At 49.5% G+C, this 116318-nt stretch overlaps 6 protein-coding genes and 1 long non-coding RNA gene across 28 annotated transcripts; 4 read left to right on the top strand and 3 right to left on the bottom strand.

Moving 5' to 3' along the window:
- The first annotated feature begins 5234 nt into the window (after positions 1-5234).
- On the top strand, positions 5235-9242 carry PVRIG (PVR related immunoglobulin domain containing). 6 transcript variants are annotated; one of them, XM_010377701.2, is made up of 8 exons: positions 5235-5418; positions 6574-6732; positions 7049-7157; positions 7571-7787; positions 7873-8223; positions 8306-8432; positions 8519-8579; positions 8682-9242. In XM_010377701.2, the coding sequence occupies exons 4-8, from the start codon at positions 7670-7672 to the stop codon at positions 8946-8948; spliced, it is 924 nt and encodes a 307-aa protein (XP_010376003.2). In that variant the 5' UTR covers positions 5235-5418; positions 6574-6732; positions 7049-7157; positions 7571-7669; the 3' UTR covers positions 8949-9242. The 6 variants fall into 6 exon arrangements, with proteins under 6 accessions (XP_010376003.2, XP_030787670.1, XP_030787667.1 ...); XM_030931810.1 differs by having other exon boundaries at positions 7529-7787; XM_030931807.1 differs by having other exon boundaries at positions 7049-7787.
- PILRB (paired immunoglobin like type 2 receptor beta) lies at positions 9201-25295 on the top strand. Of its 12 annotated transcripts, XM_030931813.1 has the most exons (8): positions 9319-11134; positions 14317-14535; positions 15438-15568; positions 15881-16270; positions 16531-16752; positions 20477-20584; positions 24547-24580; positions 24841-25293. In XM_030931813.1, the coding sequence occupies exons 3-8, from the start codon at positions 15514-15516 to the stop codon at positions 24947-24949; spliced, it is 918 nt and encodes a 305-aa protein (XP_030787673.1). In that variant the 5' UTR covers positions 9319-11134; positions 14317-14535; positions 15438-15513; the 3' UTR covers positions 24950-25293. The 12 variants fall into 12 exon arrangements, with proteins under 12 accessions (XP_030787680.1, XP_030787673.1, XP_030787674.1 ...); XM_030931814.1 differs by lacking the exon at positions 14317-14535; XM_030931812.1 differs by lacking the exon at positions 9319-11134 and having other exon boundaries at positions 13773-14535.
- LOC115898125 lies at positions 17725-25318 on the bottom strand. The gene is made up of 3 exons (XR_004057841.1): positions 25190-25318; positions 19219-19325; positions 17725-17972 (listed from the first exon to the last, which is right to left on the bottom strand). It is a non-coding gene; the product is annotated as an uncharacterized LOC115898125 (long non-coding RNA).
- Positions 25319-30971: 5653 nt separating this feature from the next.
- On the top strand, positions 30972-56027 carry PILRA (paired immunoglobin like type 2 receptor alpha). 3 transcript variants are annotated; one of them, XM_010377705.2, is made up of 7 exons: positions 30980-31263; positions 31576-31965; positions 45169-45414; positions 53811-53844; positions 55222-55271; positions 55512-55543; positions 55714-56027. In XM_010377705.2, exons 1-7 carry the CDS (start codon positions 31209-31211, stop codon positions 55834-55836), a joined length of 930 nt encoding a protein of 309 aa, XP_010376007.2. In that variant the 5' UTR covers positions 30980-31208; the 3' UTR covers positions 55837-56027. The 3 variants fall into 3 exon arrangements, with proteins under 3 accessions (XP_010376008.2, XP_010376007.2, XP_030787665.1); XM_030931805.1 differs by having other exon boundaries at positions 31203-31331; XM_010377706.2 differs by lacking the exon at positions 45169-45414 and having other exon boundaries at positions 30972-31263; positions 55714-56025.
- Positions 56028-56747: 720 nt separating this feature from the next.
- ZCWPW1 (zinc finger CW-type and PWWP domain containing 1) lies at positions 56748-87248 on the bottom strand. 4 transcript variants are annotated; one of them, XM_030932642.1, is made up of 17 exons: positions 87014-87248; positions 83067-83173; positions 76394-76577; positions 75865-75943; positions 73844-73961; positions 73379-73530; positions 73052-73171; positions 65594-65710; positions 64743-64866; positions 63437-63512; positions 62934-63038; positions 61221-61301; positions 60408-60474; positions 59614-59723; positions 58437-58497; positions 57807-57941; positions 56748-57258 (listed from the first exon to the last, which is right to left on the bottom strand). In XM_030932642.1, the coding sequence occupies exons 5-17, from the start codon at positions 73957-73959 to the stop codon at positions 56936-56938; spliced, it is 1587 nt and encodes a 528-aa protein (XP_030788502.1). In that variant the 5' UTR covers positions 73960-73961; positions 75865-75943; positions 76394-76577; positions 83067-83173; positions 87014-87248; the 3' UTR covers positions 56748-56935. The 4 variants fall into 4 exon arrangements, with proteins under 4 accessions (XP_030788502.1, XP_030788499.1, XP_030788500.1 ...); XM_030932639.1 differs by lacking the exons at positions 83067-83173; positions 87014-87248 and having other exon boundaries at positions 76394-76824; XM_030932640.1 differs by lacking the exons at positions 83067-83173; positions 87014-87248 and having other exon boundaries at positions 64743-64863; positions 76394-76824.
- A 1253-nt stretch (positions 87249-88501) lies between these two features.
- On the top strand, positions 88502-92998 carry MEPCE (methylphosphate capping enzyme). Its single transcript, XM_010377708.2, has 4 exons — positions 88502-90559; positions 91815-92033; positions 92158-92284; positions 92393-92998. Exons 1-4 carry the CDS (start codon positions 88889-88891, stop codon positions 92443-92445), a joined length of 2070 nt encoding a protein of 689 aa, XP_010376010.1. The 5' UTR covers positions 88502-88888; the 3' UTR covers positions 92446-92998.
- A 1759-nt stretch (positions 92999-94757) lies between these two features.
- On the bottom strand, positions 94758-96035 carry PPP1R35 (protein phosphatase 1 regulatory subunit 35). Its single transcript, XM_010377710.2, has 4 exons — positions 95616-96035; positions 95323-95539; positions 95106-95242; positions 94758-95012 (listed from the first exon to the last, which is right to left on the bottom strand). Exons 1-4 carry the CDS (start codon positions 95844-95846, stop codon positions 94839-94841), a joined length of 759 nt encoding a protein of 252 aa, XP_010376012.1. The 5' UTR covers positions 95847-96035; the 3' UTR covers positions 94758-94838.
- Positions 96036-116318: the final 20283 nt, after the last annotated feature.

The following is a 116318-nucleotide window of genomic DNA, read 5'->3' as shown; positions in this document are numbered from 1 at the left end:
GGTTGAGTCACAGCCTTTGAATCTGGGAGCTTGACACCATACTCCCTAAAGCTTTTGACGCTGTTTATTGAGAGGCTGGGTCTAGGTTGTCTCCTTGAATATGGGCTCTGTGATGCTTGACTAGTAGAAGATGATAGAAATGATGCCGTGCTAGTTAGTGGGCCCAGATTTTAAGGAAACTGGCAGTTTCCATTTCCTGTCTCTTGTACTTGGGTTCACGCTTGGAACCCAGTCACCATTCTGTGAGCAAGCCCAGCAGCCGAAGGAAAAGGCCGTGTGTAGGTGTTCCTGCCAGCAGCCCTCACCGAGGTCCCAGCCAACATCCATGTTGGCTGCCAGACTCAGTACAGACGGGAGTCAGATGATCCAACCTCCCCTGTTTTTCAGTTTTCCCAGATGAGGTCCAGGCATCAGGGAGCGGAGACAGCCCATCTTTTCTGTGCACTTTCCAAATTCCTGACCATGAGTCCATGGGCATAATAAGATGGTGGTTTACACCACTCAGTCTGGAGGGGTTTGTTATGTAGCCATAGCAACTGGAACAGGGCCTTAGAGTCATAAGACTCCCAATGTTTGGACATTTATATCAGTTTTTAAAAATTTTTAAGTTATATAAACATATTCTATATTATACACATTTAAAATGTAACAGATGAGTTGATGAAATAAGTGTTTTAAAATATTTCATTGGTTAACAGTGCAAAATACCTTTTTGCTCTTAAAAAAGGGTTTAGTGAGAGCAAAGTGAGAAACATTTTTTTAAATCATGGTTCAACATTTTCTGAAGTTCAGTTGAAAGTTCAGTTTAGGGCTGGGTGCAGTGGCTCATGCCTGTAATCCTAGCACTTTGGGAGGCCAAGGCGGGCAGATCACGAGGTCAAAAGATTGAGACCATCCTGACCAACATGGTGAAACCCTGTCTCTACTAAAAATACAACAAAATTAGCTGGTCGTGGTGGCGTGCGCCTGTAGTCCCAGCTACTCGGGAGGCTGAGACAGAAGAATCACTTGAACCCAGGAGACGGAGGTTGCAGTGAACCGAGATTGCGCCACTGCACTCCAGCCTGGCGACCGAGCAAGACTCCGTTTCAAAAAAAAAAGTTGTTTATTCTGATATTAATTTTAATGATCTTCATAACTGCCAGGAGTACCTCTCAAAAACAGGCAAATGCAAGTGGATTAGGTTCCTCTTTGCTGTTAATTGCTTTTTAAATAGATCCAAACCCCCTGAAAATCTTCACCTGAAAGACTTGTGAACAGGTCAGAGGATGATTTCCCAGTGCAGACAACAGTACCCTCATGAGAATAGGCATTGTTTGGGAGCACAAAACCTGAAGTGCACAAGCTGCAGGTGTGGTGATGGGCTGGGGGTTTGCCTCTTCCCTCAGGATACTGATCATATTCCAGGGGAATAATGACTTACACAATGTTTTTATCTACACTTGATCTTGGCCAAAAGGCCAAGTAGCGATACTATATTTGTGTCTTAAAAGATTAGAATTTTTCTTTATTTCTGCTGCACAACATCTGTGGATATTTTTTGTGCATGCCTTCACCTTGACATGCTCAGCTGTGAAGGGTTCGTGACAGCAAGCCCCCTGCCGGCCAGCTGGGACAGCCCAGGGCTCCGGCTTCTCAGCAGCACCTCCCACTGGCCAGGCCCAGGCCAGGCTGGACCAAGCTGAGGCCAGCTCAGGTAGCAGGCACGGAGGCCTTTGCCCAGCCTGACAAGTGATGCAGAGCAGTGCTTTTCAGGGTCTGGCACTGTAGGGTCTAGCCCCACTGGGTCTGTGGGTTTTTCTCCTCGTGTGTGGAGACAAGAGATTGTAGAAATGAAGACACAAGACAGAGATAGAAGAAAAGACAGCTGGGCCCAGGGGACCACTACCACTTAGATGTGGAGACCACTAGTGGCCCTGAATGCCTGACCGCGCTGCTATTTATTGTATACAAGGCAAAAGGGGCAGGGTAAGGAGTGTGAGTCATCTCCAATGATTGATAAGGTCATGTGAGTCACGTGTTCACCGGACGGGGGCCTTTCCCTTTTAGGTAGCCGAGGCAGAGAGAGAGAGGACAGCTTACGTCATTATTTCTTCTATGCTCTTCTCAGAAAGATCAAAGACTTTAATACTTTCACTAATTCTGTTACTGGTATCTAGAAGGTGGAGCCAGGTATACAGAGCGGAACATGAAAGTGAAACAGGTGCGTCACTGCTGAAGCACAGCATCCCAGGGAAACGGTTAGGCCTCCAGATGACTGTGGGCGGGCCTGACTGTCAGACCTTCCACAAGAGGTGGTGGAACAGTCTTCTCTAACTCCCCCTGGGAAAGGGAGACTCCCTTTCCCGGTCTGCTACCACTAGACCAAGGTCTGCTGAGTAACGAACGGGTGCCTTCCCAGGCACTGGCGTTACCACTAGACCAGGGAGCCCTCTAGTGGCCCTGTCTGGGCATGACAGAGGGCTCACAGTCGTCTTCTGGTCACTTCTCACTGTGTCCCTTCAGCTCCTGTCTCTGTATGGCCTGGTTTTTCGTAGGTATAATGATTGTAAAACAAAGATTATTATAATATTGGAATAAAGAGTAATGCTGTAAACTAATGGTTAGTGATATTCTCATATATAATCATATCTATATTTCTAGTATAACTATTCTTATTCTGTATATTTTCTTTATTATACTGGAACAGCTTGTGCCCTGGTCTCTTGCCTTGGCAGCTGGGTGGCTTGCCTCCCACATGGCACCGCTGGGCATTGTCTGTTAATATTGAATAATTGTTTTTTTTTTTTTTTTTTTTGGAGACGGAGTCTTGCTCTGTCGCCCAGGCTGGAATGCAGTGGCCAGATCTCAGCTCACTGGAAGCTCTGCCTCCCGGGTTTACGCCATTCTCCTGCCTCAGCCTCCCGAGTAACTGGGACTACAGGCGCCCGCCACCTTGCCCGCCTAGCTTTTTGTATTTTTTAGTAGAGACGGGGTTTCACCGGGTTAGCCAGGATGATCTCGATCTCCTGACCTCGCGATCCGCCCGTCTCGGCCTCCCAAAGTGCTGGGATTACAGGCTTGAGCCACCACGCCCGGCCTGAATAATTGTTTTAAGATTACTTTTAATGATTTTCAATAAGGCTTTACCTTTTTAAACTTGCACTGTGGCCATGAGCTCTGCCGGAAGTGACTTGGCGTTGTCTCCTGAGTTATAAAGTGAAGCGATTTTTTTTTTTTTTCTTCAGATTACTGAGAGTCTTCAGTTACTAGATAAGTCGCCCCATCCTTGTAACTCCAGGTGACACTGACTGGGGTTTATGGGATGAAAGAGGAATGTGTGCTTGGATGATAGGGTGTGATAGTGAAGGGGTGAAAGGTTTCTTCTCACACATAGACATGGTGAGGTCTTCCTTGAGCTCTTTAGAGCCTTCCCTTGGGATAGGATGAAATACCGAGATCCTAGAAAGGATTCACGGAAACGAGTCACTCATCAGTTCAGATTCACCAGTTACCCCTAGATGTGTATGGGATTTGGATGTCAGAGAGAAACAGGCACTGAAGATTTTTGGTCAGGACAGGGCAGAGAAATAAGGAGAAGAGCTGAAAACTCACCAAAGGATAGATAAACCCGGGGCGTTTAGAGAAGACCTGTAGTGTGCAAAGGAGCCCAGAATCCTGGGGAAACTTGGAGGGAAATATACTTAATTTGATTCAGTAAGTTAGGCCCAGTGAAGGGATTGGGTGGCATAGGTAGAAGCAGAAAAATAAAGCATCTTGTATTGCTGGAGTAGCCTCTGTCTCTGAGGTCACATCCCAACTTAGCAAGTCAGCTTAACCTGGTGAGAAACATGGGTTCAACTCCTGGCTTCTGCACTGCCAGGGCAGAGAGGACGACTGCCGTTTGCTGACACAATCTTGCAGTTCAGTTTTATTTTTTTAACCAAGGTGTGGGAGAAGGCAGCTCCACATAATGCTGAATATTATGGGTTCTGAAGTGAAAATTTTTGTCAGGGTTTAAATTTTGGCTTCACTGTGTAAGTAGCCTTTCCACCCCGAGCAAGTTATTTCCCACATAAAGTGATTGTTAAGTATGGAACTGATGTATGTGCATCACTGAGAATGGGTTTAGCACATAGTATCCACTGAAGACGCTACCTCACATTAGCTGTATTACTGTGATAAAGGGTAAGCTATAATTAAAGTTACAGAGGAACAAAAGCGGCCCTTTTCACAACATTAAAACATACATGTAAAAATAAATGCAGCAGTCACAAGTCTTACCCTACAAACTCAGGTGAGCAGAAACAACTTTATTTTTCCTCTAATTTCAAGCTCTCTTTCTGGCCAGCTGCTGAGAAAATTTAACTCCTGAGTCTTCTTGGCTTCCTTTTCCCGAAGGTTGTATCAAGTGCCAAAGTATTTAGGGGAGGAGGAGGCCTCTAGTCCTCTGTCAAAAATATTTTGGATTTTTATAGCCATTTCCCTTTCTCTGTGGTGAGACTAGGCCCTCCAGAACCCTGTGTTTTGACGCCAGGAATTGAGGCCATCCAAATCAGCTGCCTGGGTTCCTATCTGCAGTGGGCCCCATGGGCCTACAGAAGAACAGGGGCTGCTCAGGGCTGAGCTGTTTGCTGCCCAGAACCAAGGCTAGGATGGAGGAGCTCAGACTCTTCCAGTGGAAGCAGTGCTAGGACTGAGACAGCCACCCATGAAGAGGGGACATTGACATCCAGTTGATCTAGGCTCACTGCAAGCTCCGCCTGCCAGGTTCATGCCATTCTCCTGCCTCAGCCTCCTGAGTAGCTGGGACTACAGGTGCCCACCACCACGCCCGGCTAATTTTTTTGTATTTTTAGTAGAGACGGGGTTTCACCATGTTAACCAGGTGTGAACCCGGGAGGCGGAGCTTGCAGTGAGCCTAGATTGCACCACTGCACTCCAGCCTGGGCAACAGAACAAGACTCTGTCTCAAAACAACAACAACAACAAAAAAAGTTATTGTGTGCACACATGTGCACAAGTCATATAAAATATATAAAAAAAGAAACAGCCAGATGGTTGATACTTTTTATAACCATCTTGAAATTACGGAAATAATGGGAGGCCCAGAGCACAGCGAAACAGGTTAAAGGAAGGGGAGAGGAGAGACTTGGCTAGCAAAGGTCTTGTTCTGCAGGTGACACCTCACAGCTGGTGCTCTATGGAGCCTGTGGTAAGCAAGTCCTTCAGACCCTTAAAGGGGTCCCGCCTCTCAGTTTGTCTTCCTAGATCCAGACACGGAGACTGCAGAGAAAGGCTATGTGCATTTGCTGTCTATTCCACCGTTTCCTCTGCAGAGGCGGATGTCCCTGACTGAAGACCATGTTGCAGGCCCACAGCTGCCTACAAGCCCTTTGGTCAACCATCCCAAAATATGGCTAAGAAGCCTATTCTGAGGTTAAACATTTTTGGTTTCTTTCAGTGGGAGGCAAGGGTCTTTCGGACTAGGGAGGTAGATATGCAGCAGCCTCAGGTGTCCTAGGTGCTCTGCAGCTACACTGGCCAGGCCACCTGAGGTAGGTCCCCTCTGCACCAGTCTCACACCCTGCCTGGGGGATGGTAGTGGAGAAAGCAGTAAAAGCAGGTCTGAGGCAGGTGTGGAGATCAGTACAGGTGGCCTTGGTGAAGGGCAAAGGGTGAAGAGAATGTTGGGAGCCATGGGTGACTGGCTGCATAGGTACCATGAAGACCACTATGGGCTGCAGGGTGTGGATGAGGGGACAGAGTTTGCCCCAGAGACCAAACCTGGTTTGTGTCAAACACTACAGGATTCTTATTTTGTATTTTTTTAATATTTAATTTTTTTTTTGAGATAGGGTCTCACTCTTGCCCATGCTGGAGTGTAGTGGCATGATCTTGGCTCACTGCAACCTCCGCCTCCCAGGCTCAAGTGATCCTTCCGCCTCAGCCTCCCGAGTAACTGGGACTACAGGTGAAAGCCACCACACCCGGCTAATGTTTATTTTTTGTAGAGACAGGGTCTCACTGTGTTGCCCAGGCTGGTCTCAAACTCCAGGGCTCAAGTGATCTACCCACCTCAGCCTCCCAAAGTGCTGGGATTATAGTCATGAGCCACCACATCCAGCCAGCACCACAGGATTAAGCAGACATGATGAGTCTTTGACACAGGGGCAAACCAGGGCCCAGAGAGGTGACTTGGGACAGGGCTGTCTCTTCAGTCCTTACCACACCGTGGACAAGATCAACCTTAAGACAGCACCCTGGGCTCTCACTGGACCCTAGATTCCGGCTCACAGCACACAAAGCAAACTGATCCCTGGAAAGGGTCACCTGTTGCTGCCTAGCAGCATTCTGGTCAGTTTGCATCCTTGAAGTGACATAAGCAGGGAAGCAATTCAGAGCAACATTTATTTATCAAGACAGGGTCTCACTCTGTCACCCAGGCTGGAGTGCAGTGGTGCAATCATGGTTCACTACAACTTCTGCCTCCTGGGCTTAAGCGATCCTTCGACCTCAGCCTCCCAAATACTTGAGACTACAGGTGCCTGCCACCACGCCTGGCTAATTTTTTATTTCTTCTTTTTTGGATAGAGATAGGATCTCACCATGTTGCCCAGGCTGGTCTTAAACTCCTGGACTCATCCTAAAGTGCTGGCCTCTCATTCCCTGTCTGTGCACACCTCACGGCAAGGGCCAGCCCGTTTCCTCCTGGTCACCTCCAAATCTTGCTGCTGTTAATTCAACTCAGAGGTATGCACGTGAAGTAGGAGGGCAGGGGAGGTGGGGATGGCAGGACATGGATGGTCCTTGAGGCGTTGACTCTGGGTGTCATGGGCTGTGAGAGTCAAGAAGGGCAGTGGCCTGCCTGACTTGGGTTCAGAAGGGTCACTCTGGCCACTGCAGTGAGAACTGAAACCAGCCAGGCCAATTCTCCATTGTTTCTGCTCTTCCAGGCAGGAGAATATTAGGCCTGGAGTCAGAAGGCTGGGGGTTGTTGGGGGGTGTTGGGAAGAAGTGGTCCTTTGGTCAGGGTGAGAAGCCAACAGGATTTCCTGGTGCATTGGAGGTGAAAGAGAAGAGGCACTGGTGGCTGTGCTTTGGTCCTGAGCAGCCAGAAGCCAGTTGCCATCACCTATGACAAGGGAGACGGCGCCTGGAGCAGAGCCCAGTATGGGGTACGTTCAGGGTAGATCAGGAGGTATGATTGTGCAGTAGGCAAGTCAGGCTGGGGGTTGTTGGGGAGGCCTGGGTTGTAGGTGTAAGCGTGGGACCCACATCAGATTGGTGGCAGGTCACGCACACTGGGCTGGCTTTCAGGTCCTCCCTGCTGGCTTCCTACTCCCAGGGACTCTCTCCTCCCAGGTTCCTTAGCTGGGTGAGGGGTGGGACAGAGCCCTTTCCTAGGGAGGCCCGGCATCCCTTGCTGTCCAGGGAAGGGGAGTCCTTCCAGACCCTGGCAGCTACTCTGCCCCTCCCCTGGCCTCCCCAGGCCTAGCCAGGGCTAGGTTCTCACCAACCTGTGCCACCCTGCCTTGTTACCCGGAAGCACAGCCTTGGGGACTGAGCAGGCCCTCACTGTCACTTTAAGAAGGGAATCAGCCACCTTGTGTTCACCACCTCTGGGGAAGGTGTGAGAGGGGAGAAGGAAGTGGCTGTTTGGCTGCTGACAACATGAAGACTTCCTGCGATGAGAACAGAGGCACAGGTGCCGGCCCTGCAGTCCCCAGAACCCGTACTGGAGGGGGCCATGGGGCACCGGACCCTGGCCCTGCCCTGGGTGCTGCTGACTCTGTGTGTCACTGCAGGTGAGTGCCGGCACCAGAGACGGGCAGGGGCTGCAGGGAGGGTGATGTAGGACAACAGCCCACCAACCTTGCTGCTGTTCCACAGGGACCCCAGAGGTGTGGGTGCAAGTTCGGATGGAGGCCACCGAGCTCTCATCCTTCACTGTCCGTTGTGGGTTCCTGGGGCCTGGCTCCATCTCCCTGGTGACTGTGAGCTGGGGAGGCCCCGATGGTGCTGGGGGGACCAAGCTGGCTGTGTTGCACCCAGAACTTGGCACCCGGCAATGGGCCCCTGCTCGCCAGGCCCGCTGGGAAACCCAGAGCAGCATCTCTCTCACCCTGGAAGACTCTGGGGCCAGCAGCCCCTGCACCAACACCACCTTCTGCTGCAAGTTTGCATCCTTCCCTGAAGGCTCCTGGGAGGCCTGTGGGAGCCTCCCGCCCAGCTCAGACCCAGGTGGGGCCAGGACGAGGGGCCCAGGAGGTCAGGGAGGGGCTCGGGTACTGGCCACCCATCTGATTCTTGTCTCTGTGCCCAGGTCTCTCTGCCCCGCCAACTCCTGTCCCCATTCTGCGGGCAGACCTGGCAGGGATCTTGGGGGTCTCGGGAGTCCTCCTCTTTGGCTGTGGCTACCTCCTTCACCTGCTGCGCCGACAGAAGCACCGGTGAGACCTGGGCCCTGTTCACATTCCCCTGACACTGGGCTGGCCACATGCCCTGCAGAGCTCTGACTATCCTTGCTCTCTCCCAGCCCTACCCCTAGGCTCCAGCCGTCCCACACCAACTCCCAGGCACTGACAGCACGAGCATGGGTGAGGAGGGGGGCTGCTTTGGGGACGAGGTGGCAGGGGGAGTTGGGGCCAGGGCTGGACCCAAGCTATACAGACTCACTTGACCCTCCTTCCCCCGTGTAGGCACCCAGCCAGGCCTCCCAGGCTACTCTCCACGACCCTTATGCCACTATCAACACCAGCTTCTGCCCAGCTACTTTGGACATGGCTCACCCCAACGGGTGGGCATCGCTCCCCACCCACGCCGCACACCGGCCCCAGGGCCCTGCCGCCTGGGCCTCCACACCCATCCTTGCACGTGGCAGCTTTGTCTCTGTTGAGAACTGGACTCTACACTCAGGCAGGGGAGAGGCCTCCCCATACCGGTCCCAGCCTCACTCTTTTCCCTGACGCTCGGGAGCCCAGGGCCATGGAAGGACGCTTCGGAGTTCAATGAGAGAGACCATGAGGCCACTGGGCTTTCCCCTTCCCTGGCCTCCTGGGCGCCACCCCCTTACTTTATTCTTGGGCCTCCAATAAGTGTATCACGGGTACTTGGCCAGGCCCACCTGCTGCGGATGTGGTCTGTGTGTGTGCATGCGTGGGGGTGTGTGGGCACAGGTGTGAGTGTGTGAGTGACAGTACCCCATTCCAGTCGTTTCCTGCCATGACTAAGTCAGCAACACAGTTTCTCTGACTTGGGCCTTGGCTGTGCTGCTTCTTTGGGGGTGAAGAGACTGGGGAGGCAGTCTCCACCCTTGGAGGAAGAAGCCAGGTGAGAACCAGAGTGGGTTGGGGCCTCCTTGCAGGGCTGGAGTTGGCCCAGGGAGAGGGCAGTGTCCCAATCTTAGAGATCTCTCCTGGCTTCTCGGGGTGACGGGGTTTGGAGGAGCTTCCTGAGGGACACTTGTAGCTGCCTAGATAGAATTGGGGGATCCCAGCAGGATGGTTTCTGTTCCAATCCCACCATGTCCTAGGACAGCTGCAAGGGTTCCTGGGGCTTCAGCCTGAGAGAAGTCCCTGTGGTTTGACCTGGCATCCTTCTGCCGGGCTCCCTGCTGTGGCCTGGTCTGCGGTCCTGATGCCCTCCTTCCACAGTAGGTGTCAGGCAGGGGGTGGAGAGTAGGGGGATTCGCCTGAAATCTTCCCTCAGTCACTTCCCCCACCTGCTCTCCGGGCAGGCAGAGGCCTTCACAGACATGGGGGCCTCCCCACAAAATGTTCCATCCAGAGCCAGCCCTTCTGCCTGTGGGCCCCACAGCCTGGGCCTGATGGGCTTTTGCCACACAAGACGGTGTGAGTGAGAGGGCTCTGGGCTTCAAGACTCCCCAGGAATGTGGCAGGCCCTAGGTGGCGGGACAGTGTTGTTCCTGAGCCAGGCTGAGGCTGCTCCCCGAGCTGGGGTGAGTACCCCTGGGGTACCCCTCAGACCCTCCCAGGGACTGCATGGGGACATCGCAGGAAGTGCCAGCTGCCAATCAGGAGCCACGCCCTATGTCCAGCTCAGGGACGGCCTGCCCAGAGGCTGCATCCACCCTCATCACCCTCCGCAGCCCAGCACACTGCCCCAGCCAGGCCCTGATGTGGCCTTGCCAGGACCCAGCCCCATCTAGTTCCCAGCTCTGCACTGTGCTGGGAAGAGCGTGGTTGCAGGTGGTCAGGCCTGCCTTCCTTGGCTGGTGGTCATCCTCCTCCTCCCAGAAACCCTCAGCACTGGTCTAGGTAGCTCAGCAGTTCCTCCAGGGCTGGGGGCTCAAGGAAGAGACGAAGAAGGGTTGCTGCAGAGGTCCCCAAGGAGGGTGAGGAAGGCAGTGCCGGGAGGAAGATGACAGGGAGGGAAGGGAGAGAGCAAGAGCACCCTGGACCCTGGACGGGTGTGAACAGTGGGGCTTGTAAGGTCTCAGGGGAAGCCTGAAGGGGATCTCCAGAAAGCTGGGTTTCTCTAAGAAACAGACAAAGGGGGAGCTCTGAGGGACCCCCTGCCAGGGCCACTTGCCTATCACACAGTGGAGGAAGAGTCCCCCGGCCTGAACCTGTCTTCCATAAGCTTAGGAGACTACAGCCCAGCCTGGTCCCTGTGGGACTTGGAGCCAAACATCTTGGGATCCAGAAAGTATCCCGACATCCAGCCTGCTCCGTGCTGCCCGGCCTCAAGTGTCAGAGCCAGCAGCAGCGACAAAGGGGGCCCTGAGAGTGTGTGGTGCACTGTGCTGTGATGCATGGTTGAGCCTGAGACCCAGAGACCAGAGTGCTGTTGGCTCAGTGTGCATGGAAATTGAGGCCTGAGGGAGCTGATGTGCTCCAGGGGAAGAGCTGAGTCAGCCCAGCAGCAGCACCTGCTTCCCCTCCGGTGGCCCCAGGCGCCCAGGACACGCCCCAGCACCCATGGCCCAAAGTAAGGTTTCAGCTTTGAATGGACCTGGATTTGAATCCTGGGGGTCCCTCCCTGGCCGTGTAGTGCCTGTGTGGCTCACACTGAGCATCAGGTACGTGAGAAGAGTGAGGAGGCCTACAAGGATGTGAAGATTGTAAACCAGGAGGCTCCCAAGGCCTGAGCAACTCTTCCCAGATGGTCTTATCTTACAACAAGTCAGGAGGTAGGTATTTTCAGGAAGTCCAGTTTGACAGATGTGGAGCCTGAGGTGCAAAGCATTGCTGTAACCCACTCAGGGGGCACAGGGCTGGGAGGAAGAGGAGTTCTTGGGGAAGGAGAGCAGGAGGCAGGCCTGGACAAGCATGCTCCTGGTGGGTGGAGGCGCAGCTGGCTGATGAAGGTGCTCTGCGAGCAGCCTCACATCTACACCAGGTGGTGTGGCTGACATTGCTTGGGGGCCAGGCCAGATCATGCCTGAAAGGCCTGAGTGTCAGGGCCTAAGTCAAGGGCGTGATACACCACGTTCATATATCACAAGGCTCATTGTTGTTTTGGTGGTGGGCTTTTTTTTTTTTTTGAGATGGAGTCTTGTTCTGTCACCAGGCTGGAGTGCAGTGGCATGATCTCAGCTCACTGCAACCTCTGCCTCCTGGGTTCAAGCGATTCTCTTGCCTCAGCCTCCTGAGTAGTTGGGACTACAGGCGCCCACCACCACGCCCAGCTAATTTTTGTATTTTTAGTAGTGACGGGGTTTTACCATGTTGGCAAGGATGGTCTCGATCTCCTGACCTCATGATCTGCCCGCCTCAGCCTCCCAAAGTGCTGGGATTACAGGCGTGAGCCACCGTGCATGGCCTAGTGGTGGTATTTTGGGACAAGGTCTCACTCTGTCATCCGGGCTGTGCAGTGGTGGGATCTCAGCTCACTGCAGCCTCAACCTCCTGGGCTCAAACGATCCTCCCGCCTCCGGCTCCCAAGTAGCTGGGACCACAGGCACGTGCCACCATACCTGGCTAATTTTTGTAGTTTTTCTTTTTTTTTTTTTTTTTTGGTAGAGATGAAGTTTCATTATGTTGCCCAGGCTGGTCTCAAACTGTGGGTTCAAGTGATCTGCCTGCCTTGGCCTCCCAAAGTGCTGGGATGACAGGCATAAACCGCTGTGCCTGGCTAAGGCTCACTGTTAACAGGTCAATATCCCCAAATTGATCTTTTTTTTTTTTTTTTTTTGAGATGGACTCACTGTCACCCAGGCTGGAGTGCAGTGGCATGATCTTGGCTTACTGCAACCTCCATCTCCCGGGTTCTAGTGATTCTCCTGCATCAACCTCCCGAGTAGCTGGGACTACGGGTGTGCACCATTGTGTCCAGCTAATTTTTGTATTTTTCTTTTTTTAGTAGAGACGGGGGTTTCACCCGTCTGGTCTTGAACTCCTGACCTCAGGTGATCCGCCCACCTTGGCCTCCCAAAGGGCTGGGATTACAGACGTGAGCCACTGTGCCCCGCCTGAATAAGAGCTTCTAAATCAAAATTTCAGCATGGCTCCTCGTCAGAACTGACCAGCTGATTTAATAAGTTGATGTAAAAATTTTACAGTCGGCCACCCCTGGGAGGGGGAGTCTCTCCCTAGTCAGTGAGGGACCAGATGCCAGAGCATTGGCAGTGTACAAAGGGCTCAGCCCTGTGGCTCATGTGTGTGATCCCAGCACATTGGGAGGATGCCTTGAGCCTGGGAGATTGAGGCCAGCCTAGGTAACAGAGTGACACCACGTCTCTGCAAAAGAAGAAAATTAGAGGGCAACTGTGGTACGTGGCTATAATCCCACCTACAGGCAGAGCGAGACCATGTCCCCCACTAAAAAAAGGCCAAGAATGCAGGCAATATAGATAATATGGGCCCTGTGATGAATGGTGGCCAAATAGATCAATACAGAATTGAAGAAGACACAGAACACTTGTATTTCCAGTGTAACACACTGGCTAGGACAGTACTGTGAAGGGAGGCAATGAGAGCAGACGTCTGTGCCTCATTCCTGATCTCAGGGGGAAAGCAGGAACAGGGTGGTTGCCAAGGATGGGGGGCAAGGGGCTGGGGCAGGGATAGACTTGGCTGGTGAGGAAAGGAGGATAGTTTTTGAAGGAAGGTGGGGACATACAAGCAGCAGTTCTCAAAATGTGGTGCAGGGTCCCAGCCCCCTCCCTGCCCCTGCACCTGAACACACTGCATCCCACGCCTCTCCCATGGCCACCTGCTGGGCTAACAGGCTGCATTTAGGCTCTGCCCCTGTTGGAATCATGCCCTCCTCCAGGGCTGCCTCCTCCCAAAAGCCCCCTCTGAGAGACAGCCACAGCCCCAGGCTTAGCCCCAGGCCCTGTCACTGATGCTGGGGGAGGGAGGATGAACCACCCAGGAGACCTCATACCATCCTAGAGCAGAAATCCTGATGCAAAAGGAATCTCCCATGGGGGTTCAGCTGGGTCCGGGGCCCGGAAAGTGACATAAATGTGCACCTTGCATCTACGGAGAACGCACGTGGCGGTACCAGGCCTGAGGCCCTTGGGGAGTATGTGCCCTCCAGAGCTACCCAGAGGCTGTTGGCTAAAAGTTCTATGTGACCCCTCCTCGGATAGCCTGGTAAGCAGGTGACCTTCCAGCTGGGTCCCATGGCTCATGGGCAAGGCAGGAATGGAACCAAGAGTCAGTCCTCAGTGGCTGGGCGCCGTATCCCATGCCTGTAATCCCAGCACTTTGGGAGGCTGAGGTGGGCAGATCACTTGAGGCCAGGAGTTCGAGACCAGCCTGGCCAACATGGTGAAACCCTGTCTCTACTAAAAACACAAAAATTAACTGGGCATGGTGGCATGCACTTGTAATTCCCAGCTACTTAGAAGGCTGAGGCAGGAGAATTACTTGAACCCAGGAGGCAGAGGTTACTGTGAACCAAAATCGCACTACTGCACTCCAGCCTGGGTGACACAGTGAGACCATCTCAAAAAAAAAAAAAAAAAAAAAAAAAGTCCTCAGGCAGAGCAGGCCACCCTCTCGAGGCCCTGCCCAGAGAGCCAGGGGGCCCCTTGTCCTCTCTTCAGCCCACCTTTCCAGCTGGGACCAGTTCAGCCCAAAGCCCCCGTGCCTCCGTTTTCCTGTGGGTTGAATGGGGAGAATGAGGTGTTGAGGGCCTGGCTCAGACAGAGGGATTTCCTGAGCGTGGGGGAACATGTTTCCTCAGGCCTGTGAAGGGAGGGAGGGCAGGGCGGCCTGGCTGGCCCTGGGAAGCACAGAGGAGCCTACTGGGGCCAGGGAAGAGACTGAGAAGGGAGGCCCGTCCCTGCCTGCTTCTGTCTCAAGAAGGCTGATGCCATTTCCTCTGATGAAATCCTGTCTTCCTGCCCCCACGGCCCCTTAGCTGGAGGGGCCACCTCACCCTGGAGAGGGTTGGCAGAGTCTCCTACGGAGGGAGCCCTGTAGGCCACCAAAGCTTCCCGCTCCAGCGACCACCCCAGGCAAAGGCCAGCAGAAACCCGTTAGAGATGGGCCCAGGACTGTGTGCGGGGTGCCCACTGTTGCTCTGAGCCTTCACTTCCTTCTGTGTCCAAGGAAGCTTCTGGATCAGCCAAGGGCTCAGGTGTGTGGAGGGAATGACCTGAGGTGCTGTATGAAGGGACAGCCTCCTGTCCTGCACTCAGAAGTTGAGGCCCAGAGATTCTGCCCTTCAGCCAGGCCCAGAAGTCTGGGTAGAGGGAGCTCCAGTCCTGGAACTGCCACTGCAAGTCACGTGGCCTGGGGCAGTGCTTCTTGGAGCCCTGTCCCCGCCTGCATAGGATGGGGAGGTCAGAGGAGAGCCTGCAGATCCAGTCTCACGTCTAGGGTGCGAAGGGGTGGCCTCCAGAAGAACCAGTCTGTGTAGGGGACCATCAGCCCCCTCACCCCGTGAGCAAGGTCGTGGTCCCTGCACCAAGGGAGCGGGCCTGGGATGGGAAGAGGCCAGCTGGGCCCTGGTGGTGCCTGGGGACTGCATGGGAGTCCCTGCCGGGGAGGGAGAGGGACAGAGGACAAGCTGGGGACTCTGGTGCTTGGGCTGGGGTCTGAGTGCCTGTGACCTCCACCAGCTTCCTCCTCCTAGTCCTCCCTGAGGACTGAATCTGGGACACAGAAGGGCAGAGATTCAGGCCTGCCTTTCCTCTCCCTGAAAGAGCCTGTGGTGGCCCTGGGCAGAGAGAAGGATGAGAAGTGAGACTGAGTGAAGTGAGGCTGAGTGAGGTGGGGCTACGGGGATCCAGGTGGGAGGGGCCCAGCCAATCAAGGTCAGGCCCGGCCCCTCAGCAGGAGGTGGGCACTGGGGCCCTTGGGCAGGGCTGACTTGACACTGACCACAAGGGAGGCCCTTTTGCAATAAGGGAAAAGAAGCCAGATGGATAAAGGAAGTGCTGGTCACCCTGGAGGTACACGGGTTTGGGGAAGGCTCCCGGCCCCCACAGCCCTCTGCAGAGCCTGAGCCCGGCTCCCCCCACTCACCTCAACCCCCAGGTGGCCCCTCCACAGGGCCCCTCTCCTGCCTGGACGGCTCTGCTGGTCTCCCCATCCCCTGGAGGAGAGCAAGGCCATGGGCTGGCCCCTGCTGCTGCCCCTGCTGTTGCCACCAGCATTTCTGCAGCCTGGTGAGTGCCCAGGACTGCCCAGATGTGGGCTCTGCCCAAACCACAGGAGAGGCCAACCCGAGACAAAGGTGGGACATCTTGAGGAGGGCCCAGGCTCCCACTACCAGGAAACAAGGGTGGGTCCCACAGGGGCAGGTGCCCCCATCCTCTCTCTCCCATGCCTGAAGAGTGGGAGACCCAGGCCAGAAGTCAGTCCAGCCACCTGTCACACGACTGCCTGTGGATGAAGGTGCGGGAGGGTCTAGGGTCACCCTCTTTGTGTCTTGCGGAGGCTTCAAGGTCTCTCCCACACTCTCTCCCTCCCACCTATAGGTGGCTCCGCGGGATCCGGTCCAAGCGGCCCTTTTGGGGTCACTCAACCAAAACACCTCTCAGCCCCTATGGGTGGCTCCGTGGAAATTCCCTTCTCCTTCTATCACCCCTGGGAGTTAGCCACAGCTCCCAACATGAAAATATCCTGGAGACGAGGCCACTACCACGGGCAGTTCTTCTACAGAACAAGGCCAGCTTTCATTCACGAGGATTACTCGAACCGGCTCTTTCTGAACTGGACAGAGGGTCAGGACCACGGGCTCCTCAGGATCTCGAACCTGCGGAAGGAGGACCAGTCTGTGTATTTCTGCCGAGTCCAGCTGGACACACGGAGATCAGGGAGGCAGCAGTGGCAGTCCATTGAGGGGACCAAACTCACCATCACCCAGGGTGAGTCCAGCTGCCCTGGCACGTGCCCTGCCCACTGCAGTCAGGATTTTTGGTGACTGGTGATGTCTTCACATTTAAACCCAGTTGTCTGGATTGAGAACTGTTAGCATTTCACCTTGCTACCCCTTCCCTGTGTGGGCTTCTGAGAGCGGCTTGCTCATCCTGTATGTCCCCCAATCTAGAAAGCAGCACACCATGCCCTTCACCCTGATGGCCCGCACCCCCAGAAGAGGGTCTGCTCATTCCTCATCTCTCCCCAGCTGTCATGACCACCACCACCTGGAGGGCCAGCAGCCCGACTACCACCTGGAGGCCCAGCAGTGCAACCACCACAGCTGGACTCAGGGTCACAGAAGGCAAAGGGCACTCAGAATCATGGCACCTAAGTCTGGACACTGCTGTCAGTGTAGCATTGGCTGTTGCTGTGCTCAAAACTGTCACTTTGGGACTGCTGTGCCTCCTCAGGTGGAGAAGAAGGAAAGGTAAGTGCCCAGGACATGCTGTCTCCTCAAGCCTCCAAGCTGGGGTTTCTCAGAGCCCACCTGCAGCTAAGGGATTTCAGAAATATGCAGACCCTGCTGGCTCCCCTCAAGCCCACTGAGGCCAACTCCGTGGCCTGTGCTGGGGCGTCTGCATCTCGGGGGCTCCTGCAGTGGGGTGGTGCAGGGTCACGTGTGAGAACCCCCAGCCTGGGTGCAGTGGCTCACACCTGTAATCCCAGCACTTTGGGAGGCCAACGGCGGGTGGATCATGAGGTCAAGAGATTGAGACCATCCTGCCCAACATGGTAACACCCTATCTCTACTAAAAATACAAAAATTAGCTGGGCATGGTGGCACACGCTTGTAGGACCAGCTACTCAGGAGGCTGAGGCAGGAGAATCGCTCGAACCCTGGAGGCAGAGGTTGCAGTGAGTCAAGATCGCATCACTGCACTCCAGCCTGGTGACAGAACAAGACTACGTCTCAAAAAAAAAAAAAAAAGAAAGAAAGAAAGAAAGAAAGAAAAGAGAGCCCCCAGTCCTCTCTACACAGCTGGATCCCCGCAGCTACTTCTCTCTCAAGTCATCAATCATCCACCCTTCCCTGAAGGTTCCTGGGGAGGGGAGGGTCTGCCCTGGGAAAAGGACAGAGAGAGGAGAAGGGACCAGAATTGGGCTGAGCTCAGCAGGCACTGGCTGACTGCCCACGTGCCACGGCCTGGCTTGAAACTGGAGAAGCAAAGTAGATAAAGCATCGGCTCTGTTCTCAGGGAACCGGGGGTGTGGAGTTGTCAGTTGCCTCAAGGACTAATTGCTTCATTGAGAAAGAGCTATGGTATCACTAAACAAGGGTAGGAGGAGAGAGAGGTAATCTGGGAGGACTTCCCAGAGGAGGTGACATCTGCAGATGTCTCAAAGAAGAAAAGAATTAGCTTGGCAAGAGGTGAGGGTGGTGTAGAGGTCACTCACTTTCCTTGCGGGTGGAGGAAACCATTCCAGGAGCTGTAGGAAGCTTGATGCTGGTGGAGGAGGCAGGAGAGGAGAGGAGACGACCTTGGAAATCACATCCAATAGCCTCTGATCCCAGAGGCAGCGTGAGGCAGCAAAGGGTGACCTCAGCTCCCCATGGGAGACCTCAGTCTGTGGAGCAGCGGGCAGAGGTGGGCCAGGCTGGGTCAGTGCAGTGCAGGGGTGAGGCGGAGAGAGGGAAAGGGCCAGATCCTAGAAAATATTAAGTAATAAAAACCAATGAGATTGATTGATTGCTGTAGGTGCAAGGGAGCAGGAAGAAGCATCCGTTTCCACTTGGGTGCATGGGGCTGTGATGAAACCATCAAGTACAGTAGACAATAGAGGAGGAGACTATGTTTGGAGGGGAACGATGCCTCGTTTAGTTTGGAATCTTTTTATTTTTGTTTTTGTTTTTTTTGGTCTTGTTTTGTTTTTTTGTTTGTTTGTTTTTTGAGATGGAGTTTTGTTCTGTTGCCCAGACTGGAGTGCAGTGGCACAATCTCAGCTTACTACAAGCTCCGCCTCCTGGGTTCACACCATTCTCCTGCCTCAGCCTCCTGAGTAGCTGGGACTACAGGCGCCTGCCACCACGCCTGGCTACTTTTTTGTAATTTTAGTAGAGACGGGGTTTCACAGTGTTAGCCAGGGTGGTCTCGATCTCCTGACCTCGTGATCCGCCCGTCTGGGCCTCCCAAAGTGCTGGGATTACAGGCTTGAGCCACCTCACGAGCCAGTTTGGAATCTGTTATACTGGAGATCCATGTGTGGCATCTCAGCAGAGTTGTCCTTTGGAAACTTGGATGTACACATTCCCAGTTCAAAAGAGAGGGCAAGGCTCCAGGCATCAATGAGTTCTACCTCAATATCCTCCAAACCTGACAGTAAGTTACCATCAAGAAAGTCTTCAGGCCAGGCACAGTGGCTGACGCCTGTGATCCCAGCACTTTGGGAGGCCGAGGCGGGTGGATCACCTGAAGTCAGGCGTTCAAGACCAGCCTGGCCAAAATGGTGAAACCCCGTCTCAATTAAAAACACAAAAAATTAGCTGGGCGTGGTGGCGGACACCTGTAGTCCCAGCTACTCAGGAAGCTGAGGCAGGAGAATTGCTTGAACCTGGGAGGCGGAGGCTGCAGTAAGCCGAGATGGTGACACTGCACTCCAGTCAGGGTGACAAAGCGAGACTCCATCTATAAAAAGAAAAAAAAAGTCTTCAGTGAAAGGAGATTCGCCCTATCAGCTAGGAAAGCACAGAGGGGAGGAGCTTGGGGTCGGGGCTGCCTGCAGGCTTGCAGGTACAAAGGCTGTGCGCCTCAACTTCCTCATGGAAGCACGTGAGATTATTTTATAACCATAGGGTGGAGACAGTCTCAGTATGACCAAACCCAGGAGCCATGTATTAAAATATTGATAAATTTAACTATATAAAAAATGTTTTGCCGGGTGCAGTGGCTCACACCTGTGATTCCAGCAGAAAATCAGGAGATCAGGAGATCACAGAAGGTCCAGGAGCTAGTGAGAGAGCAGGAATGGAGAGCAGAGGGGCCGGCAGGAAGCTTGGAGAATCTGCAAAATAGTAGATTACAAAGGAACGAGAGTCAATGAGGTTCAACAAGAGGTAGGGCGGGATAATGACCAAAGACAGAGGGAACATTTCCAGGTTCGTTCTGTGAGGTCAGCAACACCATGACCTGAGAGCCAGATAAAGACCCTGCAAGAAAAACAACACACAAAATACAGACAAAAAGGCTGGTGAATATTGATGGAAAAATCTTCAGCAAAATTCTAGCAAACCAGCTTTGACAGCACGTTAAAAGGATTGTATACCATGACCAAGTTGGAGTTAGTCCTGGAATGCAGGTATCACCCAAGACAGGAAAATTAATCAATGTAATGCATCCCATTAACAGAAAGAAGGACAAAATCCATATGATCATCTCAACTGCTGCAGAAAAAACATCGGACAAGATTGAATACCCTTTCCTTTTTTTTTTTTTTTTTTTTTTGAGTTGGAGCCTCACTTTGTTGCCCAGCCTGGAGTGCAGCGATGCCATCTCGACTCACTGCAACTTCTGCCTCTCAGGTTCAAGCGATTCTTCCGCCTTAGCCTTCTGAGGAGCTGGGATTACAGGCGTGCACCACTATGCCCGGCTAATTTTTTATTTTTGGAAGAAACATGGTTTTACTATATTAGCCAGGCTGGTCTCGAACTCCTGACCTCAACTGATCAGCCCGCCTTGGCCTCCCAAAGTGCTGGGATTACAGGCTGAGCCACGGTGCCCAGCTTGAACACCCTTTCCTGGTAAAACACTCCACAAACCAGGAAGAGAAGGAATGTACTGCAACATAATAAAGGCCAGTCATGCAAGGCCCACAGCTGAAAGTCTTTCTTTCAGTCATTTTAGGTAAAAGACTGAAATATTTGCCTCCAAGATCAGGAACAAGAGAAGGATGCCCTATCTCACTACTTCTATTCAACACAGGATTTGAAGTCAGGCCAGGCACAGTGGCTCACACCTGTAATCCCAGCACTTTTGGAAGTTGAGGTGGGTGGATTACTTGAGGCTACGAGTTTGAGACCACCCTGGCCAACATGGCAAAACCCCATCTCTACTTAAAAAAAAAAAAAGATTTGAAGTCCTAGCCAGAGCAATTAAGCAAAGAATAAAAAGGCATCTAATTTGAAAAAGAACAAACAAAATGATCTCTGTTTGCAGGTGACAGGATCTCATATGTAGAAAATCCTAAGTATTGCACAAAAATACCTGTTGAACGAATGAATTCAGCAAAGTTCCAGGAAACCAATTTAACATACAAGCAAAAAGGTACTGCGTTTCTGTGCACTAACCATAAACAATCTGAAAAGAAAATTAAGAAAACAATTCCATTTACAATAATGTCAAAAAATAAAGTAAGATCTTTGGAATAAACCTAACCAGGGAAATGAAAGACTTGTACACTGAAACTACAAAACATTTCTGAACAAATTAAAAGAAGACACAAATAAGTGGATGACATTCTTGTTCATGGAATGGAAGAATTAATATTGTCAAGGTGTCCATGCCACCAACAACAATCTCCAGATCCAATGCAAATCCTGTGAAAACCCCAATGGCATTTTTTTTTTTTTTGCTCAAACAGAAAATTCATCCAGAAATTCAAATGGAATCTGAAAGCACTACCACAAACCAAAATAATCTTTAGAAAGGTGAACAGAGTTAGAGCTCTGACACGCATTCCCTGATTTCAGAATATATTAAAAACTACGGTAATCAAAATAATGTGGTACTGAAATAAAGACATAAATAGGCTGGGTGCAGTGGCTCACACCTGTCATCCCAGCACTTTGGGAGGCTGACCTGGGCGAATCACCTGAGATTGGGAGTTTGAGATCAGCCTGACCAATGTGGAGAAGCCCCATCTCTACCAAAAATAAAAAATTAGCTGGGTGCGGTGTCTCATGCCTGTAATCCCAGCTACTCGGGAGACTGAGGCAGGAGAATCACTTGAACCCAGCAGGCAGAGGTTGCAGTGAGCCGAGATCACGCCATTGCATTCCAGCCTGGGCAACAAAAGTGAAACTCTGCCAAAAAAAAAAAAAAAAGATATAAATAGACCAGTGGAATAGAATACAGAGGAGCCCACAAATAAACCCTCACATAGACAGTCAAATGATCCTCCACAAGAGTGCCAAGATGGCCACTCAGCGAAGAATAGTTTCTTCAACAAATGGTGTTGAGAAAGCTGGATACCCTCATGCAAACATAGAGGTGCATCTCTACCTTATACCACATACAAAAAATTAACTGAAAGTGGATTAAAGACCTCAATGTAAGACCCAAAACTGCTCAATGTCTAGAAGAAAATACAGGAGAAAACATAGGGTAATGAGACAAGATGGTGGGTCCTTGCACCATTACCCCCGGACCCACGGTTTGTATTCCACAGGGTAAGGACGGTTTGTACTCCACGGGGGAAGGACGGTTTGTACTCCACGGGGGAAGGACGGTTTGTACTCCACGGGGGAAGGACGGTTTGTACTCCACGGGGGAAGGACGGTTTGTACTCCACGGGGGAAGGATGGTTTGTACGCCACAGTTGAAGTATGATCATATCAAGGTTGTTTGACTCCAGGGCAGGATTTATGATATGTACCTGCTCTTACACAAGGAATGATAGATCAACTGGAAATCTTAGAGGCCTTCCCAAAACTGGAGTTAATCAGAAGCTGCCATGGCAGATTAGCCTCCAAGATGGAGTTGCCTTAGCCTCCGCAATATTAAAAGTAGAACTACCATATGATCCAACAATCTCACTTCTGGGCATATATTCAACAAATTGAAAGCAGGGTCAGGAAGAGGGGTTTGCACACCGATGTTTGTAGTAGCATTACTCAAAATACCCCAAATGTAGAATCAACTGAAATGTCCATCAAACAAAATATGGTGTCTGTAGTCCCAGCTACTTGGGAAGCTGAGGTTGGGAGAATGACCTGAGCCCAGGAGGTTGAGGGTGTAGTGAGCTATGATTGTGCCACTGTACTCCATCCTGGGTGACAGAGTAAGATCCTGTCTATTAAAAAAAAAAAAAAAAAGTTCTGAAAAAATAATATTATTAAACCTTATTTATTTATTTATTTATTATTTATTTTTATTTATTTTGAGACAAAGTCCTGCTTTGTCACCCAAGCTGGAGTGCAGCAGTGCAATCTTAGTTCAGTGCAATCTCAGTTCACTTTAACCTCCACCTCCCGAGTTCAAGCGATTCTCTTGGCTCAGCCTCCCGAGTAACTGGGATCACAGGTGTGTGCCACCACGCCCAGCTACTTCTTGCATTTTTAGTAGAGACGGGGTTTCACCATGTTGGCCAGGCTGGTCTCGAACTCCTGACCTTAGGGGATCCACCCACCTCGGCCTCCCAAAGTGCTAGGATTATAGGTGTGAGCCACTGTGCCTGGCCTCGACCTTTAAAGGGAAGGAAATTCTTACACATGCTCTAGTATAAATGAGCCTTGAAGACATTATGCTAAGCGAAATAAGCTAGTTACAAAAAGATAAATAATGTCTGATTCCATTTATATGAGTATCTAGAGTAGCCAGATTCCTAGAAATAGGAAGCAGAAAGGTGGTTGTCAGGGGCATGGAGGAGATGGGAATGGAGAGCTAACATTTGAAGAACATAGAGTTTCAGTTTTACTGGCCCAGTGTGGTGGCTCATGCCTGTGAGGGACATGCCTTGGAAGGCCGAGGTGGGTGGATCACTTGAGGTCTGGAGTTCAAGTCCAGCCTGGCCAACATGGCGAAACCCTGTCTCTACTAAAAATACAAAAAATTAGCTCTACTAAAAATACAAAAAATTAGCTGGGTATAGTGGCAGGCACCTGTAATCCCATCTACTCAGGAGCCTGAGGCAGGAGAATCACTGGAACCCAGGAGATGGAGGTTGCAGTGAGCTGAGATCATGTCACTGCATAGCAGCCTGGATGACACAGCAAGACTCTGTCTCAAAAAAAAAAGAAGAAAAGAAAGAGGACTTTTGAGTTTCAGTTTCGCAAGGTGAAAATGTTCTGGAGATCTGTCTCACAACCACGTGAATACACTTAACACTGCCAAACGGTACACTAAGCAATGGTTAGGATGGTAAATTATAGGTGTTTTTTTTTTTTGAGACAGAGTCTCGCTTTATCACCCAGGCTGGAGTGCAGTGGCGCAATCTTGTCTCACTACAACCTCCACCTCCTGGGGTCAAGCAATTCTCCTACCTCAGCCTCCTGAGTAGCTGGGACTACAGGCACACACCACCACACCCGGCTAATTTTTGTAATTTTAGTAGAGACGGGTTTTCACCATATTGTCCAGGCTGATCTCGAACCCCTGGCCTCAGGTGATCTGTCCACCTTGGCCTCCCAATCCTGGGATTATCACCAGTGTGAGCCACAGCACCCGGCCTAGGTGTTATGCTGGAAGGAGTAAAAGTTGCAACATGAAAATGATAACTAGCAGTTAATATTTCAGAGTTCCCAGTCCCAACATTAAAAAACAAAAAACCTGTAGAAGTAGAAGGGAAGGCCCCCGGAGTTGAGGGGTGCCGTGAGGCCTGGGTTCAGAGGGTGTCTCTGTGGATGCTGAACCCTCCTGGGAGGAGGCTGGATGGTGGAGGGGATGTCTGTGGACCAGGGGCCCAGTGCTTGGGAAGTGCTGCAAGGATGCCAGGGGGACAAGAGGGGCAGGGCACAGTGGAATAGGCAGCAGAAGATTCAGGGTGAGACCAGACAGAGGGGAGGGGGTCCTAGTGGTGGCAACAGAACTTGAACAGCCGCAAACATGAGTCCCAAGCATGAGGCTCCCAAGGCTGAAGGGCAGACCCAGCTGCCACCCAGAAGGAAACCACAGGCACAGTCTCCCTGAGGACTTGGAGGGAGAGGTTGGGGTGCATATGTCAAGGGAAGGGAAGGGAGGGAAGAGATAGGTGGGCGAGGGCTCAGCGGTGGAGGGAGCCAGGTTGGGGGTGAGCGGAGAGCTCAAGAGTGAAGGAAGCCAACAGAGGGTATCAAGGTTGGGGGGTGCCGGTTTCAGGAGGTGATGTGGTGGACAACAGGGAGGACAGGTTGGGGGGTTGCCTCAGGGTGCCGGCTGAGTCCCAGGCCCTTCCTGATGGGTTTGCATGGAGCTGCTCTGCTGCTCTGGTCCCTCTAAGGAGGGCCTCAGCCTAGGGCGCAGCAGAGAAGGTGGGATGGAGACTGCCACCACCCAGATGCCACCCTGACTCACTGTTTGTCCCCCTATAGGTCAGCAGCAGACTAAAGCCACAACTCCAGCCAGGTGAGTGCTGGGCCTCCCTAAGGGGGTGGGGGGTGCAGGTGCGGGCAGGGGGCTGGTTTGGAAGTCAGGGAGTGTGCTGCTAAGAACCCCACAAGCCCAGCCTGCCACAAATTCTCCTGAGTTTTTGCCACCACCCACTTAAATCTGATCTCTGAAGCAATTGCCTCGCTTGCCTCACTGTAATAATCCTGGCCCTGCATCTAAAAACACTTCCCCTCCTGCAGATAGCAGGGCGCCAAGCAGTGACTTCCGACCAACAGGGTGTGGGGAGAAGGGATGTGTATTAGCCCCGGAGGACGTGCTGTGAGACCCACTTGTGAGTACTCTACACTGGTTCCCCATTGGCAAGATACATGGAGAGCATCCTGAGGACCTAAAAAAGGCAGAGCCGCAAGGCAGAAGGAGCCTGGGTCCCTGAATCACCAACTGGAGGAGAGATACCTACAAGAGCCTTCATCCAGGAGCATCTACTCTGCAGTGACACAGAAATTGAGGTCTGAACTCCACTGAATTAAACCACTGGCATTCGGGGGCTGTTCATTATAGCAGTGCTACGAGTTCCTTTATCTTCCCCAAGGATGGAAAAAAAAAGCAATTTATTTTGCTTACCGTACACCCCTTTTCTCCTCGTCCACATTTTCCAATCTGGAAGACACGGTGGCTGTCTTCTCCTATGGCAGGGGTTTTGGGGAATAAACAGTGTGAAACGCTGCTGACACTTCCCTGTGCATCTCCCACATGGCTGCCAATTGCCCCTTCCTGCTCTGCAGTACCTGCGTCCAGTCGTGGTGCAGGGAGTATCCCCGCTAGTAACAGATGGCGCTCACAGATTTAAGGCAGTTGGAAGCAAGTTTAAGAAGCGAAATCTTTTTTTTTTTTTTTTTTTTGAGACAGAGCCTCACTCTGTCATTACCCAGGCTGGAGTGCAGTGGCGCAATCTCAGCTCACTGCAACTTCTGCCTCCTGGGTTCAAGCCATTCTCGTGCCTCAGCTTCCCAAGTAGTTGGGATTACAGGCATGCACCCCCACACTCAGCTAATGTTTGTATTTTTTAGTGGTACTGGGGTTTCGCCAAGTTGTCTAGGCTGGTCTCAAACGCCTGGGCTCAAGCAATCCTCCAGCCTCAGTTTCCCAAATAGCTGCAATTACAGGCGTGAGCCACCGTGCCTGGCTGAAAGGTAATCGTTAAGGAGTGGGCAGGGGCAGGAACACTGTCAGAGACGGTGTGGTGGCCAAGGCTAGTACAGCAAATTGGTTGCTTCCTGTGATTGCACGGGTTGGGGGCTCAGTTCCACAAGGCTGCCCCCACATCAGATGCCAGTCAAAAGCTCACGTGGTGCCTGTGCTTCTGGCACAGGGCTATAAAAATTGAGGTTCCCATGATCCCCTCCTTGGGTTCAGTTAATTTTCTAGAATGGCACCTAGAACTCAGGGAAACCCTTTACTCACATGTGCCCCCTTATAAAGGATATTATAGGGCCTGGCGCCAGGGCTCATGCCTGCAATCTCTGCACTTCGAGAGGCTGAGCGGGGAGGTTTACTTGAGCACAGGAGTTTGAGACCAACCTGGGCAACATAGCGAGACCTTGTCTCAAAATAAAAACATAGGATATTACAAAGGATAGTGATGAACAGCCAGATACAAGAGATACACAGAGAGAGGCCTGGGGGAAGGTGTGCAGAGTTTCCATGTCTTCCCCAGGTACTGCACCCTCTAGGAAGTTCCATGAGTTCAGTTATCCAGAAGCCCTCTGCATCCCTTTTGGGTTTTTATGGGCTTCATTATAAAGGCATGAATGGGCCAGGCACAGTGGCTCCTGCCTGTAACCCCAGCACATTTTGAGGCCGAGGTGGGAGAATCAGTTGAGCCCTGAAGCGGCAATTGAGGCTGCAGTGAGTTGTGATTGCACCACTGGACTCCAGCCTGGGTGACAGAGAGACGCTGTCTCAAAAAAAGACAAAAGGAAACAAAACAATTCTCCTGCCTCAGCCTCCCAAGTTGCTGGGATTACAAGTGCACACCACCATGCCCAACTAATTTTTGTATTTTTAATAGAGATGGGGAAGTGATCGTCACCTGATCCCTACCCCTTGAAGATGCCTCCACACCCTCCATACACATTTGGTCAGCACTGACTGCCCGGCACACTGCACTGGGTGACAAGGACCCAAAGTGACACCAGCCCAGCCAGTGCCCCAGCCCTCAAGCACCTCCCTGTGCAGAAGGAAGACAACACAGAAAAGGGAAGCGTGGTTGTCACAGAGGCCCAGAGGACTGCCGGCTGATGTCACTGAATGGGGAAGTGGTCAGCCGCACGGGCCCTCGGCTCAGTCCTGATGCCACAGTGGATGTTCATGGGCCATGTGACCTCAGGCCAGGCTGAGAACCCCCCTCAGGGCCTCCGTTTCTTTCTGTATGAATTGAGGACTGTAACAGGGATGCTGCCTGCCTCCTGGGATTGTCCAGAGAGTTAAAAGCTCTTTTAAAATGCACCTGCTGGGCTGGGCGTGGTGTCTCACACCTGTAATCCCAGCACTTTGAGAGGCTGAGGCAGGCAGATCATGAGGTCAGGAGGTTGAGACCAGCCTGAACGACATAGCGAAACCCCACCTCTACTAAAAATACAAAAAGTAGCCGGGCATGGTGGCACGTGCCTGTAATCCTAGCTACTCAGGAGGCTGAGGCAGGAGAATCGCTTGAACCCGGGAGGCAGAGGTTGCAGTGAGCCGAGATGGTGCCACTGCATTGCAGCCTGGGTGACGGAGTGAGACTCCGTCTCAAAAAAATAAAAAAAAAATAAAATGCACCTGCTGGCGGGGCGTGATGGCTCACACCTGTAACCTCAGCACTTTGGGAGGCCTAGGCAGGTGTATCACCTCAGGTAAAGAGTTCGAGACCAGCCTGGCCAACATGGCAAAACCCCATCTCTGCTAAAACTACAAAAATTAGTTGGGTATAGTGGTGGGCACCTGTAGTCCCAGCTACTCGGGAGGCTGAGGCAGGAGAATCGCTTGAACCCAGGAGGCAGAGGTTGCAGTGAGCCGAGATGGTACCACTGCATTGCAGCCTGGGTGACGGAGTGAGACTCCATCTCAAAATAATAATAATAATAATAAATAAATAAAAAATAAAAAATAAATAAATTTAATAAATAAATAAATAAAATAATAAAACAAAATGCACCTGCCATTCTTTCCATCAGGTATGGCCACGGAAATGAGGGTCATGAGGGAAGCAGTGTATCCTCACAGATCCCCAGAAATGAGAGACACAGCCATGCAGGGCCACTTGGGAAAGCACCAGGGTCCCTCAGGGGGCAGAGGAAGCCGGGGGAAATGGGGGTGAGACCTTTTGTTATGCTTTCCATGGAAAAGGCAAGGAAGGGTATGCAGGTTTAGGATTGGCTAGTTAGAATAATGTTAGCAGGCTCTGGGGATTAGGGGCTGTCACTTGTTATTTGGTGCCTGGCCCAGGGTGATGAAGGCAGAGAAATACTGCCTCCTGAAAGGTGAGAGGCAGCTAGTAAAGCTAGTTCAGTGTTGGGGCCCTGGATTAGTTGGTTTGCATATGAAAGGCACACTCAGCCAGGTGCAGCGGCTCAAGCATGTAATCCCAGCACTTTGGGAGGCCGAGGTGGGCAGATCACAAGGTCAGGGACCATCTTGGCCAACATGGTGAATCCCCATCTCTATTAAAAATACAAAAATTTGTTGGGCATGGTGGTGTGCACTTGTAATCCCAGCAACTTGGGAGGCTGAGGCAGGAGAATCACTTGAACCTGGGAGGTGGAGGTTGCAGTGAGCTGAGGCTGTGCCACTGCACTCTGGCCTGGCAACAGAGCGAGACTCCATTTCGGAAAAAAAAAAGAAAGGGACACTCTCAGAGAGGTCATTTGCTAGCTTTAACAACTGGTTGGCTCTGGCAGGGGCAGTCCCTCTTTCTGGTCTTGGAGGTCCAAGATGCCAGAATATCAGCAATACAGTGGGGCTGGGTGAGGTGGCTCACACCTGTCATCCCAGCACTGAGGGAGGCCAAGGCAGGAGGATTGCTGGAGCCCAGGAGCTCGAGACCAGCCTAGACAACATAGTAAGACCCCACCTCTCAAAAAAAAAAAAAAAAGAAAAAAAATTATCCGTGTGTAGTGGTGTGTGCCTGTGGTCTTCACTACTCGGGAGTCTGAGGTCAGCAAATCGCTTCAACCCAGGAGCGATGGTGATCACGTCCCTACACTCCAGTCTGTGGACACTCTAGTACCTTCAGGATAATACAGCCTGATTACAGAAGCTTTACAGCAACTCTTGAAGTCAGGTATTATAAATCTTCCACCTTCATTCTTCATTTGTAAAGGCCTGTTGGCTATTCTAGGTCCTTTGAGTTACTGTAAGAAAGTTACAATTGGCTTGTGAACTCCACATCTATTGGGATCAGAGGAAAGCAGGAACAGGGTGGCTGCCAAGGAGGGGCAAGGGGCTGGGGCAGGGATGGATGTGGCCAGTGAGGACAGGAGGATACTTGTTGGGGGAATGTGGGGACATCCAAGCAGTGGTTCTCATCATGCGGTGCAGTGTACTCGCCCCCTCCCTGCCCCTGCTCCCCACAGACAACTTCCCACGCCTCTCCCATGAGCACCTGCGCTAAGGGGCTGCATTTAGGCTCCGCCCACATTGGAATCACGCCCTCCTCCAGGCCCTCCTCCTCCTCCCAGAGCCCTGTCTGAGAGAGAGCCACAGCCCCCAGGCTCAGTCCCAGGTCCTGTCACTGCTGTTGGAGGAGGGAGGATGAACAAACCCAGGAGACCTCACATCATCCCAGAGCAGAAATCCTGACACAAAAGGAATCTCCCATGGGGGTTCAGCTGGGTCCAGGGCCTGAAAGTGACATCAATGTGTACCTTGCATCTAAGGAGATCGCACGTGGCAGCGCTGGGGCAGAAGGCCCTGGGAAGCATGTGCCCTCCAGAGCTACCCAGAGGCTGTTGGCTGTAAGTTCTATGTGGCCCCCACCTTGGACGGCCTGGTAAGCAGGTGACCCTTCAGCCAGGTCCTCAGGCAGGACGGACCACCCTCTCGAGGCCCTGCCCAGATAGCCAGGGGGTCCCTTGTCCTCTCTTCAGCCCATCTTTCCAGCTGGGACCAGTTCAGCCCAAAGCCCCCGTGCCTCCGTTTTCCTGTGGGTTGAATGGGGAGAATGAGGTGTTGAGGGCCTGGCTCAGACGGAGGGGTTTCCTGAGCGTGGGGGAACATGTTTCCTCAGGCCTGTGAAGGGAGGGAGGGCAGGGCGGCCTGGCTGGCCCTGGGAAGCACAGAGGAGCCTACTGGGGCCAGGGAAGAGACTGAGAAGGGAGGCCCGTCCCTGCCTGCTTCTGTCTCAAGAAGGCTGATGCCATTTCCTCTGATGAAATCCTGTCTTCCTGCCCCCAGGGCCCCTCAGCTGGAGGGGCCACCTCACCCTGGAGAGGGTTGGCAGAGTCTCCTACGGAGGGAGCCCTGTAGGCCACCAAAGCTTCCCGCTCCAGCGACCACCCCAGGCAAAGGCCAGCAGAAACCCGTTAGAGATGGGCCCAGGACTGTGTGCGGGGTGCCCACTGTTGCTCTGAGCCTTCACTTCCTTCTGTGTCCAAGGAAGCTTCTGGATCAGCCAAGGGCTCAGGTGTGTGGAGGGAATGACCTGAGGTGCTGTATGAAGGGACAGCCTCCTGTCCTGCACTCAGAAGTTGAGGCCCAGAGATTCTGCCCTTCAGCCAGGCCCAGAAGTCTGGGTAGAGGGAGCTCCAGTCCTGGAACTGCCACTGCAAGTCACGTGGCCTGGGGCAGTGCTTCTTGGAGCCCTGTCCCCACCTGCATAGGATGGGGAGGTCAGAGGGGAGCCTGCAGATCCAGTCTCACGTCTAGGGTGCGAAGGGGTGGCCTCCAGAAGAACCAGTCTGTATAGGGGACCATCAGCCCCCTCACCCCTTGAGCAAGGTCGTGGTCCCTGCACCAAGGGAGCGGGCCTGGGATGGGAAGAGGCCAGCTGGGCCCTGGTGGTGCCTGGGGACTGCATGGGAGTCCCTGCCGGGGAGGGAGAGGGACAGAGGACAAGCTGGGGACTCTGGTGCTTGGGCTGGGGTCTGAGTGCCTGTGACCTCCACCAGCTTCCTCCTCCTAGTCCTCCCTGAGGACTGAATCTGGGACACAGAAGGGCAGAGATTCAGGCCTGCCTTTCCTCTCCCTGAAAGAGCCTGTGGTGGCCCTGGGCAGAGAGAAGGATGAGAAGTGAGGCTGAGTGAAGTGAGGCTGAGTGAGGTGGGGCTACGGGGATCCAGGTGGGAGGGGCCCAGCCAACCAAGGTCAGGCCCGGCCCCTCAGCAGGAGGTGGGCACTGGGGCCCTTGGGCAGGGCTGACTTGACACTGACCACAAGGGAGGCCCTTTTGCAATAAGGGAAAAGAAGCCAGATGGATAAAGGAAGTGCTGGTCACCCTGGAGGTACACGGGTTTGGGGAAGGCTCCTGGCCCCCACAGCCCTCTGCGGAGCCTGAGCCCGGCTCCCCCCACTCACCTCAACCCCCAGGTGGCCCCTCCACAGGGCCCCTCTCCTGCCTGGACGGCTCTGCTGGTCTCCCCATCCCCTGGAGGAGAGCAAGGCCATGGGCTGGCCCCTGCTGCTGCCCCTGCTGTTGCCACCAGCATTTCTGCAGCCTGGTGAGTGCCCAGGACTGCCCAGATGTGGGCTCTGCCCAAACCACAGGAGAGGCCAACCCGAGACAAAGGTGGGACATCTTGAGGAGGGCCCAGGCTCCCACTACCAGGAAACAAGGATGGGTCCCACAGGGGCAGGTGCCCCCATCCTCTCTCTCCCATGCCTGAAGAGTGGGAGACCCAGGCCAGAAGTCAGTCCAGCCACCTGTCACACGACTGCCTGTGGATGAAGGTGCGGGAGGGTCTAGGGTCACCCTCTTTGTGTCTTGCGGAGGCTTCAAGGTCTCTCCCACACTCTCTCCCTCCCACCTATAGGTGGCTCCGCGGGATCCGGTTCAAGCGGCCCTTTTGGGGTCACTCAACCAAAACACCTCTCAGCCCCTATGGGTGGCTCCGTAGAAATTCCCTTCTCCTTCTATCACCCCTGGGAGTTAGCCACAGCTCCCAACATGAAAATATCCTGGAGACGGGGCCACTTCCACGGGCAGTTCTTCTACAGAACAAGGCCAGCTTTCATTCACGAGGATTACTCGAACCGGCTCTTTCTGAACTGGACAGAGGGTCAGGACCACGGGCTCCTCAGGATCTCGAACCTGCGGAAGGAGGACCAGTCTGTGTATTTCTGCCGAGTCCAGCTGGACACACGGAGATCAGGGAGGCAGCAGTGGCAGTCCATCGAGGGGACCAAACTCACCATCAACCGGGGTGAGTCCAGCTGCCCCAGCACCTACCTTGCCCACCGCAGTGAGGCTTTTATTATCACTGGTGACGTCGTCCCTGGCACCTCAGACCCCACTTCTTCTGACGACCCCTAAGTTCTCTCTTTGACCACTAACACTTCCTCAGGCCTTTGCCACCTCTCCCCTTTTCTCTTCCCCTTGTCTCCACATCTGATCTGCTTTCCCCTCACTGTCCCCTCCAGATCCAGCCCCGCCCCCACTCCTCAGGCCTCAGCATCTGCCAGACCCTCTAATTACCCTTCATTCTTTCTCCAAACTGGGGCTCCAGCCTGGCCTCTCCCCATGACCTCCCGGCAGATTTGATCTCTCCAGGGTGTGGCTCACCCGCTCTGTCATCTGTCTCTGCCTGGAGTCCCCGTTAGTGCCTCAGGGTGGGCCCCATATCTTGCATCTCTCACAGTCAGGAGCTCATCCAGGAACCCCCAGCAGGTGCCCAGTGACTGGCCCTGGGAGCTCTGCAGTCCCTGGGTCAACCTGGGTTCCCATCTGCCCACTTCCTTCTCCCCCTCTGCTTCCCAGAAGTGTCCTTCAGCTCCTCCCCAAACTTCTCACCTCTTCCCTCACCTGTCATATCCCTCTTCTCCTATATCCATCCTTTACCCTCCTCACTTTCTCCCCAGCCCCTGCAGCCCCCCCTCTCCCTGACAAGCCCCTGGGTTCTTCCAGCCGTACCCTCTCTGTCCTCCACTCTGGTCTTGCTACTCTGTCCTTCCCAACACTAAGGGACATGTCTGCAGAAGCAAGAGCAGCAGCCCTCATTCACTGAGGCATCATGGCATGGCCCTGGCAAATTGCTTCATGTGCATTGCCCTAGTGAACCCTCACCAAGACTCCTCAATGGCAAGAGGAACTGCTATTCTCTTCAGTTTACAGATAGGGAAACTGAGGCTAACAGAGCCTATATAGCTGCCCAATGTCACACTAGTGGTGCAGATGGGATTTGGAAGGGATGGTGAGGGCGGGGCATGGTGGCTGACGCCTGTAATCCCAGCACTTTGGGAAGCCAAGGTGGGTGGATCACTTGAGGTCAGGAGTTCGAGACTAGCCTGGCCAACATGGCAAAACCCCGTCTCTACTAAACATACAAAAATTAGCCAGGCATGGTGGCACATGCCTGTAATCCTAGCTACTCAGGAGGCTGAGGCAGGAGAATCACTTGAACCTGGGAGGCGGAGGTTGAGGTGAGCTGAGATCGAGCCACTGCACACCAGCCTGGGTGACAAAGTGAGACTCTGTCACAAACAAACAAACACAATGACAGGGATGGTGAGCTGCAGAGCTTTCTCGCCTAACCTCTAGCTACAGGGCCTCGCCTATTGAGTTGACCATAGTGTTCGCCTTGACCTACTTTTGAACCTAGCGATGGGATGTGTTGCACTAATAGATCTTCTGTTTTATTCAGAAAGGGCATCAGGGAAATTTGAGCCTAGGTTTATCTGTCTCCAGATCAGTGGGGAAAGAGGAGTTTCTCCCAGGCCCAGGCAGGAAGGGGGTGCATTGTCTGTAGAAAATGTTTTAGGAAACTAATCTTTGGCCAGGTGGGTTTATTTTTTCTAATCACTTGCACTGGCAACCCTAAACAATGCCACGGATAAATTACTCTTCCCTGCAGGGATAGACACTCTCGCTGCCTGTGCCCTGGTAAACCACCACACCATCTTAACCACTGTGTTGGTTTTGGAGCAGATGGAGAGCGGCTCCATAATCCAAATGAAGCAAGACAGCCTTGAACTTTGATTTCCTGCATATTTCCTTAAATGGCCTTTTCTGAGAGATTTGGGTTTTTCTCAGGCCTTCTCTTCCTCTTTCCTTAATTCCTGCTTGCTTTTCTCACTTCTCTGCATAGGTCAGAGTTGTAGTTTTCTTCACTAATAAATTGTTTTGTTTTGTTTTGTTTTGAGATGGAGTTTCACTCTGTCGCCCAGGCTGGAGTGCAGTGGCTGGATCTCAGCTTACTGCAAGCTCCGCCTCCTGGGTTTACGCCATTTTCCTGCCTCAGCCTCCTGAGTAGCTGGGACTACAGGCACCTGCCACCTCACCTGGCTATTTTTTTGTATTTTTTAGTAGAGACGGGGTTTCACCGTGTTAGCCAGGATGGTCTCGATCTCCTGACCTCGTGATCTGCCCATCTTGGCCTCCCAAAGTGCTGGGATTACAGGCCTGAGCCACGGCGCCCAGCCATAAATTGTATTTTTAATTAATTCAATTAGTTGAATATTCATGCTTATTATAAAAAACAAAATACAGGAAAATAATAAGATAAAAAAGTTTTTTTGTTTTGTTTTGTTTTTTTGTTTTTTTTTTTTGAGACAAAGTCTCGCTCTGTCACCCAGGCTGGAGTGCAATGGCACAATCTTGGCTCACTCCAACCTCCACCTCCCAGGTTCAAGCGATTCTCCCACCTCAGCCTCCGAGTAGCTAGAATTACAGGCACTCGCCATCATACCAGGCTAGTTTTTTTATTTTTGTAGAGACAGGGTTTCACTGTGTTAGCCAGGCTGCTCTCGAACTCCTGACCTCGGATGATCTGCCCACCTTGGCTTCCCAAAGTGCTGGGATTACAGGCGTTGAGTCACCTTGCCCTGCCTTTTTTTTTAGACAGGGTCTCGCTCTGTCACCCAGGGAGTGTGATCATGGCTTACTGCAGTGTTGATCTCCCAGGCTCAAGTGATTCTCTTGCCTCAGCCTCCCAAATAGCTGGGACTACAGGCATGCACCACCACACCTGGCTAATTTTTGTATTTTTTTTTTGTAGTTATGGGATTTTGCTATGTTACCCAGGCTGGTCTCAAACTCCTGAGCTCAAGTGATCCACCTACCTTGGCCTCCTAAAGTGCTGGGATATAGGCATGAGCCACTGTGTCTGGCAAAAAAATCCAACTGAAGTACCACCATGCTACGATACAACAAACTAAAGGAATATTTGTAGCAGATATGAACTAAGTTTGTTGTTGGCTTATTAATGTTTTTTACATAGTTTTACTTTTGTAACCAAACCTAATTGTGTTCTTTGTCACTTTTCTGTTTTATTTCTAAGCACAAAAATCCCAATTTCCACTAAAAGTTGAAAATATTGGCCAGACACAATGGCTCATGCCTGTAATCCCAGCACTTTGGGAGGCCGAGGTGGTGGATCACCTGAGGTCAGGAGTTCGAAACTAGCCTGGCCAACATGGTGAAACCCTGTTTCTACTAAAAATACAAAAATTAGTCGGGTGTGGTGGTGCATGCCTGCAGTCCCAGCTACTCAGGAGGCTGAGACAGGAGAATTGCTTGAACCTGGGAGCCGGAGGAGGTTTCAGTGAGCCAAGATCCCACCACTGCACTCCAGCCTGAGCAACAGAGCAAGACTCTGTATCAAAAAAAAAAAAAAAAAAAAAAAAAAAAAGAAAAGAAAAGAAAAGAAAAAGAAAATATTTATATTTAAATTCTTAATTAAAAAGAAATTGTATGTAGTGAGAATTTATTTTGGTATATGGCATAAACAACTCAATTGATCTTTATATGAAGTAATTAATCAGTTGTCCCAACCCCATTTACTGCATTTTTATCTGCTTCTCTATTGATACATTAGGCCTGGTTTTAAAATTATTTTTGTAGAAGAGCATCCGTTTCTGGTCAGTCAATTCTGTTTCACTGATCTGTCTTTTCTTACATCAGCACACAGGTTTAGTGATTGTAACTTTATCACGTTTCAATGCCTAAGACGATTTCCATCTCAAACATATTACTCCTTCCTCAAAAACTTTTTTAGGCTGGGTGCAGTGGCTTCATACCTGCAATCCCAGCACTTTAGGAGGCTGAGGCACAAAGATTACTTGAGCCCAAGAGTTTGAGACTTAACATGGGAAACACAGTGAGACCCCATCTCTACCAAAAAAAAAAAAAAAAAAATTAGCCAGTTGTGGTAGTGCAAACCTATGGTCCCAGCTACTCAGGAGGCTGAGACAGGAGCATTGCTTGAGGCCAGGAGGTTGGGCCTGCAATGAGCTGTGATTTCACAACTGCACTCCAGCCTGAGCTACAGAGCAAGACCCTGTCTTAAAAAACAAAGCAAAACAAAAAATATTTTTCTGTTGTTGCCTGCCTGTTCCTTCCCCACTGTTAGAATAAGTTTATCCAGTTTAGGGGAAAAAAAACAAAAACAAAAAACACAACACTCTTTTAAGTCACAGTCGCATTAAACCTATAACGCAATTGACAGAAACCGAAATCAGGCTCATACACAATCTTCCCACCCAGGAACAAGGTCCTATTTTATATCCCTCAGTAAACTTTGGTAGTGTTCTGCCAAAGAGCATATCAATGTCTTATAAGATTGTTTAACTGTCTGTAGTGAGCCGAGATCATGCCACTGCACTCCAGCCTGGGTGACAGAGCCAGATCCTGTCTCAGGAAAAAAAAAAAAAGATTTTTTTACCCTCTATATTTCCTTTTGTTATTAATATGCAAGATTACTTTTTGAATCCTTAATAATTGTCATTGTAAAAGTAATGCATAGGTGGCCGGGTATGGTGGCTCACACCTGTAAACCCAGCACTTTGGGAGGCCGAGGCAGGCAGATCACAAGGTCAGGAGATCAAGACCATCCTGGCTAACACGGTGAAACCCCGTCTCTGCTGAAAGTACAAAAATATTAGCTGGGCGTGGTGGCGAGCACCTGTAGTCCCAGCTACTCAGGAGGCTGAGGCAGAAGAATCACTTGAACTGGGAGACGGAGGTTGCAGTGAACCGAAATTGCACCACTGTACTCCAGCCTGGGCAACAGAGGGAGACTCTGTCTCAGAAAAAAAAAAAAAAAAAAAGCATAAAATCTGGCCAAGACAGTGAGTTATATGCATGTTTACCATCACCCCTTCCCAGAATCTACTAACATAATAGCAAAGGGAATTTTTTAAGAAAGAAATCTTTAAGAACAAGAAATATATGAACTGGATGTACAAAAGCAAATTTTGAGAAGCTGGAAACAGACTAATGGAATTGGTTTAGGGCTAAACCCTAAGCCAGTGTTGGGAAACCCAGATGAATGGCAATTTATACCACAAAACTCTGTAAAGGTTCAGTAATGTTGGCCCTGAGTACCCCTGAAAGTAGGAGTGAAGATGGGTCTAAAAACTAGAGGACATTGAAAATCTACTTCAGAAGCAGGGAAACCTCCATTCCCCATTCTCCCACCCTAGCCCAAAGACAAGAGGTTTGCTTTCCAGAATAGATGAACCAGAGGGCCTCTGGGGCAGCACCCCAGGGATAACTGGCAAGGTGATTGGGGTCTGGTCCTCATACTGAGTCCCCCAGCACCGGGGACTATACCTTGGCCTCAGCTGTGTCTGGGAAGCCTGAGGCTAGAGTCCCTGTATGATTAAGTGAAACAAACTTCTTCCATGAAACACGAAGAACAAAACAAACATGAAAAACAGAAAGAGGAACCTGGAAGAAACCAAAACAGTTCAGGGAGTATAAAATTTTAAAATACTCAGCATCTCCTTCTATTCAGAAAGTTAAGAGACCCTGTGCATGTGATAAGAGGGGGTGCTTTACAAAGGAACCTGCAAACCACAAAGAAACCACAAAGAAAGCTCTTGGAAATTTAAGATACAATAGCAAAAACAGAAAATTTCATTAAAGGGCTGGGCGCGGTGGCTCACGCCTGTAATCCCAGCACTTAGGGAGTCCAAGACAAGAGGATTACTTGAGGCCAGGAGTTCAAGACCAGCCTGGAAAACATAGCAAGAATCTGGCAACATAGCAAGACTCTGTCTCTATTAAAAAAATACAATTTAAAAATTAGCTGGGTGCGGCCTATCGTGGTAGCTCACACCTGTAATCCCAGCACTTCGGGAGGCCGAGGCAGGCGGATCACTTGAAGTCAGAAGTTGAGACCAGCCTGGCCAACATGGCGAAACCCTCCCTGTCTCTACTAAAAATACAAAAAAAATTAGCTGGGTGTGGTCGTGTGTACCTGTAATCCCAGCTACTCGGGAGGCTGAGGCATAAGAATCATTTGAACCCGGTAGGCGACGGTTGTGGTGAGCTGAGATCCACCACTGCACTCCAGCCTGAGTGACAGAGTGAGACTCCATCTCAAAAAAAAAAAAAAAAAAAAAAAAAAAAAAAAAAAAAAAAAAAAAAAAACCTAGCTGGGTATGGTGGCACATGCCTGTAGTTTCAGCTACTCAGGAGGTTGAGGCAGGAGGATCACTTGGGGCTGGGAGGTCAAGGCTGCAGTAGCTGTGGTCCCACTACTGCACTCCAGCCTGGGGGACAGAGTGAGATCCTGACTCCAAAAAAGAAAAAAAAAAACAAAAGCCACCACCACCAAAACAACGAAAAATGCACCCAAGGATGAAATTTACTTTTGAGTGTGGGAATAAATATATAAATGGATCAATTCTTTTTATGTGTCAGGTGATGGTGAAAAGAGAAAAGAAGAGAACTGAAGTGGAGTGAGTGGGACAGAGATTGCTAAGGGTGGTCCTGTATTCACACTGAACACGGAAGGCTGCTGTGAGATGAAGCAGAGCCTGGTGTAGGGTAACTGGGGAGACCTTAGAGTGAGGCACAGTTTGGGAAACCAATCAGGGATGGGGAAGTGCCCTGGGACCAGCAGCAAGCCTGAAGAGCAAGGGGAGGGAGCCCAGAGAAGACTGGAATGTGTTGAGAGGAGCTGTGGCCTCTGGAGTCAGAAGTTACAGGGCATGAGAGCCCACAGATGGGGTCCACCAAGGCCAGCTCCAAAGGCACAATGCAGGGATGGAAGAACTGGGGAGCAGACCTGGAGAAGCCCCAGGAAGATCCAGCCTAGACACAGATTGATTGGTAGAACATAATAGAGAGGCTGGGAGAAGAATGTTCCAGTCACACAGGACAAGTGTGGCTGAAGCCAAAGGGAAGAGGCAGAGGTTGCAGGAGGCGGGGAAGATCCTGTGTGGCTTTGAAAGCCAAGGAAACAACTCACTTTCGCTCTGAGTGCCATGGGAGCAAAGGAGCATTTCCTGCAGGAGTGCTGAGATCTGACTCACACTTTTTTTTTTTTAAATTATTATTATTATTTTAGATGGAGTCTTGCTCTGTCGCCCAGGCTGGAGTGCAGTGGCACGGTCTTGGGTCACTGAACCTCTACCTCCCGGGTTCAAGGGATTCTCCTGCATCAGCCTCCCGAGTAGCTGGGATTACAGGTGCCCGCTACCACACCCGGCTAATTTTTCTATTTTTAGTAGAGACAGGGTTTCACCATGTTGGCCAGGCTGGTCTCGAACTGTTGACTTCAGGCGATCCGCCTGTCTCGGCCTCCCAAAGTGCTAGGATTACAGGCGTGAGCCTCCATGCCCAGCCCCAACTCATAGCTTAAAAGCATCCCTCTGGCTGTGCTATGGAGGAAAAAACTATAGGTGAGCGAAGTCAGAAGCAGGGAGACCGGGGAGAGATGATGCAGCTTGGCTTAGCGAGATGGCAGTGCATGAGGTGAGAGGTGGCTGATACTGGTTCTATTTTGAAGACAGGGTAGACAGGATTTGCAGATGGATTGGATGTAGGGTATGAGAGGGAGGGAAGCAAGGAAGACTCTTAAGGTCCTTGCCCTGAGCATCCTGAAGGACAGAATTGCCATTTACTGAGGTAGAGAAATGGGGAAGAATGGGTTTGGGAGGAAATCAAGAACTTTGTTTTGGACACCTTACGTTTGAGTCGTTACTAGACATACAAATGGAGGTGTGAACAGGTAGTAAGATCTCTGAGTCTAGAGTGCAGGGGGAAAGTCTGGATATATCAACTTGGAACCCAGCCTGGGCGACATAATGGAACCCTGTCTCTACCAAAAAAAAAAAAAATTGTTTTTTTTTTTTTTTTTGAGACAGTCTCACTCTGTCACCCAGGCTGGAGTGCAGTGGCATGATCTTGGCTCACTGCAACCCCTGCCTCCAGGTTCCAGTGATTCTTCTGCTTCAGCCTCCTGAGTAGCTAGGACTGCAGGAGGGCACCACCACACCCAGCTGTTTTGCATTTTTAGTAGAGATGGGGTTTCACCATATTGCTCAGGCTATCCACAGAAAAAAAAATTTTTTTTTAATTATCTGGGCATGGTGGTGTGCACCTGTAATCCCAGCTACTCAGGAGGCTGAGATGGGAAGATCGCTTGAGCCCAGGAGTTGGAGGCTGCAGTGAGCCATGGTTGCACTATTGCACTCCAGCCTGGGCGACAGAGGAAGACCAATCAGGATACCACTGATATTTAATGTCACGCGGTGAATGAGATCATCTGGGAAGTGAGTGTGGCTAGAGAGGAAGTTTCAGGACTGGGCCCTGACATTAGGTTTGGGCAGATGAAAAGAAATCAACAGAGATGACTCAGAAGGAGCTAAGAGTGAGGCAGGAGAACCAAGAGAGATGGTGTCCCAGAAGCCAAATGAATAACTCACTTCATAAAAGGGGGAGTGAGGAGTATCAAATGCTGAAAAGCTGAGTCAGATAAAGAAAATGGGGGTGTAAGATCTAAATTCTCCATGTCAGTACTAAGAAGTGAGTAGATACCACTTAAAGCAAGCAAATCAAGCAATGGCAATATTTGCATGCTGTTTAGAAATAGGAGGTTAACACCAAAATAAATAGCTAAAGTTGCTGAAAATAGTTGCCTCTGGGGAGTTGGAAGGGAGTAGGAGGCAGGTGCAGGAGGCTGCTGTTTTTTTCTAAGTTATGTGAAATTTGTTGGGTCTGAATTATGTGCTGATACAACTTGGAAAAAAAAGTGTTAAATTTAAAAACTAATAAAAGTACTGGTAATACTTACACGTAATTTAAAAAATACAGAAGGAAGTTAAATAAAAGGTAACATTCACCTTATCTCTCCAGTCCCTACCACTTTGTGTGGAAGTGTTCTCTCTTACAGATACTGACATAAAACATAAATAGAATCAAACTACATACTATGCTGCTCTAGAACTTGCTATTTTTACTTAAAGTAACTTGAATCTCTTTCATTCCAGTATATATACATCTATGTCTTTTTTTTTTTTTTTTTTTTTTTTTGAGATGGAGTTTTGCTCTTGTTGCCCAGGCTGGAGTGCAATGGCATGATCTCGGCTCACTGTAACCTCTGCCTCCGAGGTTCAAGTGATTCTTCCACCTCAACCTCCCAAGCAGCTGGGATTATAGCTGTGTGCCACCACACCTGGCCTATGCCTTTTTAATTTTTTTTTCTTTTTTTTCTTTTTTGAGACGGAGTTTCACTCTTGTCACCCAAGCTGGATGAGGTGGCATGATCTCAGCTCACTGCAATCTCTGCCTCCCGGGTTCAAGTGATTCTCCTGTTTCAGCCTCCCCAGTAGCCAGGATTACAGGCACATGCCACCATGCCCACCTAATTTTTGTATTTTTAGTGGAGATGGGGTTTCACCAAGTTGGCCAGGCTGGTCTAACTCCTGACCTCAGATGATCCACATGCCTTGGCCTCCCAAAGTGCTGGGATTACAGGCATGAGCCACTGCACCTGGCCATTTAAAAAAATTTTTTCACTGCTCCTTGCAGAGCAGGGCTAACTCCTAGTCATTGTGCTCTGAATCAGCAATGCCTTTTTAAATGGCCGCATGCATCCCATGGTAGTGATGTATCATAATTTATTTAATCACTGTTCTATTTGAAGACAGTTAAATTGTTGCCACATCACAAACTATAATGTAAAGAACACCCTTCAACACATGCCTTTGAATACTTGGGCAAGCATTTGCATGGGAGAAATTCCCAGCACTGAGACAACTGCAACAAAGGGCACACATAGGTCTTTTACCTTTTGATAGATCGTCCCAAATTGCATTCCCAGAGGTTCTGCCCGTTTATACTCCCATTGTGCATGACAGTTTCTCTCTCCCTAAACCTGGCCAATAACAGGCATTTTCCTCTACTCAGATCAGTTTTTTGAATGGTCTCTTGTATTAGTCTGCATTTTTAAAAAATTTGTTTTTTGTTGGGCGTGGTGGTTCACGCCTGTAATCTCAGCACTTTGGGAGGCTGGGGCGGGCAGATCACTTGAGGTCAGGAGTTCGAGACCAGCCTGGCCAACATGGTGAACCCTCGTCTCTAGTAAAAATACAAAAATTAGCCGGGTGTGGTGGCATGCACCTGCAATCCCAAGTACTTGGGAGGCTGAGACACAAGAATCCCTTGAAGCCGGGAATTGGAGGTTGCAGTGAGCCGAGGTTGCACCACTGCACTTTTTTCTGTTGTTGACAGAATGACACTACGTCAGAAAGAAAAAAAAAAAAAAAAAAACAGAAAAAAAATTTTGTTTTTGAGACAAGGTCTCAGTCTGTTGCCCAGACTGGAGTGCAGTGGCACACTCATAGATCACTGCAGCCTCAACCTCCTGGGCTCAAGCGGTCCTCCCTCCTCAGGCTCCTGAGTAGCTGGGACTATAAGCATGGGCCACCACACCCAGCTAATTTTTGTATTTATCATAGAGACCAGGGGAGCAGGGGGTCTCACTACGCTGCCCAGGCTGGTCTCAAACTCCTGGGCTCAAGTGATCTGCCCACCTTAACCTCCCAAAGTGCTGAGATTATAGGCATGAGCCACAGTGCCCAGCTTTGAAAACAAAACAAAAAACTTTTGAATGAATATTAGCATTAGGATTATGGTATCTTTTTATGAAATGGATTCAAATTGCATAGTTTTCCATATGTTCTGGAAACTTCTATGTGGGAATTCTATGTTCCTTAAATTTTTACAAGAACTTATTTATAAAACTTCCTGAGCATGGAGACCTTATGAAAGGTAGTTCTTTCATAGCATTCTCATTTCTTCTTTGTCTACTGATCATTAACCCATTTATGCCAGAGGCTGCAAATTTTTTGTGTGAAAGATCAGACCTTGGTGATGACCGTGAGCAGTAGCATATAAATAACTCACACAAGCTTACCGTTCCAATAATGGAACACTGGGCATAAATAGGTAAGGTATACTACTTTTTTTGTTTATTTGTTGTGAGACAGAATCTTGCTGTCACCCAGGCTGGAGTACAGTAGCGTGATCTTGGCTCACTGCAACCTCCGCCTCCCAGGTTCAAGTGATTATCCTGCCTCAGCCTCCCAAGTAGCTGGGATTACAGGCGCCCACCACCACACCCAGCTAATTTTTGTAATTTTAGTAGAGATGGAGTTTCACCACGTTGGCCAGGGCTGGTCTCAAACTCCTGACCTCAGGTGATCTGCCCACCTCGGCTTCTCAAAAGTGCTGGGATTACAGGCATGAGCCACTGTGCCTGGCCCCAAGGTATACTAGTTCTTAAATCAATTTTTAAAAATATCACCCAGGCCTGGCTCAGAGGCTCATGCTTGTAGTCCCAGCTAATCAGGAGGTTGAGGCGGGAGGATCACTTGAGCCCAGGAGGTGGAGGCTGCAGTGAGGTAGGATTGTGCACTCCAGCCTGGGCAACAGAGCAAGACCCTGTCTCAAAAAAACCCAAAAGACACCCATTTCACAGGTATTTTAACATTTAACAATCTATAATTAAGCATATACTCACTCATGATTGCAACTGGCTTTTGTTGTCATTAGGTTTGCTAGTCTTGTCTACCTTGTTGTTGCTCCTTTAAATAACCAGTTTCTGCATTTATTTTGCTTGTGGCTATCTATTCCCTAATAAATTTATTCCTATGTAACTTTTCATTACTTTCTTACTCTGAGTTTCCTTACAGTTGTCTCCTCTCTGGGGTTTTTTCTTTGGAAACTGAATATTATGTTTGTTTTAAAAATTTATTCCCATTTTAAGTAATAAAAGCATTTCATACTGAGTTTAGCTTAGAGTGTTGCTTTAGTCATACACCAGGGTTCTTTTTTAAAATATGTATTATTCTAGTTTTTATTTTCTAAACAGTATGTTATTATATATGTCTCCTTTAAGTAATTAAAACATTTTTAAATTCCCAATAGAGACATAGCATTTACACTTTTAGTAATTTCTCTTAAGAGTGGACGAAGATTTTAGTTCATCCTAACTTGAAGACATTAAGGAGCCTGATTTTTTTGTCCTGTGGCTGAGTACTATGTCAATTTTTTAAGGGTGCATGAAACATCTATAAAGAAGGTGTAACTTGTTTGTAGGATGTGAAGGTCAATATATATTAATGTGACCTTAAAAACATATTTTCAATATACAGTAGGTTTTTTACAGATGTGTTCTCACTTATTAAGACAATTCTGGCTTGGCACAGTGGCTCATGCCTGTAATCCCAGCACTTTAGGAAGCTGAAGCAGGCAGATCACCTGAAGTCAGAAGTTGGAGACCAGCCTGGCCAACATGGTGAAACCCTGTTTCTACTAAAAAAAGAAAAAAAATACAAAAATTAGCTGGGTGTGGTGGCATGTGCCTGTGATCCTAACTACTCGGGAGGCTGAGGCAGGAGAATCACTTGAACCTGAGAGGTGGAGGTTGCAGTGAGCCGAGGCTGCACCACTGCACTCCAGCCTGGATGACAGAGCGAGCCTCCGTCTCAAAAAAAAAAATAGAGGGGTAGAAGGGTGGTTGCCAGGGACTTCGGGACACAGGAATGAGAAGTTCATGTTTAACACATAAAATATTTCCATTGAGGAAGATGCAAAGGTTCTGGAGTTGGATGGTGTGATGGTTGCACAGCACTGTGAATGTGCTTGATGCCACTGAACGGTGCATGTAGAAATGGTTAAAATGACATATTTTATGTTACCTGCATTTGCAACAATAGACTCTTTTTGATCCTGTGATTTAGTTATCCCTATTTGTGAGTGAGGAGATGAGGTTCTGAGGTCAGCCTACTGATAACTGGTGTAGAATCAGGTTTTAACTGAGTTGCCTGTTAAGTTGAATTTGAGGAGGAAGAAATAAAATGAAAGGAAGGAAGAAATAAAAGGAAGGAAGGAAGGAAGGAAGGAAGGAAAGAAGGAAGGAAAGAGGGAGGGAGGGAGGAAGGGAGGAAGGAAGGAAAGGAAAGGAAAAGGAAGGGAAAAATAATATAAAATGAACTGAGTCGTCTGCATTGAAAGCTGTTAGCATGTCACCCTGTTCCCCGCTCCCTGTGTGGGCTTCAGAGAGGAGCTCCCTCACCACTAATGTCCCCCAACCTAGAAATCAGCACATCATGCCTTTCACCCAGACACCCTGCACCCCCAGGGGAGGGTCTGTTCATTGCTCATCTCTCCCCAGCTGTCACGACCACCACCCAGAGGCCCAGCAGCATGACTACCACCCAGAGGCCCAGCAGCATGACTACCACCCGGAGGCCCAGTAGCGCAACCACCACAGCCAGCCTCAGGGTCACACAGGGCAAACCACACTCAGACTCTTGGCACCTAAGTCTGAAAACTGCCGTGGGGGTGACAGTGGCTGTTGCTGTGCTCGGAATCATGATTTTGGGACTGATCTGCCTTCTCAGGTGGAGGAGAAGGAAAGGTAAGTGCCCAGGACCTATCCTCTCCCCAAGCCTCCCATCTGGGGGTTTCTCAGAGCCTACCTGCAGCTATGGGGCTTCTGAAATATGCAGACCCTGCCTGCTCCCCTCAAGCCCGCCTCCCTCAAACCCACCGAGGCCGACTTCATGGCCTGTGCTGGGTTGTCTGCATTTGTGAGGCTCCTGCAGTGGGGCGGGGCAGGGTCACATATGAGAGCCCACAGCCCTTTTCACACAGCTGATCCCCACCCAGTTCTCTCTGTCATCACGCATCTACCTCCCCTGAAGGTTCCTGGGGAGGGGAAGGTCTCCCCTGGCAAAAGGACAGAGAGAGCAGAAGGGAACGGAAGTAGGCTGAGCTCAGCAGGCACTGGCCGACTGCCCACCTGCCACGGCCTGGCTTGAAACTGGAGAAGCAAAGTAGATAAAGCATAAACCATAGACTGCTCTCAGTGAACTAGGGGTGTGGGGTTGTCAGTTGCCTTAAGGACTAATTGCTTCATTGAGAAAGAACTATGGCAGCACTTAATAAGGGTGGGAGGAAGGAGAGGTAATCAGAGAGAGAGGACTTCCCAGAGGAGGTGATATATGCAAAAGTCTCAAAGAAGAAAAAGAATTAGCCTGGCAAGTGGTGAGGGTGGTGTAGAGGTCACTCACTTTCCGTGCGGGTGGAGGAAACCATTCCAGGAGCTGTAGGAATCTCAGTGCTGGTGGAGGAGGCGGGAGAGGAGGGGATCTTGGAAATCACACCCAAGAGCCTCCAATCCCAGAGGCAGCGTGAAGCAGTAAAGGGTGACCTCAGCTCCCGTGAGAGACCTCAGTCTGTGAAGGAGTGGCCAGAGGTGGGCCAGGCTGGGTCAGTGCAGTGCAGGGGTGAGGTGGAGAGAGGGAAAGGGCCAGATCCTGGAAAAGATTAAGTAATAAAACCAAAGAGGTGAGGTGCAGTGCAGTGGCTCACGCCTGTAATCCCAGCATTTTGGGAAGCTGAGGCAAGATAATTTCTTGAGCCCAGGAGTTTGATACCAACCTGGGCAACACAGGGAGACCCTGTCTCTACAAAAAAATATATATATATAGAAAATTAGCTGGGCATGGTAGCCTGTGCTTGTAGTACCAGCTACTGGGAGGCTGAGATGTGAAGACTGCTTGAGCCCAGGAGTTTAAGGTTACAATGAGGTATGATTTCACCACTGCACTCCAGCCTGGGAGACAGAGCAAACTATCTCCAAATAAATATAAAAATAATAAATTTTTTTTTTTTTTTTTTTTTTTTTTTTTGAGACGGAGTCTTGCTCTGTCACCCGGGCTGGAGTGCAGTGGCCAGATCTCAGCTCACTGCAAGCTCCGCCTCCCAGGTTCACGCCATTCTCCTGCCTCAGCCTCCCGAGTAGCTGGGACTACAGGCGCCCGCCACCTCGCCCGGCTAGTTTTTTGTATTTTTAGTAGAGACGGGGTTTCACTGTGTTAGCCAGGATGGTCTCGATCTCCTGACCTTGTGATCCGCCCGTCTCGGCCTCCCAAAGTGCTGGGATTACAGGCTTGAGCCACCGCGCCCGGCCAAAAATTTTTTTTATAAAGACATTTGGTTGGCTGGTCAGGATGGCTCATGCCTATAATATCAATACTTAGGGAGGCCGAGGCAGGATAATCTCTTGAGCCAAGGAGTTCAAGACCAGCCTGGGCAACTTGGCAAAATCCCATATCTACAGAAAATACAAAAATTAGCTGGCTATGGTGGCGTGCGCCTGTGGTCCCAGCTACTCCAGAGGCTGAAGGAGAAGACTGCTTGAGTCTCGGAGGTCGAGGCTGCAGTGAGCCGTGACTGTGCCACTGTACTCCAGCCTGGGTGACAGAGCAAAACCTTACCTCAATAAATTAAATAAGTTGATTGTTATATTGGTGTAGGGGCAAGGGAGCAGGAATAAGCCCCTGTTTCCATTTGAGTGGATGAGGCTGTAATGAAATCACCAAGTACAATGATGAAGAGAGGAAGAGATCACGCTTGGAGGGGAACAATGCCTCGTTTAATTTGGGATCCATTACACTAGGGATCCACATGTGGCATCTCAGCAGAGTTGTCCATTGGAAACTCAGAGTACACATTTACAGTTCAAAAGAGAGGACAAGGCCTGAGGCATTAATGAGTTCCACCCCAACATCCTCCAAAGCTGATCTGAAGTTACCATCAAGAACGTTTGCAATGGGCTGGGTGTGATGGCTCCCGCTCATGCCTGTAATCCCAGCACTTTGGGAGGCCAAGCTGGGTGGATCACTTGAGCCCAGGAGCATGAGACCAACCTGGCCAATGTGGTGAAACCCTGTCTCTACTAAAAATACAAAACTTAGCCAGGTGTGGTGGTACGCACCTGTAGTTCCAACTACTGGAGAGGCTGAAGTGGGAGAATTGCTTGAGCTCAGGAGGCAGAAGTTGCAATGAACTGAGATCATACCACTGCACTCCAGTCTGGGTAATAGAGTGCAAGGAGATTTGCTCTATCAGCTATGAAAGCACAGAGGGGAGGAGCACGGGGTCGGGGCTGCTTGCAGTCAGATCCTGGCCTCACACCCTCACCAGGGAAACAGGCTCGCTGGTACAAAGGCTGTGCACCTCAATTTCCTCATGGCAAAGGGAGTGAAAATGGTACCTACGTGGGGTTGTCCTGATGATTAAATGTACTGTGTTTAGAATAGATCTAGCAGAGGGTGTGCCACAGGAGCATAAGCACTTAGAATGACTAAACAGTAGGCATTAAACCAGGGAACGCTGGCTCTCATGGGAGCACCATCGTATGAATACATTTAAAACAAAAGACAAAATGGTACGATATTGGCATATTCATACACAGATAAAGTAATGAAAGAAAAGAGGAAAATGTAAGTATAACAGAATGAAAAGAGACCCAAATATATGTGGGAATTTAGTTGGTTAAAAGGTTTCTAATCGGCCGGGCGCGGTGGCTCAAGCCTGTAATCCCAGCACTTTGGGAGGCCGAGACGGGCGAAACACGAGGTCAGGAGTTCGAGACCATCCTGGCTAACACGGTGAAACCCCGTCTCTACTAAAAAATACAAAAAGCTAGCCAGGCGAGGTGGCTGGCGCCTGTAGTCCCAGCTACTCGGGAGGCTGAGGCAGGAGAATGGCGTAAACCCGGGAGGCGGAGCTTGCAGTGAGCTGAGATCCGGCCACTGCACTCCAGGCCGGGTGACAGAGCGAGACTCCGTCTCAAAAAAAAAAAAAAAAGGTTTCTAATCAATGGGGAAAGATGAGTAATTCAATGAATGGTGCTGGAACTATTCAGTAGCCATCTCAGAAAAAACAACATTATCTCCTTAACTCATAATTTGTACCAAAATAAATTCCACAGGGATCAAAGATTTAAATGAGAAAAAAAATTACCCTAGTACCAGAAGAAAATGTGAGATTATTGCATACTCAAGGAGTAGAGACAGTCTTCCTCAGTATGACCAAGCCCCAAAGCCATGGATTCAAATATTAAAATCTGGCCAGGCACGGTGGCTCACACCTGTAATCCCACCACTTTGGGAGGCTGAGGCAGGCGAATCACTTGAGGTCAAGAGTTCAAGACCAGCTTGGTCAACAGGGTGAAACCCTTTCTCTACTAAAAATACAAAAATTAGCTGGGCATGGTGATGCGCCCCTGTAATCCCAGCTACTTGGGAGGCTGAGGCATGAGAAGCGCTTAAATCCAGGAAGTCGAGGCTGCAGTGAGCTGAGATCACACCACTGCACTCCAGCCTGGGCAACAGAGCGAGACTCTGTCTCAAAAAAAAAAAAAAAAATTAAAATCAACCACTTAATTCTTTTTTTTAATTCTGCAGAACAAAAACCACAGCGTTTTCCTCCTGAGAATGAGTAAGAGGGTCAGGGAATTGAAGAGAAAGTTTGACATAATCACTGAGGAAACGGGAAGTGGAGTTTGAGGATTCAGCTCAGATGAGAAACTGTAAATCTATGATAGCAGCGTTGTGCATGGCGCATTTTCCCCCAGCAGTAGTCAACCATTCAATTTTGAAACCGTAGTGATTTTTGTTGGTCAGGAATTGTTGTCAGTTGCTACCACCAGGGACCAGAAGTAACAGTGGCTTACACAAGACAGAGCTGGGTTATTTTTTCCTCTTGTAAACAGATCTGGAAGCAGACAGCACATCACTGTTCTTAGACACTCAGGTTCCTACCTTTCTGATTTACCAGCCCTGATGCTGGCTTCTGTCCCAAAGGTTGCCTCGTAGCCCAAGATGGCTGCAAGGATTCTAGCCACTATTTCTGGGTTCCTGGCAAAAAATAGGAGAAAGGAAGAAAGGGGGGAAAAAAAAAACACTATGCCTTAACTATCTGTTTTCTTTTAAAGAGTCTTCCTGAAAGACCTAACAACTTCACGTGTGAGAGCCCCCAGCCCTCTCCACACAGCCGATTCCCCCCACCCCAGTTTATCTTATTGGCTAGAATTTGGTCATATATCCCACAGCTATCTGTAGGGGGAATCCTCCCACTCCAAATAAAATCAATTTTCTGTAACTAAGAATAATTGAATAGATATTGGGTAATCAAATAGCATTTCCGCCATAAGACACCCCCAGGATTAAAGATTTGCCAGCTAAGTGTGGCAGAGAGACAGGAGATCACAGGTCAAGGAGCTAGTGAGAAGGCAGGAATGGAGAGCAGAGGGGTCAGCAGGGAGTCTGAATAATCTGTAGAAAAGTAGATTATCAAGGTGATAAGAGTTCAATGAAGTCTAAGAACAGGTACAGTGGGATAATGACAAAAGGCAGCTGGAACGCTTCCAAGCTTATTCTGTGAGGTCAGCATTACCATGATACCAAAGCCAGACAAAGATACTACAAGAAGAAAAAAAAAAAAAACAACTACAGAGCCATAACCCTGATGAATATTGATGTAAAAATCTTCAACAAAATAATAACAAACCATATTCAACAGCACGGCAAAAGAATTACACACCATGAGCCGGGCACAAGAATCACTTGAACCTGGGAGGCGGAGGTTGTAGTGAGCTGAGATCGTGCTATTGACACTCCAGCCTGGGTGACAGAGTGAGACTCCATCTCAAAAAAAAGAAGGAACTGAATCGAAAAAAAAAAAAAAAAAAAGAAGATAGATCAATATACCAATGGAATAGAATACAGAGTCTAGAAATAAATCCTTGCGCATATGGTCAAAAGACTTGACAAGGGTACCAAGAGCACTTAATGGGCAAAGGACAATCTCTTCAACAAATGGCATTGGAAAACTGAATATACACACCAAAGAATGAAGTTGGATCCTTATCTTATACCATACACAAAATTTAACTCCAGATGGATTAAAGACCTAAAAGTAAGACCTCAAACCATAGGGAAAAAGCCTCATGACACTGAGTTTGGCAATAATTTCTTGTCTGTGATACCAAAAGCACAAGCCACAAAAGAAAAAATAGACAAATAGGACCACATTAAACTTAAACATGTTTTTTCATTAAAGGACACAATCAAAAGAATCCAAAGGCAACCTACAGAATAGGGAAAATATTTGCAAATTATATATCTAATAAGGAGTGAATATCCAAAATATATAAAAACTCCTACAATTCAACAACAAAAAAATCAACCCAATTTAAAAGTGGGCAGTGGATTTTAACAGACATTTCTCCGGAGATGATATATGCTATGGTCTGAATGTGTCTCCTCAAATCATGTATTGGCAACTTAGTCCCCAGTGTGACAACTGCGAGGTAGTGTGTTTTGGAAGGTGCTTAGATCATGATGGCTCTGCCAGACGAACAGATTAATGACATTATAAAAAGGGATTTCAGGAGTGGGTTCACTGTCTTGTGATCTTCTGCCATGTGAGGGCACAGTAATCCTCCCCTCTGGAAGACACAGAAAAAAGCAAGTTGCTGGCACCTTGATCTTGGACTTCCCAGCCTCCAGAACTGTGAGAAATAATTTTTGTTTTGCTTTGTTTTACTTTTCAGCAAACTCTTGTCCAACAGAAGAAATAAATTTGTTTTTTATAAATTATACAGGCTCAGATATTCTTATATATATTAGCTTCACAAAATAGACTAAGACAGTACACAAATCGCCAACAAGCAGATGAAAATGGCCAACTATTCATCAGAGAAATGCAAATCAAAACCAGAGAGAGCTATCTCCTTATACCCAGAAGGATAGCTACTATTAAAAATAAATAAGTGTGTAAATGACAAGCGTTGGGAAGAATGTGAAGAAATTGGGGTCCTTGTGCACTGTTGATGGGGGTATAAAATAGTGCAAATGATATAGAATAAATCATATTAAAAAAAGATTTAATTTTCCTCAAAAATTTAAAAATAAAGGCCAGGAGTGGTGGTTCACTCCTCAAATTCCAGCACCTTAGGAAGCTGAGGCGGGCAGATCACCTGAGGCCGGGAGTTCGAGACCAGCCTGGCCAACATGGTGAAACACCATCTCTACTAAAAATACAAAATTAGCTGGGTGTGATGGCAGGCACCTGTAGTCCCAGCTACTTGGGAGGCTGAGGCAGGAGAATCGTTTGAACCCAGGAGGCAGAGGTTGCAGTGAGCTGAGATTGTGCCACTGCACTCCAGCCTGGGTGACGGAGCGAGACTTCATCTCAAAATAAATAAATAAATAAATAAATAAATAAAGCAAGCAAGCTACCATATGATCCAGCAATCCCACTTTTGGGTACATGCCCAAAAGAACTGAAAAGAAAGGTCTTGAAGAAATATTTATACACCCATGTTGACAGCAACACTATTTTCAATGGCCAAGAGGTGGAAGCAACCCAGATGTCCATCGACAAATGAATGGATGAACAAAATGTGGTTTATACATATAATGGAATACTATTCAGTCTTTAAAAGAAATTCTGGGCCAGGTGCAGTGGCTTACACCTGTAATCCCAGCACTTTGGGAGGCCGAGGTGGGTGGATTACCTGAGGTCAGGAGTTCGAGACCAGCATGACCAACATAGTGAAACCCTGTCTCTACTAAAAATACAAACTTAGCTAGGCCTGGTGGTGGGCATCTGTAATCTCAGCTACATGGGAGCCTCAGGCAGGAGAATCGCTTGAACCCAAGAGGTAGAGGTTACAGTGAGCCTAGATCACACCACAGAACTCCAGCCTGGGTGACAAGAGCAAAACTCTGTCTCAAAAAAAAAAAAAGAAAGAAAAGAAAAAAGAGAAAGAAAGAAAGAAATTCTGACACATATTACAGTATAAACAAACCTGGAAGACATTATGCTAGGTGAAATAAGGCAGTTACAAAATGACAAATATTGTATGATTCTGTTTTTCGGTGGTACCTAGAGATATGAAATTAATAGGAACAGAAAGTAGAATGGTGGTTGCCAGAAGCTGCAGGGAGGAGGGAGTGGGGATTCTTTAAAATAGTCTCAGTTTTGCAAGATAAAAAGGTTCTGGAGATGTTTCATAACAGTGTGAATACACTTAACACTACTGAACTGTACACGTGGTTAAAAGTGAATTCTAGCATTTTTTTTTTACCATAAGTAAAATAAAATATAACCTGTTCAAGTTTCAGAGAGAGGGGAAAAACAGAGGGACAGAAGAGTACTGGAAGGAGAGAAAGTTGCAGAATGGAAATGATACTAGCAATTAGTATTTCAGAGTTCCCAGTCTCAACATAAAAAAAAAAGTCCTGTAGAAGTGGAAGGGGAGGTCCCTGGAGTTGAGGGGTACCTTGAGGCCTGGGTTGAGAGGGTGTCTCTGTGGATGTGAAGCCCTTCTGGGAAGAGGTTGGATGGTAGAGGGGATGTCTGTGAACCAGGAGCCCAGTGCTTGGGAAACACTGCAAGGATGCCAGGGGGACAGGATGGGCAGGGTACAGTGGGAGAGGCAGCAGAGGATTCAGGGTGGGACCAGCCAGGGGAGGCCTAGTGGTGGCAACAGAACTTCAACAGCCACAAACATGAGTCCCAAGCATGAAGCTCCCAAGCCTGGAGGGCAGACCTAGACGTCACCTAGAAGGAAAGCACAGGTGTGGTCTCCCTGAGGACCTGGAGGGAGTGGGGTAGGGTGCCAATGTCAAGGGAAGGGGAGGGGAGGGGAGAAGTGGCTGGGCGAGGGCTCAGTGGTGGAGGGAGCCAGGTTGGGACTGAGCAGAGAGCTCAAGAGAGAAAGAAACCGAGGGAGGGGGTCAGGGTGAGGGGGTCTCAGGAGGTGACGTGGAGGACAACAGGGAGGACAGGTGGGGACCTCAGGGTGCTGGCTGAGTCCCAGGCCCTTCCTGATGGGTTTGGGTGGAGCAGCTGGTCCCTCTAAGGAGGGCCTCAGCCTAGGGCGCAGCACAGAAGGTGGGATGGAGACTGCCATCACCCGGATGCCATCCTGACTCACTGTCGGTCCTCCTACAGGTCAGCAGCGGACTAAAGCCACAACCCCAGCCAGGTGAGTGCTGGGCCTCCCCAGGGGGGTGGGGAGGTGCATGTGCAGGCAGTGGCCTGGTTTGGGAAACAGGGAGTGTGCTGCTAAGAACCCCACAAACCCAGCCTGCCACAGCCGTCGTTGCATCCCCAACTAACCCATCCTCGTCCTCCTTTGTCCTCTAGGGGCCAGGCTCTTGACCTCGGGGTTTCTGTCCCCTAAATACTAGACTAGTGGACTCCGGGTTCCAGCATGAACACTTAGAGTCTCTTTTCTGGAGTGCCCATCTGTGCCCTCTGCCTGCCTTTCCTGGTGTTACTAAGCTTCTCTTGCTCTTCACCTGCTTCCTCTCAGCCTGGATCTTCCAGCTTTTCCATATCGTCTGCTCTCGTTCAATCTGTCCTGTTCCCCTGCTGAATGTGCGGTTGGGGACCCAGGCTTCCTCTGCCTCCAGCTCCTCTCTCCACCTGTGTGTGCTCAGGAGGGACTCACCAGCCTCTGCCTTGCTCCCCTCTCCAGGCTAGGGCCTCACTTTTCCTTTTTCTGGGCTCTTCCTCTCCACCCTCCTGCCTCTCTTTCCTTTCCTCTAGCCCCTCCTTTCCATGGCCGTAGGTCTCCTGCTGGAAGAAAGCATCACCCCTGCCCTTTCTCCTGCGCTGGCTTTTGTCGGCTGCCCTTCTCCTGTCCCTCACCAGGTTCCTTCTCCATCCATTCACCCAGCCTGAGCTCCTGATCAGAAGACCTGAAAGTCACACAATTGGTTTGCTTCTCCCAGTTTTAGCCAAGGCAGCGCCAGCAGAGAGAAAACAAGGATTGACCTTTCCTATTTTTCTTCTCTGTGTTCCTCTCATACAAGCAGCTTCCCTAGAAGAACCCAACTCACTGAGCACCGAGGGACCTCTGCTGGACCACACACAAATTGCCCCTAATTCCTCTTCCAAGCAGCCTCCTCTGAGTCTAAAACCATCACACCCATCCTGAGCAGGGTGGACAGGTTGCAGAGCACTCCCCAAAGAGAACCAGCCCCTAACACATGTCATAATTCTTTTTTCATTTTTTTTTTTTTATTTTTGAGAGAGGGTATCGCTCTGTCACCCAGGCTGGAGTGCAGTGGCGCAATCATAGCTCACAGCCTTGAGCTCCTGGGCTTAAGCGATCCTCCCACCTCAGCCTCCTGAGTAGCCTGGACCATACGCGCACACTACTACATCGGCTAGTTTTTGTATTTATTATAAACACAGGGTCTCGCTATGTTGCCCGGGCTGGTATTGTACTCCTAGGCTCAAGCAATGGCCACCTGCCTCCGTCTCCCAAAGTGCTGGGATTACAGGTGCCACCACCCAGCCCATGTCTTAAATACCCAGCCTCTAACATATTTCCTATCCTCTTGTTCCCATACAGGGAACCCTTCCAAAACACAGAGGAGCCATATGAGAATATCAGGAATGAAGGTGAGTCCTTACCACCATCCTTCCCCATTTTCTACCCCTGGCCCTTCCTGTTTCCCCAAACACCCACTACCTGGGTCTGTGCCCCTCTCAGTGTTTTCTTCTTTCCATTCCTTGCCCCTTGCCCCCATGTGACCCTGGTCCTGACCTAGCAGATAACCTCACTCCTAGAGCCCCCTGCCCATCTCTTTCCCCTGGTTGTCACACCACCTGACCTTGGCACACCTTGCTTTTTATTCCTAGGACAAAATACAGATCCCAAGCTAAATCCCAAGGTAAGCAGTCAGACCAGGGCCTGAAGGAATTAGAGAAGCCTGGAGAAAGTGGGGTGGAAGGGAGAGGGGGAGTGTGGTGTGGGCAGGAGAGTTAGATTGTAGGCTTGTCGCTAAGATGGGGACAGCTCCATCTCCACTGTCTAACTCTTTCTCTCTGGGTTCTCGCCCAGGACGACGGCATCGTCTATGCCTCCCTTGACCTCTCCAGCTCCACCTCACCCAGAGTACCTCCCAGCCACCATCCCCTCAAGAGCCCCCAGAATGAGACTCTGTACTCTGTCTTAAAGGCCTAACCAATGGACAGCCCTCTCAAGACCGAACGGTGAGGCCAGGCACAGTGGCGCAGGCCTGTAATCCCACCTACTCTGAAGCCTGAGGCAGAACAGAGTGAGCCCAGGAGTTCAGCGCCAGCTTTGATAATGGAGTGAGATGCCATTGCTAGTTTAAAATGTATATTAACAATAAAGTAACAAATTTAAAAAGATTGTCTTCAAAACTATTTTTTAAAATCTGAATCCATTAAAACAAGTAAAAAAGGACTGCACAATGACCTTTTTAGAGTACACTACACTTCCAATGGGAAGGGCCACAGCTTCCAACAATAACCAAGGCCATACAGATGACTCAGAGGCCAGCCAAAGAACTGACAGAAACAAAGCCATCTACTCCAGCTCTCTCTTCACCTTCCCAGCCCTGGCCCGTAAAACTAAAAGTAACCCCAAAACTGACCTGAATGTGTGTAAGGAGAAAACTGACATCACCTTCAACTCCTGTCCCTCCCAGTGAAAATGAACTCTAACAGAGAACTCACACCCAAGACCCTTCCTCTAGTACTTTTTTTAGTGACTTCCTTGGGCCAGGGAACATGAGTCCCCAAATCTTGGTAGCCAGCCCAAACCCAAAGCCTGCCCTCAAATCCGATCAGTCTTCCCTATGGTGACAACAAGAGTATCACCTCATTTGACATCATTCACAACCCTATAAGGTAGAAGATGCACTCACTGGAAGATGAAGAGCAGAACCAGGATGGTGAACATGTTTTTCCCCAGGCCACAGAGGTAGCTAGTGAGGAGCTGAGCCCGGATCTGAATCCAGATCTGCCCTTCTCGATGTCCTCTCAAGACTCAGGTCTCACTGCCTTCCCCAGATGCCTGCACTGTGTAGGCTCCCGCCAGAAGCAGTGACGCACCACAGTGACACCAAGGAGGGCGAGCAGCCAACAGGGGGCAGTTAGAGACCAGCCAAGCCAGTCGACCGCAACCTGCTTTATTAACCAAGAAACAGCACAACACACACTTAAACCTCGTAGCCAATGAACAGCCCCAGCACTTAGCCACTTCTCCCTCCTGCGCCCCAGAGAAGAGAGAAAAGAAGGGAGCACAGGAGCACCAGCTACTTCCCAAACAGCGCCACAGGGAAGTCCTCGCCATCACTGTCACTGTGCTGCAGCTCCCCGCTCTGTCCCAGCTCTCTCCCAACATCTTCCATGAGTTGCTCCAGGTCCAGATCACTGGAGGCTTCGTCCTCAAGGGGAACACGTCCAGCCTCCTGGGTCAGGGGTTCCCGGGGTCTTGGCTCTTCTTTTGCAGCTGAGGGGCAGGCCCCCTTACATGCTGATAGGCCCAGGTCCTTTGGCACTGCTCTAACTTCTTTTCCCTCTGAAAAGTTGGCTGCCAAGGCCTTGCTCTGGGGAGCTTTAAATTTTTTCTTAGGGCCTAAATGAGAAGGTGACAAAGCCGAGAGTCCTATTAGGTCAGCCTGTCCTTACTGTTTATAAGTCAAACTCCGAAATCTCTACTTCCAAAAAATCTCTGGAAAAGATGACCTTTCTCAATACAAAGAATATGGACTTTGGGATCAGAAAGAGAGTCAAGCTGTCTGCCCTATGCTAGTCACCAGCCTTGAGCAATTTTTAAATCCTTTGAGCCTCAGTTTTCTGATACCTAAAATGGGAATATCCAGTGAGAGAGATATTGAAAAAAATTTAAAGGAGCAGGCATGGAAGTATCTCTTTAGCCAGACCTTGGCAATACTGAGTGTTACTTCTCTTCTACCACTCTCCTGCCCCTGGGCTAAATCAAATCAGGAATCATTCTGTTTCTATAGTGTGTGCTAGGTGCAGTCGGATATGCTCTTTCATTCTAATTTTCATTCATTCTGTAAAGTAATGAAAAGCTATAAATTGGTTAAGAAATGATTCAGGGAGGGGAGATGCTGACAGGTACCTCATTCACCTTAGTTTTTCCGAGGTCTTGAGCCTTACCTGGCTGGTCAGAATCTGAATTCCCTTGGCCTTCTTTCCTTCCCATTCTGAGTGCAAGAGGAGCTGTGGATTTCCTGCCCAGAGATTTCTTCATTATCTTCCTCTGCAGTGTCCTGCCTCGGCCATCTGCTGTGCCTGCATCACCCCCAAGTCCCAGTCATGAGGGAAATGTGCTTATTTCTCTCTAAATGACAACTCGGCAAGGGCAGATGGACGCTGCACATTGAGTCTCTGCCCTGCCCCACATCTTCTGCTCAGTCTCAATCTAGTGAGTTCTCCTGGTGGCCTCTGGCCCTTTTTCAACATCTTTTCCCCCCAATTCTCTCTTTTTTTCTTTTACCCCCTGGATCTTCTTCTCTTTACAGTTCTCCTCAGAGTCTACCTTCTCCAGGAAGCCATCCTTCTTGGCTAAAAACTTAAAACCTTCTATCTTTCACCTCAGATTTTATAATTCAGTACAGAGAAGCAAGGGGGCTCTAGCTCCCCACTGATACTATGGGTGAGTGTTGCCTGTTTTCTCAGGTCCTGGCACTGAGACGGGCAGTGAGGTCCAGCTACCTGCAGACTCCCTCTGTACCACTTCCCTGCCTTAACTGTGGGATGTGCCCCATTTCCAGCTGGCCTGCTTACCTCTTGGCTTGGTTTTTTGGGTCTGTATTTTGACTTGCTTACGAATGGGCAAAGTTGGGTCCTGAGGATGGGAGAGAAAGTTTAAAAAAATGATAAATTAAGGCCCCTAGCTGTTTTTAATAGAGAAGGATGCTACAGAATGACAGGTGGGCTTTGGGGAATCAAAGTAGCTTCTGTGAGCCTGATATTGTTTAAATTTATGGCAACACAGAGAAAAATGTGTGGTCACTTTCCCAGTCTGTTGGTATTCATTAATGCAAGGCTTTAGGCATAAAAGAAGGAAATAAAGCTAGGCCACGAGTATGATAAAAATTGCTAAATTAAAAATTAGAAGAAAAAGTGAAAATATATATTTCCTATACCTGGAAAACAGATGCTAAGAAAACAAGTGAATGAAAATCCTCCAGGTCCACGTAGGGGAGAAAGGAGTAGAAACAACTGCTATTCTCTGAATTGCTCCCCGAAAAGTCAAATAAATACAGTAGGAACTGAGATTATATTCAAGAAAGAAGTTCCTAGAGATGTGGGAAATTAGAGAATAAAGAGGAAAGAAGAGATCTAGAAACCCCCAAATATCCAACAATTGGGGCTCCCTCAAGGCAGGGGCAGGATGGCTCCTTAGTAAATGTAAGTCCATGCTAACGAGATCGTTATAGGAAGCTCCTAAAAGGAAACCCCCAAGATCCTTGTCTAAACAATTTTTCTTCTTTTTTTTTTTTGAGATAGCGTCTCACTCTGTCACCCAGGCTGGAGTGCAGTGGCGTGGTCTCGGCTCACTGTAAGCTCCACCTCCCGGGTTCAAGCGATTCTCCTGCCTCAGCCTCCCAAGTAGCTGGGACTACAGGTTCCCATCACCACGCCCGGCTAATTTTTTGTATTTTCAGTAGATGGGGTTTCACTCTGTTAGCCAGGATGGTCTCGATCTCCTGACCTCATGATCCACCTATCTTGGCCTCCCAAAGTGCTGGGATTACAGGAATGAGCCATCGTGCCCAACCATCTAAACAATTTTTAAAGCTAATCTTGGCCAAGCGTGGTGGCTCATGCCTATAATCCCAGCACTTTGGAAGGCTGAGGTGGGAGAACTGCTTAAGCCCAGGAGTTTGAGACCAGCCTGGGCAACCTGGCAAAACTCCATCTCTATAAAAATAAAAACTGAAATTAAAGCTTATCTTACTGTTTTCTCTACTTCCTCCTTTTCCAACCCTTCCTCCTTTTCCAACTCCTCCTCCTCCTCCTTTTTCTCCAAGCAGGATCCTGGGCTGTACAAACCAGAGGGCTGTAAGTCTAGAACAGGAAAAGGAAGGAAAGGCTAAATCATTCATACCATAAAATAGTGAGTTAATGAAGCTGATCACAGAGAATCTGTCTTCTAACTGTGCCTTTTGTGTGCAAGTGTTATTTTCTCCATAAAATGTGATCCCAGATTATCACATTTCCACCCTTTTTAAAGTCCATCACTATTCAATATACCCTCCCTCCCCATCCTGTTTCTTCCATTCCTCTCTCATCTGCCCATCCATCCTGGATACTGGGTCAATGACATTCACAAGAGTCTTTTTTTTTTTTTTTTTTTTGAGACGGGGTCTCGCTCTGTCGCCCAGGCTAGAGTGCAGTGGCCAGACCTCAGCTCACTGCAAGCTCCACCTCCCGGGTTTACGCCATTCTCCTGCCTCAGCCTCCCGAGTAGTTGGGACTACAGGCGCCCGCCACCTTGCCTGGCTATTTTTTTGTATTTTTTAGTAGAGACGAGGTTTCACCGTGTTAGCCAGGATGGTCTCGATCTCCTGACCTCGTGATCCGCCCGTCTCGGCCTCCCAAAGTGCTGGGATTACAGGCTTGAGCCACCGCGCCCGGCCAAGATTCTCCTATTGATGACAAAGAACATCAAATAAAGAAAAACATGGGCTGCTGCCCTCATGAAAGAATCCCTCCCATCCCTCTCCAGTCCTCGGCTTCCATTTATCCTACCTTTTCTTTCCCCATTACTGTTAGATCCGTTGAATCGGCTCCAGAAACCAAACAAGTTAACCCGTTCCTAAGTGAACCAAGAAACAAAAGCATCATCTACTACCTTCTCAGGGGCAGCTTTTGCCTTCTGTCTTCTGGAATTTAGTTATGATGAAATTGATTCATTTTCCATACCAAAAAGACAGGGTCTTGTTCTGTCACCCAGGCTGGAGTGCAGTGGTACAATCTTTACTCACTGCAACCTCGCCATCCCAGGCTCAAATGATCCTCCTGCCTCAGCCTCCCAAATATGTGGGACTGCAGGCATGCGCCACTATGCCTGGCTAATTTTTGTATTTTTTGTAGAGATGGGGTTTTGCTGTGTTGCCCAGGCTGGCCTTGAACTCCTGGACTCAATGGATATACCCGCTTTGGCCTCCCAAAGTGCTAGGATTACAGGCGTGAGCCCCCCGCTCAGCCCTCATTTTCCATACCATTTCCACGTGAAATTACACATTAGGCTTATCTGACCTTTTATGGAGATTAACTAATTATAATCTCTATTTCCAGTTTGTTTCTAATTCAAAAAATCAGGGAAATTGGGAGGTGAAATTTTCACTGTTTTTTACTCTCCATCCCACCCCCACCAACAGAATTTGAGCATAAAAACTGACGCCACAGAAAAGAGAGGTTAGGGCACTTATATCTGAAACCTGAAGTGAAATATGGAGGTAGGACGGCCCCTAGCACAAACCATCTTTGTCTGGACTGAGAAAGAATCCCACTTGTACAAGAGCAGGGAAAGGAATGGGTGTGGTCTGAACACCCTCCCACCTGAATGCTGATCTGTTCTGCCTCTCGAGCCATCATCAGGGCCACCCCCAGTTTCTGGCTGCAGTCATTTCTGCGCTTTTTCTGAAATGGAAGAAGATTAGAGCCAATGATAAATATTGACTTAAAGATTAGAGTAATGGCCAGGTGCAATGGTTCACACCTGTAATCCCAGCATTTTGGGAGGCTGAGTTGGGTAGATCATGAGGTCAGGATTTCAAGACCAGCCTGGCCAAGATGGTGAAACCCCATCTCTACTAAAAATACAAAACTTAGGTGGCCATGGTGGAGGTCGCCTATAATCCCAGCTCCTCGGGAGGCTGAGGCAGAGAACTGCTTGAACCCAGGAGGCAGAGGTTGCAGTGAGCTGAGATCACGCCACTGCACTCCAGCTTGGGGGACAGAGCAAGACTCCATCTCAAAAAGCAAAAAAAAAAAAAAAAAAAAAAAAAAAAAGATTAGAGTCACTAATAAATATTAGCAAAGTGACCCCAGCATACTGCTACCCATCTGACATTCTCTTCAACTACAACATTTATTTCCAGTTCCTAGTATTGATACGATACTCCTATTCTTAATATTTTGGGATCAGACATAACACCCCCCTTCCGTCTAATAAATGTCTCACCAATTCCTAACTATATATATGTATATATTTGGAGGCAGAGTCTCACTTTGTCACCCAGGCTGGAGTGCAGTGGTGCGATCTCAGCTCACTGCTTCCTCCACCTCCCTGGTTCAAGCAATTCTTGTGCCTCAGCCTCCTGCTGGGACTACAGGCACACAGCACCATGCCCAGCAAATTTTTTGTATTTTAGTAGAGACGGGGTTTCACCATGTTGCCCGGGTGGTCTCAGACTCCTGAGCTCAGGCGATCTGCCCACCTCAGCCTCCCAAAGTGCTGGGATTACAGGTGTGGGCCACCACACCTGGCCCTAGCAATATTTTCAACCAACATTTTGGTGTCCTCTCCAAAGTGAATCCCATGGAAATTTGAAAAGAGTATTATAGGAGCCCAGGTGATTTCACTTTGAAGCTTCTGATAAGTTTCTTTAGATCCAGCTGTTTGATTTAATACTCATTGCCTGATTTTCTAAAGCCCCTGAGCCACTGAGCCTCTGCTCATTTGCAAGGCTGGTCAAACCCAAAGTGACTACAGGGAGGAAATGCGATTGTGCTAATCCAATGGTTCTCAACCGGGTAGACTGTGCCCTCCAGAAGGCACCTGGCAATGGCTGGAGATAATTTTTTGGTTGTCACAACCACAGGCAGGGGGCAGAGGGTGGAGGTGGGAGCTGCTGCTGGTTAGATGCCGCTGGAGCCTAGGGATGCTGCTAAACATCCCACGATACACAGGACAGCTCTCTACAACCAAAAATTATCTCCCCCAAAATGCCAATAGTGCTGAGACTGAGAAATCCTGAGTTAATTTGTGCCCTCATTTCTGCCACACCTGCTCTGGCTAGCTAAACTGTAGAAAAACCTTATCTTCAGAATGGCCCCCAATCTGCAGGCAGGGAAGGGGACTGAAAAAAATAATTGCCCTGCTGCAGTCCTGGGAGCAAGAAGAGTCCTTCATGAATTACCTCACCCTTGGCACACCTGGTCAGACACAAAACTTTCTCCCGACATGGCTTAGCCTGGGAGAAAATCAAGTTTAATAAAAGGAAGATTTCATTTTCTCTATATCACAACAGAACCCCAAGATGTGCTCACCATGCCTGATAGCTCCAGGGACAGCTCCTGGAAGTTCTTTAGCATGTTGACTGGGATCCATGCACGAGAAACTGTTTCTCCAAAAAAGGTCACGTGGTACTTAGACTGAAATAAAAGATGGTCCTGTTATGGACTCCTGTCCTGCTCCCTGCTTTTCTCCTCTAGCCAGAAGGAGGTGCTGGGCCTCACATGCCCCCTTGAAGCCTGACTCATCTACCCTATCCTCGTTCCAATTGTTCTTCCACTCTAACCTCAGGAACCCTAGCCAAAGCATATTTATCAAAACCACTAATGCCCTAACAGTGGATAAATATTTAATTAGATACAAGTTTGTTTCTATTACATGTGTGAGCACTTATCTCTGTGTTTGTCATCCTAGTTAAGTATCTGTTTTCACTTGTGTCTGCTGGTTATGTCCATGTCTCTTATCTGTACATCTGTGAGGATGGATTTGTTCATTACTTTGGCCTGAGCTCCTTCTTACCCTGAACCAGGAAACTCACCGGCAGGGAATCAAGATGGGAAGTAAAAAGAAAATATTCCCCTAAGTCAGGATCAGATTCTATCATGCCTGGCCACCTGGAGAAGACAGTTGGGTGCAGGGGACAGAAGAGAAGGGGTTAGATGAACAGAACACAACCTCATCAATGTACATGCACAGAAAAGAGCAGTATGATATTTTTTTCTGAGACAAGGTTTCACTCTGTCGCCCAGGCTGGAGTGCAGTGTTAGAACCATGGCTCACTGCAGCTTCAATCTCCCAGGCGCAAGTGATCCTCCCACCTCAGCCTCCTGAGTAGCTGGGACCACAGGCAAATGCCACCACACCCAGCTGTTTATTTTTTTGCAGAGATGGGGTCTCACTATATAGCCAGGACTGATCTCAAACTCCTGGGCTCAAGCAATCCTCCCACCTCAACCTCCCAAAGTGCTGGGATTACAAGTGCGAGTCACTGCGCTCAATCAGCAGTACACTTTGCAAAAAAAGGATCTAAAAAATAGATTCCTCTGCCATCAGCCCCCTCTAGTGGTCACTACTCAATGACTCAGATGAGGAAGTGACTTCCATCGATGCACACAGGAGTTCAGAATATACCTAGTGAAGGTCTTATCCTTCTGAGCCATCCCATAATCCTAAAAACAAAATCTTCGACTAGGGACATCTCTAAAGAAGAAACTATTCCACTTTTCCTTGTTCCTTGTACTTTGTATCTCTCAATCTCAATATTTTTATTTATTTTTGAGATGAGGACTTACTGTCACCCAGGCTGGAGTGCAGTGGTGCAATCTTGTCTCACCGCAACCTCTGCCTCCCAGGTTCAAGCGATTCTTCCGCCTCAGTGTCCTGAGTAGCTGGGACTACAGGCGTGCGCCACCACATCTGGTTAATTTTTCTATTTTTTAGTAGGGACGGGATTTCACCATGTTGGCCAGGCTGGTCTCAAACTTGTGTGCTCAGGTGATCTGCCCACCTTGGCCTCCCAAAGTGCTGGGATTACAGCCGTGAGCCACTGCGCCTGGCCAATCTCAGTATTTTTAAATGCCTCAGATCCACCCTCTTCTTTCTACCAGCTGGGGTAGCACCATCAGACCCTTTTTTCCAGGGAGCTATCACCTCCACGATGAAACCTCCAGAAAACACTCTTTCAAAGCCTTCAGGCTTGGTACTTTATCTTTTCTCTCACCCCCTGCTCTTTCTAAGGCCAGAACCATTTCAATTACAGATGTTTTCCATTTGCTTCCATCCCTGCTTGAATCTACCTCTCCCAAGTTTGTGAAGGATGTTCTGACTGTGTCATAGTGCCCTACCAGGGGTAACCGTATTGCTTGGCCCAGATGATGGATCCTGGGATGTAGGAGGCATAGGCCACATCACTTTCAAGCCCTCTCCAGGTCTCCTCAGGAATATCACAGCGATTATACTGCACATCTGCTGAAAGAGAGAAGGAATGAAGGGACAGGAAGAGACTCATAAAGAGAAAGAAGTGGATGAGGGTTGGGGAGAGGACAAGAAGGAAATTGGTATATGCAGCAGGTGGGACCAAAAGGGCACCTGGGGGATCAGCACGGAGGAAGAAGAATAAAGACCCATGGAGGAAATGCAGCTGGAACCAGCAAAAGTAGGAATGCTGCCTCCTCATACTCTAGAAAGAGATTCCACACTCCTGCTTGCACCCCCGCATGTCTGATTGTGCTCCTGTCTATGGAGCATCATAATGTCTCTGAGACTCTGTTTTCTCATCTGTAAAATAATTGGGCTGGACTAGATCATCATCATCTCTTCCAACTAGCTTCAAATATCCTAGAATTCTAGGCGCACCAGATCTCTCTCATCTGTTTTCCCTCATATATCCTATATCCCTCCCTATCCACAAACCCAATACTAGTATTCTAATCAGGATTGACAGGGGCAGACCAGTGCTCATACATTTAGATTCCAGGCCCCTCCCCACAAGATCACTTTGCAGAGCATCTTCATCCAGCCTTTTCTGCCCAGATTCATCTCCATATGAAAGGCAGATCCTTCCTCTCTCCCAACCACTACAAGGATCCATTGAGTGCTAACTATATTTATGTAGTATTTAATCTAAAGGATAAGTGCAGAGAAAGAAAGGGAGGAACAATAAAATGTGAATAAAAACATTTCCAGTCTTTTCTACCTGTGTTCTGATCACAGGACCAATTATCTGGGAGAACTGAGGGGTCAATGTTCCCACACAGCCGCCTCCATTTCCCACAGTTTGGGAAGGAACACTGGACCCAGACCAGACATTGACCTGTGAGAGGAAAAAAATGAAATAAGAGACTTAAAAATATGCTCTTCCTTCTTTAATCCAACTAAAATCAGGATAACTCTACCAGCTCCCAGAATCACATAGCCAGAGAGACATGAGAGATCAACCAGCCGGATCCCTGACTTGTAAGTGGGAAACCAAGGCTCAAAGAGGTAAATGGCTTGCTGAGGATCAGTTAACTTGGTGATAGAGCTGAACTTAGAACTCAAGTCTCATGCCTTGATCTTTTTCCTGTACTAGGCTACCATGTCTCCCCGCCCCAAGGCTGAAAGGAATCTTGTATTGACAGTTCTCAAATTAAAAGGCTGCCTGACATCTTTCCAGATAGTGCCTTGTTCTCTGCTGGCATGACACTACTGAAAAGATCTTCTGAAGGGCTAACCTGCATCTCTTTTGTGCACAACATCCAGAGTTCTTATCCAAATCTCAACTGATTTACCTGTCACCAAATCACCAAGTTGCAAACTTTAGGACCAACAGCGTTGGAGTTCACTCTTCTCCAAAAGACACAGGTCTAAGCTTATCACTTCTCCATCAACTATTAACTTTGGGCCCTGCTCAAATGCCAAGTCTTCCTTTTATCCATTACCTTCCAGACCCCCACCTCTCCTAAGCTGACCCATGTCTCTCAGCCTCTCCCTTCTCCCACCAAAACTCTTCCATTGTCGTCTTGGAAACTCCACTGACTTGAGCAACAAAAATCCACATTTCCTCAACCTCCAATCTGAACTTCTATCTCCTTTTTGAAGCCTGAAGACCCACTAATGACACTGCCCCACCTAAACCACCCCCACCTGCAGCCCTGTAAGTGCAGTCAGTTCCTCTCACACTCCCCATGTCTCTCGGGACAGAAAGTCAGGCTGGCATTATCATTACCCCATTGCTACTACTCCCCAACTTTTATAAAAACCCTTCCTCCCTTGAGGTCTATGCCATGGGACTATCCTCACCTCTCATATCCCTTGTAGAGATGCTGGCATCTGATTCAGTCTTCTCTCCACTTCCTGCCTTCATTCCAAATGACCTCTATATCCACAGGAACTCCTCATACAGCACCCCATTCTTTCAGTGCCTTAACTTTTTTCCTCATGTCACCTCTGGAACCCACTCCCACTCCTGCATGCCCCACCCAGTCATCTGCAGGAACTGCACACCGTCTGAGCCACTTACCCAAACATCCTCTCTATAAAAATGCCCTGTCTTCCACCTCACCTGCTCAAAGACTCCTATAGCAACTTTCATTTTATCTAGCTCTCCAACCCACTGACCACTACCATCCTCTCCATCTGGAAGCAATTTCCATTCTTCACTCTGTTCCACTCTGGTTTGATTACTTGACACTTACTTGGATTCTCTTGTAGACACCTTCAGCTCCCTTTCCCACTGTCCTTCTTCCCACCCAGATGACAAAACACCAACCGGAATGAACCCTCTCTCCACCTTTTCTGAGCCTACACTCAAGCAATTGAGTTGACAGAGAAAAATCACACAACAGACACATAGGTATCGCTAAATATTCACTATTTAATATTATCAACCAACATATTTCTCTAGTAAGTTCACTGTCTCCCACTGCCAAATTTTACCTTAAATACCTGATCATAAGGGATGGCTTCTAATCCCATCCCTCCAGAATCATCCCTCAGAAAAGAAGGTGACTTGTATTTGGGTCCTTTCAAAATATCACATATAAGAGATCACTTGTGCAATTACTTTTTTTTTTTTTTTTGAAACACAGTCTCGCTCTGTTGCCCAGGCTGAAGTGCAGTGGCACAATCTCGGGTCACTGCAGCCTCCACTTCCCAAGTTCAAGCGATCCTCCCACTTCAGCCTCCCAAGTAGCTGGGACTACAGGCACGCATCACTACACCCAGAAAATTTTTTGGATTTATTGGTAGAGGCAGGGTTTTGCCATGTTGCCCAGGTTGGTCTTGAATTCCTGGGCTCAAGCAATCCACCCTCCTCAGTCTGCCAAAATGCTGGGATTACAGGGGTGAGCCACTGTGCCTGGCCTTAATTACCTTATCTTAAAGAACAAAGTACTGGTTGGGACTAATATGTTAGTCTGAAATGACAGTTGCCAATAGTAGTTTTGGATTGTTTACAGAGATGACCTAGCAAGACTAGAAAAATAGAGTAGGAGAAGAGGCCAGGAGTCAAATAAATTAATACAGATCAATAATACAAATTGTTAGCTGTGAAAGCAATAAGTACTCACAAGAAAATGAGCAGGAAAAAATCACTATAATGATATGGAACTGGAAATTTATGGCTTGGAATGATATCTTTGACAAGAACATTGTACTTTTTTTTTGTTTTTTTTTTTTGAGACGGAATCTCGCTTTGTTGCCCAGGCTGGAGTGCAATGGCACCATCTCGGCTCACTGCAAGCTCCGCCTCCCGGGTTCACGCCATTCTCCTGCCTCAGCCTCCGAGTAGCTGGGACTACAGGCACGCACCACCACGCCCGGCTAATTTTTTGTATTTTTAGTAGAGACGGGGTTTCACCATGTTAGCCAGGATGGTCTCGATCTCCTGACCTCGTGATCCGCCCGCCTCGGACTCCCAAAGTGCTGGGATTACAGGCGTGAGCCACTGTGCCTGGCGAACATTGTACTTTTTAAAAAAGTTCCAAGTAACCTAAAGGAGAAGATAACGTGCTCTGGAAAACTGTTTGATGCCCAGACGTGGCTCTATGATAATGAAGACTGATGTCACAGACACATGTTAAGAGGATTTCACTTGACCACTCATTCCTGAAACACTAGTTCCCTGGGTTCTGTGATGTCTCATTCTCCTGTCTCCCTCCCCTCAATTTTACTGGCAACATCCCCCGCAGTCTTCTTTGCTGGGTTCTCCTTGTTCTTCAATCTCTAAATGTCAGGGGTCCCAAAGCCCAATCACAGGCCTTCTCTCCCCATGATACACTTTCTCCTGAGGCAAACTCACCCATTCCCACGGCTTTGAAATCCATTTTCATACCTGACAGAACACAGCTGTCTACTTATAGCCTCTGTTCTGAGTTCCAGATTCCTAAGCCACCTTGCTCTTTGATACCTCTATTTGGATGTCTCACAAGGATATCAAACCTAAATGTACCCAAACCTGAATGCTTAATTTTATCCCACAAACTTTTTCTTCCTCCACTCTTTCCCATCTCCCTTCATGTAACTGTTCAAGCCAGAAACCAATCATCCTTGACATACCCTCTCCTGCTCCAACCTTCCAGTATCCAATTCATTACCAACTTGTAACAATTTTACCTCCAAAACCTACCTTAAAACCATCCACTTTTTTCTTTCTCTACTTTCATCATCCTAATCCATTTTATTTTTTATTTTTATCTTTTTTTTTTTTTTTTTTTTTTGAGAAGGAGTCTCGCTCTGTCACCCAGGCTGGAGTGCAGTGTCCAGATCTCAGCTCACTGCAAACTCCGCCTCCCGGGTTTACGCCATTCTCCTGCCTCAGCCTCCCGAGTAGCTGGGACTACAGGCGCCCGCCACCTCGCCCGGCTAGTTTTTTGTATTTTCTTTTTTTTTTTTTTTTTTTTGAGACGGAGTCTCATTCTGTCGCCCAGGCTGGAATGCAGTGGCTGGATCTCAGCTCACTGCAAGCTCTGCCTCCTGGGTTCACGCCATTCTCCTGCCTCAGCCTCCCCAGTAGCTGGGACTACAGGCGCCCGCCACCTCGCCCGGCTAGTTTTTTGTATTTTTTAGTAGAGACGGGGTTTCACCGTGTTAGCCAGGATGGTCTCGATCTCCTGACCTTGTGATCCACCCGTCTCGGCCTCCCAAAGTGCTGGGATTACAGGCTTGAGCCACCGCGCCCGGCCAGTTTTTTGTATTTTTTTAGTAGAGACGGGGTTTCACCGTGTTAGCCAGGATGGTCTCGATCTCCCGACCTCATGATCCGCCCGCCTCGGCCTCCCAAAGTGCTGGGATTACAGGCTTGAGCCACCGCGCCCGGCCTTTTATCTTATTTTTTAAATATTTTTTTTGAGACAGGGTCTTGCTGTTACCCAGGCTGGAGTGACGTGGTATGAACATAGCTCACTGCAACCTCAAACTCCTGGGCTCAAGTGATCTTCCTGCCTCTGCCTCCCAAAGTGCTGGGATTACAGATGTAAACCACTATACTCAGCCATCATCCTAATCGAAGCCTAATACCTAATCCTCGTACTAACATCTTAACTGGTCTATTCCTGTCTTCTCCCCATACTCCATCTCCAATTAATCACCAAAGGATCCTTTTAAAACATTAAAGATGTCACTTCCCTGGTTAAAACCCACCAGTGGCTTCCCCCTGCACTTAGGATAAAATGTGCACTCTGTACATGGTCTTTGACCTAGCCACTGCCTCCCTCTTTCCAGTCATCCAGGTCCACTTTCCCAACTTGCCTCCCCTTGCTCTCTAAGCTCCGCAATCACACTAGCTTTCTTTTAGTATCTGGAACATGCCACACTTCACCCTACCTAAAATGCTTTCTTCACTTGGATAACTTCTACTCTGCCTTCAGGTTTTAGCTTAGAAATGTACTCCCTGACCAGCCCAATCTTACTTCCTCTCATGATACACTGCTCTTTTCCTTCCCTGTACTTAAGTACTTAACGCAAATTGTATTCATTAAATAATCCTTCCTACTTCAGGAGCACTCACCTCTCCTTGGCAACTGTAAGAAACGGGAAGAATGGTTTATTTATAGCAGGAGGCTGATAAATCCACTACAATCACAATTCAACCCACAAGCACCACCTAGAGGGTGAACCCCCATCTGCCAGCCTAAGATCTAGTCCATGCAGTAATTCTTTTTTTTCCATTTCTTTTTTAATATAAATTCACTTTTTTTTTCTTTTTTATAGACAGGGGTCTCACTATGTTACCCAGGTTAGTCTTGAATCCTGGACTCAAGCAAGCCTCCTGCCTCATCCTCCCAAAGTGCTAAGATTGCAGGCGTGAGCCACTGTGCCAGGCCCCTTGCAGTAATTCTGAGAAGTAGAGGAGACAGAGCAACACAAATCTAATGATACCAATTTATTTGAGCTAGCCAGAGATCAGGTCAGTGGGGTCTGCAGTATCCCTAAAGTTCTCAAGAAGCACATCTGAGTTTATATAGTCACATAAAACCAAAAGAAAAAACCATTTAGCTTCCTTTTTGAGTCTATCTAGAAACTCCCTTCGGGTAGTCTGAACTCCAGGCCACCTGGTTGTTCAAATTAGACTTATACCTCAGTGCCTTATGTTACTATGTCATTATAACAAGAGGAATGGTTTATTAACCTGAACTACCTTTTTTGGTGCCTGCATAGTCTTGGAGTTTTCTTCCAAGTATGTCCAAATTATATTATGCTTCCACAACCAAAACCACATATATGTACACATACAGATTAGACACTAGGTAACTTTTTATTCCACTGTTCCTTAAACTTGGAACTTGTTCTGTCTTTTTGCATTATGTTTTGAGGTTTTGTTTTTGTTTGGTACAAGTGTGTTTAGACTGTCTATTTATTTAGTTTTTTAGAAATAGGGTCTTGCTCTATCACCAAGGCTGGAGTGCAGTGGCACGATCATTGCTTACTGCAGCCTCCAATTCCTGGGATCAAGAGATCCTCCGACCTCAGCTTCTTGAATAGCTAGGACTACAGGCACTACCACCACACCCAGCTAATTTTTTTTTCTTGTAGAGATGAGGGTCTCACTGTGTTGCCCTAGCTGGTCTCAAACTCCTGGTCTCAAGTGATCCTCCTGCCTTAGTATTTTTGAATTTTTTGACACACTAGTATATTGTATGATCTATTTTATTTCTTGTCATAAAATTTACCATTATCAGGCCAGGCATGGTGGCTTACACCTGTAATCCCAACACTTTGGGAGGCCGAAGCAGGTAGATCACAAGGTCAAGAGATTGAGACTATCCTGGCCAACATGGTGAAACCCCATCTCTACTAAAAATACAAAAATTAGCTGGGCATGGTGGTGCATGCCTGTAGTCCCAGTTACTCGATAGGTTGAGGCAGGAGAATCACTTGAACTCGGCGGGTGGAGGTTGAAGTGAGCGGAGATCGTGCCACCGCACTCCAGCCTGGCGACAGCGCAAGACTCCATCTCAAAACGAAACAAAACAAAAAACCCCTCCCTCAACTCTGTACCCATTCCTTTTTTGTTTGTTTTTGTTTTTGTTTTTGAGACAGAGTCTCACTTTGTTGCCCAGGTTGGAGTGCAGTGGCACAATCTTGGCCTGCTGCAAGCTCTGTCTCCCAGGTTTTTTTTTTTTTTTTTTTTTTTTTGAGACGGAGTCTCGCTCTGTCACCCAGGCTGGAGTGCAGTGGCCGGATCTCAGCTCACTGCAAGCTCCGCCTCCCGGGTTCACGCCATTCTCCTGCCTCAGCCTCCCGGGTAGCTGGGACTACAAGCGCCCGCCACCTCGCCCGGCTAGTTTTTTATATTTTTTAGTAGAGATGGGGTTTCACCGGGTTAGCCAGGATGGTCTCGATCTCCTGACCTTGTGATCCGCCCGTCTCGGCCTCCCAAAGTGCTGGGATTACAGGCTTGAGCCACCGCGCCCGGCCAAAGCCGTCTCCCAGGTTTAAGTGATTCTCCTGCCTCAGCCTCCAAGTAGCTGAGACTACAGGCACACGCCACCACACAAGGCTAATTTTTGTACTTTTAGTAGAGATGGCGTTTCACCACATTGGTCAGGCTGGTCTTGAACTCCTGACCTTGTGATCCACCCACCTCGGCATCCCACAGAGCTGGGATTACAAGCATGAGCCACCACGCCCAGCCTCCATTCCTTTTTATCTACCATTTTCTCCCTCTTACTTTCCATATCTAAACTAATTGAAAAAGTGTTTACTCTTCAACCGGCTATAAGCTGCCATTCAAACTTACCAACCCTTTCGGTAGCTGTAACCAAACCCCTAACGGCCTCCTAATTGTGATATGCTTGAGCTTATGTTTATCCTCTTTGACTTCTTTACAATGGCATTTGACATGGTTGAGCACCCCTCTTTCTTTAAATTCTCTCCTCCCCTGGCATCTATAATACCACTCCTGATTTTTCTATTACCTTTCTTACCACATCTTCATTTTCCTCCTGGGAAACATCTAAAATGCTTTGTACCAGTAGGCACCCCAGTAACTATGGATTATGTGAATAAATGACTGAATGAATGAAATCATTCTCTCAGCAGCATATTCCGCAACAAGCAACTGTGAGAGATTAACTATATTCTTTGCAGAGTTTCCTCTAACATCCTAACCCTGCCTCTCTGCTCTATCTCAAATTTTCAGGCCAAATAGGTTTGCCAAACCAACTGAACTCACCAAAACCACTTATCTCTCCTTTTTGCAGGTCCCTGATCTGAGAATGAGCCTGAACTGTCTCCTTTAGTTGGTCTTCCTGTCTGTGCTCATGTCCACCTTGAGTTTTCTCCACCTTCTCATCTGGGAAGAGAAAAGAAAATGTGGGGTGGGGAGATGAAGAAGACAATCTTTGTAGATAGTAAAGGTCAGTGAAAGAAGAAAGAAGAATCACAGCCTAATAGTCTCAAGTCTTGGGCTGAAAATTCTCAGCCTGCCCATGGTCCCATTCCCTAATTTCCTGGAGCAAGTACTTGAGCCAGGTTTCAAAGTATATCTGACTGTACTTACGAGCTTCCTTCTTCATTTTGCTTAAGGTGAGTCTATTGGATTTCTTCTTAGAGGGTACAGGATCTGGCTGGCCTAGCTTAGACATCCTTATCTCAGGGGCAGCTTCACCTTCCCAAGACACTGAAATCTCTTGAGTATGTGGTACCTCCTCTCTGAAAATGAGGTTTTATTTTAATGAAAGGTAAACATAGAGCAATTGCAGAACCTTCTTTTGAAAAAACCCAAGAGTAAAAGGAAGACAGATGAATCCTAAGCTTTCTAAGGTCTCCTGAGGTCATTTCATCCATCTACTTGCCTGTTTTTCCCAACTCAAACAGGTATCTTTCCTAAGCTGAGAGAAATCTATAGAAATATGATAAACGACCAGATAGACAGACAAACGGACAGATAGATAGACTTACTGACCATGATTTACCAAAGTGTAGTCCATTCTGTGTTCAACTTGCCCCACCAAAATAAACTTACCCATTAGCATTATCAGTATCAGTAGCAGAAGCAGTAATTCCTGGCTCCTTGGCTGATTGGGTAGATACTATGGGCTGGGCACAGGAAGTCTCTGCAAAATCAAGGCCAGATCCCATCCCTCCCAAAACAAAATACTATAAGCAGAGAAGTAAAAAAACAAAAAAGCCACTCTATTATTCCCTAACATTTTCTCTGAAGTGTCTTCTCCCTGTCACCTGAAAGAGCCTACCTTTGGCCTTTTGTCATATCATAGAACTTTAAATATTTAAATTTTCAGGAAAAACTGCAAATATGTATCTTTCTGCAAGCCTTTCCAGATTGATTTGCCTTATTCCAGGATGGCCAGGTAATGATAATTTTGTGTACATAAAAAAATTATAGGCCAAGCACAGTGGCTCATGCTTGTAATCCTAGCACTTTGGGAGGCTGAGGTGGGTGGAATGCCAAAGCTCAGGAGTTCAAGACAAGCCTGGGCAACATGGTGAAACCCTGTCTCTACTAAAATACAATAAATTTGCCAGGCATGGTGGCGTGCACCTGTAGTCCCAGCTTCTCCGGAGGCTGAGGCAGGAGAATTTCTTGAACCTGGGAGGCGGAAGTTGCAGTGAGTCAAGATTACACCACTGCACTCCAGCCTGGGCAACAGAGCAAGACTCTGTCTATATATATATATATACACACTGCATTTTATATCATTTGTGGCTCAAACTCCTAGGAATAGAAGTATACCTAAGAACGGCTGAAATGTCAGACTGTTCTCTTTAGCCTCACGAATTTACGGAGAAGCCTTCATAGAGGTTTTTTGTGTTTTTTTTTTTTTCTTTTGAGACAGAGTCTTGCTCTGTCGCCCACGCTGGAGTGAAGTGGTGCAATCTCGGCTCACTGCAACTTCCGCCTCCCAGGTTCAAGCAATTCTCATGCCTCAGGCTCCTGAGTAGCTGGGACTAGAGGCACACGCCACCACGCCTGGCTAATTTTTATATTTTTAATAGAGACGGGGTTTCACCATGTTGGGCAGGCTGGTCTTGAACTCCTGATCTCAAGTAATCCATCCACCTCGGCCTCCCAAAGTGCTGGGATTACAGGCATGAGCCACCGCACCTGGCCTCCCTCACCGTGTTCTTTATTCTAAAAACTAAATCCCTAACCACACGCAAAATCGGTATTTGAAACTGAAATTTGCAAGGATATGTACCCTAAGTTTTTCAAATCTAGGGAAAACAATTTTATCTTTTCTAAGTAGTTTGTAATTACAGAGAAACAAATTTTAACTGCATTTTAAAAATTTAGGGCCAAGCACTGTAGCTCACGTCTACAATCCCAGCACTTTGGGAAGCTGAAATGGGAGAATTGCTTGCAGCCATGAGTTCAAGACCAGCCTGGGCAACATAGCAAGACCTCATCTCTACAAAAAGTAAAAATTAAAACAACAGGCTGGGTGCAGTGGCTTACACATGTAATCCCAGCACTGAGAGGCTAAGGCAGGCAGATCACTTGAGGTCAGGAGTTTGAGACCAGCCTGGTCAGCCTGGTGAAACCCTGCCTCTACTAAAAATACAAAAATTAGCCAGGCGTGGTGGTGGGTGCCAGTAATCCCAGCTACTTGGGAGGCTGAGGCAGGAGAATCACTTGAACCTGGGAGGCAGAGGGTGCAGTGAGCCGAGATCACATCACTGCCCTCCAGCCTGGGTGACAGAACAAGATTCCATCTCAAAAAAAGTAAGAATAAGTAAATAAGTAACAACAAAAATCCCATGGCTTGAAAATTTAGGTAAGACTATATATAAATTCTGAAGTCAATATAATCTACTTTTTCTAAAAATATGTACCCTTTAAGGTAGTTTAGCTATAGTCCTGTTGATAAGTGATGAATTATTTTTAAAATATATTAAAGTCTTATCTAATATTACCTTATTTAGAAGACGGGAGAGGAAGAGAGAAGCTGTCAGACCTAACTGTCCCTCTCAGGTAATAGTCACTCTGCCTAACTGAAACCCTTTTTCTCTTACTACATGCCATACCCAAGCACTCCTGAAGGGACTTCTGCAGCACAATCTGGACAATCTCCTCAAATTCTGCAGGGGTAAGACTTGATTTTTCCTGCAGAGACAAGGGTAGGGGAGGAAAACCACTTATCTTTCCATAGTTTTTCCCCCTGAACAGTCAGGGAAGCCTCCTTTAGATGGATGAGGCAGTAAGTTTACAAGATGGAAGGCATGCAGTCAGCATACCTAAGGAGGCCATGAACTCTATCCCAGTTCTCCTGGGAATAAAGGAGTCAAAGAAAAGAGAAAAGGGTATAATGTCTCTGTCCACTTCTACCCCCACCTCTAACCCACCTCATATATATAATAATTTCCTGCTCAATTCTTCCATCAAAACATTTTTGACCTCTTTGAGAAAAAAAAAAAGAAAAATGGAAGCTCCCAAACAGGAATACAAACCTGAAACTCTAGGGTGAATTTCCTAAACGTGAAAAGACTGTCTAGCCTTAGCCAGGGGCAAGGTATGAGGAGATGTCCTACCAGAGCCCACCAATATGACTGGTACCTTTTCTTTCTTCTCTGCTTGCTTGTTGTTTTGTGCCTTTCTTTTTTTCTCCTGGCCCCTGCTTGGACCATTCTTTGTGGTTGCTTTTTCCTCTTCCTTCTTTAAACTGGGCTTTGGCAGGCTTATGCTGGCCTCTGTCTCTGGGGAACTGATCCCCAGGGTCTCCTCCTTGGGGGAGTTAGGGCTACAAGGTAACAGGCTGTAAGATTTTTGTGCAGGTGGGGCAAAGATTCTCTTTGGTCCCTTTCCACATTCTGAAAGAAATGTGATCATGTGGAATTTATGAAACATACAGTCTAACAGAGATTGCCAAACATTGCCCTTTGACAGGCCGTAACAGAATGATATGGAGAGCTTTTAACAAATTCAGATTCCTGGGTCTCTCACTCCCCAGCCCTGAGATGCTGACGAGGTAGTTTGACGTGAGAGGCCTAGCAATCTTTAATTTCACAAGGCTAGTTGATTCTGATACACTCCCAGATTTGGGAACCACTAAGTCAAAGATGATAAATATAAGCATGCAGGAAGCTGAATTATCCAAACGTGAAACTGTATAATTTGCTCATTTTTACTTTAGATAAAATGTTATGGAAAATTAGAGCAATTTTTTAAAAACTAGTCAAAATCGCCAGGCGCGGTGGCTCAAGCCTGTAATCCCAGCACTTTGGGAGGCCGAGACGGGCGGATCACAAGGTCAGGAGATCGAGACCATCCTGGCTAACACAGTGAAACCCCGTCTCTACTAAAAATACAAAAACTAGCCGGGCGAGGTGGCGGGCGCCTGTAGTCCCAGCTACTTGGGAGGCTGAGGCAGGAGAATGGCGTAAACCCGGGAGGCGGAGCTTGCAGTGAGCTGAGATCCGGCCACTGCACTCCAGCCTGGGCGACAGAGCGAGACTCCGCCTCAAAAAAAAAAAAAAAAAAAAAAAAAAAAACAAAAAACTAGTCAAAATCTATAAATTATTCACAGCTCTTATGCCACCTCCTCAATAAAAATTATAATGATCCTCCCAGGTATATCTTTCTTCCGAGCTTCCTTAATACTCTGCACAAAACTGGTGGCATTTACCACATTCAACTTTATAATAGGTATTTAAATGCCTTTTCTCTCCCCAAGTTCATATGTTCCTCGAGCAGGACTGTTTTTAAGTCACATTTATTTCACTCAAAGCATTTTGTTTTGTTTGACCAGAGCAGTAATTTGACCAGAGTGGGCACAGAATATAGGGACCTGAACCAGCCTTTGGTGGAAAGGATGTCCAAAAGGAGAAAAATGAGAGAGACGTACAAAGTGAACCTCCCTCACTCTTGACTCACCTTCTTTATTCTGCAATGTTGTCATCATTCAGCTTAGAAACTACACTTTGTGTGCCTCTGTTAGAAAAAAGAAATTAACTGCTATGACTCTGATTAAACAAGATTTTAAACCTTCTGTCTTCCTGGGTTCAGGAACTCTTTGTTTCAGACCTCTGAACTATGTTTCTGCATTCTTGACCTCCTCTGTGGTGCCAATTACATGCCCCTGTGGTGCCAGTTACATGCCAGGGAATAATGAGAGTTACTGTTTTAAAGATTGGCAACAATCAGGGCTGGGTATGATGGCTCACACCTGTAATCCTGGCACTTTAGAAGGCCGTGGCAGGCAGATCGATTCAGCCTGGAAGTTCAAGACCAGCCTGGACAACACGGCAAAACCCTGTTTCCACAAAAAATAAAACAAATTAGCCAGTGTAGTGGCACGGGCTTGTAGTTCCAGCTACTCTGGAGGCTGAGGTGCGAGGATCACTTCAGCCCAGGAGGCAGAGACTGCATTGAGCCAAAATTGTGCCCCTGCACCCCAGCCTGGGTGACAGAGTGAGACCCTGACTCAAAAATTTAAATAACAAATAAATATTAGCAGCAATGCTTAGTGTATTATGTGCCTAGAACCATGTCCAACATAAGGCAGGCAGCAGAAATGGTAGTAATACCAGAAGTATAGGTAGCAGTAGAGCAGTGATGATAGGGTATGAATAAGAAAAGAGAGTTTTCTTCAGAGGGATAGCCTCATTTCATAAGCCTCTCCTAAACACTTAGACCACACACATAATTTGGTAATTCTCTGACCTCAGAGGTCTCTGTGCATAGAGAAGCCCCACTTTCAACATCATTATAATGTTTATTTTCCCTTTCTTAGATCCTCACTCCAATCAACTTTCCAATGTACTAGATTCTACCAATCTCTAATCATAGCTCAGAAGTATTTGATAACCAGCAGAGGTTCCCAGATAATATCTTCTTCCTTATTCTACCTTACCACCTAATAATGAGAAATTAAATTAGTGCCTTCTTTGATATTCATAGTTCATCTTCAGCAATCTACTCACAGATGTTCCACATGACATGACATCAATGTGTTTCTTTTTCTTTTTTTTTTTTTTTTTGAGAAGGAATTTTGCTCTTGTTGCCCAGGCTGGAGTACAATGGCACGATCTCAGCTCACCGCAAGCTCTGCCTCCCAGGTTCAAGCGATTCTCCTGCCTCAGCCTCCTGAGTAGCTGGGATTACAGGTATACGACACCACTCCCCGCTAATTTTGTATTTTTAGTAGAGGCAGGGCTTCTCCATATTGGTCAGGCTGGTTTTGAACTCCCCACCTCAGGTGATCTGCCCGCCTCAGCCTCCCAAAGTGCTGGGATTACAGGTGTGAGCCACTCCACACAGCCTGACATCAATGTATTTCTTGATTACTACTGACATTGTGACTAATGGTAATGGCTAACACTGAGCACTGACTATATTCTTTACCCTTTATGTAGCATTCCATTTAATTCTCACAACAGATCTATGAGATGGGTAACATTTTTCACTTGGGGGAAATTCAGGCTTACAGGGATTTAAAGATACTAAGTCACTGATAAGTAGTAAAATCAGGATTAGAACCTGTCTGATTTCAAAGTTTGTGCTAATAACTGCTACGTGACATCCTAACAGTCTAATTCAGTGCTTCACCACCATTTTGCCATCACAGCACACACAGAAAACATACATTAATAGCATATACTAAAACACATAGAAAATGACATTTCCAGGTACTCTGGGGGTAAAAGGACCAGGCTGCTCACAGCCACAGACAACTGAAGAGTCACACCAAAGGCTGAAGAAGAAATTAGTACCTACATAGCTACAAGCTATTCGTGACCCACCAGTGTGCCAAGACTCATCTGGGGACATTCCAATATTTTTATTTTCCAATTTATACTTTCCCACTACTGATATTATTTCCACACAGCTTTATTTTCACTTTTTCTTTCCAACCTTTTTTACGTTCCAACCCTTATTTTACGTTCAAGGGGTACATGTGCAGGTTTGTTACATGGGTAAACTGCATGTCATGGGATTTAGTGTACAGATAATTTTGTTTCACAAGTAATGAGTATAGTACCCAATAGGTAGTTTTTCAGTTCTCACACTCCTCCCACTTTCCACCCTCAAGTAGGCTCCAGTGTCTATTGTTCCCTTCTTTGTGTCCATGTGTATGTAATGTTGAGCTCCTACTTTGTAAGTGAGAATATACAGTATTTGGTTTTCTGTTCCTGTGTTAATTCACTTAGGATAACGGCCTCCAGCTCCATCCATGTTGCTGCAAAGGACATGATCTTGTTCTTTTATATGACTTCGTAGTATTCTGTGTCCCACCCAGCTTTCTGAAGAAAACTGTCTTTTATTTTATTAACTTTAACTTCTTATAGCCCTTTACCCAGTTTTCTTTAGGCTTATGTTATTCTTACTTTTATAACCATTATAAAAAGCATTCTAGCTCTGGGAAGACCTTTAGGGATCATAAAGCCCCAACTCCCCTTTCTACAGATGGAAAAAAACATGCTAACAGAGGTTAAGTGATTTGCCCAAAGACTCAGTGTTTTTTTTTTTTTTTTTGAGACGGAGTCTTGCTCTGTCTCCCAGGCTGGAGTGCAGTGGCCGGATCTCAGCTCACTGCAAGTTCCTCCTCCCGGGTTTACGCCATTCTCTCGCCTCAGCCTCCCAAGTAGCTGGGACTACAGGCGCCCGCCACATCGCCCGGCTAAGTTTTTGTATTTCTTTAGAAGAGACGGGGTTTCACCGTGTTAGCCAGGATGGTCTCGATCTCCTGACCTCGTGATCCGCCCGTCTCGGCCTCCCAAAGTGCTGGGATTACAGGCTTGAGCCACCGCGCCCGGCCGAAGACTCAGTGTTAATATATTGTTGAGCTTAGATGAACCTAGGACTTTTGCCTCTCAATTCTAATATGTCTATTCTACTCAGTGATCTTGTTTCTGACTGTAGGTTTTGAGCAGTTTGAAAGCCCTACAACTGAAACTCATTGTTCTAAATCTGTGATCCCCCACTATAAAGAAATCCAAAAGCAGCATAAAATGGATCATCTGGTTCACATACACTTCCCTTTAAAGGATCAGAAAATTTTAAGACCTTAAATGGCCAAACTTGTTCAAGGTGTAGGGTTCCTCTCTCTAGATCATAAGATAAACTTAAAGGGTACTGAGATTTTGACAGTGTGGCCACAGCATGGCTAAATGTGAATACCGTTTAACAATTTTCTCTTCCTTTCACTTCTATAAATGTGAATAATTCAGACGTGCTGTTCTAAAGCAACTACGTTTCCTTTATATTAAAGAGCACATTTTCGCCGGGCGCGGTGGCTCAAGCCTGTAATCCCAGCACTTTGGGAGGCCGAGACGGGCGGATCACGAGGTCAGGAGATCGAGACCATCCCAGCTAATGCGGTGAAACCCCGTCTCTACTAAAAAATACAAAGAACTAGCCGGGCGAGGTGGCCGGCGCCTGTAGTCCTAGCTACTCCGGAGGCTGAGGCAGGAGAATGGCGTAAACCCGGGAGGCGGAGCTTGCAGTGAGCTGAGATCCGGCCACTGCACTCCAGCCCGGGCGACAGAGCGAGACTCCGTCTCAAAAAAAAAGCACATTTTCTTGCTGTTTCCATTTTAACTCATCATGATCAATCCCAAAATATATTTACTCCAGAAAAAAAGGCAAGTTGGAATTTTGGGGAGAAACACTCAAGCAAATTAATCTCCTTTATTATAATCCTAAATAGAGGTAATGACTGGATAAAATTGGCTGGGCATGGTGGCTGACGCCTGTAATCCCAGCACTTTGGGAGGCCGAAGCGAGTGGAATCACCTGAGGTCAGGAGTTCGACACTAGCCTGGTCAACATGGCAAAACCCCATCTCTACTAAAAATACAAAAAATTAGCCGGGCGTGGTGGCGGGCGCCTGTAATCCCAGCTCATCGGGAGGCTGAGGCAGGAAAATTGCTTGCACCCAGGAGGCAGAGGTTGCAGTGAGCCAAGATTGTGCCATTGCACTCCAGCCTGGGCAACAAGAGCAAAACTCCATCTCAAAAAAAAAGAAAAAAAGACTGGATAAAATTAGGCTGTAAAAAGAATATTAATGGCCGGGCGCGGTGGCTCAAGCCTGTAATCCCAGCACTTTGGGAGGCCGAGATGGGCGGATCACGAGGTCAGGAGATCGAGACCATCCTGGCTAACACGGTGAAACCCCGTCTCTACTAAAAATACAAAAACTAGCTGGGCGAGGTGGCGGGCGCCTGTAGTCCCAGCTACTCGGGAGGCTGAGGCAGGAGAATGGCGTAAACCCGGGGAGGCGGAGCTTGCAGTGAGCTGAGATCCGGCCACTGCACTCCAGTCCGGGCGACAGAGCGAGACTCCGCCTCAAAAAAAAAAAAAAAAAAAAGAATATTAATTTGATCACAAATGACAAATATATCTTTCTCAGACTTTAAAATTCCAAAAAAGATCACAAGAAGTCTCAGTCTAAGTTACAAGGGCTATGCTAAGTGAGAAAAGCAGAGTGAAAATCAGTGTGTTTCAGATGACAATATTTACTTGCAAAAACATATGTCTAGTATAATAGAGAAAATCATAAATTTTCTCTGGAAGAGAAAAAAAATGGATCAAAATGCCTCTGGGGAGTAGAACTGGGTAGATGAGAGTGAAAGGAAGCTTTTGGTATACTCCCTCGTGTATCTTTGGCATTTTAAAACACGCAAATGTTACCACTTCAAAAAATATTTTAAATATATATATATATATTTTTTTTTTTTTTGAGAAACAAGTCTTGCTCTGCCACCAGGCTGGAGTGCAGTGGCACGATCTTCGCTCACTGAAACCTCTACCTCCAGGGTTCAAGTGACTCTCCTGCCTCAGCCTCCCGAGTAGCTGGGATTTCAGGAGTGTGCCACCACCCCCAGCTAATTTTTGTATTTTTAGTAGAGACAGGGTTTCACCATGTTGGCCAGGATGGTCTCAATCTCCTGACCTCGTGATCCGCCTGCCTCGGCCTCCCAAAATGCTGGGATTACAGGCGTGAGGCACAGTGCCCAGCCTAAATTCTTTAAGTAAAATTAAAAGAGAGTATTTTGACTAATCTAAAAATACAAAACATTTCCAGTATTTAGGTTCAAATCCTTATCTAAACCTGTAAAGATCTTCCTAGGCCAAAGTATGTTTCTGGAGCCCCAACCAACGAGATAGAATTGTGGTTCACTGTTGAGCTAGTAAGATGTAATAAATCTATAAACAGTGATAAATAGTATCACATAATATGTATAATTTGTGCATGTGAGGAACACTGCTTTCAAACAAAAGCTCTAACCTGATCAATAAAGAAGGGAAGGCCAGGAAGTCACTTTCTGAGAACTCAGGTTGCCCCTCCTCTGTTTCAGGTGAATTAACTTCTTTCACAATAACAAATACTGAAAGCTGGTTCAGAGAGAGAGGAAAAAAAATATAGACAGTTAATAAATATATAAAATACCACTAACTTTCTTCTGTACAGCTACTAAATGCCTAGAGGCTGTTGACTCAGGAATAAAATTTGAGGTTTTAATTTCTCTTTTCTTACCTTAGATGAAGAGGGGCAGGATGTGGGGTTGAGGGAAAGGCTTTAATAAGAGGGGCAAAGGCTTTAAATAAGAATGTAAAAGAACCGCCGGGTGCGGTGGCTCAAGCCTGTAATCCCAGCACTTTGGGAGGCTGAGACGGGCGGATCACGAGGTCAGGAGATCGAGACCATCCTGGCTAACACGGTGAAACCCCGTCTCTACTAAAAAATACAAAAAACTAGCCGGGCGAGGTGGCGGGCGCCTGTAGTCCCAGCTACTCCGGAGGCTGAGGCAGGAGAATGGCGTAAACCCGGGAGGCGGAGCTTGCAGTGAGCTGAGATCTGGCCACTGCACTCCAGCCTGGGCCACAGAGCCAGACTCAGGCTCAAAAAAAAAAAAAAAAAAAAAAAGAATGTAAAAGAACCAGTACAGTTGCAGAAACCATATTCCCATCACTCAACATACGAAAGGAGGGAAAAAGAACTTAGAAATAATAAAGGGAACCAAGGGGGAAAGTGAATGAGGATCTCAAAACAGTTTTATTTCGCTTAGAACATTAAAAATCATCACATAAATTTTGAGATGAAATCATCTAACTCAGCAGTTCTAAGTATGGTCCCAGAATCCTTGGGGTCCTCTCCCTTTTCCAACTACCTATCTGTATTAAGCTTGATTTTCTCATGTACTTTTACAAAACAAGATATCCCAACAGACTAAATGCAGAAACTGATGAGAACCCAGTTGTTTTCTATTAAGCCAGACATGAAAGAGATCTGTAAAAATGTAAAACACCACCATTCTTCATGATAAATTTTATTTTGTTTAGGAAAATGTATTTTTCATAAAAACCTGTTTAGGTTAACATATTATTTCTAATCAAACTTTAAATGTTTCTCAATTTTAATTTCTAATATGTTTATATCAACAGACACAAACCAAATAAACGCTCTTTGGAGTTCTCCATAATTTAAGAGTATAAAAGGGTTCTCAGACCAAAAAGTTTGAGAACTGACCTAGTGAAATAACTTCTCAGTCTTGCCAATTTTTAAAAAATAAACGGTAATTCTCTCTCCCTACACACCATTCAGAATGTGTTCCCACACTTCCTCCTCCTAACCATCCAATCATTCCCTTCTTTACCTTGTTCCTCAAATCCTTGGTCTAAGAGAAGTAAACCCTTCAGCATTGTCATCTAATCCAGACTCCCTGAGTCTCAAAAAAGTGGTAAAGAGTATATTTCAGCCGGGCGCAGTGGCTCACGCCTGTAATTCCAGCACTTTGGGAGGCCAAGGTGGTCGGATCACCTGAGGTCAGGAGTTCAAGACCAGCCTGACCAACATGGTGAAGCCCCGTCTCCACTAAAATACAAAAATTAGCCGGGTGTAGTGGCAGGCACCTGTAATCTCAGCTAATCGGCAGGCTGAAGGAGGAGAATCACTTGAACCCAGGAAGTGGAGGCTGCAGTGAGCCAAGATCGTGCTATTTGCACTCCAGCCTGGGCAAAATGAGCGAGACTCCATCTCAAAAAAAAAAAAAAAAGGTATATTTCAAATCTTTCTTAAGCCAGAGTCTGATCTTCCTTTTTGCGTTAATAACTGTATGTGGACTCCCGCTTATTTTCGTGCATCAATTAACTAACAGCAGTTTCCTTCCTTCTTTCCTTTTTCCCTTCCTCCCTCTTCCCTCCCTCTCTTCCTTCTTCCCTCCTTTCTGTCTCCCTTTGTCCCTCCATCCCTTCCTCTCTCTCCCTCCCCCTCCTTCCTCCTTGTCTCCTTCCTACCCCTTCTCCCCCTCTCCTTCCTCCCTCTCCCGCTTCCCTCTCTCCCTCCCCCTCCTTCCTTCCTTGTCCTCCTCCCGTCCTCCCTCCCTCTTTCCTCCTTCCCTCCCTTCCTCCTTCCCTCCTCTCCCTCTTCCCTCCCTTCCTCCTCCTTTCCTCCCTCCTCTTCCTCCCTCCCTCCTTCCCTCTCTTCCTCCCCTTCTCCTTTCTCCCCCCTCCCTCCTTCCCCTTCCCTCTCCCTCGCTCCTTCCCCCTTCCTCTCCCTCCTCACTTCCGCCCTTCCCTCTCCCTCTCCTTCCCACCTTCCCGCTCCCTCCTCCTTCCACCTTCCCTCGCCCTCCGCCTTCCCCCTTCCCTATCCCTCCTACCTTCCCGCCTTCCCTCTCCCTCCCTCGCTTCCCGCCCCCTTCCCTCTCCACTCCTCCCTTCCCCCTTCCCTCTCCCTCCTCCTTCCCCTTCCCTCTCCCTCCTCCTTCCCCCTTCCCTCTCCTCGCTCCTTCCCCCTTCCCTCTCCCTCCTCCTTCCCCCTTCCTCTTTCCTCCCCCTCTCCTTCCTACCCCCCCTTCCTGGCTTCCCCTCCACCGTTCCCCACCTCCCCTCCTCCGTCCTTCCTCTCCCTCCCCCATCCTTCCTCTCCCTCCTCCCTCCCCTTTTTCCCTCCTCCCTCCCCCCTTTTCCCTCCCCTTCCCCCTCCCTTCCTCTCTCTTCTCCTCCCCTCCCTCCTTCCTTCCTCCCCCTTCCCTCCCTTGCTTGCTTCCTTCATGTTTCTGCACAAGCTCAGCAAGCCTGATTTAAAACATTTAACAAGGAAGAAGAGGCAGGTGGATCACCTGAACTCAGGAGTTCAAGATCAGCCTAGCCAATACGTGAAACCCCGTCTCTACTAAAAATACAGAAAAATTAGCCAGGCACGGTGGGGCGTGCCTGTAATCCCAGAATTTTGGGAGGCCAAGACGGGCGGATCACCTGAGGTCAGGAGTTCGAGACCAGCCTGGCCAACATGGAGAAACTCTACCTCTACTAAAAATACAAAATTAGCTGGGCGTGGTGGTGGGCGCCTGTAACCCCAGCTCCTCAGGAGGCTGAGGCAGGAGAATCGCTTGAACCCGGCAGGCGGAGGTTGTAGTGAGCGGAGATTGCGCCACTGCACTCCAGCCTGGGCGACAGAGCAAGACTGTCTTTTAAGGCTAATACGGTGAAACCCTGTCTCTACTTAAAAATACAAAAAACTAGCCGGGCGACGAGGCGGGCGCCTGTAGTCCCAGCTACTCGGGAGGCTGAGGCAGGAGAATGGCGTAAAACCCGGGAGGCGGAGCTTGCAGTGAGCTGAGATCCGGCCACTGCACTCCAGCCTGGGTGGCAGAGCGAGACTCCGTCTCAAAAAAAAAAAAAAAAAAAAAAAAAAAAAAAAAAAAAAAAAAAAATAATAATAATAATAATAATAAAATAATAAAAAATAAAAGATAATTTTAAAAAAAGCCCCAATCCCAAATGCACCTTGCAATCCAAAGGGAAGAAGAAGTTTTGGGGAGAAGTTCTTCCCATTTCAGGGGCGCTCCCATTTTCCTCTTCCCTCACCCCTTATTCTTTCTCAGGGATAGGGGTTCAGTTCGGAGGTTTCCCTGAGCCACACGTCCTCGCCTCTCCCCTAAAACGGTGGCGTCCCCTTCTCTCTTTCCCATTCCTTCCCTTCCTCCCACCCTGAGGGAATCTCCCCTCCACTCCCACTCCCGCCAAGGCACCGTGATCCTCATTCTCACTCATATTGTCGGTGTCCGCCAGGAGGCTGGGCTATTTTTGTCTGTTTCTTGGGAGCGACAGATTCTGAGGAAAAAGGGCCAAGAGCTGGTTGTCGCCCTGAGAAAGTTTCTCCTCAGGCAACGGGTGCCAGGACTGGCGGCGCCTAGCACCTTCACCTACAACCAGAAACTAGCCGGCTACCTTCAGGAACAAGGAGGACCTAAAGGCGAGGTGCAGAACCAGCTGGCGCAGCGACTCCGCAAGCCTCTCACACCTCGACCCAGGTTTCCCGCCACCAAGAAAAGGCACGAGGACGCCCTGCACGCTAACTCCACCCCCCGGCGGCGCGCTCGCGGAGTCTGAGGCGCATGCGCAACTGGAAACAGCATCTGCGTTTCCGCGGCTGAGGTAATTCCGCCATCTTTCACCCCGAACATCCCGGGAAAACTACAAATCCCAGAATCCTCTTTGGTGTCACATATTTTTAGGCGGCGGCCTCAGCGCCTGATTGTTCTTGAAGGACATCTTACTAACTTTTCTCTGTTTCAGACTGCCTTTTCCTCCCTCTTTCCGTTCCCTGATTCCTCCTCTTCCTGCTGGTCTCCTTCACGCCCTCACTTTAGGATTTTATTTGAGACTTTCCGGGACCCCACTGTCACCCCTGTCACCCGCTCCTCGGCCCAGCACTCCGCTGGCAGGAAGACCGGGCGGCGAATCTCCCCGGGAAAACGGCGCAGATCCGCTTCTTCCTCATTGGCCGAAGCGGGGGGCCCAGCGCGGACCGAACCCCCGTCCCCGCCCACACTCTCTGGTATATAAGTCGGCGCGGAGCCGCGGCGGGCGTTTGGGGGAGGTCCGTGAGCTGTCGGGCCAGTGAGCGGGCGTCGGGAATGGGCGGAGGCGTTGGGGTCCGGGCCGTGGGTGTGGAGGCGGAGAGGAAGGCGTGGTGTGGCGTCTCCAGGTGATTGCGATTGGGGGAAGGCAGAGGAACCAGAGAACGACTCAGCCGTTTCGGGGGAAGAGGAAGTTAGACAACACCGGCTGTTTTAGTGCTTTTTCTTTTTCCCCAATTCAGCAGAGAATATTTTCGAGGGGGGTGAGTTATAATGACCTATCGCGTTTTACTGAGCCCAGTTCCACCCACTCCTGCCCTTCCTCGGCTTTGTAGGGTCTCTCTGCTCCTTCGGAAGCGCTTCTAAGAAGATGGGCAGAGGGGGGAGGTGTGCTACCAACAGCTCATGAATAATTCATGAGCGCCGCCCTTCGTCGGGAAGCCCCGCCCCTTCGGGCCGCGCTGACGCACGCTGCGTTTACCAAACTTAAGGAAGCGACGTCACAGGCCCTACCCCTAAGACGGGAGGCGGGGCGCCACCTTCAGCACGTGCTGCCTCTACCCGCGCAAGCCCAAAAGGGTGTGCGCAGGCGCTGCCCACTAGGGGGAGGAAGGAGGCGGGGTGGGGAGGTTGTTGGATTTAGAGCCGGGTGGAGACGGCTGAGACTCATTCCTCAGGAACAAGGGTCGGGTGTCAAGGAGACCTTTTCACACCAGCTCCCGTCCCCCGCCTACGGTGGGTGGGATCGCGCGGCAGAGACAAAGGAGATCAGTAGGGCCGGACATAGCTGCGCAGGGAAGTAGGGTGTCAGTTTGGGGTGGTGGGCTTTTGCGGGGTCTGTGGGGGGGGGGGTTATATTTAAACTCCCAGAGCCGTTAAGTTGGTTCGTACTCCAATGCGCGCGCAACCAGGGTGGTGGCGGAGTGCGCATGCGTGGTCCCGGGGCGAAGGGAACGCGCGCTTGCGGTGCGCGCTCGCGGCCGGGTGGTAGTGGCGGAGGAGAAAGGGGTCGGCGCACGCGCGGTTGAGTGCTCGAGTAGTTCGGGTCTCGCGGGCATCTTGTTTTGGTCTCGCGGGCGAGTGGGGCGCACTTCGCGGGGAGGCGCTGGGCGCGAGACTAGGCGAGAAGAGCAAAGCTGCGCGCGCACTCGGGAAAGGGGGGGAAGGGAGCAGGGTCCAGGCAGGGGGGTTAAGCCCCCTGATCCCCTTCGTTACCCCCACTGGGACGGAATAAGGGGAGGAAATGATCGAGATGGCGGCGGAGAAGGAGCCGTTTCTGGTGCCGGCCCCGCCGCCGCCGCTCAAAGATGAGTCGGGCGGAGGGGGCGGCCCCACTGTGCCACCGCACCAAGAGGCCGCCTCTGGGGAGCTCTGCGGCGGGACGGAGCGTGGTCCGGGTCCTTGCGCGCCGTCTGCGGGGTCCCCGGCCGCTGGGGTCGGTCGAGAGAGCCCCGGGGCCGTGGCCACCCCCCCCGGTGGTCCCCAGGCGCAGCAGCACCGAGGAGGTGGCCCCCAGGCGCAGTCGCAAGGGGAGGCCCGCCTGTCGGATCCCCCGGGGCGAGCCGCTCCCCCGGACGTGGGGGAGGAGCGCCGGGGAGGGGGCGGGACAGAGCTGGGTCCCCCTGCTCCTCCTCGACCCCGCAATGGCTATCAGCCCCACCGGCCACCTGGGGGGGGCGGGGGCAAGAGGAGAAATAGCTGTAATGTAGGGGGAGGCGGGGGAGGCTTCAAACATCCGGCCTTCAAGAGGCGCAGGCGGGTGAATTCGGACTGTGACTCTGTGTTACCCTCCAACTTCCTCCTGGGGGGCAATATCTTTGATCCCCTGAACCTGAATAGCCTCCTGGATGAGGAAGTGAGCCGCGCCCTCAACGCGGAGACCCCTAAGTCATCCCCCCTTCCGGCCAAAGGGCGAGATCCAGTGGAGATCCTCATCCCCAAAGATATTACTGACCCGCTCAGTCTCAATACTTGCACTGATGAGGGCCATGTAGTTCTTGCTTCGCCACTCAAGACTGGTCGGAAGCGGCATAGACACCGGGGACAGCACCACCAGCAGCAGCAGGCAGCCGGAGGGAGTGAGAGCCACCCCGTGCTGCCCACAGCCCCTCTCACCCCCTCACTCCACGGGGAGGGCGCCTCACAGCAGCCGCGGCACAGAGGCCAGAACCGGGATGCCCCCCAACCCTATGAACTCAACACAGCCATCAACTGCAGGGATGAAGTGGTGTCTCCGCTTCCATCTGCTCTACAGGGTCCCTCAGGCTCCCTATCAGCCCCTCCAGCTGCCTCAGTTACCTCTGCACCCCCATCTTCCTCCTCCCGACATCGCAAACGTCGCAGGACTTCCAGCAAGTCGGAGGCAGGGGCTAGGGGTGGAGGCCAGGGTTCCAAGGAAAAGGGCCGAGGGAGTTGGGGAGGCCGCCACCACCACCACCACCCACTGCCTGCAACAGGCTTCAAAAAACAACAGCGCAAGTTCCAGTATGGGAATTACTGCAAATACTATGGGTACCGCAATCCTTCCTGTGAGGATGGGCGCCTTCGGGTGTTGAAGCCTGAGTGGTTTCGGGGCCGGGACGTCCTAGATCTGGGCTGCAATGTGGGCCATCTGACCCTGAGCATTGCCTGCAAGTGGGGCCCGTCCCGCATGGTGGGCCTGGATATAGATTCCCGGCTCATCCATTCTGCCCGTCAGAACATCCGACACTACCTTTCCGAGGAACTGCGTCTCCCACCCCAGACTTTGGAGGGGGACCCGGCGACAGAGGGTGAGGAAGGGACCACCACCGTTCGAAAGAGGAGCTGCTTCCCAGCCTCGCTGACTGCCAGCCGGGGTCCCATCGCTGCCCCCCAAGTGCCCTTGGATGGAGCGGACACATCAGTCTTCCCCAACAATGTTGTCTTCGTCACGGTAAGAGGGTCCAGAGGCTCTTGGAATAGGGGTCAGGTGTGAAGATGAGATTAAACGGGAATGTGGCAGGGAAGGTTATGACCCAGATACTCAAAAGAGGGGTCTGGGTTGGCAAGTGAGAGTCTCTGCTGGGCATCTCTCCCCTCTTATAACCTGGAAAGGTGGAGTCTCTATCTTGGGGCATTGACCCTGGAGTCCTTTCTCATGACTGCAAGGATCTCCAACATAAAGGAAGACGCTTTTTTTTTTTTTTTTTTTTGCAGTGCTCTGGGCTTGACCTATAATCTACACTGGTCCACCTTCCCTTCCCTTGAAGGCTGCTGCTCACTAGGGAATTCCATCCAGGTGGAACTTGGTTGAACTTGGTCCTCAGATTGACTGAAGGAGCCTGAGAATGGGGGTCGGGCATGGAATGTCTTCTAGGGAGGAGATTAGGGTAGCAGCAGACTAATAGTGGCATTTCTGCCCTTTGATAGCCACCTTGCTTCCATCAGCGGCTTTTGTTTTTCTAGACAGTTTGTTGAAGAGTGTCAGGAACCCCAGGGACTTGGCTGTAGATCCTCTCCACATTTACCCTAGATAGTGGGAGAGGGAAGAACCAGAAACTCCTCTGCAGAGAGAAGAGCGCCATGCCCAGCGGAGTCCCCTGACCCCACACAGCTCCCCAGAGAACTCTCCAGTTAGGCCGCCTGCTGGGATCTTTGGCATTGTGTTGGGTTAAGCCTTGAAGAATGGTCTTTTTAGAGGGTTGTGATGAGCTTATCTTCTAGAAAAGGCTTCCTAAAGGATGTGGCTCTTCATTTCTCTCAGAGAAAGGAAAGAATAGGCGTGAAACTTTGCCAGCCCCAACTGCAGGGAAGGAACCACAGGTCTGCCTTTGAAACCTGGGTTGGTTACCCTTGCAAAACCTGCAGTCACTCCACTTAATGTCTGTGGGTGAGAATAAGCACAGGATATGGTCCTGGGACCCCCAGCTTTAGAAGACCTCATGGATAATTTGCAACATTTAAAATTACTCCGGCTCCCTCAACATTTTTGGCTTACCATCAGTAGGAAGAAGCAGAGGCAGGAAGGTGTAGAGGAGAAAACAAAACTCAAAGAGGGCAGGCACCTTTTGGGAGTTAGTCTGAGAAGAACGTGGCCACAGGCTAAAGTGAGGCCGCAGGACTGTGTTGGCCTCAGAGCAGGTTGCCTGGGAGTAGGGGTTCTTCCATTCCCTCTGTTGACCTCACTGCCTGCTGGTACTTGCCCTCAGGGTAATTATGTGCTGGATCGAGATGACCTGGTGGAGGCCCAAACACCTGAGTATGATGTGGTGCTCTGCCTCAGCCTCACCAAGTGGGTGCATCTGAACTGGGGAGACGAGGGCCTGAAGCGCATGTTTCGCCGGATCTACCGGCACCTACGCCCTGGAGGCATCCTGGTCCTAGAGCCCCAACCCTGGTCGTCATATGGCAAGAGAAAGACCCTTACGGTGAGTTGGGTGTGGAGGGAATCCTTCCTTTGGTTGAGGCAAGAAAAGACCCCGAGGTGGGCATCGCCCTTGGCCAGGGGAGGTGGCAGTGTGCTGAAGTGTGGTCCCTTACCTCTCTCCTTAGGAAACAATCTACAAGAACTACTACCGAATCCAACTGAAGCCAGAGCAGTTCAGTTCCTACCTGACATCCCCAGACGTGGGCTTCTCCAGCTATGAGCTTGTGGCCACACCCCACAACACCTCTAAAGGTAAGGCGGGTTTATTTTGTCAGGGAGGCCGGTCCTGGCTGAAAGAGTGCAGACCCCCATGGGGATTCTTGAGGTGCTGCCAACCCCTTCTGATCACTCTCCCCTCAGGCTTCCAGCGTCCTGTGTACCTGTTCCACAAGGCCCGATCCCCCAGCCACTAAGTGGCCCCCTGAACAGAAAGCGTGAAGAGGATGCCCTCGCTGCTCCTAAGGACCTGAGGGAAGAGGAAAGTGTCCCAGGGTCTTTCCTTTCTGACTCCAAAAATAGTTTCCTTTCTTGGATCTGCAAAGAAAGCTTTTCTTCCGTCGCTGCCTCAGCCTCCTCCCTACGCCTCTGGCACCTGTGCAGCAAGGCTGGCTGTGCTGGAGTCACCATCATCTTCCTCTCCCCCAGCCTCCCAGGCTGGATGGCATGGACTGTTTGCTGACCTCTGTTTTCTTAGGGCATGGGAGGTGGGAGGATATCAAATTCTCTAGCCCTTTCCTCCTATTCTCCCAAGGAGAGAGATTCCCATTTCTCCTCGGCTGTTGTCCCTAGCTGCATTTCAGTGGACCATGGATAGATGGACTGAGGGTTCAAGGGGAAAGCCTGGCAGGGAGGCACACAGGTACTGTGAAAATCCTTCCCTCCGTCCTCCCCCAGTGGGAGAGGGGGTTGGGTTTTGAATGTGAGAACAGCACAATAAACTTGATGTCTAGGGCAGTGGCCCCCACACCTGTGTTGGGTACTTTCTAGCTAGTGGGGGATGGGTGGTGCCTCCCACCAGAACTTGTGTTGTTTCTCTCTACTGTTTCAAGGAAGACAAGTTTTTCAGTGGTTGGGTTGCTGGTTGAACACTAGTCAAATCCACACGCAAGTACACAGAAGCCTAGTCAGGAAAAGGTAATGCAAATTTTGGTGTGGAACTTGGAGTCTGCCTTCCCTTCCCAGAAAAACCCTGTAGGGGCTTCGGGCAGAAGGCTAAATTTTTGGGTTTTGTTTTTCTGAGATGGAGATTCGTTCTGTCATCAGGCTGGAGAGCAGTGGTGTGATCTCAGCTTACTGCAACCTCCACCTCCCTGGTTCAAGTAATTCTCCTGCCTCAGCTTCCCAAGTAGCTAGGATTATAGGCACGCACCACCATGCCCGGCTAATTTTTTGTATTTTTAGTAGACACGGGGTTTCACCATATTGACTAGTCTGGTCTCAAACTCCTGACCTCAGGTGATCCACCCGCCTCAGCCTCCCAAAGTGCTGGGATAACAGGCGCGAGCCACCGCACCCAGCCAGAAGGCTAACTTGTAAAGAGTTGGCGGTGGAGGCAGGCAAAAGTGCTTTGGATCAAATGCTCAGGGACAGACCAGCACCTTTTTTGTGCTGTGGAATCAGACTTATAGGCAGTTAACAACATGAAGCTCTTCGGGGGCTTGTTAGGTGTTACTGGAACTTCAAACATACTAAGTATTCAGGTCAGGTGTAAACAGGATGGGCAAGGCTCTTCAAGGTAAAAAGCAAGGAGATAATTTCAGTAACAGTGCAAACAGCTGGCTTGCAAGCTCCTTGAGACAGGTAATCAGGGAAGGCCTCTGTGAAGTGTGATAGGCTGGGCCCTGCATTTTGGGAGATCAGAGTAAGTGATGAGGCCGGGCGCGGTGGCTCACGCCTGTAATCCCAACACTTTGGGAGGCTGAGGCGGGCGGATCACCTGAGGTCGTGAGTTCGAGACCAGCCTGACCAACATGGAGAAACCCCCGTCTCTACTAAAAATACAAAATTAGCTGGGCATGGTGGCACATGCCTATAATCCAAGCTACTAGGGAGGCTGAGGCAGAATTGCTTGCACCTGGGACATGGAGGTTGCGGTGAGCCGAGATCGTGCCATCCATTGCACTCCAGCCTGGGCAACAAGAGTGAAACTCCGCCTCAAAAAAAAAAAAAAGTGGGTCGGGCGCGGTGGCTCAAGCCTGTAATCCCAGCACTTTGGGAGGCCGAGACGGGCGGATCACGAGGTCAGGAGATCGAAACCATCCTGGCTAACACGGTGAAACCCCGTCTCTACTAAAAATACAAAAAACTAGCCGGGCGAGGTGGCGGCGCCTGTAGTCCCAGCTACTCGGGAGGCTGAGGCAGGAGAATGGCGGGAACCCGGGAGGCGGAGCTTGCAGTGAGCTGAGATCTGGCCACTGCACTCCAGCCTGGGTGACAGAGCGAGACTCCGTCTCAAAAAAAAAAAAAAAAAAAAAGTGATGAAGAGAACAATCGCTGCGTGATCAAAAACAGGCAGTAGCTGTGGCTGAAGTCAGGCAGGTAAGGTTGTGAACGGAGGAGTATCTAAATAAACCTCTAATGTGGACGGTGTTTTCCACTTGCCATGACTCGCCCAAGTTCCAAAAAGGCCCCCAAACTCGACTTCCAGGCAGCTTCCAACCTGAGGCTAAGTGGATAACCCCCAGAGAGCTTTTAACCCCATTTTAGGCCTCCAGGAAGAGTCCCATTTATTAGCAAAATTAGTTTATTCTAACAAATAGTTTAACAGAAAAATACGAACTAGCCCTCCAGGGATCTTTGGGGTCTACTACGCTTCCCATCGCCTCAGTGTCCGGTGCATGAGGAAGGTGTCCTCTGAAGGGCGGGGCCGGAGTTGAAGCCGGAGAGGGGACAGACCGTCCAGGGTCAGGTGTGGAGATTCATAAAACAGTGTTTCTGGGTCACACAAGATGGTCATGTCTGGCCCCGGCCCAGGTGGCTCCTGTTGGGAGGTGGGGCCCAAAGCAAGGTTACACTCTGGAAGAATCCGGGTAAGGGGGTACATGGAGGAAGCCCCACGCCCAGACCCCATCACCTTTGGGGGCGGGGCTCGAGTCTGTGGCGGCAGGAGAGCCAATTTCTCCCTGAGCGCAGCGTTCAGAACCTGTTCCTCCGGCACCTGCAGGCGCACCAGGTCCCGGAAGAGCCGCTTGGAGCGCGGCACGTTCAGCCCTGGGAGCGCAGCGGGGGCGGAGGTGAGTGGCACCCCTCGCCCCGACTCCCGCGCGCGGCCGGCCTCCCGCCCCCCTCACCCTCGGACACGCTCTCCTCCAGGCCGCAGCGGATCTGGAACGACTTTCTTAGCTGTTCCTCCACGGCCTTCGCGGCATCAAAGTGGCTCCCGGCTGTGGCCCGCAGCTCCAGGCCCAAGGCCAGGCTGCTCTGCAGCACTGGCATCTCCAGCTCCTGCGGCACCGCAGGCTGCGGCTTGGACCGCACCGGGGAGGGCGGCGTCAGGCGGAAACGGACCTGGGAGCAGAGAGCAGGAGGGTGACTAGGTGGGCGCGAGGCCGTCGCAGACCGGGGGCCAGCCTCCCACGCTCACCTGCCGTCGCTGCCGAGCCGCGCCCCGATGCACCCCCCGCCCCTTCCGCCGCCCGGGGCTGCAGTGACGCGGCTCAGGGCTGTCGGGCCGCAGGCTCAGGCTCAAGTCCAGGCCGGGCTCGGGCAGTGGGGCTCGGGGTTCCGGGGCTCGGGGCTCCGGGGGTGGTCCCGAGACCGCCGCGGCTTCTTCCCCGTCCGCCAACTCCAGCTCTGACTCTCCACAGCCCATCATCTTTGGAGGTGTCTTGAGGGTGCGGAGATGCGGGGGGGTCGCAGGCGGTCCAAGAGTCAGGGGACACAGCCTCACCACCTCCTCATTTCACCCGCCCCTCCTAGACACCGCTACCGGAAACCGTTAACCCTTTCCTTCGGGGGGCGGAGTCAGCAGCTCCACCCACCCTATTGGCGCTCCCAGGCGTCATTTCCCTCGCCCCGCCCCCAGGTTCCCGGCGGGCTTCTGCAGTCACAGCCTTGGCACCACCCCCAAGCCGAAGTGTTGGACGCACTCACAGTCTTGGCACCACCCCCAAGCCGAAGTGTTTTTGAGGTGTTTTGGGAACGGTTGAAGCCCTACGGCTCCTCATCAGGGCCACTCCTCCTCTTGAAAACTCTGCCATGGCTGAGTTGCCCAGAGGAATCTTAGTCCGGCTAGTGCTGCGATGCCCAGTGCCCAGTGTGTCAGTCCTCATTCCTGGGGCGGCAAATGGGGCAGCATTTTTTTTTTTTTAGACTGAGCCTCTCTCTGTAGTCCGGGCTGGAGTGCAGGGGCGCGATTTCGGCTCACTGCAACCTCCGCCTCCCAGGTTCAAGAGATTCTCCTGCCTCAGCCTCCTGAGTAGCTGGGATTACAGGCGCGCGCCACCACGCCCGGCTAATTTTTGTATTTTTAGTAGAGATGGGGTTTCACCATGTTGGTCAGGCTGGTCTCGAACTCCTCGTGATCCGCCCACCTCGGCCTCCCAAAGTGCTGGGATTACAGGTGTGAGCCACCGCGCCTGGCAGCTTTAAGGTAACCGTCCAGTGTGCCCTGACCTCCCCACTCGGACCTCTACAGCATTTCCGGTGTTCCGTTACCTCCAAACTGGGACCAGAGCTTCCCTGTATGAGTGCGGGCGGGGGTCGCCGACCCCACCCCGGACTCCGTCCTGGGACACAGCAACTCTTGCAGCTTTTTGTGACTACTTTTACCTTCGAGAGTTCCCTGAAATATTAATTTGTATAAAAAGTAGATACCTGGAACGGGTGCGGTGGCGCATTCCTGCAATTCCAATTCTTTGAGAGGCCGCGTCGGGAAGATGGCTTGAAACTCTGAGTTAGAGACAAGCATGGGCAACATACCGAGACCCCACACCACCAATCCCAATCTCTACCAGAAAAATTTAATTTTAGCCGGGCGTGGTGGTGGTGCTTGCCTGTAGTCCCAGCTACTGGGAAGGCTGAGGCGGGAGGATCACTTGAGCCCAGGAGTTCCAGGCTGCAGTGAGCTCTGATACCACTGCGCTCTAGCCTGGGCGACAGAGCAAGACCCTGTCTCAGAAACAAACAAACAAAAAACTCTGTATTGTGGATTCAATGTTTGGTTTGTCTTTTTTTTTTTTTTTTTTGAGACGGAGTCTCGCTCTGTCGCCCAGGCTGGAGTGCAGTGGCGCGATCTCGGCTCACTGCAAGCTCCGCCTCCTGGGTTTATGCCATTCTCCTGCCTCAGCCTCCCAAGTAGCTGGGACTACGGGCGCCCACCACCTCGCCCGGCTAGTTTTTTGTATTTTTTTAGCAGAGACGGGGTTTCACCGTGTTCGCCAGGATGGTCTCGATCTCCTGACCTCGTGATCGGCCCGTCTCGGCCTCCCAAAGTGCTGGGATTACAGGCTTGAGCCACCGTGCCCGGCCGGTTTGTTTTTTGAGATGGAGTCTCGCTCTGTCGCCCAGGCTGGAGGCTGTGGCACAATCTCAGCTCACTGCAACCTCTGCCTCCCAAGTAGCTGGGAATCAAGCAATTCTCCCACCTTAGCCTCCCAAGTAGCTGGGATTACAAGCGCCTACCTCCACGCCCAGCTAATTTTTTTGTATTTTTAGTAGAGACAGGGATTCACCATGTTGGCCACGTTGGTCTCGAACTCCTGACCTCAAGTGGTTCACCTGCCTTGGCCTCCCAAAGTGCTGGGATTACAGACAGTAGCCACTGCACCCAGCCTTGAGTTCAGTTTTCTTCATTTTTAATGTCAGTGTATTTATCCTGGGCCCTGAGCTTTTCCAGGTAGCAGAAGACTCCTGAACTGCAGAAAAGGAAATAAGAGCTCCCACCTGCTCCTTATGTTACTTGGGGCAGGTTCCCTCAATTCTGCAAGCCTCAGTTTATTTTTGTGTAAAATGTAAGTGGAAGTGGGTTCAGGAATCCTTTCTTACTCTTTTTTTTTTTTAACTCTCTAAAGTGCTTCAAAAAGGTTCAGGAATCTTGAGGCTTTCCTGGAATTGATTGATGCTCAGTCAACAGGCATGTTTGTGTACCACTTTTCATTATGAGAGTTTCTACATTGTTCATTTTATCTTTCCAGGAAGTGCTGTGGAACATCAGATAGAATGGATAGCATAGCCCATATTTTACAAAAAGGATTTTAAAGGAAGATCTCGATGGTGAAACACTAGAGGCTTTCCTGCTAAAGTTAAGAACAAGAAAGTATGTCTGTTATCTCTGTTCAATTGTGAAAAAAAAAATAGCTAGGTACAAATATAACTTTTTAAACTGGGAGTATAAATTTAAAATTTTTAATGGTGACATAGGGAGAGAATAGAATGAAAGACAAAGAGTCTAGATTCCTCTGAATATATTTTGTTTTGTATATCTGACTTTGGAAATGTACACATTTTGTATGATTATATTAAAAAGTTTTAAAAAATCAGGCCAGGCACGGTGGCTTACGCCTGTAATCCCAGCACTTTGGGAGGCCAGAGCGGATGGATCACTCGAGGTCAGGAGTTCAAGACCAGCCTGGCCAGCATGGTGAAACCCTGTCTCTACTAAAAATACAAAAATTGGCTGGGCGTGGTGGCCCACGCCTGTAATCCCAGCACTTTGGGAGGCTGAGGCAGGTGAATCACGAGGTCAGGAGATCAAGACCATCCTGGCTAACACAGTGAAACCCCGTCTCTACTAAAAATTAAAAAAAAAAAAATTAGCCGGGCGTGGTGGTGGGCCCCTGTAGTCCCAGCTACTCAGGAGGCTGAGGCAGGAGAATGGTGTGAACCCAGGAGGCAGAGCTTGCAGTGAGCTGAGATCGCACCACTGCACTCCAGCCTGGGCGACAGAGCGAGATTCCGCCTCAGAAAAAAAAAGAAATACAAAAATTAGCCAGGCGTAATGGTGCACACCTGTAATCCCAACTACTTGGGAAGCTGAGGCACAAGAATTGCTTGAACCCAGGAGGCGTATGTTGCAGTGAGCTGAGATCGTGCAACTGGACTCCAGCATAGGTAACAGAGTAAGACTCTGCCTCAAAAAATAATAATAAAATACAAATACAAAAAAATTAGCCGGGTGTGGTGACAGGCAACTGTAGTCCCAACTACTCGGGAGGCTGAGGCAGGACAATCACTTGAACTCAGGAGATGGAGGTTGCAGTGAGCCAAGATTGTGCCACTGCACTCCAGCCTGGGTGACAGAGCTAGACTCTGTCTCAAAAAAAAAAAAAAAAAAAAAAAAAGTTAATAAATCATGCTGTATTTTACCTTAAATTGAAAAGTATCAAGGCTGAGCGCAGTGGCTCAAGCCTGTAATCCCAGCACTTTAGGAGGCCAAGGCGGGCAAGTTGCCTGAGCTCAGGTGTTCGAGACCAGCCTGGGAAACATGGCAAAACCTCGTCTCTACTAAAAAGTACAAAATATTAGCCAGACTTGGTGGCACGTGCGTGAAGTCCCATAGTCCCAGCTACTTAGGAGGCTGAGGCATGAGAATCACTTGAACCCAGGAGGCGGCGGTTGCAGTGAACCAGGATCTCGCCTCTGCACTCCAGCCTGGGTGGCAGAGTGAGACGCTTTCACAAGAAAAAAAATGTTGGGGTTTGGAACAGTGTTTGAGGGTACACGGATGAAACAAGATTAGCCAAATGTTGATGACTGCTGAAGCAGGATTTTATTACTATATTTTCTCTACTTTTGCATATTCTCGAACATTTCTGTGACTAAATGTTTTTTGTTTATTTAAAAAAAGAGGCTGACGCAGCTTTGGCATGCAGGAAGTGTTGGAGCTGAAACTCAAAACTGTCCCCCAGGCCTTGGCTGTGCTGATAAATATCTAGGCCCTACAGGAGTTTGTGTCCATGAACCCAGTAAACGCAATTACTCAGCCTCAAAATCTAGTCACTATCTCATTTCAGGCCCCGACACAGATGAAAACAAGCCATTCTGTTTGCCCAGTTTACATTGCGGGTCTCCAAGAAGTGGAGTGTTCACCAGTGATTTTAAGAAAACAGGGCCTGGCGTGGTGGCTCACGCCTGTAATCCCAGCACTTTGGGAGGCCAAGGCGGGCAGATCACCTGAGGTTGGGAGTTTGAGATCAGCCTGACCAACATGAAGAAACCCCGCCTCTACTAAAAATACAAAATTAGCAAGGTGTGGTGGCGCATACTTGTAATCCCAGCTACTCGGGAGGCTGAGGCAAGAGAATTGCTTGAAGCTGGGAGGCAGAGGTTGCGGTGAGCCAGAGATCATGCCATTGCATTCCAGCCTGGGCAACAAGAGCGAAACTCTGTCTCAAAAAATAATAATAATTTTTAAAAAAGAAAACAGTACCAGTGTAAGGATTGGAAGATGGAGGTGAGGGAGGTGAGAGGCCTTGGGCCTGCCCACATTCTTCCTAAGTTATTTTGGCTGGCCCAGGCTGGGAGGCCAGGAATTGCTTTTCCTCTTAAAAAGAAAAGGGGGCCGGGCGCGGTGGCTCAAGCCTGTAATCCCAGCACTTTGGGAGGCCGAGATGGGCGAATCACGAAGTCAGGAGATCAAGACCATCCTGGCTAACACGGTGAAACCCCGTCTCTACTAAAAAATACAAAAAAACTAGCCGGGCGAGATGGCGGGTGCCTGTAGTCCCAGCTACTCGGGAGGCTGAGGCAGGAGAATGGCGTAAACCCGGGAGGCGGAGCTTGCAGTGAGCTGAGATCTGGCCACTGCACTCCAGCCTGGGCGAAAGAGTGAGACTCCGTCTCAGAAATAAATAAATAAAAATAAAAATAAAGAAAAGGGGACAAAAACTTAGCTGGGCGTGGTGGCGGGCATCTGTAGTCCCAGCTACTCGGGAGGCTGAGGCAGGAGAATCGCTTGAACCCGGGAGGCAGAGGTTGCAATAAGCCAAGATTGCGCCACTGCACTCTAGCCTGGGTGACAGAGCAAGAATCCGTCCCCCCCAAAAAAAAAAAAAGTGTAGGAGAAGACAGGGCGTGGTGATTCATGCCTATAATTCCAGCACTTTGGGAGGCCAAGCGGGCAGATCACTTGAGGCTAGGAGTTCAAGACCAACTGGGGCAACACAGTGAAACCTTTGTCTACTAAAACTACAAAAAATTACCTGGGCATGGCAGCACATGCGTGTAATCCCCCACTCGGGAAGCTGAGGCACGAGAATCACTTGAACCTGAGAGGCGTAGGTTGCAGTGAGCCAAGATGGTGCCACCTGCACTCCAGCCTGGGCAACAGCGTGAGACTCTGTCTCAGAAAAATAAAAAAAGGCTGGGACACAGTGACTCATGCCTGTAATTCCAGCACTTTGGGAGGCAGAGGCAGAAGGATTCCTTTGAGGCCAGGAGTTCAAGACCAGCCTGGGCAACATAGTGAGACACCGTCTCTATAAAACAATTAAAAATTAGCTAGGCGTGGTGGTACATGCCTGTAGTCCCAGGTACTGGGGAGGCTGAGGTGGGAGGATCCCTTGAGCTTAGGACTTCGAGGCTGTAGTGAGCTATGATCACGCCACTGCACTCCAGCCTCAGCGACAGAGCAACACTCATCTCTTAAATATTATTTATTATAAGACTTTTGATTGGGTTAGACCTCACCAGATGCTCCTTTAGTTATCTGAGGCTGCTGTGTGGGGTAATCCCAGACCTGGATGCTAGTTTGAAGAAAGCAAGTCTCAGTGCTGGAAGGGGTCATTCAAGGTTATCCCTGAGCTTCTGCTGAGCCAGGTGCTATGGGTGGGCTAGGTGGGACAGGAGACAGGTCAGCATCTAGGGTCCTTCAAGGGACCATGTCCTTGAGAAGGGGTAGGATGCCTCCAATGCAGTGGTCCACTGCATGGTGTGGATGAGACTGCTACAGAGGACATGAGAAGACCTGCCAGGGTTGGGGGCGGGGGAGGAGCAAGGCCTCCATCCCGGAAGTCACCCCCAAATAGGGCCAAGAAAGATCAGAGAGACAGCAAAACTCTAATACCACCCTCTGCAAACCCCACCTACAGCGACCTCTCACCTCCTGTCTCCTATTCTCAAACTGGCCTATGCCTAAGGGCCAACCCAGAGACATTTCCACCCTGGCCCCTGTCACATGAGACACGCTGGAAGATGGGAACGGCCAACCCTCCAGACACACACACATCCAGGCTCCTATCCCCAGAGTGCATATTTCTCATCCTACTGCATCTCGGAGGCTGGCAGGGTGAAGCCCCCAGCAGGTCAGGTAGGTCTGAGGTGTCTCAGCCTGAACTCATGACTCCAAACCACTTTCATGCCTTCATCCCAACCCAGAAGGAAGAGATCCAGGGAGGAGGGCACACATCGGGCTGCAGGCGAACACACTGACTCTGAGCCTGGCCTCCCTTAGCAGCAGGCTGAGGAACAGGAGGGTTGGGATGAGCCCCATTAGGCGTGTGTGAAGTCTCTGGGACATGGGATGATGCCAGCTACTGGGATGCAGAAAAGTTGGAGGCAGGGGACAGTCTCATTCAGAATAATTTGTACATAATCCAGACCAGGTGTTGTGGCTCACGCCTGTAATCTCAGCATTTTGGGAGGCCCAGGCGGGTGGATCACTTGAGGTCAGGAGTTCAAGACCAGCCTGGCCAACACGGTGAAACCCCGTCTCTACTAAAAATACAAAAATCACCCGTATGTGGTAGCACAGGCCTGCAATCCCAGCTACTTGGGAGGCTGAGGTGGGAGGATTGCTTGAACCCAGGAGGTAGAGGTTGCAGTGAGCCCACATTGCGCCACTGCACACCAGCCTGGGTGACAAAGCGAGACTCCATCTCAAAAAAAAAAAAAAAATTTTAGCTGCGCATGCTGGCCCATGCCTGCAAATGCCAGCTACTCGGGAGGCTGAGGCACGAGAATCGCTTGAACTCGGGAGGCAGAGGTTGCAGTGAGCCGCCAGCAACTGTGTCTCAAATAAATAAATAAATAAATAAGAATTTGTCTGGAATCTGGGTGAGGCAGAGGAAAATGAAAGAAACCAGAAAAGCAAAGATAAACAGATTTGCAGGGTGGGGTGGAGGATGGAGAATTCAATGGAGCTGAGCACAGCAAGGAGGAGAATGTCGGGCTTAAGGCCTGAGCTTGCTGGCTAGATGTACTTGATGTCCACACTGGGCATAGAAGACTGATTAATGCCAGTGGTTGGGGCCTCAAAGAGCCCAAGGACAGGCTGGTCAGAGATAGATGGAGGTAGAAAGAAAGAGCATGGGCCGGGCGCGGTGGCTCAAGCCTGTAATCCCAGCACTTTGGGAGGCCGAGGCGGGCGGATCACGAGGTCAGGAGATCGAGACTATCCTGGCTAACACGGTGAAACCCCGTCTCTACTAAAAAAAATACAAAAAACTAGCCGGGCGAGGTGGCGGGCGCCTGTAGTCCCAGCTACTCGGGAGGCTGAGGCAGGAGAATGGCGTAAACCCGGGAGGCGGAGTTTGCAGTGAGCTGAGATCTGGCCACTGCACTCCAGCCTGGGTGACAGAGTGAGACTCCTTCTCAAAAAAAAAAAAAAAAAAAAAAAAAAAAAAAAAAAAAAAAAAGAAAGAGCATGGAGGCACGGAAGATGGGGCCATAACCCAGGAAAAGGGAGCCACGGATAGGGGAAATGTATGCAGAAATCGCCAGCCTCACTCTAGCAGGCAGGTCCTGACAGATCTCCTTAGAAGGGGACCAATGCCCAGGACCTTGGGGAGATGGATGGGGACGGGGGAAGCAGCAGATGGTCTATTACTCAATGAGGTTGGACACACAGGAGATGTTGGGGGGTCTTGGGGTGGAGAGTGATTCCCTGGAAGCCTCTGGATTGGACAGGGAGATGCTGGTGTGAGGTTTTTCCACAGTCCAAGAGAGGCTGGTAGAAGAAAAGCAGGTTCTGCTATCAGGCTGGCTGCAGTGGCTCACATCTGTAATCTCAGCCCTTTGGGAGGCCCAGGCTGGAGGATCATGTGAGGACAGGCATTCGAGACCAGCCTGGGCAAGATGGTGAAACCCTGTCTTTACAATAAAAACACAAAAAATTTAGCTGAGTATGGTGGTGTGCACCTGTAGTCCCAGCTACTCAGGAGGCTGAGGCCAGAGGATCACTTGAGCCCAGGAGTTCAAGACCAGCCTGGGCTGGTCAAGACCCCATCTCTAAAAAAATTTAAAAAGTTAGCCAGCCATGGTGGTGTATGCCTGTAGTTCTAGCTACTTCTTTGGCTGAGGCAGGAGGATCTGTTGAGCCCAGGAATTTGAGGCTGCACTGAGCTATGATTGTGCCACTTCACTCTAGTCTGGGTGACAGAGTGAGACCCTGTCTCTAAAAATAAATAAATAAGCCAGGCACAATGGCTCATGCCTATAATCTCAGTACTTTGGAAGGCCAAGGCGGGAGGATCACGTGAGCCCAGGAGTTGGAGACGAGGCTGGGCAACATAGAGAGACCCCATCTCTACCAAAAATTTAAGAAATTATCTGGGCATGATGGTACACACCTATAGTCTCAGCTACTCAGGAGGCTGAGGTGGGAGGATCACTTGAGCCCAGGTCAAGGCTACAGTGAGTTATGATCACACCATGGCACTCCAGCCTGGGCAAAAAGTGAGACTCTCTCTCTAGATAAATAAAAAACTTTTTTTTCACATTTGAATGGACTCCTGGGAATCCAAGCTTGGAAATGAGAAGGCCGAAGCCCTTGCCTCTACCTCCTCCCAGCCCTGGCCTGTCTCTCCTCTGTCTCCCTGGGTTTCAGTCCCAGCTCCAGTGCCTAGTGACCATGTGACCTGAAGATCATTCCCTTTCCTCTAAGAGCCCCCCACTTCCTTATCTGAACACTGAGGAAATGACTGGCCTCATGTGGTTGCCTGAGCTCAGTTGGGGCCCTCAGAAGGTCGAGCCATTGTTTTTCAGGAGCTGATGAGATCATGGCACGTGTGCCATTGACCTCCGTCCTTCCTGCTTCCCCACCTTTGACTCTCAGCCTGTCCTCTCCTCCTCTGGACGACCTCTGGGACATCCTGTCCTGTTCCCGTGTTCATTGTTTCTGCAGCAGATGAGTGGGATGTCGGGAATGCTGGGACATGAAAGGCCCCTGGTCTCTGCTGGTAGCTCTGAGGCAGGGGGTTCAGACCCTTTCGCCTCGGGCCCCTGCTGGCTGGCCCCACACGTGCCCCTCCAGCCCCAGCCCTGCTTGGTGGAGAAAGCAGATAAGGCAGGAAATGTGGCCCCAATTCTAGGAAGCTCAGAGTCCCAGGAGGCAGAAGACATGCCTCTCACCCACTCACTGACACCTACTATTTGCTGGGGCCTGGGAGTGGCATGGACACCTCTGAGTGGAGCCAGCTTTCACCCTCCCAGGGTGCAGCATGAGCTCTAACATCCAGGCCAGGCCAGGCGCCTGGAAAGAGGATGCAAAACTCCATGCAGCCTGTGCAGATTAAACACCAGCCCCAGCTCGGTGAAGGGTGGGTCAGCTCTGCCTGGAGGATGGAAAGGCTTCCTGGAGGAAGCCCTTGAAGGAAGTAGGTGGAACAGAAACTTGCTGTTCTCCTTTCTGGGAGTCTGAGAACGCCTTTTCTTTTCTTTTCTTTTTTTTTTTTTTTTTTTGAGATGGAGTCTCGCTTTGTCGCCTGGGCTGGAGTGCAGTGGCCGGATCTCAGCTCACTACAAGCTCCGCCTCCCGGGTTTACGCCATTCTCCTGCCTCAGCCTCCTGAGTAGCTGGGACTACAAGCACCCGCCACCTCGCCTGGCTAGTTTTTTGTATTTTTTAGTAGAGACGGGGTTTCACCGTGTTAGCCAGGATGGTCTCGATCTCCTGACCTCGTGATCTGCCCGTCTCGGCCTCCCAAAGTGCTAGGATTACAGGCTTGAGCCAGTGCGCCCGGCCTTCTTTTCTTTTCTTTTTTTTCTTTTTCCTTTTCCTTTTCTTTCTTTCTTTTTATTTTTTTTTTTTTTTTCAGAGTCTCACTCTGTCTCCCAGGCTAGAGTGCTGGAGTACAGCGGCACAATCTCGGCTCACTGAAACCTCTGCTTCCCAGTTCAAGCAATTCTCCTGCCTCAGCCTCCCAGGTAGCTGGGACTATAGGTGCACACCACCACACCTGGCTAATATGTGTATTTTTATTAGAGACAGGGTTTCGCCAAGTTGACCAGGCTGGTCTCAAACTCCTGACCTCAGGTGATCCGCCTGCCTCAGCCTCTCAAAGTCCTGGGATTACAGGTGTGAGCCACCGTGCCCGGCCTGCCCTGCCCCTTTCTGTCTCTGTCTCGGGCCAGTTCAGGTCTGAGCAGGGCAGTTCTGCTCAGTTTCACTGACCAGGTGAATGTTGCTCACACTGCCATCCAGACCCTTTGCCTTCCTCTAGATTTTTTTTTAATTATTTTTATTTTTTTCTTGGAGATAGTCTCACTCTGTCACCCAGGCTGGAGTGCATTGGCACGATCATGGCTCACTGCAGCCTTGACCTCTGGGGATAAAGTAATCCTCCCACCTCAGCCTCCTGAGTAGCTTGGGACTACAGGCACATGCCACCACACCCAGGTAATTTTTTGTTTGTTTGTTTTTGTAGAGACAGGGTCTTGCCATGTTACCTGGGCTGGTCTCAAACTCCTGGGCTCAAGCAATCCTCCGGCCTCGGCCTTCCAAAATGCTGGGATTGCAGGCTGGACCTGCCTTCCTTTAGAGGGCAATGAGTACCATAGCTCACACCTGTAATCCCAGCACTTAAGAGAGGCCAAGGAAGAAGGATCACTTGAGGCCAGGAGTTTGAAACCAGCCTGGGCAACACAGAGAGACTCTGTCTCTACAAAAATAAATAAATTAAATTAAATTTTTAAAAAGAGACTTAACCTCACTGATGGGGCCTGAGCCCGGCTCATGACTCACCTCTGCTTCCCAGCAACCTCCTTCCTGATCCCCAAATCAGAATTCAGGAGGCCTAGGATATAGTATTTGGCAATCTGTACAATTTCAACAGTCACAGGAAACAAACACAGGCTGAACCTCAGGCCCAGACTACCCTGTCCCCTGAGGGTCTCCCCCAAAACCTTTACCTTGGCAGTATCCCCATCTATGGGGGGCTGGATCGGAGGGTCTGGGGACCCATGAGGGAAGGATTTGGTCATGAAGGGCTATCTTCCCCTGGAGAGAGCCTCTACATGCCCAGAGAGTTGCCAAGGGAAACAAGGGCAGAGGCAGGAGGAGAGAGGTCTGGTGGTATGAGACACGTGGAGAGTCAGAAGCCCTGGGATGGGAGCGGGGTCCATCTGTGTGGGGAAGTAGATGGGGGACACATGGTTAGGGGAGGTCTTGTTGTGTGAAGGAGCTGGTGGGGAGGGTCTATGTCCAGCAAAGTCCATCCAGTGGCCTCCGACCTCATAAGGTCCAGGGGGTGGCCACACAGTTGGTCACCCATCATGAGCCAGAAGTGTCGGGTTGCCATGGCAGCCAGGAAGCATGCATGCTCAAGAAGCTGAGGCCGGGGGCCGGGCGTAGTGGCTCATGCCTGTAATCCCAACACTTTGGGAGGCTGAGGCAGGCAGATCACTTGAGCTCAGGAGTTCGAGACCAGCCCCGTCTCTACCAAAAATATAGAAAACTGGCTGGGCTTGATGGCACATTCCTGTAGTTCCAGCTACTTGGGATGCTGAGGTGGGAGGGTTGCTTGAGCCCGGGAAGCAGAAGTTGCAGGGAGCCATGATTGTACCACTGCACTCCAGCCTGGGTGACATGCAAGACACTGTCTCAAAAATAAAATAAATTATGGCCGGGCGTGGTGGTTCACGCCTGTAATACCAGCACTCTAGGAGGCTGAGGTGGGTGGATCACCCGAGGTCAGTAGTTCGAGACCAGCCTGACCAATATGGTGAAACCCCATCTCTACTAAAAATACAAAAATTAGCCAGGTATGGTGGCGGGTGCCTGTAGTCCCAGCTACACGGGAGGGTGAGACAGGAGAATCTCTTGAACCTGGGAGGCGGAGGCTGCAGTGAGTCAAGATTTCACCACTGCACTCCAGCCTGGGCAACAGAGTGAGAATCTGTCTCAAAAAAAAACAAATAAAAATAAATAAAATAAATAAGGCCGGGCCCAGTGGCTCATGCCTGTAATCCCATCACTTTGGGAGGCTAAGGCGGGTGGATCACCCGAGATCAGGAGTTTGAGACCAGCCTGGCCAACATGGTGAAACCCCGCCTCCACTAAAAATACAAAAATTAGCAGAGTGTGGTGGCAGGTGTCTGTAATCCCAGGTACTCGGGATGCTGAGGCAGGAGAATCGCTTGAACCTGGGAGGCGGAGGTTGCAATGAGCCGAGATCACGCCACTGTACTCCAGCCTGGGCAACAAGAGTGAAACTCCTCAAAAAACTAAACTAAAAACAAAACAAAATAAACAAATGAATAAATAAATAAATATTAAAATTGAATAAAATATAGCCTAGGGCCGGGCGCGGTGGCTCAAGCCTGTAATCCCAGCACTTTGGGAGGCCGAGATGGGTGGATCACGAGGTCAGGAGATCAAGACCATCCTGGCTAACACGGTGAAACCCCGTCTCTACTAAAAAAAATACAAAAAATTAGCCGGGCGAGATGGCGGGCGCCTGTAGTCCCAGCTACTTGGGAGGCTGAGGCGAGAGAATGGCATAAACCCGGGAGGCGGAGCTTGTAGTGAGCTGAGATCCGGCCACTGCACTCCAGCCTGGGTGACAGAGCGAGACTCCGTCTCAAAAAAAAAAAAAAAATACATATATATATATATATATATATATAGCCTAGACTGAGAGCAGAGCCCTGAGAATCAGGGCCCAGTCCCTTCCCCACAAGTTACTACCACAGACACACTTTGCCAGTCCTTCAACCTGAGAAAAACTTCGAAATGCCCCACACTTTTTCTACTGGTCCTCAGGCTGAGGAAAGGGTGGGGCACAAGGGAAGTGGAGAAGCTTGTTATCCTGGAAACAAAGGGATGACAAGGGGTGGAGGCTGGGTTAGTTCTGGGCTAGAGGGATAAGAGTGACTGCAGGTGGAACCTGGCGGGCCGGGCAGGATGTGAACTTGGTGGGGAAGGAGGGTTTCCACACCAGTGTGTCCTGGCCACAGAAGTGGATGAGGCAAGATTTGTTTTGTTGAATTTTGTTTTGTTTTGAGACAAGGTCTTGCTTTCTTAACCAGGCTGGAGTGCAGTGATGCAATCACAGCTCACTGTAGCCTCAAACTCCTGTACTCAAGCAATACTCCCACCTCAGCCTCCCAAATAGGTGCATGGCACTATGGCCAGTTAATTTAATTATTATTTATTTTTTCTTTCTTTTTCTTTTTTTTTTTTTTTGAGACAGAGTCTCATTCTGTCGCCCAGGCTGACACAATTTTGGCTCACTGTAGCCTCTGCCTCCCAGGTTCAAGCGATTATCCTGCCTCAGCCTCCCTAGTAGCTGCGATTACAGGCACCCACCACCATGCCCGGCTAATTTTTGTATTTTTAGAAGAGACAGGGTTTCACCATGTCAGCCAGGCTGGTCACAAACTCCTGACCTGAGGTGATCCACCCTCCTTGGCCTCCCAAAGTGCTGGGATTACAGGCATGAGCTACTGCGCCCGGCCTAAAATTATTATTATTATTTTTTTAGAGATAGGGTCTCATGGCTGGGTTACACCTGTAACCCCAGAACTTTGGGAGGCCAAAACAGGTGGATTATTTAAGGTCAAGAGTTTGAGACCAGCCTGGCCAACATGGTGAAACCCCGTCTCTCTACTAAAAATACAAAAACATTAGCTGGGCATGGTGGCACACACCTGTAATCTCGGCTACTCGGGAGGTGGAGGCACGAGAATCGCTTGAACCCGGGAGTTGGAGGTTGCAATGAGCCGAGATCGCGCCACTGCATTCCAGCCTGGGCGACAGAGCGAGGCTCCGTCTAAAAAACAAAACATAACAAAAAAACAACAACCAAAAAAAACCAGAGAGAGAGATGGGGTTTCACTATATTGCCCAGGCTGGTCTTGAATTCCTGGGCTCAAGCAATTCTCCCTACCTTGGCCTCCCGAAATGTCAGGATTACAGACATGAGCCATCATGCGCGGTGGAGAAGTCGTCTTCACTAGAAACAAACCGTCCCGTGGAAGCAGTGTCACCAGGGCCCATTTTATGCTCAGAAGACCCTTTAGTGTTTAAGAATCCATAGGCTAATCTCAGCTCCCTCCCCCATCAGCTAATGTCGTAGGGGTGCTGGGAGGAACGGCAGGGCCCGCGGTCAGGGTCTCAGGGGGTTCACATAGGGAGGTCTCTCTGTTCTCGGCCATGGCCCAAAGCCCCTCTAGCAGCTCCTCCACCACCCGCATTAGGCCGTAGGGGGTTCTCCAGCCAGAGGCCAAGGGCGACGCGGCCTTAACGCCGGTCTGTGTCTGGCGGCGCCACCTGGAGGTCAGGGCCAAGACAAGACAGGCTGTTCAAGTCCCCCAGCTTCCCCGCGGCCGCCACGCCCAGCTACCCGGCCCCGCTGGCGTCCCCAGCTGGCCTACTACAGGTCTTACCCGCGCTTGGTGCCTCCCGACCCAGGCTTCTGCACATCTGCACCCACCAGACTGGGAAGGTGGCCAGCCTAGACCGAGGGCAGAGGCAGGAGAGACTCCGCCCCCGAGGCCCCTCACCCTTCTGACAGCGGATGAGGCTGACGTCACTGGATTGGGCAGGTGTCCAGGTGTCCTCTCTCCATCTGCATCTCCCCTCCTCGACCCAAGGGAAGTCCTCAGTCTCCCAGGCCAGAGCCTCCAGTGCCCCAAGGTGCCTTCAGTGATCTCCCCGCAGTGCAGCCTCCGGGGCACTCCCCACCCCAATAAAACTCATCTCCGGTTAAAATATCGATTCCGGCAGGGTGCAGTGGCTCATGCCTGTAATTCCAGCACTTTGGGAGGCCAAGGAGGTCAGATCACTCGAGGTCAGGAGTTCGATCCCAGCCTGGCCAACATCGTGAAACCCCGTCTCTACTAAAAATATAAAAATTAGCCGGGCATGGTGGTGCACGCCTGTAATCCCAGCTACTCTGGAGGCTGAGGCAGGAGAATCGCTTGAACTTGGGAGGCCGAGGTTGCAGTGAGCCAAGATTGTGCCACTGCACTCCAGCCTGGGCAACAGAGTGAGACTCCATCTCAAAAAAAAAAAAAAAAAAAAAAGAAGGATTCCCAGGCCCCACCTCAGTTTCTGACTTTGAGGCCAAAAATCTGGTTTTTGTTCTGTTTTGTCTTCTCTGGTTTGAGACAGGCTCTCGCTCTGTTGCCCAGGCTGGAGTGCAGCGGCACGATCATTGTTCACTGCAGCCTCAAACTCCTGGGCTCAAGCAATCCTCCACCTCAGCCTCCCAAGTACCTGGGACCACAGGCACATACCACCAGCTACTTTTTTGTTTGTTTTGTAGAGATGGTGTCTGGCTATATAGCTCAGGCTGGTCTCAAACTCCTGGGCTCAAGCGATCCTGCCACTTTGGACTCCCAAAGTGCTAGGATTACAGGCATGAACCACCACACCTAGTCGGAATCGGTGGTTTTTTTTGTTTTTGTTTTTGTTTTTTTTTCAGATGGAGTCTCGCTCTGCTGCCCAGGCTGGAGTGCAGTGGCTCCATCTCAGCTCACTGCAACCTCTGCCTCACAGGTTCAAGCGATTCTCCTGCCTCAGCCTCCCAGATAGGTGGGATTACAGGCACCTGCCATCATGCCCAGCTAATTTTTGTATTTTTGTAGAGAAGGAGATTCACCATGTTGGCCAGGCTGGTCTTGAACTCCTGACCTCAGGTAATCCACCCGCCTTGGCCTCCCAAAGTGCTGGGATTACAGGCATGAGCCACTGTGCGCGGCCTGGAATCTGTGTGTGTGTGTGTTTTGTTTCGTTTTGTTTTTGTTTTTGTTTTTTTGAGACGGAGTCTCGCTCTGTCACCAGGCTGGAGTGCAGTGGCGTGATCTCTGCTCACTACCACCTCTGCCTGCTGGGTTCAAGTGATTCTCCTGCCTCAGCCTCCCAAGTAGCTGGGACTGCAGGTGTGTGCCACCACGCCTGGCTAATTTTTCATATTTTTAGTAGAGACGGGGTTTCACTGTGTTAGCCAGGATAGTCTCCATCTCCTGACCTTGAGATCTGCCTGCCTCAGCCTCCCAAAGTGCTGGGATCACAGGCATGAGCCACCATGCCCGGCTTGGAATCTGTGTTTTTAACTACCTCTCAGGAGATTGTGATATGTCCTAAGCTTCAGAATCCCAACAGTCTACATTCCCATGCAGTGTGGCAGTGATTCTCAAACATTAGCAGGCATGTTAAAACAGATTGTGGGCCCCCACCCCAGGGTTTTTGATTCATTAGGTCTGCGGTGCAGGGCCTGGAGTCTGAATTTCTACTACTCTCTGGGGAATGTGATGCTCTGGTCCAGGACCACACTCTAATAACCATTTCATTTGTTTTCCTTTTTTTTTTTTTTTTTTTTTTTTTTGAGACAGAGCCTTGATCTGTTGCCCTGGCTGGAGTCTTGGTGGGATCTTGGCTCACTGCAACCTCTGCCTATTGGGTTCAAGCGATTCTCCTGCCTTAGCCTTCTGAGTAGCTGGGACTATAGGCATGTGCCACTACTCCTGGTTAATTTTTTTTTTTTTTTTTTTTTTTTGAGATGGAGTGTCACTCTGTCGCCCAGGCTGGAGTGCAGTGGCACGATCTCGGCTTACTGCAAGCTCCGCCTCCCGGGTTCACGCCATTCTCCTGCCTCAGCCTCCAGAGTAGCTGGGACTACAGGTGTGTGCCACCACGCCCAGCTAATTTTTTGTATTTTTAGTAGAGATGGGGTTTCACCATGTTAGCCAGGATGGTCTCGATCTCCTGACCTCGTGATCCACCCGTCTCGGTCTCCCAAAGTGCTGGGATTACAAGCGTGAGCCACCGCGCTCAGCCAATTTTTGTATTTTCTTAGAGGAGACAAGGTTTTGTTATGTTGGCCAGGCTGGTCTCAAACTCCTGACTTCAAGTAATCCGCCCACCTCAGCCTCCCAAAGTGCTGGGACAACAGGCATGAGCCACCATGCCCAACCAACCATTTCTTTTTTTTTTTTTTTTTTTTTGAGACGGAGTCTCGCTCTGTCGCCCAGGCTGGAGTGCAGTGGCCGGATCTCAGCTCACTGCAAGCTCCGCCTCCCGGGTTTACGCCATTCTCCTGCCTCAGCCTCCCGAGTAGCTGGGACGACAGGCGCCCACCACCTCGCCCGGCTAGTTTTTTGTATTTTTTAGTAGAGACGGGGTTTCACCGTGTTAGCCAGGATGGTCTCGATCTCCTGACCTCGTGATCCGCCCATCTCGGCCTCCCAAAGTGCTGGGATTACAGGCTTGAGCCACCGCGCCCGGCCCTCCATTTCTTTAATAATATATTTAGGAGAAGATCTATTCACTTGTGTGCTGGCTCACTAGGTGCTAGGCCCTGTGCAAGGCAGTTCACATTCTTACAAAACTATGAAACAAATATTCTATTTTCCACATAAGGAAAGTGTGATTCAGACAGGTTAATTCACTTGCCCAAGGTCACACAGCCAGGAAGAGCAGAATTTGAACCTGGTCTTTCTGAGCCCAAAGGCTGGGCTGGTTCTGTCTCCGGCAACTGCTAGTTAGCACCTCCCAGGGACTTACCTCCTTTCTTTTTTTTTTATTTTTTTTATTTTTTATTTTTTATTTTTTTTATTTTTTTTATTTTTTTTTAATTTTTATTTTATTTTATTTTATTTTATTATACTTACCTTCTTTCTGCAGGTTAACTCAGCACTCCCTGAAGCCTGAGGAGACACAGGATAGGGTTTTTTTTATTATTATTATTTTTTGAAGACAGATTCTGATTATATCACCCAGGCTGGAGTTCAGTGGCATGATCTCAGCTGACGGCAACCTCCACCTCCCAGGTTCAAGCAATTCTCCTGCCTCAGCCTCCCGAGTAGCTGGGATTACAGGTGCGCGCCACCATACCCAGCTAATTTTATTTATTTGTTTATTTTTTTGAGACGGAGTCTCACTCTGTCACCCAGGCTGGAGTGCAGTGGTGTAGTCTCGGCTCACTACAACCTCTGCCTCCTGGTTTCAAGCGATTATCTTGCCTCACCCTCCCGAGTAACTGGGACTATAGGCATGTGCCACCACGCCCAGCTAATTTTTGTGTTTTTAGTAGAGACGGGGTTTCTCCATGTTGGTCAGGATGGTCTTGATTTCTTGACCTTGTGATCCGCCTGCCTCAGCCTCCCAAAGTGCTGGGATTACAGGCATGAGCCACCGCGCCCAGTCCATTTTTGTATATTTGATAGAGGGTTTCGTCATATTGGCCAGGCTGGTCTCGAACTCCTGACGTCAGGTGATCCACCCACCTCAGCCTCCCAAAGTGCTGGGATTACAGGTGTGAGCCACAGTGCCCAGTCATCAAGTCATCATTTTGTTTAAGAAGCTTGAGGCTCAGTGAAGGAAAGTGATTTTCAAAAGTCTCCAAGTGCCTGCAATCCCCGCCCTTTGGGATGTAGAAGCGGGAGGATTGACCAGGAGGTGGAGGCTACAGTGAGCTATGATTGTGCCACTGTCCTGTCTGGCCAACTGAGCAAGACTCTGTCTCAAAAATAAATAAAAAATAAAAATAAGGCTGGGCGCGGTGGCTCAAGCCTGTAATCCCAGCACTTTGGGAGGCCGAGGCAGGCGGATCACGAGGTCAGGAGATCGAGACCATCCTGGCTAACACGGTGAAACCCCGTCTCTACTAAAAAAATACAAAAAACTAGCCGGGCAACGTGGCGGGCGCCTGTAGTCCCAGCTACTCGGGAGGCTGAGGCAGGAGCATGGCGTAAACCCAGGAGGCGGAGCTTGCAGTGAGCTGAGATCGGGCCACTGCACTCCAGCCTGGGCAGCAGAGCGAGACTCCATCTCAAAAAAATAAATAAATATAAATAAATAAATAAATAAATAAATAAAAATAAAAATAAGAGTCGCACAGCAAAGTAGTAGCAATATTGAGACTAGAACCAAGGTCTCTTGACTCTGAGTCAAGTGCTCCTCCTACTACTTCCCGCACATAGTATTCTTTGTCATTTCCAAAATGACATTCCTAGCCGGGTGCAATGGTTCACACTTGTAATCCCAGCACTTTGGGAGGCGGAGACAGGAGGATTGCTTGAGCCCAGGAGTTTGAGACCAGACTGGGCAACATAGCTAGAACCCATCTCCACAAAAAAATTAAAAAAGAATTAGCTAGGCCTGGTGGCATACACCTGTAGTTTCAGCTATTTGGGAAGCTGTAGTGGGAGGATCGCTTGAGTCCAGTAGTTGGAGGCTGCAGTGAGCCATGATTGCGCTACTGCCCTCCAGCCTGGGCAACAGAGCCAGACCCTTTCTCTAAAAAACAAAAACCACTGGCCGGGTGCAGTGGCTCACGCCTATAATCCTAGCACTTTGGGGGACCGAGACGGGTGGATCACCTGAGGTCAGGAGTGCAAGACCAGCCTGGACAACACGGTGAGACCCTGTCTGTACTAAAAATACAAAAGTTAGCTGGGTGTGGCCGGGCGCAGTGGCTCACGCCTGTAATCCCCGCACTTTGGGAGGCCAAGGCAGGCAGATCATGAGGTCAGGAGATCAAGACCATCCTGGCTAACATGGTGAAACCCCTACTCTACTAAAAATACAAAAAAAAAAAAAAATTAGCTGGGCATGGTGGCACGTGCCTGTAATCCCAGCTACTCGGGAGGCTGAGGCAGGAGAATAGCGTGAACCTGGGAGGCGGAGCTTGCCGTGAGCAGAGATTGTGCCACTGCACTACAGCCTGGGCAATAGAGCGAGACGCCGTCTCAAAAAAAAAAAAAAAGTCGGGTGTGGTGGCAGACATCTGTAATCCCAGCTACTCCAGAGGTTGAGGCAGGAGAATCACTTGAACCCTGGGGACAGAGGTTGCAATGAGCCGAGATCATACCACTGCACTCCAGCCTTGGCAACAGAGTGAACTCCATCTCAAAAAAACACAAAAAAGACTGTCATCAAGAGGCAGCTTCCGGCCGGGCGCGGTGGCTCAAGCCTGTAATCCCAGCACTTTGGGAGGCCGAGACGGGCGGATCACGAGGTCAGGAGATCAAGACCATCCTGGCTAACATGGTGAAACCCCGTCTCTACTAAAAATACAAAAATCTAGCCGGGCGACCTGGCGGGCGCCTGTAGTCCCAGCTACTCAGGAGGCTGAGGCAGGAGAATGGCGTGAACCCAGGAGGCGGAGCTTGCAGTGAGCTGAGAT

This window comes from Rhinopithecus roxellana, chromosome 6, assembly GCF_007565055.1.
Source record: "Rhinopithecus roxellana isolate Shanxi Qingling chromosome 6, ASM756505v1, whole genome shotgun sequence".
NCBI lineage: Eukaryota > Metazoa > Chordata > Mammalia > Primates > Cercopithecidae > Rhinopithecus > Rhinopithecus roxellana.
Note: the sequence above shows the minus strand (reverse complement) of the source record. Positions and strands in the feature narration are given on the sequence as shown.

Coding starts and splice junctions, on each gene's coding strand:
- PVRIG (XM_010377701.2), top strand. CDS start 7,670: ATGAGAACAGAGGCACAGGTGCCGGCCCTGCAGTCCCCAGAACCCGTA. Junction 8,433..8,518: donor CTGCGCCGACAGAAGCACCG/GTGAGACCTGGG, acceptor GCTCTCTCCCAG/CCCTACCCCTAGGCTCCAGC. Junction 8,580..8,681: donor CACTGACAGCACGAGCATGG/GTGAGGAGGGGG, acceptor TCCCCCGTGTAG/GCACCCAGCCAGGCCTCCCA.
- ZCWPW1 (XM_030932639.1), bottom strand. CDS start 76,684: ATGTTTCATAAATTCCACATGATCACATTTCTTTCAGAATGTGGAAAG. Junction 63,039..63,436: donor CCCATCTTGATTCCCTGCCG/GTGAGTTTCCTG, acceptor CTTTTATTTCAG/TCTAAGTACCACGTGACCTT. Junction 61,302..62,933: donor CCCTGGAGCTATCAGGCATG/GTGAGCACATCT, acceptor CTTCCATTTCAG/AAAAAGCGCAGAAATGACTG.
- PILRA (XM_010377705.2), top strand. CDS start 31,209: ATGGGCTGGCCCCTGCTGCTGCCCCTGCTGTTGCCACCAGCATTTCTG. Junction 45,415..53,810: donor CAGGTGGAGGAGAAGGAAAG/GTAAGTGCCCAG, acceptor GTCCTCCTACAG/GTCAGCAGCGGACTAAAGCC. Junction 55,272..55,511: donor TGAGAATATCAGGAATGAAG/GTGAGTCCTTAC, acceptor TTTTATTCCTAG/GACAAAATACAGATCCCAAG.
- PPP1R35 (XM_010377710.2), bottom strand. CDS start 95,846: ATGATGGGCTGTGGAGAGTCAGAGCTGGAGTTGGCGGACGGGGAAGAA. Junction 95,540..95,615: donor CGGCTCGGCAGCGACGGCAG/GTGAGCGTGGGA, acceptor CTCTGCTCCCAG/GTCCGTTTCCGCCTGACGCC. Junction 95,013..95,105: donor CTCGAGCCCCGCCCCCAAAG/GTGATGGGGTCT, acceptor ACCTCCCAACAG/GAGCCACCTGGGCCGGGGCC.
- PILRB (XM_030931814.1), top strand. CDS start 15,514: ATGGGCTGGCCCCTGCTGCTGCCCCTGCTGTTGCCACCAGCATTTCTG. Junction 15,569..15,880: donor ACCAGCATTTCTGCAGCCTG/GTGAGTGCCCAG, acceptor TCCCACCTATAG/GTGGCTCCGCGGGATCCGGT. Junction 16,271..16,530: donor CAAACTCACCATCACCCAGG/GTGAGTCCAGCT, acceptor ATCTCTCCCCAG/CTGTCATGACCACCACCACC.
- MEPCE (XM_010377708.2), top strand. CDS start 88,889: ATGATCGAGATGGCGGCGGAGAAGGAGCCGTTTCTGGTGCCGGCCCCG. Junction 90,560..91,814: donor ACAATGTTGTCTTCGTCACG/GTAAGAGGGTCC, acceptor ACTTGCCCTCAG/GGTAATTATGTGCTGGATCG. Junction 92,285..92,392: donor ACCCCACAACACCTCTAAAG/GTAAGGCGGGTT, acceptor CTCTCCCCTCAG/GCTTCCAGCGTCCTGTGTAC.